Genomic DNA, 112,554 nt, shown 5'->3' with positions numbered 1-112,554 from the left:
GTATTCATCACCAAATCAGTCGGGACATCTTGAGAACTGGAGAGGGCAAGTGTGGAGGTATGGGGGGACCACACTGGACTCACACAGGGGGTGCCGCCACAGTCATAACTGGAATTGTTTGTGCAGCTGCATTCCTAAGGATTCTGGTGGATGCATTGGAGGGCATGTTGTGGTGGCCCCCGACCTGGCAGGGAACGCAAAACTTCACTGGGTTGGGGCTCCTGGTTCTATTATAGAACCAGGACTGGAAGCAGAAAAGAGAAAAATAAAAGCACAACTAACTCTGCCCAGATCACACAACCATCAAAACAATGAAGTCACACACTAAGGGCCTCAGCAAGGGGCGCATAGAAATGTTTTAATTAATAAATAAATAAATAATGCAAAATCTCTGCCTTCAGCTTTTGGGCTAAAAATTTGTTCTTCATTCAAGGGTCAATTTTATCAAAAAAAAAAAAAAAGTAGAAGTCACACTAATTCCCAATAGTGTACATGCCACTGGTAAGATATGCATTCAGATGAAGTTAATGAGAGTAATACTCCGTAGGCAGCTGTACAAAAACCTTCCACCTTATTGCATCAAGGAACACTAAGAAATCTCAGCAGCATAAAGCCAAGGAAAGTAGATGGAAATGTCAGCATCTCACACTGTAATGAAAATGGACATAAGTCAGTAGACGCTTAATATAATCTGACCTATATCAGTTGTTTGCACTGAGCATGGAGGAGGGGAAGAAAGAGAATGATTATAAGCACCAATTGTTGATGTCATATGGAATCCTTAAGGCTCTTTTAAAATGTCACTGTCAACTAACCAGGCAGACATTAGCTTTACTGGATTTCTTTCACCCCATACATAAAATGTCCAAGTGTTATACAAGGATATTCCTGTTGTTGATTAAGTTTAGTATTATACAAGCACCAAACTGTTTTGAATAGATTATTGTTGGCATGACAACAGAAATGAGGAGGCAAAGTCTAGGCTTTTGTTCATAAGGGAGGGACAGGTTTTGTTATACATATGTCCTAACCTGTTCTCTACTCCTTCTATGTAATCTAATATTTATATAGCGGCTTTTGAGTTGCATAAAATGTGCATATGCCTATACATAAATTTACAAAGCAGAAATCATTTCTATGATTTAAATAGGAATACAATATGTCTCACCTTAGACTGTGACCTAGTCTAATCCATGCCTGCTCAGTGTGCCCCAACCTGTGACATTCTCATGGTTCTTTGTTGCTAAACATAGTACTCATCCAGACTGACCATCTGAGCTGGCAGCTGGAGGTGCTGCACTGCAATGGCTTCATTCCTATACGGAAGGCCATTTCCAGGAGCAGGAGCTGACAGACTGTTGCAGTTATGCCATAGGGTGCTAGAGAGACCTATTTTGTCCCGCATGCTGTTCAACATCAACATGAAACTCCTGGGAGATATGGACCAAGGCGTCACCGTTATGAGGAGGCCACCCAGCTCTATCTCTACTTTTCTTCAAACCCAGAGGAGGCAGTGGGCCTCCCGAACCAGTGCCTGCATCCAGAAATGGACTGGACAAGGATCAATAAACTGAGAATTGGTACTTGTGGTAGGTGGTTTGCCTGCTGGTCTAAATGGTGTTCACTCTGTTCTGGAGGAATTTGCCATCTCATTAATTAATTAATTTAATTTCTAAACCACCAATAGCCCAAGTTCTTTGGGCATTTTACAATAGTGAAAGGAACATGTTCATAGATCGCAGGTGCTCTTAGATCCAGTGTTGTCATTGAAGGCACAGGAAGACTTGGTAGCAAGGAGCACCTACTATCAACTCAGGCTGATATAACAGTTACATCCTTATCTGGACAGAGAGAGCCTAGCTGCAGTGCTCCGTGCTCTGACAACCTCTCCTCTTGATTACCACAATGATTTACATATGTGGGGCCGCCTGTCCATGGTGTAGCCAGTCTTCTCTCTCCTTCCAAGCAGATCAGGACAAAGGTTTCTAACTAAAGTCTTTATTAAGTTAATGCTGGTCAACTAGGTTAGCTTTGTGGAACAAGCATTGCAGTGGTTAATAACAAAGGAGGCAAGAAAAGTTAGTATACTCGTTGCACTGTTCTTGGATTCAGTCAGTCATTTCCAGAAATTAAATGAGAAGTTCGAATAGCCAGTGGACATCACGGTTGCTATTGGTGTTCTCTTAGAGTGCTTGTAGCTGAGGTTTCTACCAGGCTATCACCCTGTCTCATTCACAGAACTTTGTGTAGGATCCAGTTGATTTCATCTTCCACTTTTAAGCCTCGTGTGCTTCACACATTTTTTCTGTGCTTACCACGGAAAATCCATTAAGGAGAAAAAGGTGGAATCGCTGCACCATGCTTTCTAACTGGTAACGCTAGGTGCCTTCTGTCCAGAGGCACCCTTACAGTAGAAGCCGCTGCGTGTTTCCACAGAGGAAAAGCCTCCAACTTCCAGCTAAGCAACTGCAGCTTGCTGGGAGGTATAGGCCCCTTTTCTATCTAGTCGTAAACATGCACAGAATTGTGCCCATGGATGTCTCTTTTCCTCTGAGCTGTTCAAAGAACTTGTTAACCTTGACACAAATGCTAACTCTAAAGTAACAGAAATTGTTTACTTTTCACAGTTTGTTAGGTTAACTATTCCTATTTCTGTATATTATACCTAGCTGAATGAAAGAGTGAGGGAACAAATTGAGTCTCATAAAGTTCGCACCATTCAGGCTACAGCATTTCAACATTTGGACCATTTCAACATTTCATCAATATTTTCTGAAAATGAAAATAGGCCTTAGGCTTGAACAAGGTATAGCTATTGACCACAAGATTGTGTTATGACACATATAGACTGTTTACAGTTTCAGCCTGCGGGGCTACATTTATTGATGCTGAACTAAACATAATTAACAAAGTTGCGTGTGGCCTGCCTCTACTTGTAGATGTTCAGCTCATTCTAGGAACGGATCCGACACCGTATTGTGGTCATTTTTACACATGGTGCTAACAGTGCAATACTATATCCATCTACTCAGATATAATACTGCAGCTTAAAAAAAGTTTTGTTGTGCCTTCCTTGAGTACTCACTGTGAATGACTGTGCATGCATGTGTGTGCACGCATGTGCTCACGAGAGCCTGTGCACATCCCTAGCACCCCAGCACACACCTGATAAAGGTTCATGGGGCAGAAAGGATTGTATGCCCCTCCTTTAGAATGAAAAGCCTGCTTAGCACACAGCCATGAAAAGTAAAATGCAATGTGTTTAAAGCAGTGATATCCTATTCTTCACTGGGAAAAGGTCTCATGTGTTGCATGGTGAGTTCCTGCTTATCTTCTAACAATAATGTTAAGGCAAAACTGAGGTTGCAGGCACGCATCAAGGGCTAGATTGAAATACCACTCATGAGTATTTAAGAAACACTCTATTGTGTGCTAGATAAATGGACCAAAATGATGTTCATGACAAATCACATGTGTGTAAACTCCTCTGACTGATACTTCTGTGAAGATTTTCTTAACTGATAACAATGTTCAGTTTGAGTTATTATAATACAGAGGTTGGTAGTACGTGATATCCTTTCCCTGGATTCACTGTTGTTCACCCAGCTGCCAATATTCTGGGGTCTTCTTGGTTTTGCACAAATTTCCTTCCCATTCTGAAAAGCTGAAATGCCTCCCGTAAGACTTAGTTACTGGCAGCAAGAGTTTTAAGCTGAACTATACAGTTGCTTTGAGCAATTTTGATCTCCATCTTTGGCCTCAGCTACCACTGAAAAGCTACTCCAGGGAGCTTCTCCAAAATTGAATTTGGCCCTGAATTTGAAAAAGGTTCCTCAGTTCTGCTTTAGTTAAGCAATAAATGTCTTCACTGTCTAATAACTGAGAGGTTTCTAGTTAACCTATAAGCCTGCCTATATGCATGCCCTCTTACCCTGTTTCCCTGAAAATAAGACCTAACCAGAAAATAGGCCCTAGCATGATTTTTCAGGATGCTCGTAATATAAGCCCTACTCCAAAAAGCTGCAGTTAAGATTGTCAGCCAGACACATTTAGTACATCTGTTGCAACACAATTCGGGGTTTGGAGTTATGACAATGTTCCAAAAGAAGATGACATGATTGTATTTGAATAAATGTAGATTGTTGTACATGAAAAAATAAGACATCACCTGAAAATAAGCCCTAATAAATCTTTTGGAGCAAAAATTAATTTAAGACCTGGTCTTATTTTTGGGGAAATATGGTAGTAGAGACTCTCAAACTCTGAGATGCAAACCTAACAATGAAGTTCTAATCAAGGCAAGGTGCGTTTTGGTATGCATGTGTTTTTTATGAAGATAAAAGGCAGCTAGCCCCAGAATTCAAACAGACATAAAAAATGGAATTACCTTGTTTGAAGAATCATCCAAGCCTTCATCCAATCTGGCATCCTCTGCTGCTGGCTGGTAATTAAAAAGAGAGAGAGAGGGAAAATGTTTGGAAGATGCAATGCAAATTTCGGAAACAATTAAACAGCACAGGAAATATGTAGATCGTTTATCTCAACCCCCCCCCCATTATTACATTATTGTTTATTACTTTTAAAGTCTTGTTAATAACAAGTTTTATTTCAGCTAGTAGCTGAATGGTAACACCAATATTGTGTTTTTTCTACTTGTTTTGTCTGTATCATGCTTTTTCTCCTGTGATTTTGGATCAAAACCTACAGGGTCACCCATGACAGGTCTGTCATCATTGTTGTAAGCCGCCCCGAGGCTTTGGCGAATGGGGCGGCATAAAAATGTTTTAATAAATAAATAAATAAATAAATAATGAGCTACATGAATAGACAAGGATAAAACTGTTGCACAACTGCAACTTTATCTGCTACATCACAGCGGCATTCAACTGAAAAAAAATTAACCTAAGATAATATAGCTGTAAAAAATGAAATTCCCCCGTACAACCTAGCCAAGTTTAAGCATTTATAAATGCCATTTATTTCAATGGGAGAGAAGTAAAAATCTAGTGAACTTCAAAATGCTTATCTTTAATTATATTATGCCCATTCCTTATTCCCCTGACCCAGGAGCACTAAGAACTTTTCAAAGATTCCTGAACATGGATTAGGATCTCACACTACTTTTCTGAGTACAATATGAAACTTTGTATGGAAACTTGCTTTTATGCACACGAGTCAACGGCTGCAATCCTACACACTTACCAGGGTGTAAATTATATTGAACTCAATGGGAATTACTTCTCAGTGGGTATGTAAAATATTGATTCACATCATTCATAAATTTACTTAATAAAATATTAGCATCATATGAAAAAGGCTAAGATAAACATGAAAGCATGATGGGAAAATTATAAAGGCCAATCTTACATTTCTTACCTCGAAAGCATGGCTCCTCAAACTAAGGCCCGGGGGCCGGATCCGGCCTGCCATGCCCGTTTATCTGGCCTGCCACGCCCATTTGGACCTGCCACGCCCGCACCCATGCACCGGCCCGCTGCCGCCCGCCTTGCCCCGCGCGCAAGGAGGCAGCGGTTTGCTCGCTCAGAGATAACCATCCCCTCCCCGCGCACGCCTGCCTGCCCGTGCCTCGCCTCGCCACACCCCCTGCCCCCCCCCTCAGCATAGGCGCCTGCACACACCACCCACTCACCGGCCCGCATGCACCGCCAGCTCCCCCTTTCCGGCCCGCGGCTAGCACCGGCACCTTTCAACTGGCCCCCTGCTGAAAAAGTTTGAGGACCCCTGCTCTAAAGTAATACCAGTTGTGTAGGGAACTGCCTCTCAAGTGAGTATGCTTAGAAAAATTGAAGATTGATTTTTTTTTGTTGTGAAATAACATGGATGAATGATCAAGATCAGCCTTGTTCAATTAACATTACAAGATTATGAATAATTATAATTATTCATAATCTTGTTGAACTGAAGTCAAGACAGACTGTATTTTGTTGGAAAGACAACAAAATCTTTCTCTGAGGAAGAAAAGAACATAAAACATAGCCAGATTTGGCCACTGCTTACACCATTTGGAATACAATTTTAAAAGCAACAACCTTCCAAATGCTGATTCTATTGCTCAAATATGCAATATGAGGAAGCCTTACTTCATATATCATTGTTTAAACTAAACTCTGATATTAGAAATCCTGACCCATTTATGGAGCAATAGACACACCACAATATGGATCACTCTTACCTCTGAGACAGCATGCAAATGGTTCTCATAGCACAGCACGAGCAAATACCATATCCCCCCCAAAAAGTTTTGCACATTGTGAGCATTTTTGATTGAACAGTCTAATCCAACATCCCATTCTACAAGATATGCAACATTTGATTACTGCATTAGGATAACTGATAAACATCCTGGCAGCTCATGCCATAATGTCAGAACAGGCTTTCCTTCTCTCTCTGTCTCTCTGTCTCTCTCTCTCTCTGTCTCTCTCTCTCTCCCTCCACACACACACACACACACACACACAGTGAGTGAGTGAGTGAGTGAGAGAGAGAGAGAGAGAGAGAGAGAGAGAGAGAGATCAGGGGAAGCCTCTTCCCTAACACGCCACCTGTTGTGCCAGCAGGTGAAAGGCACCATCTTGGAAGAACCATTTCCTATACTGCAAAATAAAAGATGGCATCAGCTGCATGCCTGTTGTAAGGTTCAAGTCATGCAAAATGTGTATTATGTCAGCTGGTGTAAAATGTGACTGCTAACAATGTGATAGGCTAGGCTTCTCTAAGACCACAGACCCTGATCGACCACACCTGTCATTCCCCTTGCCAAAGTCACTCCCTGAAGATTCAACTGCTCCACTCCACAAACAAAGACAAAGGAAAACATGGGCCCTTCAAATGAAGTTGTCAGTGGTATGATGGCAACGTGAAGCCAGAAAATATAAAATATGACTTTCTTAAAGACTTTTGCTAAGGTAAAGTAACAAGCAATATTTCTATTTTAAAGCATCAGCACAGCAGGTAGCCTGCTTCCCAATTAAATAAGCCTACCTAAAGCTATTTAAAGAGTCTGCCCAATGTAACAGGACAAAATTACTGAGCTTTGAGAAATTGCCTGTCTACAGTTACAATGCTAATGAGAAGTTGGTCACATGTCCTCAAAAGAAGCAGTTGAGAAGTAGTTGTTCTCATTCTCTCTCACTTTGGATTAGTGAGCAATCTGTGACCTTCCAGATGTGGCGTACAACTTCCATCAAGTCTAGCTAGCATAGACAGTGGTAAGAGATCATGAGAGAGAAACATCTGGAGAGCCACAAGTCTCCCATCTCTGATCTAGATGGAAACACACATTCCATCTCCTGATGAAAAGCAAGCCATGCTCTAGGGGTACTGAGCATTCCTCCAGATGTCACTGGACTGCCTTCTTATTGCCCCTGGCCAGCACAGCCAATCAAGAGGGATTATGGGATTGGCACTTTACCTTGCCCTCCTTCAACAGAACAGCTCACTCAGACAATCATGATTGGTGCACTGGGAGTTCTAGAGAGGTCCAGTTATCACAGAAGGTAATTCTGGGCCCCTCAAGACAAGGGAAGGGCTCTTTCTTTGCCTCTTCAACCTAACGTCCTCCTGCTGTTTTGGTTCACAACTCTCAATATCTCAGACCATTTGTCATTTTGCCTGGGGCTGATAGGAGACATACTCCCAAACATATGGAGGGCATCAGTTTGAAGACCTGCATGCAGACTACCAGTAGCAGTAAAAGTTAAATTAGTGACAAGCAAAATTTCCATATGCCTACAGTATTATTACTTAGTGATGTATTGAGTATGTGGGAGAAGGATTATTCTCTGTTTAAAAGCTGGCTACAGAATGTTCTAGGATCTTACGGGATTAATGTCCCATTAAAATAAAAAAGCCCTGACAAGATGTAATGAAACTCTCTCACCAAAAGAAGCTTGGATTGTGCAAATGAGCATAGTACATCTGAGATTCTGGCTGCAGAATAGCAGCTGAATAGTACAGTTTTGTGATGCTAATATTGATAAGGCATTAAAAGTTCCCAACATGTTATTTCATTCCAAACATGCAAGTGTCTGCAGATTGAATAAACAGATTAGCTGATTTTATTTATTTATTTATTTATTTATTAAATTTGTATGTAACCTGCCCGTTAGCTTTATGCTCTCTGGGCAGCCATTTAGATGGGATGATGAACTGCATTCTAGAAACTATAATCACAGTCATGTTGAAAAACAGTTAGGAATCATCAGTCATTCAAGATATGAATGACATAGGAGAAAAATCCAGCATATGCTGATTATATTCTACTGGATGCCATGAAATAACAGAACTGTGTCCTTAAGTTTCTCAACTATTGTGTGCTATTATCATCTCGCTAGAGCTGTAACCGTGTGCATAATTTCTTGCCCCACTGAACACTGCGAGACTTACAAGCATCAAAGCAATCTGCGCAATACTGTAGGGCTGCTCCCGGAGTGAGACGGCTGAGAACCACAGACCAGACAGCCTCCTTCTAGAACATCTGACCCAGCAGACTGCAGTATCCCACTAATCATGCTATCAGAACCCTCTTATGCCTTATGACCCACCAAAAGAAGCACCACACACCACTTGCGCAGCCTATCCAGGGCTCAGCATACCTCGTTTTCGCTGCCTGTTTGGCGACTGCCCAATCTCTCTTGCTGACTCTCTGCGTACCACCTGGTAAGTAGCACCTAGTGCATGTTTACCAGGAATTCAGCTTTCCCAGTTTGCGCAACACACTAGGCCACAGTGGGTTTATTAACACCCAGTACAGACATCCATGGTGCACATTCAAGCCACAACTGCAGCTTGTTGTGTTCTGCTAAGTCTGCAAGCCTGGGTTGTTGGTGTGATTAACAAACCACCCATAACCCGTGAGCTCTTTTAGGGTTGTGACTGGTTTGTTAACCATACCCTTCACCAGTTTCACAGGCGACAAGCTGGAGCCACATCATGAACGCACCACAGCCACCATGGGCTATACTGATTCTGTGTACTGGATCAGGCACCATTTCCTACAGGATTTCCTACAAGGCATGCTTAGGACTGCAATCTTAATTGCACTTGCTATGAATGTTTAAATACATGTAAAGAAAGAAAATCACTGTTAATGTTCCCCAGTCAAACAGCATGCTTGAGTAAAGAAAGACAAATATTCTACGAATATAAAACCAACATTCAAAACATTCCACATGTTTATTATTATTTCAGTTATAAGAAGCAGTGACATAGTCCTTAAACTAAATTAGTGTTTTTGCTATCAGATGCTGATCCGCATCTGTAGGGAGGCTTTGAAGGGGACACCGTCCTGAATTATGCCTGGTTTGTCTTTTAGTATTATGTTTTGATATATTTATGATTTTATTTGTTAATCCAATGTTTTACCTTGTTAACTTCTAATGGCCTATGGCTAAATGCAACAAACTGACAGATTGATAGTCCTTAAACTGTCGACATTTACATTCGGAATTTTGTAATTAATAAGGCACCTTCAAGTCATCAAATTCGCTTTTTGCGATGTAGACAAATGGAAAAACAATTCATTTCATGTAAACTACCAATCATTTCTCAGACTATGCAACTAAATACACTGTTCTTTGATATATAGACACCAAAACAGAGCAACACTTTTTATTACTTATATTCAAATAAGTGACATAACATGAGAACCAATCACCCGCTTCCTGCTTACGGGAGGAGAGAAGCCACTTGTTGCAGCCTGCAATTACGCTATAGGCACTTGTGCGTATTTCTTCTTCAGAAAGGGCCCGTATGCACGAGCTGTTAGGGGGCATGTTAGTCCATCATAACAGAGGCAGTGCAAGTAGGAAGTATCCCCGGGACAGGCGAGTACACACCATATCGTTGCACCAGGGGCAACGCTACCATGCAGTCGGTTTAGTCATAGCTAAGGCTCCGATACTATCACACGTGACCCTCCTGCGGCCGCTACAGTGCATGCTGGCGTGGCAAACGGCAGCTTAGGAGTAAATCCAGCTGGTCCTGAACGACCACCGAAAGCTCACTTTGCGGAATGCATGACCAGGACTCCCCCTGCACTGGCGGAGCGAACTCTGCCGGGGCAAATCTGGGGTGGGTTCAACTTCCCACGTGCCTGCACTGCAGGGATGCGAGGCACCGAAACGGCACCCCCGGTCCCATGGAGGGCTGGGAGCACCCTGGCCGCCCCGCCAGAAGGAGTTACGCTTTCTTTTCTCCACCCTTCCGCACTCTCGAAGAGTATCAACAAGTGGATCTTCCTCAGACCACAGCCATAAAGGTGCAGGGGTGCGAGGAAAGAGAGGCAACCCAATGCAAAGTTCTGCTGACCAGAGCAGGGGGCTGCAATGCCTCCCCTCTTCTCCCCAGAGGTCTCACAAAAAGGGTACGAAATGAAGGCAATCGCCAGCCTCTTGCGGAGACCCGCGCGATCTCTCTCTTTTTGCATGCATGCACGCACGGAACTTGGCCTCGGCGGCAGCGCCGCGGTTGGGACGCCCCGGCGGGCTCGTAGCTCACCTCGGTTTCCATAGGCTCCACCTCCACCTCTATCTTTTTCCATAGCTCCAGTAAATGGGCGATTGGCATCTTTGGAGACTTTGCTGCTTCTTCCCAGGATTGCCTGGCGGAGCAAGAGAGAGTGAGCGCTGCGGGAGAGAGCGAGGGAGCGGGGGCAGGGGGAAAGCGAAGGAGCGGAGCGAAGCACGAGCCGCGCTGCGAAGCGAGTCCAAAGGGGACGCTGCCTCTGCGCCTGAGAGCGAGCGGCTCGGAGGGGTCTCCGGGAAATGGCTTCCGGAATGACCGCCGGGCAAGAGTCTGCGAGGAGCCGCCGCCGCCGCCGCCGCCTCCCAGCACGCGTTTGAAGGAGATAGCGGGAAGAGCTGGGAGGAGGGGAGAGAGCGAGAGGCAGGAGGGGTAATTACAGCTCAGCGCTGCAAATTGACTTTCGTTTGTTGGCAGCAGAAAGGCTTCCTGGGTCGCCTTTCAAACTCTCTCTCTTTCTCCCCCCCTCCCGCACTCCCTTTCCAGTGTTTTCAGTGTGCTTATGTATTTATTAAAGGGGAAAAGCCCCCAGCGCCTCAATTTACTCTTACAGTCACGGGTGAAAGTTGAGTCTGAGGCGGCGGCGCAGCGGCGGAGGCTGCTATAGCAACCGCAGCCCGGCAGGGCTGAGCGGGAGGCGTCGTGATACCGCCGCTGCTGCCAGTCCAGAGGGGGCTGCCTCGCGTGCGACCGCGGGGAGCGTCTGCTGCTGCTGCTGCTGCTGCTGCTGCAGACCTTGGGCGGGCGCCGGGGAGGGGACGCTGCGGAAAGCGGGTTTCAAACGCTTCGCAGGGAGGAGCAGGAGGCGGCGAGGCGAACGCTCTCCACGCGTGTTCACGGCAGCGGTTACACCGGGTCTTAAACAAACGCAGCCTGTTGACTTCAGACTGAGGGCGCCCTGCGGTGCATGTTCAGGAAGGAAAAGGCCCTGTAGGGCTCTACAAAGAAAAAACCCTGCAACTCGCAGCATGCCCCGTCACTATCCTAGGGCATCCTGGTCCTTGCAGGACTTTTTTCTGTCCAATCATGCGTAGGATAGCTCCCTACACTGGCTTTTTCCCCAGTCTGGCGCTGACCAGAGTTGTTGGACCACAACAACAACTCCTGAGTGCATGGAGTGATGGGAGTTGTAGTCCACATCTGCTGGCCAAGGTTACCCAAACCATGATTTCCTTGCGCCCTTTATCCTTGCAGAAGGAATGCGAATGTGTTAACTTTCCTCCCTTCTTCAAATGGCAAAAGCGAGTTTTACTGAGACCGCTGATAATTGCAGTTACGCATCTTACCTTGGGTGACTGCTGCTGGGTGGTTTCTCTAAGCCGTCTTATGCTTTTACCGTGTTCCGTCTACTCACTCCCTCAAGCCCATTCCAGGAAGTCGGAAGAGAGCCCTCATCGCCTCCCTTTAATGTTATACTCACACTAGTGGAGATCCACTGCCAACAGTGTGTAAGCCCCATAGAAATAAGAGGAGTATTGCTGCGTAGGAACCGTTGAATTTGCTTTCCACTTTGCAAAGAAATTAGATGAGATGTGTAGCCCAGCACTGAGGACAGAGAGCTTTGAAATCTTCGATGAAGGAACAGAAAATGACCTGCCAGTGCCAGAGGATTTAGAGGGCAGGCATAGTGAATCAAACCCTTTCCCTGCCGCTGGACTTTTCAAGCTGCATCTTTGATCAGGGAACTTAGCAGGCTGCAGTAGATTCCACCATCCCAGCCTGTATTTATGCCTCCCAACCACACTGACTTCACCCTCCTACTAAGAAGATGCCAGCCACACCCTGGGGTGCTATGAAGCTTGGGGTGCACCCTTCTTTCCAAAAGAAAACTGGGAAGCAGCTTCTGAGTGCTGCAGTGGTCAGGTATATTTAGCATGTTTCTGAGGTAGATGCAGCCTTTCATGATACTTCATGGCAGGTAGCCACAGAAGACCCAAAGGGCCAGATTTTATTGCAAGCAAGTTAAATTTGGCCCTTCCAGCATTCTGTGCCTAGCATCTAGTATCTACCTACCTCTGAGAAATATAGGCAAAAGGGTCCCTTGCAGCCTGTCCTGCCTTATAGAGTTAGAGTGAAAACAGAAGTTCGTCACTGCATACCCAACCAAACCGCCCAAATGTTCTGGGCAGTAATGTCAACAGGGAAACTGTATTACATCTGCTATAGACCTGTATCCACTACAGACATATTACAGATGTTTGCAACCCGTTAGACTGCAATTCTGCACATTCCAAAAGAAATTTGGAGACTCTAAATGTAAGTTTCAGGGTCACTTGATTTCATTATCGTTTCACTAATTCTGAACAAAAATGACCTCTTTGTCCATCACTTGTTGGTAAAGCAGAGTCTGAAGAAAGAACTTTTGTAAGATGAAATATTGTTAGTTTGTCTCTTTGAAAAGAAAATCTTAAGAATGTTTATTAAGATTTGAGTTAAGGGATATGAATTTTGCTAATATTGCTAAATGTAGATTTGCTTTTAAAGTATGTGACCTGTTAGAATGATGACTTTAGGTATAGCCTTATTTTTAATACGTGATTTGGGTAGTATCCTATTCAGTTCTCTCACTGGTTACAGCAATGTTGGTCCCCTTTTCCTCCTCTATGCACCCTCAAATTATGCTCTGGCTGATTGAGGAAGGTTCCAGAGCAGATTTGAGGGACTGCAGAAGGAGAAAAGGAGACCCAGTCACTCATGTGACATTGAATGCCATCCTTAAGTTGTACCCCTTTTGGCTCCCCAGCTCCCCATTTATTCATTTGTTCAAGTATTTATATTAAGATTCATTGTCCGGTTGTTATAAAACTTTACAATATATTCAATAAGAAGTATAAATAAATGTAAGTAATAATCTGTTGCAAGTTTGAGCATCTTCTGTGCTGCTTCATGAACTTGGCTGGGTGGAGAGCGGAGAGATTAAAACATCTAAATTACTTACTAGGTGAAATGAAAATATGTGTTTGCTGAGCTCATGGCAAAGTACTTTCCTTTGTGTCTCATAAACACTTGGTTCCTTGCAATACTTCCACCTAATGTTGTTCAGAGAAGGGTACAAAGCCACTGAAGTTAATTCCCTTCTGACATTTGCTCAGTTATTTTGCAGGAATAACAGCCCTAGGAAGAATTACTTGCATTATCTAATGGCACATTGAGACACTAATCATTTTATTCAGTGAAGATTTTATTTTTCCTCTGTGCCTAGTAAAAATGTATCATTTCAAAAGTAGGAAATACTGTAGACAGAGAAAAGAGAGAATTTCATCAAAGTGACTCAGTGCTGTTCAGTAGGTAAGTAGCTGAATTCTGATGTGGATGATGTGGTTTCAGATATTTGCTTAGCCATGACATAAGCTCAGTCCTAGCATCTGTGCCCATTGGTGCAAAATTGTCTTGTTAGTGAATCCAGATTTTGCTTGCCTTGAAAGCTGGAACTTTAAAAGCATGCAGATGCAGCTTATATTGAGCAAAGTCTCTCAAATGGGCCATGTCTTCCCTCTCCATCTGTTCCTTTTTGCTTTTCCCCTTGGGACAGCAGTGCACAATAATTCATTGCTAAGGTCATGATGATGTTACTTACTGGCTGCTGATAGTTGCTAAGAGTGGAGGGAAGGGTTATGTAGATCCCTGCTTTGCTGTGTCATTGTGACTCTCAGGATTATGAAAAGCTAATGTGCACTAAACGGAAGATGCATTTCTAAATTGCTGCTTCTATTCAAGGAATGTGCATATTCCTAGGGGGAGATCTCTATAAGTTTGTTGTAGCAAAACAGCAGAGGGTTCTGTGACCCCTTAAAGACTATGGACTGTGATTCACTGCAAACCATTTTTCCAGTACAGATCCATATGGTTGTGGGGAGGGGATTCTATACAGTGAGGTCAGAGGGAATTGAAATGATGGAAATACACATAGTGATAATGATCATATTTAGGATATTCATGTTTTTCAGCACCTGCAGTCTACCAAAAATTAAGAAATATTATGTATTCCACATTTACAGCTAAATGTAGACTTGCTAATATGTTTTTGATTTCAGTCTAATTATTGCTTTATGCCCCTTAAAATATGTAATTCCAGTGCCCTTGTTTTTCTTGGTTGTTTTTTTGGCATCCACCTTGCTGGGCCTTCTGCTATGGTTGGTATCAGATTGCTTCACAATGTGATGTTTATCCATTACTAAATATGTGCTGATTCTAAAACAGCAAACACTTCAGTTCAGCAAAACGACCAGAAAAATTGCTAAAGCTAAATGTATCGTGGTAGAAGACCAAAGGATTTTTTTTTCCTGAACTTATTTCAGGCTTGGCCAAATTACCAGTAATGACTTAAGTCAGTGGTGCAGCTAGGTGAGTTTTGGCCCTGGACATAAAGCTTTTACCAGTTGGGGGTTTGGCTTTAGAAGGCCATGTGTATGTCACTTTGGCTGTGAAGCATACAACATCACTCCTAGCCCAAACCCCACCTGCCAACCTTGAGATGATACCCTATAGAGGAGGAGGAGGAGGAGAGGAAGACCTCTGAGCATGGGCAAGTGGGGATTGTCAAGCTCATTTGAATCATCCTCCCCATCCCCTGTGACTCTCTGGATGATATCCGGGTAGGGGGCTTCACCTGTGAGGTCCTGGGCCTCAGCCTGATGGTCCAGCCTGACGGACACCACTGATTTCAATGGTGGGCTTCTGTAACTGTAAAGATGGCCTCTGTTTTTCATACTCCGTAATATCCACAGTTACTTACAACTGTGCCTACTTGCAGAGGAATGGGTACGGGATTGCTGCCTGAATGGTTATCACCATTCAGACGAATTCAGAGAGCCATTTCAGCCACAAGAGCAGGATAGATATCTAATAAATAAAGAAATAAATAAAATGTGGGGTCGCACTTTTGGTGTGAATAGTTGTTACTCTTCCACTTCAAGCTACACATTCTTGTTGTGAGCCTTCGATTTGTTTCCAAATTATGATGACGCCATGAATGAAAGGCCTCTAGCATGCCCTGTCCATGGCAGCCCTGCACAAAATGCATACAGAATTGCAATCCTCTTTCTCCAATTGAAGATGAAGTCTATAGGGATGTATAGCACTGTGTGTTTATGCTCTGCCCTTGAGCATAAGGGGAAAGGGGGATAATTCTTAGTATGCCATTTAAAACTATTTGCATCAATTCTGAAATTAAGTATTTGGTTTGTATTAAATGTCTTGCTATTGTATGATTATTTTCATAGCTCTTTTTTTTAAAAAAAGAAAAGCTTTAAAATGCTTTAGTGCTACTTAAAGGATCCAGAAAAAGAAAAAACATCACATGGTGCTAAAACTGACTGGAAAGGTGGCATATTTTTTAACATGAAGTTTAGCTTTTTACTAAAAAAAAAAGTCAATTAAGTGCTATGGCATGAATATTTCAATGATTCCAAAGATAAATAGACAGATAGCTAAAATGCTTTCTTGCAAAATAAAATGTGGTTAAACATAAAATGGTAATAAAATGGTTCAGACAAGAAGCTTTAAAGTGAAGGTGTGCCCAAATCAATGAGTGGTTCACCCCCCTGATGTCGTGGTCCAAGGTTCCTCCTCCAAACAAACACCAACACAGACCGTTTTCCTTGCACGTGCTCTTTATTGCTTTGAGTACAAATCACCCAGATTGGATTGCTGAGCATACACAGAGCAGTTTCTTGAACCCAGTCTAGCGATTACCTCCAGGAACTCTGCTTATGAATACATCTGTGCCCCAACCCTTCAAGAGGGGCTTTCTGAAGGCAGGCATGCCTTCTGTCCACAAGCTGCTCATCCAACTGGGCCTCTCACCTCTGCTGGCCCCTTGCCACGGGTTCGGCTCAGAGAAGGAGGGCTGGTCCACTCCTGGGAGTTCCTATTCTCCAGTGGCCACTCCCACGTTATACATCTGGGCCATTCTCAGGAACTGTCGGGCACTGCGAAGTACCTGTCCTTGAGATAATCACCTCTTCCTGTTGCATCCCAGAACCTTGAGCTAACGCATGCTCCCCAATCTGAGACATTCCTCATCTCCCAAGGCTGAATCAGCACCTGGGATGTGGATAGTGTCCTGTGGGAATGCTTGCCCAAGCCCGCCATCCCTCTTGCTCCCAACAACCTACCCAACAAAACCATGCCTCATTAAAAAGAGGTGCTAAGGTAATCCACTGTAAGGTAACCCACTGTAAGGTAACCCACTGTAAGGCATTTTTTCTCCCACAAGTTTGAACCTGTGCAATCAGAAAAGAAAGGAAAATACAAGAGAACCATGATTTGAAGATGACGTAGTGGCTGCGTTCACACAACACAATAAGCAACTCCTTGTGGCTACCATGATTTCTGATTTTTTTAATCATGATCTACGTGACAGACCATCAAGTGGTTTCTTTTTTATCACATGGCTTCCATCTTCCCTGCTCAATCCTCCCACTGTTGGCAAGTATCCAACCAGCCACTGTATCTGAAATTCCATCTCAAGGTGCACCACTCCCTGTCTTTGTTCCCTGCCTCTTCCTCAGTGGTCCATACATAGAGTCTGGATGGCCAGAGCAGCTCTTGCAGTTGCTGCTTTTTCCAGGGGACTCTGTGGTAGTGGTATACCAGCACTGCAAAAGCTATGGTCCTGGTTCAGACAACATGACAAGCCATGGTGATACAGAGAAACCACAGAACAAACCATTGTTTCTTATCACCAAACTCATACCATAGTGAAATTCCATTATTGGGTTTAGACTACATGGCAGACCAACAACCACTATGGCCTATCACGTTGTTTGAACGCAGCCAATCTAGGTGCCCCCTAAAACATGAATGAAAATGTGGATATTCCAGGGTGAACAAGTGGCATGGAAAACCTCTTGGTGCAGAATGAATTTACTCAATTTCACCACAATTCTGCAATGAATGACAACATCAGCAATGCAACAAAGGTGTGAGGGCATCATGTTCTACCAGAAGTGGGCTCAGGATCTGCTCCGAAAGAGTTCCTACACTAGTGGGAAACTGCACATCCCGATCAGCATCCTCTTAAGGATGGGCTCCACCAAATGGGCTTCTACCAGCATGTAAATAGCAAGAGGAAGGGAAGATTAGTGGGACCACTAAATAAGGAGGAAGGGGATCCAGTGACTGATGCGAGGGAACAGGCACAGATGCTAAATGACTATTTTGTCTCTGTGTTCTCCCCAGAGAAGGACAGGGGAAATCCACATGGGAGATTAGATGAGGCTGGGAACTTAGGGGCACAGATTAGAGTCACCCCCAGAAGTTGAGGGGCTCCTCAGTGCACTGGATGTTACAAAAGTGCCAGGCCCTGACGGGTTGCACCCAAGAGTACTTCGAGAGTTGGCAGGAGTTATCTCAAACCCACTGGCCTCCATTTTTGAGGCCTGTGGAGAACGGGTGAAGTTCCAGAGGACTGGAAGGTGGCATCAGTGGTCCCAATTTTCAAAAAGGGTAGTAGAAGGGACATGGGGAATTACAGACCTGTTAGCCTTACGTCCATTGTAGGGAAAACAATGGAAAGGCTCATAATAGCGAGAGATCTAGTGATGCTAGACAGGGAAGGGAGGCTGGCAGCCACACAACATGGCTTCCACAAAAACAGGTCCTGCCAGACAAACCTTGTGGAATTCTATGAGAAGATATCAAGGTGGCTAAATTGGAGGGGATGCAGTGGATGTGGTTTACCTGGATTTCAGCAAGGCCTTTGACAAAGTGCCCCATGATATCCTGGTTGAGAAATTCAGGAGTTTCGAGATAGACCAATGCACTGTCTAGTGGATTAGGGCATGGTTGACTGACTGAAAGCAGAGGGATACCATTAGTGGGGAATCATCAGGATGGTGGCCAGTGAAAAATGGGGTCCCTCAGGGCTATGTCCTGGGGCCAATTATACTTAGTTTTTTCATCATGACATGGAAGAAGGGGTGTACAGTCTGCTGATCAAATTCGCAGACAATACTAAAACCAGGGCAGTGGCCACTGAGGAGGAGATACTCCAGATCCAAAAGGGTCTGGACAGACTATGGAAGTGGGCAGGAGACAACAGGATGGCGTTCAATGTGCGTAAGTGCAAGGTCTTGCACTTGGGGCACAGGAATAGGTGTCATAAGTACAGGTTAGATGACAAGTGGCTGGAGAGCAGCACTTGTGAAAGGGACCTTGGGGTGCTTGTTGACTGCAGGCTAAACATGAGTCAGCAATGTGATGCGGTGGTCAAGAGGGCAAACACCACCCTTGGTTGCATAGCCAGAAGTGTGGCTTCTAGATCAAGAGAGGTATTACTACCACTCTATACGACTCTGGTGCGCCCACAACTGGAGTATTGTGCTCAGTTTTGGGCCCCTCGTTACAGGAAGGATATAGCCAGGTTGGAGTCAGTGCAGCGCAGGGCCACAAGGATGGTGGCTGGATTGCAGGGAAAGCTGTATGAGGCATGCCTGAGGGAACTGGGTCTTTTCAGCCTGGAAAAGAGAAGACTCTACAGGTATGTGAGGGGATGTCACATGGAGATGGGTAGAGGCCTGTTCTCCCCTGCAGAGGAAGGCAGGACGCGCTCCAACAGAGCAAAGCTCAGGGAACCAAGGTCCCATTTAGATGCCAGGAAGTACTTCCTGACAGGACCCTGAGGGTGTGGAATGGGCTTCCATGGAAGGTGTTTGAGGCCCCATCAGTAAGGGTGTTCAATGATAGGCTAGATATGCACATGGTGGGCATGTCGTGAGCAGAGCCGGCTGGAGCCGGGGGTCAGACTAGATGGCCCAGGAGACCCCTTCTGACTTGCTCTGTTTCTATGTTTCTATCCTTAGTGCTAACCAAAGAACCTTCCTGGGCTCGAAATCAAGCTTCAGTTGCCACTTATTAAAATACATTAGACAAATCTGTTCTGCTATTTTGGAAAAGATCGCTGTTTATTTGCTTTCTTGTTTCCAGCAATGGGATATTTGCTGCAGAACACCCACGGTGCTCTTTTGTATATTTATTGCCTTTGTAGCATACCCACCAGGAATGGCTCTGCAGCCCCCCGCTGTATTATCTACCAGCCCCATCGATTTTCCCTTACAGAATGTGTCACTGCACAACTGTATGGCCTCTCCAGCTCCATGAAGTATTCATGCATCTTGTTTTCTTCCCTGACCTTCCATCATGAGCAACTTCCAAATGTTGCCATCAGTCCTTGGTTGCCTACCCACAGATCTCTCACATCTTATGATGCTCAAGACCTTGAGGAAGGGGTTTCATATGTGAATGATTAACTTTGAGCTGGCAAAATACTGTATTGATGGGACTGTTGGGTTTTTGCACGAGGATTTGGTGCTGCCTTAGCTGCAGTGGAGCAAGCTTAGAGTCGAGCTACAGAATACATGAAATACATCATGCACAGCTGATCTCTCTTTCCTACTCTGACGTAACTGTGTGAGGCCTTTTTGAGACCCAATGCACAGGTAGGGAAGGTATGAGCTCTCCCTCTTCTGACGCTGCATATTTTCTGAAATTTGACATGCACCACATGAGAGCTAAGAGAAAAAAAGAAAGGAAAAAGAGACAGCAAGAAACCAGGCAGCTGTATTCCCCTCTCCCCAAAGCAACCCACTTTAATTAAAATGTAAATGTTTGTCTACACCTAAGAACCAATGTTACATTATTGCAACTATTAGAGTGTAGTTCAGGAGGAATCTGATGTTGTTTTAGTCCATCATTCTGAAATAATATTTTGCATTTTCTGGAGTATTAATTCAGAGTGCTGAGCATTGCATAAAGACCCCATATAAGAATGCCTTTCCACCGTTCCTTTCTCCCCTTGGGTCAGTGACATGGAGTCTTTCCATTGCTGCTGGAAATGCCACAGAACACTTGCCATCAAACCATTCTGGTCATCACAGGATCCTTGGAAAGCCTTTCATTTCAGGGGCTGCCTTTTCCAGCAACGCGACTGTCTGCATAGCCAGTTCCTTAGATCAAAGTAAGCAGACTGACATCCATAACTTTTAGACTCCCTGAAGAAAATTGCCTCTCCCCATAGATCATAAATCCTATTTGGTATCCATGGAAACATCACTTACAAATTGTTTCCTTGTGTACCTGTACATTTTGGAGTCCATGCTGATCAGCAACTCACAGTTTATCAGGGCTGGCCCTGCCACGGGCAGTGTAAGCCGGCCAGCAGAAGTGGCAGATTTGGCAGGCAGGGAACAGCAGCAAGATGCTGATCGCCCTGTGTGTCTTGCGTTGCTCCCCACCCATGCTAGCCTGCCACCCACGTTGAGGTAAGTTCGGTTTTTGCACATCTTGTCCATCGCCTCAGGCAGTGAAACGTCCTGGGATGGTCCTGCAGATGATTCTCAGGCGTTCAGGAGCCTGGGGCTTGACCCAGGAGTTGCATGCTCCACTTACCTGAGCTGGGATACACACAGAAGCCCACCGTCAGTATTGGTTACCCTGTTTGGCAGTGGCTATCTGGAAGTGTGGGCAACAGTTTTTCCAGCCATATGTAGCCATGCTGAGGCTTCCCTGAGGGCCATAAAGAAGCCAGGGAGCGCAGTACCAGCTCCTGTGGCTGGTAGGTATTCTGAAGACGTTAACCCAGGTCTTACATTCACAGCATGAGCTGCCTGCCGTTCTGTCATTGCCCAGTCAAGAGAGCCAATTTCCTCCCTGTTGGATTCCAGGTGCCAAATGCCACCACTGCCGCTGCCCATTTGCAGTTTCCAGCTGCAGCAACTGACTTGCAGTCTGCTGCTTGGAAAACCTCTCTGTCCAGGACTCAGGCCCACAGCACAAAAACTGTGGTGTAGTGAGAGCCAGTGTGGTGCAGTGGTTAAGAGCATGGGACTGGGACTGGGACTCGGACGATCTGGGTTCTAGTCCCCGCTCAGCCATGGAGCCAAGTGGGTGACTTTGGGCTGGTCACAAACTCTCAGCCCAACCTACCTCACAGGGTTGTTGTTGTGGGGATGAGATGGAGGAGGAGGAGGATGTAAGCTGCCTTGAGCCCTTTGTAGGAAAAAGGCAGGATATAAATTGAAAAATAAATAAATAAATAAATATAAATAAACATTGCACAAATTTGTAGATGTACATTTGCCCTACAGTCAATCTCTTGCCCATGTGCACATGCGTGCGTGCATGTGCCTGCGCGACTGTCTATCTTTAAAGGATCCTGCCTCCTGAGGACACCCTTATTTGTAAAGAAGGATGTATGGCTAGGGGACAGGGGGGCATTTTTTTGCAGGGGAAAATCTTCAGGTAGAAAAATTCAGAGGTAGGGACAGCAGCAGAAGGCAGGGTGGGCAAAATGCCAGAAAACCCAGGGGATCAGACGTAACAGAGATAAAGCCCTGTGTCTTTATTTCAGCAAGTGCTGGGTAAGTTCAGGATAAGGGCCCCCAGTGAAAGACTGGCTCTAGTGAGCTGCCTCCAAAGACCACATTTATCTCTCTCTTTCTCTCTAAGAATATTTCTAGGCAGCTTTAAGCGTCCTTATTTAGCTGTAAGAATTACAAACAGGACTGCAAAGAGATGGCAGCATCTGGCCTTCCTTTTTAGGAAGCCAATTCATGTTGAACTAATTACAGCACCAACTGAACTTCTGTACAAATTGTTATTATGGTCTAAATCAAGATTGATTTCATCAAGGCTGGGAAGAATAATGCTCATTGAAAGGCATCAGCCCATGAATCAGTCCATGAATTGTTTTTCCATGAATTCTTTGGCTGCCAGTTGAACCCTAAACCCATCCCAGTTCAAAGTGCTAGGACTAACATTCAAAGCCCTAAATGGCCTGGGGGCAAGGTTATTTGAAGGATCATCTCCTCCCATGTGTACCTACCCAGACCCTGAGGCCATCTTCTGGGGTCCTCCAGGAGCCCCTTCCAAAAGAAGTGAGCCCCTACCAGGAAGAGGGCCTTTTTGGCTATGGCACCCTAGTGGAATGAGGACCCAAAGAGGTGTACCAAGCACCAACTTGGTATTCTTTTCAGTGCCAGGAGAAGACCATTTTATTCTCCCAGCCTTTTAACAGTTTAACTTTCTAACTTCATTTTTAATATTGCATTTTATTCTGTACTACTGCTATGCTTCTATGCGGATTCAGTTGCTATTGCTATGTTTGTGTCTGTGTTTTAAATTTTTATTTTATTTTTTACATTTACAGACAGGTGCAGAACTCAACACACTAGTTATGAAGTGTATAGTCTGCTCATTAGTGTAGCTCTCTCCGAGAGGCTTACCATAATAAACCATGTATTCAAAAAGCAACACTGTCATAAATACCTGTGAAATAACCAGCTGGACAAGAATTAAAACCATGATTCCAGCAGCTCAAACATAGAGCAGAAAGAAACTCAGCCAAAAGCCCGCTGAAATAATGTGGGTTTCATTTGCTTCCTAAATGCCAGCATGGAGGAGGCACAATCAGCCCCAAGGTGGGAGAGGCGGAAGAGGCAGAAAGGGCACATGGGGAACTGTGTGCAGAGATGCAGACAAACTGACAGACAGACACTAAGAAACAGGCACTGGCAGATCACTACGGTAAGTGAGGGCGGATGCTGGTCTGGTCCACTCCTGACATCACTAGAGCTAGGTATGAGCACCCCGCTGCTGTGCGAGTCCACCCACACTGTCGGCACACAGCGATACCTTATTCCGCACAAGTGCTCATGCAGATTGTGTTGCACAAGCCTAAGCTACCTGCAGTGGAACACAACTGTGGTTCTGTGTAAAGATTTTCCAGGGGACCCACCCTGCCAGCAAAATGACTGGCTTTCTCCCACGAGTTGCTTATGCTAGCACAGCTTAAGTTATGTTAGGGCTCCAGCTGAACGGATACTGTCCGTGGTTTTCAGTGGCAGAGGGGTGCATGCACAATCCCTCACTCGTGGAGGCCTTTTCATGACCCTGTCATCCTGCAGAGCCATTCTCATGTTTTCCAGCTCGCTCGCTCACTTTTGTAGCACAATGGAAGCCTGGAATTATGTTTTAAATAGCCGCAAACTGGAACAAAAGCCGTTGAACTGCTATACCGCAGCTATACAACAACAGCAACTTGTCACTGGTTAATAGAATTTACAGAAAAGCAGAGAAATACAAACCCAGTTAAAAGCCATTTGTGAAGGATGCACTTTTCTTCCCACAATGAAAAGGGTAAGAGATACCTCAATAAAACAGCAAGTTGAAAGCCTCGTGTAGAGAAGCTCTACATTCGAACAGCTTAACTGGGGGAGAGAATGCTAAATAGACTCTCACTTCACCTCGCTTTCCCAGTCTCTTCTCCAGAATCTGACCACCAGCCCATTTTAGGTTATGCCATCTGCTTCTCACTTTTGCATCTTTGCTCTGGAACCTGGTCATTAGCCAGCTTAAACCATGCCATTTACCTGTGAGCCCACCAACACTTAGAAATGTATGGGACAAGTTTCCTTAAATCACTTATCTGAAGCTCACCAGTGGAACAGTCACTCTCCCATCTGACAGTTGTAAAACGTAAATGCTTTTCTTTACATCAAGTTCAATGTGCTCTTCAGAGAAATCAGATCCTTTTATGTAAGACAACTGTATTGATCACAGCTGTTTTCATGCAGAAGCATACAAGGCATGCATGCACACAGCAACAGAATGTTCCCATGTTCCTTTTTAAAGCAAGCAACATTATACTGTCCTGTAAGCCCATGTGTGTCCTGTTGAATAATGTATTCAGGAGGCAGAACACGGAGCATAAGCACAAGAAAAAAGAAAAGAAAAACTGCAGGATCAGAGGTAATACTGCCTCAGGCAAGAAATACATGTGATAAGATACTGGATAGCTAAAGACATGAATTCTGGATTACAGCTGGTGATAGCTTTAACATGGAACAGAGTGGAACATAGTCTTAATTGTAAAACACAGTCAATAAATATGAAAGGATGGCAGATTTCCAACACAGAACAACACAGTGAGATCTGTCAAGTGAGAGAAGGAATGGCTGATTGCATGTCCTTAGAGCCTTCAAATGTTGCATTTGTCAAAATGCACCTGGAAAAGAAAAGACTTTAGGGAACAGAATTTTTCTAAGAAAGAAATAACTGCTCCCATTTCAGATTTCCCTATTGTTGGGTTTAACATTATGACACCCTGTAGTTGCTAACTATTATCATGAACTTTCAGATCCTCACTGCCAACTAACCTGCAGTGTTGGATCAAGTGTTAATTATTGCTATTGCCCAGTGTGTGCTCCCTTTAGAGAAGGTGCATATGTACCTTGTTCATATTTCCATGGACACAAACTCATTAAAACGAACAGGAACCTTTAAGCATTGGCCATAATGTATCTATGGCTAAAAGGAGACCTGCTCACCCAATGATTCATGCATACACATAAGATTTCAGGATAATGCTGCTTTGTTGATTACAAACAAGAACTTAAAATGCACGTGCCATTTTGGAGAAAATTAACATGGTAAATCAGCATCACTCTAACCACAGGCATGATACTGATGATCAGTCTGCAAGCTTTCCTTGAAAACTGTACCTTCTAAAGTGAAAATATCTGCTCAGCAAGGCAGGTTCCTGAAACCCAAAATGAAGCTGCAGACATGTGCGAATGCTGCATTTTGCAGGGGGATGGATTGAGAGGATGGCCCAAGGAGGAGGGGGCTAGGGGATGCAGTGCCCCTAACTCCTGTGGATGTAGGTGAGAAGAGGAATTGAGGGCTGGAAGGGAGACAAGAAGAGCGGGCTGGAGGGAAAGTAGGCCAACAGGGAGAGACTTCAGCTCTAGCTACCCCTGATATTCACTCACTGCAGTTCACAGTGCTACAGGTAGGGGTGGCCCAGAGTGTGTCGTTTATTATTTGATATTTATTTATTTGATTTATAAGCCAGTTTTCTATCAAGAAAAGATGCAGCTTCCAGCCATAGATACATAACACTTAATCAAAACAATAATAAAATGAATGCATTAAATATCTTTAAAAAAAAAGTAACACAAGCACTCCAAGTGCATGCTCTCTGGTGTCCCTTCTATAGGAATCCCTGTGGACCAGCTGGTGGAGTTGGAGCTGTCTTCAGATCCTTTCTCTGGAGCATGTCCTTGGATTGCATAGCAGGGATATTTTTACAGCAGGCTGTATATACCTATGCTAAAGTCCTTTATGAGAATGCGGTGCCCAGATGGAGTCACTGAAACAGTTGCCGTGAGCTTAAGTGGACCCTGGGGAATGGTGGAGGACAGGAAGGCCTGGAGGAACGTTGTCCATGGGGTCGTGATGAGTCGGAAGCAACTTCTTAACCAACAACAACAACAAAAAGTCCTTTCCTGAAGACCAGATTCTAAGGAACTTTGAAACTCCAGCTGCGGTGTCACTGGTAAATTGCATTTCATAACCACCTGATGTTTCCTGATGCAAGGGCACAGACCTGCCTGGCCAAGTGGTTCTGTGTTTGGGAAAAAAGCTGAACTGCAGCAAACCCCAGGAACCAAAACTTCCAGAAAGCCCCATCCTCCTTCAGGAATGGCAAGGAGGGACAGTCTTTGCCTTCCTGGAGAAGGATTCACCTGCTCTGGCTGCCAGGAGCAGGCAGAGATTGACTCATCTCAGAGCTGCGTCCACAGGCTTTTGGACACCTGCTCTGGGGGGAATCTGACTCACTAGGAATCTTTTGGGGTTGCTAGCATTTTCATCAATTTGCCAAGCTGTGTTGTATTGCTCGGCATACTTCTGTGGATTTCTGGTATTGCTTAAAGGAGAATGAATTCTAAAAAACAGAATGTTTTGATATTTGTATGAATCAAGGACAATGCTGATCAAAGAAAACTGTATTCCACTAACTCAAATGTATTTAGCATATGAGTATGAAGTTATTATATGCAAATAAAGCCAAGATCCATTGAACAAAATTCTCAAAAATTCCTCAGACCTATCATGATGTTTGATGACATACTCATCAGTGAAAAGATTTCTGAGTTGTCTTCTTCAGTGACTTTCACTTCAGTCCTCAGACAACACCGAGAAAGGAAAAGGAAACTGTTTAACATGCTATTACTAAGTGTTTTGGAACTCTGAATTAGGATTGTGAACTCCATTCAGTTCCAAACAACATTTCTTTGGCTCAGGATGCTTTGAGTTTATGTCCAAACCAAAGTCTGAAGGCTGCCTTCCTCTGGCTTATGCATCTGTGTGAGCCACAACGAAAGGAAAATCCCAACAGGTGCAGCTATTCAGACCAGTACAGCATGTTGAGGGAAAAGGCTACAGTTGGTGAAGATCTGCCTAAACAATTGCAGAAACAAGCGCTCTCTCATGATCTGGATTTGACCACCATTTCAGCCTATGGGAATCTGAGCGAGGGAAATTATTGTGTTGAACTCACTGTGTGATGAGGCACCGCCATGCTGCGATTTAAAAGGAACAGGCAATTTGCAGCAGGATGCTACCACTTCGTTTTGCATGAGATGCTGCTTCTACGACTTGCAGTGCTTTGTCTGTGTGGGGGTGGTGGGGAGGGAGGCTTTTGCCCTGCGGCTGCAGCCGTGGACTCAGACTAGGTAAGTAAAAAATAACCCTGACAGAAGCTGGGTATCCACTCCACCTGAGACAAAGAGAGTGTTCAAGTTATCACTTGGGAATGAGAAACTGAAATCAAATAAATACCCTTGAAGAAGAATTTATTTCAATTCCAACTCACCGAATAACTAAAGCTTTCTGGGCAATTCACCACAATTCATCATACACACACATAAAACCAATCCCCACAATATGATCAAAACAACAAATAATTTCCAGGATATAAGATTTAAATCAATTTAAGCCACTAAAACATGTTACCAATACAACATTTCCCTCAATACAAAGGGATCCCTGCCCTTTATGCCATTAAATGCCAATCAGTGCCTGGAGCAAAAGACAGTCTTTCTCTGGTGCTGACTCCTTGGTGGAAGATCATGCCACAATTGGAAGACCATCACTGAGAAGGCCGTCCTTATTGCGGCCTCTCCAGCTTCCTTCGGAGGTAGCACTCAGAGGAAGGCCTCTGATGTTGATCATAGTCTCCTGGAAGAATCAAAATGGGAGAGGCATTCTGTCCAGTTTTATGGTCCCAAGCCATGCAATTATGGTCCAGTTTTATGGTCCCAAGCCATGTCCTTTGCCCATTTTAGAGACAAAGCCAGTGTTTCATAAGTTAGGGCACATTCCTAGCTAAACTGGGGAATGCTGGACTTTCCTCTGTCTAAATATGCATAGTGTGGTACTCCTAAGTTCTTGCTCTAGAAGGAAAATATAGAATTTTTACAACAGAGCTAATAGCTAACTCAGTGGAGACTGATTTTCATCAGCAATTCTGAAATAGTTGTATTCAAAAGACAATATCTTACCTCCCACATGCAGCATGAAAAGTGCTGCGCAGTGATATGCCTAATTAAATGCAACTTAGGTTTTTTGCTTTTGTTTTAAATTACACCGAATTAAAATTCTGTCAAGGAAGGGCAAGTGGAAACAGAGCAGATGAATGTGTAGTGGGCCAATGATCAAAACAAGAAAGCAACATTAAGACACCTGAGGCTTTTTCCAACTGACTTTTTCCAAGGAAAAGAGTATCTGAAAATATACCAAGATACCAAGTTTCTGCTTCCTAGTACAGAAATAAAGAGGTTATTCCAAGAATAACTTCCAGCAATAACTTGGAATTACGATGATGCAGCAAAAGTATAGAAATGGAAAAAGATGGCCTCAGATAATGCACTTCAACATATCTTACTGTTGAAAGATATACTGGCAGAAGAACTCTGGAAGATTTCAGTGTGCAAGTGTATTAGGAAAAAAATGTTAATTGTTCCTGTGAGGCTGCTGAAATTTTCTGCATTCCCACAAGTTCTTCTTTGTCTCAATATTTTCAGCATCTTGACTATTGAAGAAGAGACTAGTGCTGAGGAGCCATATTAAGTATGAGCTAAAATCCACACTGCAGGGCAAAACTACACCTGGGTGTATTTGATATTTTTGATTTTGTTTTTTGACTTTATTGTTTTTAATTACTACATTTGTAATTCAAATGCTCTCAAAGTAAATTAAATCAACATGTATTAAATAATCCGGCTCAAATACACTCCAAAACAGGTTCCAAATACTTTGGAATGCCCCACTAGGTATGGATTCATCTTTTTAATAGTAGAATCAGTACCTGGAAAAAAGAGGCTACTATTTTGGGTTATCTTCATAATATTATGAGGATCCAATTTGCAATTGGCAAACTCACCTTTCTGCCATTTAAGGCATATCCTTTACAAAAACAGTGCTTGCTGCTTGTAGCCAAGTTTCTCAGTCCAGCAACTTTTCAAAGGAGGATTTTATCCCAGCCCTCTTTTCTCTGAGATTGTACACAGGGTTTCCCCCAAAGACCAATGTCACATCTCTGAAGTAAAGACAGATCACTCAGCAGAAAAGCTGGTTCCATTAAAAGGGGGATGGGGTGAACTGTCCTCCTTTGCCTTGATTTACTGAGTTCTGTATGAATGCCCTCCCATGAAGCTCTCCAGTGGTTGGAAAGAGTAAGGCAGTTGCCTGGATTTACTGAGTTCTGTATAAATGGGCTTGCATGGGGGCTGGATGGGCCCTCCCATGAAGCTCTCCAGTGGTTGGAAAGAGTAAGGCAGTTGCCACAGGCAGCAGATGTTGGGGGAGGAAGGTGAGGAGAAGCAGCAAGGGGTGGAGCTCGGAGGTGGATGCACCAGGGAACACCCCCAGCGCCCCTAAGGTGATCCGCTGCTCTCAGGTGTGGTGGAGGGTGCTCACATCAGCATTTTACACTGTGCTCAAACACTGTAAAGAAGGGGGGAAATAGAAAGCGAACTCCGGTGGCTCTGAGGAATAGAACCAGGGCCCTAGGAAATAGGTTTGGGTCCAGGGGCTCGAGGAGCTGGGCTAGCAGTGCTCAGGCACATGACACACAAAGCTTAGCTGCTGCTCCTCACCAGCCCCCTCATTCCAAATGGTTGCCCTGTGTCCGCGGTGCCCCTGAGGTAATTTGAACATTCACTGTTTTGCTTTCATTTATGAGAAGATCCAGAAACCGCTCGCCTTCCAAGCTGAAGAATTCAGTGTAGGCATGAAGAAGCCATGTGGGTTTGCCTCGGTTTCTGCCGATGTTTGATTTGAGATGGTCTCTCTTTTTGTTTTTTGTTTCATGCGTTTAACAAAAATAGCTGGAGGAGGCCTCAGAAGAACACCCCCCCCACCCCGCAGTTCAGCACACATCCCCCTGCTGTTCGACACTCGTGAGAAGGGACTGTATACACATATTGATGGATGCACACAGAGCTCTTCCATCCAAGCAGGATCCCAGAGAGCGATTCTTCCCCTTCCATGTTAAAGAGTTCTGCACATGCACACCGGTGCCTCCATGCAGCCCTTTCCAAAGCACATCCTTGCAGGTGGTGCATTGGCAGTGGAGACATTGTGTGCAGCAAGTACATCATCCCTCTTCCCTCCGTGTGGGAGGGGCTTGTTCTTGCAAACCATAAAATTAAAGGCAAGGTAATTATGTTATATAATATACCCAACATGCTTCAGGGATCTCCTTCAGAAACAGGAATTATTTTGCATTGCCTTGATTCTTAAAGCAGACGACTGGTATTTTAATACTGCAGAAACCAGAAATGTTCCATGCAGTCAAACCAAAAAAAAAAAAAAAAAAAAACACTGATGGGAAGGAACTAGGAAGCTTGTATTGCAAAAGATAATGCAGTCTAAGGAAACAGGGCAAAACTACTTACATATAATACCTTCAAGAGTGGAATTTATGGTGAGCCAACCTGACCTAGTTACTTTAAAATAATTAGGCTGTGTCTAGTCTTATTTATTATCCTGGGGTCTCTAACTTTGTTAGGTTAAATACAAATACCTTTTGTTAGGTTAAAATTAAATTTTGGTACAGTACCCAATCTGTACAATGAGGTACAGGCTAGAAAACTTTAGGGCATAATCCAATGTCCCCTGTCTTCAGGACATTTAAGCCTCCAAGCTCTGAAGCTTATGTGCATTCAGTACCTGAAGCCACGTCTTGCACCTTGCATTTCATTAGATAGATGTTGTCAGTGAGAGGAAAGAAGGCATAGTGCTATCTAGACATGATGGTCCCAGCTTTCTCCTGTCCCAGCCTCCCTGGCCCAGCATGCTGTTTTCCTCTGCTCCAAAGATAATGTACAGCCTTGGGACGGCAGCTGGCGTGGGACAGCGGCTCAAGCCTTTGGAGTCTCAGCATCAAGGGTGCAGAACCTCAGAGGTGGGACTCAGAATTATCCTATGCCAACCCCACAGACGACTTGGGAGGCCATAGGATCGCACCCTTACCATTTTACAAATGCTTCATTACAGTCTAATATGCCACATATATGCATGTGAATCAAGAAACTTTGGGAGTGGGTGATATAGAAATGAAACAATAACATTTTATGTTTTGCAGCTTGATCCGTCGTCTGTGGGTGAGATTATGTGCTTGTTAGCACCTGTGGGAGCTACTGTTTTCTTCTTATCTAGACCTTGTTCTCCCAGCAAATCCCATAGGTGTGATGCACAGAGACCATGAAGAAGAACTGAAGGTGATTAACTGCCTATTAAAATCTAAATTGCACAATGATAAATAATTGGAATTTCAGTCCAGGTAATTTTCTGCCTACCAATACTTAATGGGTTGTTAACTTGTGCTCTCAATGACATCAAATTATTATTACAGCTATTGGAACTCCTAAAACTACAAGATAATATTTCTAGAATGAAGCCATGAAAAATAACAAAAGCAGCTACAGTCATATATCTACTTTCCTGAAAGCAAGCTGCACTGAACTCCAGTGGTGCTAGCTACTGAAAATATCCAGGACTGAGGCCCAGAGGACAAAAATAAATAAATAAATAAAAACCTAATTTGCATGCACCAATTTACACATTTATTTATTTATTTATTTATTTAGAGAACTTCTATGCCGGCCCATTCGCCGAAACCTCCGGGCGGCTCACAATCATAAATAAATAAACACAAAATAAAACAGTATAATTTAAGTCGCCCTGGCCAAAGAATAAAATAAATAAATAGTATTAACAATTAAAATGTTTGAATAAAAAGGTCTTCGCCTGGCGCCGAAAAACAAATGACGGCGGCACCAGGTGGACCTCTCTGGGGAGTGCATTCCATAGATTGGGTGCCACCAGAGAGAAAGCCCTCCTCCGAGTACTTACCCTCCTAATATCCTTCACGGAGGGTTCCCGGAGAAGGGCCTCTCCTGCTGATCTCAAGGGGCAGGCGGGCATATATGGACCCAAGCTGTTAAGGGCTTTATAGGTCATAACCAACACCTTGAATTGGGCCCAGGCTTCAATGGGGAGCCAGTGAAGCTGACAGAGAACTGGAGTCATGTGAACATAACGCCCAGTCCCTGTCAGCAGCCTGGCAGCTCTATTTTGAACCAATTGAAGTATTTGAACCGTCTTCAAGGGCAGCCCCACGTAGAGCGCGTTACAGAAGTCGAGACGGGAAGTCACCAATGCATGTGTCACTGTCGCCAGGCAGTCGTTCTCCAAGTAGGGGCACAGCTGGTGGATTACCCGAAGCTGATAGAAAGCTCTCCTTGCCACCACTGTCACCTGAGGTTCTAGTGAAAGCTCCGGGTCGAGGAGCACTCCCAAGCTGCGGACCTTGTCCCTAAGAGGGAGTGCAACCCCGTTCAGGACAAGGTTCAATTCACCCTCTCCGAAGCCCGATCCGCCAACCAACAGGACCTCCGTCTTGTCTGGATTGAGCTTCAGTTTATTGGCCCTCATCCAGCCCATTACCTCGGCCAGGCACCGGTTCAGCACAGCCACTGCCTCACCTGGATTGGTGGAAAACGGGAGGTAGAGCTGGGTATCATCAGCGTACTGATGATTCCGCAGCCCACACCTCCTGATGACCTCTCCCAGCGGTTTCATGTAGATGTTAAACAGCAAAGGGGACAAAATGGACCCCTGCGGTACTCCATGGCATAGCTGCCATGGTGCAGAGCCATAGTCCCCCAGCACCACCTTCTGGAATTGGCCATCGAGATAGAAGCGGAACCACTGCAAAGCAGTGCCTCCAACCTACAATCCCGCCAGCCTATCCAGAAGGATACCATGGTCGATGGTATCGAAAGCCACTGAGAGGTCCAGGAGAACCAACAGGGACGCACTTCCCCTTTCTTTCTCCCTGCACAGGTCATTGTACAGGGCGACCAAGGCAGATTCAGTACCCTACCCGGGTCTGAAGCTGGACTGAAATGGGTCCACATAATCAGTTTCCTCCAAGAGTGCTTGGAGTTTTCCCGCCACCACCCGCTCCTCCAACACCTTGCCCAGAAACGGGATGTTGGCCACTGGTCTGTAATTAGTAGCCATCTCTGGATCCAGTGACACCTTCTTCAGGACCAGTCGGACTACCGCCTCCTTTAAAGGGGCAGATACCCGGCCCTCCCTCAGAGAAGCGTTAACCACTTTCAAGATCCAGGTCCCAATCCTGTGCTTGGCGTTGTTAATTAGCCAAGATGAGCAAGGGTCCAATAGGCAAGTGGTGGGATGTACTTGTCCAAGCACCTTGTCCACATCATCAGGCCGCAATAACTGAAATTCATCCTTTAATTTTGGATCAGACGGCGACATTGGTGTCTCCCCAGAAGCCTCTGAATCACTAGTGGAGTCCAGCTCGTGATGAATCTGAGTGATTTTCTCCCTGAAATGCTTGGCAAAGTTGTCACAGCGGGCCTTTGAGGGTGGAACCAGATCTTTGTTAGGGTCAGGCTGAACCAGCCCTTGTACTACCCGAAAGAGCTCTGCCGGATGGCATTTTGAGGAGGCAGTGGAAACGGAGAATTTATTTTTTGCTGCCCTCACTGCCACAGCATAGGCCCGATAATGGGCTCTTAGGTGTGTTCAGTCAGATTCATCCTGTGATACATATATGCAGAAATCTCTGTGTTTTACCACATTTGCAAAAGGGGATGTATGGATAGATTTCATAATGAAGCTCAGAGAAAAAGAATCAAGAGTGAGAGCATCAGGAGGTGAAACACATGTGGGAAAATATCGGTCAATCCAAGGGGAATCGGGAACACCAAGATCATCAGGATCTTTATACCTTCATTTCTGCAAGTGCCCATGGATAGCAGGACAGTGAGGTAGATGACCTTCTGAACATCCAGGTCTCCAAATGAAACATTCAGGGCTCCAGCCCTAATGACTGCCCCCCAGCAATGCCCAGTGGGAGTCTCAGGAGACATGTATGGGATTGCACTATTAGTAGGATTAATTATCTCTCACTCTAACCTACCCAACAAAACAGTTGTAAAAGCTTGGAGCATGAGATTATATAAGTCACTGTGAGCTGCTTGGAAGAATAGCAAGATAAAATATAAGGAGGAGAACAATATATAATGAAAATGCATGTTTATCTGTGATAGAAGACTGTGAAGAAGCCAGAAAAATGATTCATGGACATCGTCTTCCTTCTGCACAAGCTCAGTGGGCAGCAACTGAAACCAGAGGTGGCTTGTCACTCTTGTACATTCATCTGGATAAAAACACTCAGAACTTGTGAGCAATACCAATATAACAGGTTTCATGTAACAGGAAAAGTGAAACTGAGCCTCTGGGAAAAGCAAGGGATTCCTCTTTCATTTAAGAGTTTAGCAATATCTTAGATATGAAATTTATTATTTATTATTGATTTATTTAATTCCATTTCTATGCCACCCCATAGCCCAAAATTTATGCTGCTGTTGACATAAAGAATACATATCACTCTCAGTAATTATACCCAATTTTGTAACCTTATTATCCTACATGCTTTCAGCATATAGTAGATACAAATTTAACACTGAAAGCTCTCCATAAGATCACAGCTGGAAAGAAAAGGCTAAAGCTATTAGCAGAAGCAGCTGAATAAACAGAAGAAATCCTAAATCCTCACCTGGAATACTGTGTCCAGTTCTGGGCACCAAGATTTAAGAAAGATGCAGGTAAATTAGGAAGGGTCCAGTGGAGGGCAACAAAAATGATCCAGGGTTTGGAAACACTGCCCTGTGAGGAGAGGCTGACATGCGGGGACTGGACATATTCAGTGTCGAAATGAGAAGACTCAGCGGGGATATGATATCCCTCTATAAGTATCTCAAAGGCTGTCACAAATAGGAAGGTCAAGATCTCTTTTTGCTGATGCCAGAGTATAGGACATGGAATAATCCAGTCAAGCTGCAACAACCCAGATTCAGGCTGGACATCAGGAAGAGCTTCCTCGCTATCAGAGCAATACAACAGTGGCACCAGCTGATTAGAGAGATGATGGGGTCCCCCACACTAGACATTCAAAAAGAACCTGGACAGCCACCTGAGTGGGATGGTGTAACTTGGTGTCTTGCAAGAGCAGGCGGTTGGACTCAATGGCCTTCATGGCCTCTCCCAACTCTAGTATTCTATGAAACTGAAATGCTTAGAACAGTACATTGAGTTGCACTGGTTCACACACTGCCAGCCTGCTTTGGGGAGAACGTAGAGGCAAAATAGTAATTTAGCATCTGTGCCTGTTCCCTCACATCAGTCACCAACTCTCCTTCCTCCATATTAAGCAGTCCCATCACCTGTCTCCCTTTCCTCTTGCTATTTGCATGTTCATAGAAGCCCTTTTTGTTGCTCCTGACATTCTTTGCAAGTCTCTGTTCATAATCAGCCTTAGCCTTGTGAAGAATCCTTCTGCAACAAGCCTCCTTCTCCCAGTATACCATTTGTCTACTTGCCCCAGTTCCCATTTCCTACAGAGGTTCCTTTTATGCCTAATGCCTCATCCATGGTGGCGCTCTCCTTTGCCTCCCCACCTTGCTGACTAGAGGTATTGTCAAGGCTTGCACCTTCAAGGCCTCCCTTTTTTAGTGCCATCCACTCCTCAACTCCCTTGCCTTCCAGTATCCTCTCTCAGGAGACTTTCCCCAGTCTGGCCTTCAATTGACCAAAGTTGGCCCTTGCGAAGTCCCAGCTTCTAGCGCTTGACCTGCCACTCATTGCCATTCCCTGATCTCAAAGCAAAGGATGGAGTGATCATCCAGAGTTCCCCTAACCTGCACCCCATCTATCAGCACCTCCCTGTTGGTCAAAATCAAGTCAAGGATATTCCCCCCCACCCCCTTGTTGCCTCCCGAACCGTCTGTGTGAAAAACTCCCTCTGTAACAGCTAGGAAGCAACATGGCCCGGCTGTTGCCACCCAGTGAATCTCCCAACTAATATGTGGGAGATTGAAATCTCCCATAATTACTGTGTCCTTCTCCCAAGATATCCTTTGAATCTGGTCTGTCAGAACATCATCCAAGGTCTCAAGTTGGCTCAGTGGGTGATAGCATACCCCCACTGAGAGGTCTCTTCCCCCATCAAGTTTCACCCAGACTGCCTCCACCAGATCCCCATCTGTGCCACATTCCATCTCATTGCATCCTATGCCTTCTTTGACATATAACCCTATGCCCCCTCCCCTTTCCCTTCCTGTACTTTCTGAACAGGTGATACCCTTCTGTTTGCATTTGTCTTGCCTTTCATCCCACCAAGTTTCTGTGATCCCCACGAGGTCATACCCTTCTATTCCTAGGAGAGCCTCAAGCTCTTCCTGCATATTACCCATGCTCCTAGCATTGTTATACATGCATCTCAGCATCTTCCCACAAATCCCTTTTCTTGGGTCCTCTGGTGTTTTCCTTCCTCCCATCTTCCCTGTTATCGACACCCTTTTCATAGGAGTCCCACCAGCCCCTGTAGTGCCCCTAATACCCTAGAGCCAAAACCCTGATCTTCTCCCCTCACTTGTCCCATCATTACAAGTTTCTGGGAGGTCTGACCCCTCTCCCCCTTCAGTTTAAAACCTGGGTGAAGCACACTAGAGCATTTCTGAAGGACACTGAGGCCTGGCCAAGGTTGTCCCTGTCCACCAGGTCTGACCCCCTTTTGTGTCTACGCTGTGGTGCGAGATGGCGGGGTGGCCAGTCTTGGCCAAGTTCTTACACCACTTGACTGGCAGATGATGAATGGCACAGCAGGAACAGCAGAAGTGGCAGTGTTTCCATCCAGGTCCAGAGGGGTTATGAGGGCCTGCCAGGTCCATGTTGCAGCAGCAGTGAGAGATTCATTTGACATGCAGCAAGAACAAACATGGGTACTGCTTCCTGCTTCTGCTGCAAGAAACAACCCAGGACAAGTGCCATGGAATCAAGCAGAATTTTCCCAGTGGTACTTCCTTGCAAAAACAATTTCTGCAAAATTTCTGTTTTGGCTTGGTGCTGATGCTCTTTGCAACAGAATATGGAATAATAGCAGCCAGTACCTTCCCCAGATGGGTGATGTGATCTCCCCATCCAAGGATGGCAAAAATATAAACATTTTCCTTTGGAAAATACCCACTGGCCCATCAGTGCCCAGAATTTGGCTTGGAACTGGTACATAGCATTGGTAATGTGTTGGATGAGTATCAATAAATTGTTGCTGAATCCCAACAAGATAGAAGCTATGTGAATAGGCAGTTCACGTATCTGGGAAAGAACAAGCTACTGTTTTATCCCACTTTGCCACATTATTATTAATGTTTTCATGTTTGACATGAATAGAAGTGATTCTAACCTCCAAGTTCATAATCACTTTCCCCTTTGGAAAAGAAACAGTTATGGGGGATGGCCCTATCACAATACTTGTATGGCCAAGCCCACGGGAAACACAAGAATTTGTACCAAAGAAATTTGTCAAACACCCTCAGGTGACAGTTTGTAGTGTGTGTTATTGGATTTTATTTTAGAAGTTATTAGAAAAATGACAGTAAATAAATTTTATTACAGAGAAGCAAGATTAAACCATATTTTAAGGACAGTTTTTTGTTTTGTTTTGTTTTTTTGATAAAAAGTGTCCTGGGCTATATACAGAGAAAAAATCGTATCTGTGCAGAGCTCCATTTAAGGCAATTGTAGCTTACTGAAATTATAGATTTAAAAGCAACACATAATTGTTCCTCACTAGCGTATTAAAAATAAACACCCGATATGACAATGCTCAAGATGAATGCTGCTTGAAACAGTGTGGCTGATGTGTATTCAACAGCTTTTCACATGTATCAGCTATTTCCTTTGCTCCATCTGTTTAAAAGTGATAAAGTCTATCAGGAAATAATGAACACTGAATCTTTTCAAATTGGTTTTGATTGTGAAAATTAGAGTACATAATATCAAATGATTTTGAAACTCACACATGGAACTGAGAACTGAAAATGCAGGCTACAAATAGAACTGGGAAAGAAGCAAAAGGTTTGAAGGTACAAGGTTTTGTTTGAATAATTTCATCCTCTGCAATTGATTCTGGCAATTCATTTTTAAAAAAATTACAGCATAAATCACTACAATGGAGTTAGGTGGTACATGTCTTAAGACCATTATCAGTTCTCTTCTTATTCAGCCTGCAACAGTTCAACAAGCTACAAATAATGCAATTAAGAACCTTAAACTAGGAGATAAAAATGGAAAAGGAGTTGTCACACACTACAATATTGCAGATTGCTACCGTATAATATTTAGAGATGAACCTTCTTATAGGATAATACCATTATCAGGTCTCGATGTTAAAAGGAAGGCTGAGTCTTGGCACACAGCAAGGAATCACTGAATACTTTCAGAATTAACAACAAAGGCTTTGAAAAGAACACATATAGGTTCTTAACAAATAAGAGCTGATAATCTGCCTCAGGCCAAAACCTAGTATTACTGTAAAGGTAGTAGGCATGTTTTTGGAACAGTAATTTCAGGAGCAATTACATTCATTTCAATGATGATACTTTGTAGAAAACAAGCTGTGCATTACCGCCGTTCCTAATGCAATTAGAAGTAGCTTGCTAGTCTACCAGCTGATTACTACATGGTGTTTGCTGCTTCAAGGGAATACACTGATCACTCACTCTGGTTGTGGGTACAGTTAGGTCAGTGAATTACTTTGAAAGGGACAATCCTCAAAAAAAATCACTGGAAGAAGCAATATGGTTATTGAGCCTTCATTGGTGCCAGTATTCAAACAGCAGAAATGACAAAGTTCTTTGGAAAAAAAAGTTTCATGCTTTTTCTGAAACATAAAATTACTATATAAAAACATGAGACCTATCATCTAGCAAGTCTGCTTTACTGAATCACTGACAGGTAAGACTATTTAGAACTCCTCAAATTGAAGAATGAAAAACTAAAATGTATAAATTTTGCTTTAAAAACAAAGAAGTAATGGCACTTTAGTAGTACAAATGAAAAGAGGTAGTCCACAGAAACGAATGCTCTTTGATACCACTATTATCATTTGTGCATGATACATCCGAAGGAAAGAGAACTTAAACATTTCAAATTTCAAATGAAATTTCACAGTATTCTTGAGTTAAAAGAAGAGGTTTTTTCCCCACCAAACATCATTGCATACTTTGCTAAATTTTAGTACCATTTGCAGAGGTGTATGACTGAGTATGTACATGTAAAGGATAATACGTCAAAGTATCATTGCAGTTTGACAGATCTTCCGTATGAAAGAAGTCATCTTCATAGTAAAAGTTGTCCTTTGAGTCTGTGCAGTTTCTCAGCGTAAACTCCTTGGTGAGACAGAATTTAATCTGACCAAGTATTTGTAGTTGACCCTGGAAAGGAAAAATAAAGCAAAACTGGAGCTTCAAATTTAAAAGGCCTCTACATATATTTCTAGCTACAAGGGGGGAAAAGAAATAGAGAAAACCTATAAAGAAATGCTATGGGTTAATCAGCTAGATAAACTTTAAGAGCTTTCTACAGCATCTAGAGACAGGTTGCATTTACAGTTATAAAAATACAATCAAATGAATACCCTGTGTATTGAACATTTTAGAAAACATTTACTTGCAAAGTTGTTAACTTGTCAAGATGGCCAAGATACTAAAATGCATCAGTAACCATGATGAAATTACTTTGCTCCTTATTACCTCCTACAACTGCTTTTCCTCTGCAGTGGAAAAAAATATGGGCAATGTTTGAAGTCAATATCCTTAAAAATTCACAATGATTAATTATTTTAAGCTACATTTAATCAATTATTTTGTTCCTAGAGATTAATCAATAAGTATGTTAATACATAAGTTTGTTATTTGATATTGATAAAGCAGAATATTTTAAAGGAAGTGATGTACTTCTTTAACATGCATTCATCTCTGTCCACCAGATGGAACGAAAATCCTTTCTAAAAAATTTTATTACAGGTGAAAAATGATTCTAATGACTTCAATAAAAAATTCCTTATTTGTGTTAAAAAGAACATACAGTTTAAAATAGTTACCCAAAAAAGAATGAAGAGCTAAAGTCTCAATCCAAAACAGTTTCTTGTATCCAGGAAAGTCTCTGAAAATGTGTATCTCAAACAGTTGACTTCAAAGTTTATTTGACTGGGGTCTTGAATTTTGGCCTAAGGGCTGAATCCAGCCCAGCAGGATCCCAATCTGGTCCTCTGAGAGAGCTTTTCCAAAACTGAATTTGGCCCTTGGGCTTTTAGAATTCCAAACTGTAGAGCAATACCAAGTGACACATGGTGTTGTGTGCATGATCTAACTTACCATGCCCTAGCAGTTCCAAAGATTGAATGCAAACTCTTGCACATGCCTGAAACAGCCCTGAGGACCCAACTTCATGCTTTGGGGTCATTCAAAGGGCTTTTAGAAAGCAGATCTTCAATACAAAAGCCTTTGTGAAAAGGAAGAGTCATGTCCATCGTTCCTATGAAAATCAAGCTATTTTGGTGGCACATACTAAGTTTTAGAAGCATCTTTAATTTGCCCAAGGGAGAACAAAACATCTTACTGAATCCTAGGGTCTTATGGAACTGAGACTGGAGAGCAGCTCTCTGTTATGAAATGTTCTACAAGAAGAACTTGGGACTTAGGTAGTAGGCAGCATATAAATGGAAGTATGTATGTATAAATAAATGAGCACCAGGTTACGAAACATCCGCACTGAAAAACACACTACAATCTCTTATTATGACCACATCAGCAATTAATTATTGACTAAAAGAGCCAAATAACCTTAAGTAAGAAAGAGAAAAATTGCTTTGACTTGTATGTGCCTCTATCTACAGTTTGATGATATTTGATTCAAGATCTCCAAGGAGTAACATGCAGTGAAATAACTTTTAAAAGAAATCTTCCAGTTGGCTATAATCAATGCACTCTGAAAAGCACTTAAGGCTAGAACGTAAACCAAGGAAATTTTATTTTAGTGCCTAGCTAAAGCATGTGAAAATGGGAAAGAGATCTATCATCCCTGACAATACAGGCATCACTAGATACTGCTGCAATTCCATATAAAATATTCTTATATAGAGCCAATGTGGTATAATAGCTAGAGTGTTGGAGTGGGATCATGGTTACCTGGATTCAAATCCCCCACTTAGTCATGAAGCTAACTCAGTGGTCATGGGCCAGTCACTATCTCTCAGCTTAACATACCTCAGTTGCCTCTAGGAATCCATAAGTAGGAGATCATGACTGAAACATCCCTTCCCTGCTGCTATTCCTCCACAACTGGAAGTCAAAGCTATGCTACCCTCTCATCTTGGAAGTCACATTCACCATCATGACTAGTAACATGTCCTGTCATTTGTCTTATACCATTCCGAAGGCATTGAGGCATCACAGCCAGGAAGCCAGATTACGGTTGTGAGGGAAGAGGGGCTCTAACCCCACTGCAGTCCTGACTGGAACTGAGCCTACTAATTCCATTGAGAGAAAAGTTCCCATTGGCACCAGGGGGAGTTTGCCAATAATTGCAAATAGCAGGTATAGGTTGGGGGCTTAATTCTACCTGGGATGAGTGCAAGGTCAAAGAGCTACAGGTCTCCTTTCCCACTCCATCTCTGACTCACCCTATTTGTGAAAGCAAAAGCTCTGAGTTGGTGGTCACCAATACATGTAGTTATCTAGTTACGTGAAGAGGGAAGAGGTACTTCCTTTTATCTGTCCTAAATCTTCCTCCATCCACCATGCAGCATGCAGACCCTAGCTTCTGTTATTAGGTGAAAGAGAGAAAGCTCCCTACTCACTTTCCCCCCACCATGCATATTTTTATATATTTCTACCTTGTTCTTCTTTACTTTTCTAAACTAAAAGGCACCAAATGTCATAATCTCTCTTCAGAGAGGAATTGTTCCAGGCCTCTAATAATTGAGGTTGTCCTTTCTGTACCCCTTTCAGTTCTACAATATCCTCTTTAATACAGTAATCCAAACTGTACACAGTGTTCCAAATGTGATCATAAGATAATCTTGTCTAAAAGGCAATACCAACAGTTTTATTTTTGATCCTTTTCCTAATGCCCCCCCTTTTTGTATGACAGCTACATAAAGGTTCAACTTTCTCCATTGTACTACCTATCACATTCAAGATCTGTTTCCTTTGTGCCAACTCAGACTCCATTAATGTTTACATTGGCCAGTCTTAGGGATGACATCTTTTTGTTAGATCAGCCAAAAACAAACAAACAAACAAACAAACAAACACCACCTAATTACATGGCTTTGGAAAAACTGTATTTTTTGGTCTGGCCTCTGAGAACATAATTTAATAGGATGTATCAAATACAACTGATAATTTTTTATTTAGTGAAAAGGCAGAGAAGGAACAAGGAGGAGATAACTAGATGTTAAATATTTTGGGGAAGAGAGGAAATGAAAGCTAGCACACTTTATCAAGGTTGTACTAGGAAAATCCATAAATCTGGAATTCATTGAAGGGTGCAAATTCCACCCTCACTTAACAATTTTTGAAGTACAGTTGCTCTAATAGATTTTTCACCAAGAAGCTTTCACATTACATTAGTGAAGCTTCACATTCATTGAAAATAGTTTAGATTTTTGATTTTTGAGGAGTGCATCTCTCTCATATATTTTGAAAAAACATTTAACAGATTTTCATAAACTAGGAGAGTATGCTGGAAAGTTAGCACAATGGATACAAATCTCCAAAAAGGCTTTGCTTAAACAGGATTCCAAATCATTTGTTTCCTTCAGGATTCCAAATTGTAAACGTATTTCCAAAAAAAGAAAAGAAAAGAAAGGTTAGCCAAGAAATCACAAATAAAGATACCTCTTCTGGAGGAAGACACTGTATCTTTGGTATTACGCTGTAAACACTTAAAAGAGCTTTTCTGATGTCTTCCATCTGAAGATTTAAACATGAAACAGTTAAAATGCTAAAAACATCAATTCAACAAATAAAACTTTTTCATAGTCAAGGCTCTTATGAGAAAGAACCTGTAATTCACAGTGTAACAGACCGATTTTGTCTTATGGTAGCATTAAATTGTTACAATTTCGCTGCTTTTCTGATAGTGAACAGTCAAAGTAAAATCTCTTATTACCTGGTAGTAGGTACTGCCTGGTTTTATTCCCACTTTCAACAGATAACTGAAAGAGAGAGACCTTTCATGTAGCACAGACACAACTCACCACACAAAATTATGCAATAGACAGATAATAATCATGATCCTGAGAGGGTTAGACAGCAAAATATTAAACTGGAAGAAGTAGAATTTATCTGAGTTGGAATGTTAAACTTCACTATGCATTCATGACCTTTTTCTTACTGGCATACTTTAACAAACTATTATTTCTGCTACACATATATGGTGGAAAAGCCACAAGTGACTATGTGAATGGAAAGTTTTGGTCATGCCACCTAAATTCTGTTTTCTGTTAGTAACATTGTCTTACAACCACTAAACTGAATGGCTACCAATGAATTTTCTATAGCTATATTCATATGATGGTGACTATCTAGCCAATTATTTAGGCAGTAATTTTTTAACTGTGTTCTGTGAAACTTAGGGTTCCTTGAAGGCTTCAGGGTTATTTAAGGAGTAAGTGCAAGGGTTTATTTGATCTTCCTTGATAGTTTACTGCTTTCTCATCTCCAGTTGGAGGGAAGCATCAGATGAGGGGGCATCAGATTCAGTATGCCTGCTACTATCCATGTTTTGTTTAAACCCTGAATGAGCAAGAGCAAGTGAGTGAGCTTGCTTTCCTTCACCTGCTCCCACTGAGCTAAACAAGTGACAGATGCTGCATTCTCAGTTGTTTAGTGTGACACCTTACAATGGAAGAGTGGGTTCTTATAACTTGTAACCCAGGACAAACCATGCGTTACAAGTCTGACTTGGTCCCCCCCCACCCCTTAAAACCCACTATTCTGTTCGACAATGGCTGCACACACCTGCTTTCATTGCTTAATCCATGGATAGCTGTGACATGTAAACCAGGTTATAGCTTGTGTGGGATGAAAACAAGATGCAAGAGCTGCAAGTAGAAACCCATATGAACCAAATGTGCACACAGCACTTCTGATTCTATTAGCTGAGAGTCTATCTTTCCAAACTTATTCTTCCATATTTTTTCTTTCATCTCCCCTCCAATATTTTCCTTTTCATTTGGATTGATACTTCGAAGAATAATGACATTTCATTTATGATCCACAATAGCTGCATTTCTTGTGTTTAGTGGTTACTCTAACAGTAACAGAATAGTTGCTTCATTAAGAATTAGAATTAGGGAACAAATCCTAAGGCCAATGAACAGCTTCTGAGAAGTCATATAATATTTCAGATTTCCATATCTGATGTTGGAGACAGAGCTCTAACCCTGAAACTAGAAATCAGAGCAGTGACCCCCATCTCCACCCCTTGCAGCCAGCATGGAGAGAGAGAGAGTTAGAACCATGCCAGCTGCTCTCTGAGGTCAGGAAAGTAACGGGGAGGATGGTGTTCTGATGCATGAGGAGGGGAAGGAAAGGCCAAGATATGAGTTCCTGCTCTCCCCCTCTGAAAAATTCCAGCTGGACAGGCAAAGAAGCCTATCTAACAAAATATGCAGGGCAGGAGGAAAGGGAAGTGATTGCTCCTGCCACTCTTGCTGCTCTGCATTGGATGCCCTTAAATTTGGAGGTTTATATGCATCACAACAGGATTTCACCAGTAGTGCTTTATGATTCTACTAAAGTTGAATCTCACTGGCAACTGAAGTTCACAACCACAGGAATAAGGAGCAGTAAAGACCAGTTTTAGGTTAGGTGAAAGCATTTGCTCCCAAATCAGTGATTTTTCAAAGTTTTCATCTTCAGGAAATTATTGCTTCATTAATTTGTCTGCTGAAAAACTCCTACTTGTTAGTTATAGAAGCCCTGCATGTTGTAGAGACCTCTAAAAAAATCAGTATACTGACTTGTTAAGGTTAAGCTTTTTATAGAGTTCCAGTGTTTTACTAAAGTACTTTTTCTGAGAATTAAGTGCTTCCAGTGTTGCTGCACAAGTCCCATGTTTCTCCCATTCATGCTTCCTATATGAAGAAAATAAACAAACAAAAATGTTTAATTACATCTCTAAACACAAACACAGTCAGGATGTACAAGATATTCTGTAACATATTATACTTGAAATTTCAGAAGAAAATCTCAAATGTGTGCCCAATTAGGCCACCGATATAGCTTCTTCTCATATAGATTGTTCTCCGTATCACACGATACTCAGAAAAGATTGGCCACAATGCCTATTTCCGTAAATGCAGTTCTGATAACATTTAAGGAAAGGGGTACAGGGAAAAAATCCCTCCATTTCCTTATCATACATAGTGCAGCATTTTGGATGATGAATTAAAGAAAAGTATGTCTCCTTTCTTCCAAGAATTAATTATAAAGAAAATACAGGAATAAAGTAATGGGCAGTATCCAATACCATTCATGTACTGCCAGGATCTGTCACTAGAATTCCTCAGTTCCTGCCTTTTCCAGTAGACTAATAATATCAAATCTAGTACAACAGAGCTGTGCTTGAGCAGAGTAGGTTTTTTAAATATATAAAAAGGAATATAAAAGAGGAAGGTTTTATATTCCTTGCATCAGCTGTTCATTTTTGTTACCCTGGTTGTCCTGTCCCTTCAGTATTGTGCATTTCTAATCCAAATAGGATTCCTCCTCTTTAGTGTTCTTAACAGAATAACAGAACGCTTACCATTATTCAGAAATAACAGTACATCTTTATGTACATACATTCCATGGCTATGTGAATTTAAGGATGCTGTGGAGGGAAAGTTATCCTGAACTCACATCTTTCTTGCAGTCCCCTGAGAAGCCCCCCCGCCCCGGGGGTGGTTCATTGAACAATGTGGGATGGAGAACAGGGGCTTCTGTAAGAGGAGAGAATGACCCCAAACTGGGGAATCCTTCATAAACAGCCCATCCCACACTGTTCAGGATATCCTCCTGAGTCTCTGATAAGGATTTCTGGGGCAGTACAGGTTGCTGCAGGGAGGAATGGTCAAGATGCTTTCCTTTTGTGAACCTCCTTAACTTATCCTAGGGATCCAGTCTTACATTTTACATGTACAGACATTCTGATTTTAGACTTCATGCTTCCATCCCTTCCTCCCATGATGAAAGGCAAACTCTGTGCATTAAATTCTTTTTGATCATCTGCCTGTTTTTAAGAAAACATTTTCTGTGATACTGAAGTTTTCTTAAAGTGCTTGGATTAGTAGCACTACCCATCTCCAGTTTGACAGGTACCTGCTAGCTCAGCTACAGAAAGAGAGAAACTCACAGAACGCTTCACTGCAAAGATGCAGCATTTCCGCCTCTTGTGCTTCATATGAAACTGGAAACTATGGAAACCATAAACCCCAAAAGCTCTAGTATAAAGAAAAACTAGCTTTGTTTTCATTTGTCAATTGAAAACTGTCTCATTCGTATCTCTAGCAGATTTTAATTTGTCACATATCAAGGACAATGTCACCAGCTTGACTGCATCATGAAAAGACAAAGGTTAATTGCTAGATACCTCCTTCAGTAGGGATCAACACTGATGCTTTGTGTCGATACCTCTTCCTTTCAAGGTTCCAGAGTTAGGAAAATACAAACAACTCTTTACAACATGGTGGAAAATAGAAGAGATGGGAGTTTGGGTGTTCAGTGCTCAAGGCATTTACTTTTTATGGTGTTTTCTCAGTCAGATTCATGAGGCAGTTTGAGAGCTGAGTGAAAACCAGAGCACATTACAACAAACTGCACTCCCTATTCTCCATCTTCTCTGATTTTGGTAGCTGGGCTATGCAACATTGTGGTTTCTCCTTTGGACTCACAATATCAATTTGCATGCATCATGTCTGAGTTGCTGCAACTATGGCTCAAACTTGCCAACATGGCAGATGCCTCCTCAGTAGCATCTCGAAAAAGCAACATGTGACATGACATGATCACACCTATTTACCCCAGGGCTAGTTGCACTGGCTGCCACTTGCGCAGGCAAAGTGCATTCTGAACACAATGATAAGTCATATGCCATCTTTTATTAGACATTGCCATGAAGACATTGGATGACAGTGATATGATCCCTATAATTTTGAGTTTGGCCTTCTTTCAGTATAGCCCCAATCAAAATCATGTGGCAAGTTAAACTGAATTGATTTGAATGGTGATGCAGTCAAAAGATTGTTTCACTGAATAATACCCTAATATGATTTCCAAGAAATAAAATAATAAAATAAAGCTGTAAAGCAACATATCTGTGTTTTGAAAGCAAGTAGATTTCATCGAAACCATGGTTAGAAAACCCTTAAAGGATTCCTTGCTAGAATCAACAGATGTCACATAGCATATATGTTTGATGGATTGTTCCCATTAATAAATGTACCAGACACTAAATACAAAACATGGAATCTAAGGTTCCAGAAACTTAAGACTCTGAGAATGTTGTACTCTGGGATCTGGGACAGTGATTGCTTTGACCAATACAGTATGCCAGCTATTCTTCAGACCTAAACACAGAAAATTTTGCGTGTGAAAAAGGCAGTAAAACAGAATCAGACTCATTCTTCAAAGATATGCTCTATATTTTATTCACTTCCTATTCCAGTTGGAAGCTAGATTCTTTCTACTTTGAAAGAACATTTTCAGTTGATTTTCCAAAGCAGCAACCAAGTTGAAAAAGGGCGTAACTCACCAGAAATAGGTATGATTAGGATGAAGTACATCTGGCCAATATTCCCTCATGTCTTCCATAAGATCCTAGACCAAAAAAATTCCTATCAAACTAAAAAGCAGCACTGCACAATCTAGAGGTGAACATACAGCCCGAGACAACATAAAGGTCTCAATGTATATGTTGTGGAGCAAGCACACACACTGTGATAAAAACCCTATGCCAGGCTATGGTGCAGAGCTGTCCAGTTCTGCCCACTGACAGGAGAGCAAACCCTATATTAAACTCTCAGCTAGCCCAGGGTTATGCCACTATTACACTCTGGACCATGTGCAAACACTTAGGATGTGGTATCAAAGGGCAAGCAGTGATTTGCCTCTTCTATGTTATTTTTGGGATGTGGCCCGGCTGGGGGGAGGGGAGGGGGATCCCTGATTTATGTATAAACACCTCCAGTCTACATCAGCATTAGTGGTTCATGCTTCTCTGGCACAGTGTGTCAAGGCCTTTTTTTTTTTTTTGGTAGTGTGATATATATTTATTCTCAATACACAGAGGTGTTATATAAACTGTAAGCTGCTTCGTATTCAGCTTAGGGCCTCATATATTATTAGGTGTTGGAGCCTAATATCATCTTAGGTTATTTTCCTTTATTAACACCACTTTACTGAAAAAAGTGGTGTTAATAAAGGAAATCCCAATATGAGTACATGGTATGTACTGAAACTGCAGAGCACAGGATATGATGCTATGTTCACAACTTCAGTATAATGGAATATGGGATCTGGCTCTAATGCACTGTGCAATTTGGGCAAATTCATTACTAGAGAATAAAGAATTATATCCTTATATCTCTATTTGGCTTTACTTTCCTGTCCTCAGTGGAGCAGAAGACACTATGATGGATGCATACAATCTCTCTGCAAAATTTATTCTACCAATTGGCGGAGCATAATGATGCTCTTTGCTATTTAGATGAACAGCAGTCCCCAAGTAGATAGGGAAACTGCATTATGTCTTTCGAGCAGCTAGAATGTTCTTTCAAGGTGATGAAATAGTTTAGGCAGCCACTAGGGAGACAGTGGATAGGGGAAGGATAAAAGCAATGGGCCAGTTTGCAAACTTTGGTGGTGTTTGCAGAAAAAACAATTTAGACATAACAAGTCCTTTCTGAAATTGTATTAATACATCCATGCCCTCATAAACACAGGGTGGACCTGCAATGCAATGCAATGCATTTCCATTGGTCAGAACCCTCATGGTTAGCACAGGGGTGGCAGGTGGTTGCTGATGGCACAGGTCACTGAGAACAAATTTCACCAATACTCTGATGTGTTGCACTAGTGCCTACTGTAATGAGCCAAGGTTCCTTCTTTGAGCAATCACCTGCTACAGACTGTCTTCCCTGCAAACTTTCTTTATTGCTCCCAAGTACGAATCACCCAGAACAGATCTCTCAGCATGCACAGAGCAGTTTGTTGAACCCAATCTAGTGTTTACCTCCAGAAACTTTCCTTATGAACATGCCTGAGCCACAACCACTCAGGAAGGGCTTTCTGCTGCTCATTCATTGGGCCTCATGCCTCTGCTGATGCCTCACCATGGGGTTGTGGGGGGGGGGGCTGGTCTCATTTCAGGGATCCCTGTCACTGGCTGTACATCTTGGTTGTTCCCAGAAACTGATGGCTTGGCAAGGTGTCTAACCTTGGGGAAATCACCTCCATCTCCTTCATCTCAGAATTTTGACCTAGCCCTAAGCCATCCTCCCCAATCTCACTGTAATTGGTTTCACATCCCGATTCCAAATTGTCTGGGATGCAGCCAGCAGTATGTGAGAAAAATTGCCCAAGAGTGTCATCCTTCTCACTCCCAACACCTACTGCCTTCTGGGCACAATTCTAGGAAGTTGTTTCGACTTATAAAACCATGATAGTGAGAGAGAATGAACAAAAAGCTCTAACTTGGGCAAAGATAGCAAAAAAACTGAAAGGGAAGAGCCAAAGATGCCAGAACCAAGACTAAGACTTTTGGTAATACGATCCCTGCCTTGTTCTGGACAGCGGTGAGACATGACCCCTCCTGGATGACTCCTTAGCACTAAGCAGGCAATACTGAGAGCTCATTACAACCAACAGCCTGATGTGTTGCACTATAGCCTACTGTCTTCTGGGCACAATTCAAGGGGCTTGTTTTGATGTATAAAACATTAAATGGCTCGAATCCTGCAGCACATCTGTAACTATCCTCTTCCTTATAACAAACCTAGAAAGGTTTATCCTTTATTATAAACTGCCTGAAGAAACTTATTATTTGGTAACCTAGAAATCACCTGAATAAATAGAGTTCCTTCTGGTATGTAGCACAGTATGTACCTAAAACATTACATTTATGTAATGAGGTTGTTGAACCCTTATAGAAACATAGGAAGGTGTTTTATAGTAGGAACAGGACTTTTGTCCATCTAGCTTAGTATCACCCACTCTGACTGTCAGGCCATCAAGCAAAGATATTTCCTATCACCTTTATCTGATATTTTAAAGTAGAAATACCAAGGAGTGAAGCTGGGACATGCAGCATCAAAGCCTGTGCTCTACCAGTTGGCTGTTGCCCCCCTTCCCCCAACTTTTTGTGATCCTTCTTTCCCATGGAATCTTCATTGAATAGTTTCCAGAAGCAGGTTAAGATATTTTTGGATGGCTTTTAATGGCAACATTTAAAGAAATACAAGGCTATAGTAATCCCCAAATATTTTGTATTATAATTTTATACACAACTCTGTCTGTCTGTGTGATGTACCATCAAGTCATCTCCAACTTATGGCAACCTATGAATAAAAGCCCTCCAAATGATACAAATGTTTCTTAACACAATTATCCATATAAAATACTTTTAAAGCAGCCTACCCCAACCTGGTGTTCTCCAGATGTCTTGGATTTCAACTCCTATAATCCTTAGCCATTGGCAATGCCTGAGGCTGATGGGAGTTGTAGTCCAAAATGTCTAGAAATCATTAAGTTAGGGAGGGTTGAATTAAAGCATGTTTCAAAGCGTTATTAACTGAAGGCAGTTCTCAGGTTACGAATGAGTTCTGTTCCCAAGAAAATGGAAATTCATCTTTAAGTCAAATTCTATGTAAGTCTGATCACATATAGTCATCCCTCCACATTCATGGGGCTTGGGGGTGCAATACCTCCATGAAAGTGGAAAACCACGAATATCTATAGTGTCCCTGCACCAACTCACCAGTGTCTCCTCTTTGCAGCAAAGAAATGCTGGAGAGATTTCCCTCTCCAAATAGGTGGGGCAGGAAGCCATGCTTCAGAGGCCTCCCTCTCTCCTTTTTCACTTCCTCTCTGTCTATGGTGATGCTTTGGAGGCCCTCCCTCTCTCCCCTTTGGCTTCTTCTTTCTCCAGGGTGATGATGATTTTCCACAGTATTTTAAAAAAATTAATATGCTGTATGTCAGTTCATTTGTAAGTATGGGTTGTTCTTAACTCTAACCTTCACAACTTGGGGACTGCCTGTATTCCAAATCGTGGAATGGACAATATAGGCATTGTATGAAAATTAAAAACATCTCTATATTGAGTAACAATTGACAGACTGAAAAAAATGGTGATAAAGCAAACAAATTTAACCATGCGCAGGATTTAATATTTTCATTTGATTCATACCTGAAGCTCAGATATATTGAAGTGCCAGGTTCTATTACAGTCATCTGTTTTATCAGGCCTATGGAAGAACCAGAACATAATTAAAATACAAAGTGAAATCCAGTGGTGTCTGTCTAACTGCTAATTTCAGTGTGGCAATTTCCCCTCCCTCTGCAGCCCCCTCAATCTATGCTGGAGTCGAGGACCTCCAGCAGCAGATTTGGGGGAGGTGTGAAAAACCATTCACACAATGCTGGATTTAACCACTATTTTTGAGCAGTGGGAAGGCCCATATAAAATTTTGCAAATTTGAAATAATCCTTAGGCAAACTGAAAAAGCAGGTTGCTTACCTGTAACTGTCGTTCTTCGAGCGGCCATCTGTGCATTCACATGTATGGGTGCTGCGCCTGTGCAGTGCCTGTAGCCAGGAATATTTAAAAGCTTAACGGTTTTGGCGGGAACTCCGTACCCCTCCCCCCATAGTATAAGAAGGAGGAGTGCCCACCATTTCCTCAGTCTACTGAAGACCAAGCGTTTGCCCCCAGGCAGAAGCAAAAATTATTACACATCACGTGTTTAAGACAGTAAAGGTAAGTGTGTGTGTGTGTGTGTATAGATAGATAGATAGATATAGATATAGATATAGATATAGATATAGATATAGTCTATGGATCCGTAACCAAGTGAAAACACGATACCATAGAAACCCAGTCACCAACACTGAGTGCGGCCGGCGGGTGGGTTGTGTGAATGCACAGATGGTCACTCAAAGAACGACAGTTACAGGTAAGCAACCTGTCTTTCTTTGTCGTGGCCTCTGTGCATCACACATATGGGTGACTAGCAAGCTTACCAGACCCGGAGGCGGGGCAGTGTCATCACTGAAAAACAGAAGAAAGGACTGTGCGACCAAAGGAGCAATCCTGTCTGGAATGCACATCAAGGCGGTAATGTCTGGCAAATGTGCAAGGGGTAGTCCAAGTGGCCGCCTTGCAAATGTCATGGAGCAGAATGCCAGCAGAAAAAGCAGAAGAAGCCGCAACAGCCCTCGTGGAATAGCCCCTGGGCATGACAGGTAAGTCTAGTTTAAAAAGTGGATAGGCCAGTTCAATGGTCTGAACAATCCATTTTGAGAGTCTTTGGGACCCAGTGGGAGACCCTTTGTCATGTTCAGAATACTTGATGAAAAGACGTCTGGTATTGCAAAAAGGTTCTGTATGAGACCTGTAGAAGGCGAGGCATTGACTAAAGTCAAGGGAGCGTAGCAAGCGCTCTACGGGCGTAGACGGAGTAGGAAAAAAAGGCTGGTAAGATAATGTCCTGATTGACATGGAGGGATGACACGACTTTCGGAAGGAATGCCAGATCAGTACGCAGAACGACCTTCTCCTTGTAGAAATTGAAATAAGGAGGGTCTACATGGAGTGCACAGAGTTCACTGGCCCTTCTAGCTGATGTGATAGCAATGAGGAAGGGAGTCTTCCATGACAAGAGATGTAAGTCGGTAGTCACCAAGGGCTTGAAAGGTGGCTTGGTGAGCGATTGAAGGACAACAAAGAGGCTCTACGTCAGAACAACTGACCTAACCAGTGGCTGGAGATTCTGTAATTCTCTAATGAATCGACGAATAAGGACGTTAGAGAATACCGATGAGCCTGCCACCTGGCCACGGTAGTGAGAGATTGTGGCGATGTAAACTTTAATGGATGAAGGTTTGAGTCCAGTCTGGTGTAATGATAGAAGAAATTGAAGATATTTTCAATAGAGGCTGAATGAGCAGTAAAGTGTTTGGTTTCGGCAAAAGATGTGAAACGTTTCCATTTAGTTGCATACGAGTGATGAGTCATAGGTCTTAGCACAGACTGGAGAATGAATTGAATATCAGGATCTAGGGCACTCTAATCCGATGAAGCATTCGTCGGTATCGAGGGAGGATGAACGGCTGTGTCCGGACACTGCTGGGTTGGTGTCGGGACTGAGAGAGCCGTTGGTACTGAGGGAGTAGTGTGATTTATCGAATGAACCAGGCTGTTAGATTGAGCGAATGAAGGTCCGGGTGGCGTACCGCCCCATTCTGTTGAGTTATGAGATGAGGTATGGGAGGTAGTTGCTGAAAGGTGTTGCCGGACAGACAGAGAACTGTAGGAAACCAGGGTTGGTGAGGCCACCAGGGAGTGACAAGAATTCCCTGAGCCTCGTTGAAGGTGATCTTGGCGAGAGTTCTTGTGATGAGTGGTATTGGGGGGAATGCGTAAAAGAATGTGTTCGTCCATGGGATCATTAGAGTGTCCCCTCTCGAACCCGGACTGATGCCCACTCGGGAGCAATAGGCTTTGCAGACTGTATTCATGTGAGTGGCAAAAAGGTCTATGTCCAGAGGGCCCCTGGTCTGAAAAAGGTGATGACAGACCTGACGATCCAACTCCCATTCATGAGTCATCGACAACTGTCTGCTGAGGGCATCCGCCTCCTCGTTGTCAGTACCAGCTAGGTGAACGGCGAGGAAGGTGATTTCCCTTGGAATGCACCAGTCCCACGGTCTCATCGCTAGATGAGCCAGGAAAGCAGAGTTTGTTCTGCCCTGTTTGTTGATATAAAACACAGTCAAAATGTTGTTGGGGGCTACTTGAAAAACTTGGCCCCAAAGAGTATTCTCAAATGACTGAAGGGCTTTGAAGACTGCCAGCAGCTCTAGGTCATTGATGTGTTTGGCAATCTTATGATTGTCCCAAGTGCCTTGAGTGCGAAGGCCGGCACACAGAGCTCCCCAACTAGTGAGGGAGGCATCAGTGAACCGAGTCAGTGCTGGATGAGGTGGGTGGAATGAAATGCCGACAGACAGATTGCTTTGTATAGTCCACCATGACAGGGTCTGGAGAATGGAGGCCAGGAGATGAAGAGGCCGGTGAAGTGAATCTCATTGAGGTTGGAAGAGGCCGTTGAATCAGAGTTGGAGGGACCTCATCTGTAGTCTGGCGTACGGGACCACAGAGACCATGGAAGCCATATGTCCGAGGGGCTTCTGTACTGACAGTGCTGGAACAGTTCTGTCCATGTGGATCCGCCGAATGGATGCACGAAGATTCTCTTGTCGTCCTTGAGGAAGGAAGGCTCTCGCGATCCTGGAATCGAGACGAGCTCCGATGAAATTGATGATCTGTGAAGGAACAAAAATTATAATTTTTCATAATTAATACACAGTCCCAAATCATCTAAGAGGGTGCATGTAGTTTGACTCGACTATCGAAGGCCTTCTCTAGATGAGGAGATGATCAACCAAGTCATCAAGGTAAGGGTATACTTGAATTCCTGAAGCCGGAGGTGTGCACACACTAGGACCATGCATTTAGTAAAGTCCTGTGGAGCAGTAGCCAGTCCAAATGGTAATATGTTGTATTCAAACAGATCGGAACCGACCATAAGCCGAAGAAGTCGCCTGTGAGACGGGTGGATGCTAATATGAAAATAAGCATCCTTTAAGTCCAAGGAAGCAAACCAATCCTCTCCTGAGCAATGGAAGGATGCTTTGAAGGGTGGTCATCTGGAATTTCTTAGTTTTGATGAATTTGTTGATGCCACGTAAGTCTAATATCGGGCGAAGACCACCATCACCGTTTCAGAACCATAAAATATCTTGAGTAGAAACCGTGTAACCCCTCGGAGCATGAGATTTGTCGAATCGCTCCTTTACAAAGAAGCTGCTGAACTTCATCTTTGAGAACTGATGACGGAGACATATTTCAGATCAGTCCTGATGGGGTACAGTATCAAACTCGATTCTATATCCATGCTCCATGATGGATAGAATCCACTGATCAGATGTGATGGACTCCCAAATGGGGAGTCAACTTTGCAGTTGATCCCCAAAAGGAAGAGGGGAGGGTGGGTTCAGGACAGGAGAAAAGGTTCACTCAGCCCATCAATGCTGGAGCTTATCAGAATTCGGATGACGACAGCTCTGCTGATAGCGCTGTGGTGGTTGCTTTTGGTGCTGCTGACGAGGCTGAAACCGCTGCCGGCCAGAGAACTGCATGTAAGGTTGATACCAGTAGGAGGGATGGGACCAAGACCACTTATGTCTGGATTGGTTGGGGACTTCCATACGACAAGCTGTCATGCGTGATTTATGGATGGGCTTGAGCTTGTGGTCTGTCCTGGCATTGAACAGCCCCGAGCTGTCAAAGGGCATGTTCTCTATGCAGTGCTTTGTCTCATCCAGAAAGTTGCAATTCCAGAGCCAGGCATGGTGACAGAGGGCTACAGCACCGATGAGGGCCCTCAAGTTGAAATTGACATGATGCCTCACCATAGAGAGTTGTTGAATTGCCACCTACATCGCCTCTTTGGTGAAGATGCGAGCCAGGTCCCTCTGCTGCTGCGGAAGTGACGCTGTAATATTCTCCAGTTTTTGCATGAGAAAATACTGGTAGCAAGCCAGCATCACCTCATAATTGGAGATCCAGAGCCCGAGACCTGTGGCGGTGTAAATACGGCGGGCTATCATGTCGATCTTCCGCCCTTCCTTGTCATGAGGAGTGGTGTGTTCTCTCGACTCGCCACCATGAGATGGCTCCACGACGATCAAGTTCAACCTCGGGTGACACAGGAGAAACAGAATGTCCTGTTCACAAACTTGGTACATAGATTTGTATCGCCATGAAGTCGGCTGCAGCTGGTTGGGGAAATTCCACAGTTCCATCATCGCCTAACAGAGCGTTGTGATGAGTGGCAAAATAATGGCGGCAGATTGTTCTCTCTTGACGATGTTATAGAACTTATCAGTACTGGGACTGAAGCAGTGCTGGGCTTCGATCTCCAGTGACCTCGCCAATCTCGCCATCAGTTCCCCAATTGTCTAATACAACTCCTCAGGTGAGCTGGGACATTGTGTGGTGATCATCGTATCTGGTAAGATGGACGCTACATCTGAATCCTCCGACTCAGAATTCTAATGGAGCAGAGGACTGGAGGAGGAGTTGGCCGGTGAGGAAGGGCATCTGGTCTGAGCTGCTACGGACATCGATAGAGCATCCCTTGGGATTGGAGACAGTGTATGCTGGCATACTGGTGGATAATATCCATACGGTGCATAGTCGTCCCATGGTTCATGATGGGCAGATCCATGTGGCACTTGCACCCATTCTCCGGAGGGATGGAAGGAGGCACGCTGCTGGTACCACACTTGCTGAGGTGGGACCCTCGGGGAAGCCTCAGGAGAAGGCTGCAGTGTGGGCGAGCGTGCCATCTGAGGAGTCATCTGTGGAGAGTCCCAGATCTCTCCATCGGAAATTGATCCCAGCATGGCTACCTCCTGATGTTCTGGCAAGGACAAGATGGAAGGAGCAACCTGTCAAGGAGACCCTGGCGGGGTCACTTGCATCACCAGTTGGAGAGCCAGTCCGGTTGGTGTCGGTATCGAAGCGGCTGTTGGGACTGACTGGGCAGATGATCCCGAATCACGGTGCCAGGGCTGATTGACCTTCTTGGCTTTGTGAGCCATCTTGTCTGCCTTGTCCTTCTTAGGCTTCTCATGGCCTGAGGACTTGTCAGATCCACTGTGCTTCTCCTTTTGTTTATGAGGAGATTTAGGGGAGTGGTTGCCCTTCGGCAGCGTAGCACCATCAGCCGATGGGCAGGGAGGAGGGACAGCCGAAGAGGAGGGCTGCGCAGTGGATTGGGCCGCCAGTTGATCAGATTGAACCAAGGCCTGGTCCCAGAGAAGCTTGCGCAGTCGGTTTTCCCAGTTTTTTCGCACCTGCTTGGTGAAGGCCTGGCAATGGCCGCATTAATCGATCCTATGACCTTCTCCGAGGCAAAGAAAGCACAGGTTGTGTGGATCAGTGGGGGACATCTTGGACCGGTACTGAGAACACTTGTGGAAAGCCGCACGTTGAGCCATCAAGATTGAAAAAGAGAAGATAGTGAAGCCGAGAAATGTAAAAGAGAATAAACCATTTTTTTTTTCGGCGGGGAGGAGGAAAAGAGAGAAAAGGGGGAATGTGAAGAAAAACTTCTAACGGGGAGGGATGAATAACTTGAAAATCTTAACAAGAAAGCTAAGAGAACAGAGAACGATGGTTTTAAAGGGGATCAAGATGCACAATATAGCTACAAACTGAGAGATGAAAGGCTCAAACTGAGAGATGAAAGGCGACTGCACAGCGAATGGCAGTCGCAAGAAGACTGAGGAAATGGTGGGCATTCTGCCTTCTTATACTATGGGGAGGAGGGGTGAGGAGTTCCCGCCAAAACCGTTAAGCTTTTAAATCTTCCCAGCTACAGGCACTGCGCAGGCACAGCACCCATATGTGTGATGCACAGAGGCCATGACCAAGAACCCCATTCTATAGTATAAAAAGCACCTACATTGTATGAATCTCCATCATAGGTAGAGTGGTAAATACATCCAGAACAATTAGTATAAACATTGGTATTGGATGGCTTTGTTCATTCCTTCTTCAACTACTTTCCTAGATGCTGTAGCTTATTTCTATAACTTGGATAGCAACCTAACATACAGATCACTAACAAGTGAAAATGTTCTTGCTACATATTTCTGGGCCAGAAAAACTTTCACTTGTTAAATTTCTGCATATGGTTGAGATGGAAAATACCCCTCCCCACATTTACTCTTGCCCCCTTCCCTTCCCTTCCCCTCCCCATGACAATGGTAAGATAGCAATGCTCCTCAGAGTAGCCACCATTGCTTTGTAAACCACCATCTATAATAAACAATAGGGTCAGGTTGCCGTTCTAAGTGTAAGGGCAGAAGTGTCAATTGCATTTGTCATCCCTTGCTAAAATTAATATCCCAAAAATACCATCAACTGAGACTGAGCTGATACTGTATTTAGTCTGTTGCTGAGAATAGTTTTAAAGTTGCATGGTGTTCATTTTATTTAGTGTTATCATTTGTATGCTATTCATAAATGTATTTATTACATTTTATACTACTCAATAGCCAAAGGCTGTCAGGGCAGTTTGTAACAATTTAAAACATAGAATACAGTATAAACAATTAAATAGTTAAGACTACAATATAAAATAAACGTGAGAAGTAGAGTAAAACCTAGCAATAGTACAAAGATTTAAAACATTGCAACTAAAATTCCTGGGAGAATAAGGTCTTCACCTGGTGCCAAAAAGAGTACAAGTGGGTACCAGGAGAGCCTCCCAAGGAAGTTCAATTCATAGATGGGGTGCCAAAACAGAAAAGGCCCTCTTTCTAGTAGTCATCCACCTGATTTGCCTTGCCAGAAGCTCCCTCAGAAGGTCTCTTGAGGATGATCTTAGGATCCAGGTAGGTATATATTATTTTTAAATGTAAACTACCCCCACGTTTTGATTATCACAGAAAAGCAAGATATTAAATGTTAAATAAAGGTATGTTAGAACACAGGGAACTTCAAACTGAAAGCCAGTGAACAGATTCTTCAGCTATAATATATTTTATTCGTTTCCACTTTTTATCCCACTTTTCTTAGCAAAAGAAAATTTACACTGATCAACAACTTTTTAAATACTATTTTGGCTAACATAGAATGTTTTATTATGCATACAGTTATTATTCTATTATTATATTTAGCAACCTGCCCAGAGTTCCATTCTGGCTAAGAGGTGGCATAGAAATCTAATAATAAATAAAACATATTAAACAATAATCAGAACACCAAAACAATACAATTGGAAAACTCTGAAAGGGAATCCATGCTTTGTGGTTCAGTTATGAACTGTGAATTGTTCATGGTTAACAAATGATGGTCTGTGGGGTCCACACAATTCAACCATGGCTGATTTTACAGAACACTACAACCCATGGTTCAACAATTATCCACACTCAACTTTGAGCATGTTAGGTTGTCATGTTGTATGCACCCAACCAATATTTCAATATTGTGTTACAAGCTAAGGAATAATCTCTTCCTGGCATTACTGGGACATAGCAGAGGTCCACAAAGCTAAGCAAAGAGTGATCAACCCTTGATTTGCAATTGGATGCACTACTTAGCTGTGCTCTAGACAGATTTAACATTGAATCAGGACACTGCAAATGCTATTCAAAACTTAATGAAATTCCAAGCAACTGTTTAAAAGAAGACAGGTTCTAATTATGTTACAAAATTCAGCAGGGGAATACTATTATGACAAAATTTGAGAACATCAGCATCTATACCAGGAGTAGTTTTTTGTTTTTAAACAAGGGCTTTAGCAGTCTGAGTCAATACAATAGCTTAAAATAGTTCCTTATAAGTCTACATGTTTGCACAGTATCAGCTGACTTAAATTTCTCAAGATATGTTAAGTAGGAATAAAAAACAAAGTGGTAACAAAAACAAACCACTGAAACAAGTATTTCTAAAGCATGGTAGGCAACTCTGAGAGGTTGGAGGGCCATTTCACCTCTACTCCAAAGGCCTCACTCCACAGGGTAGCAATGTGATACTGACATCCAAAAACTGATTTGCTGCCAATTTTCAATAGCAAACCATTAGATGGTTTTCTAAGATGTGGTTAGTGGGTGGTTCTCTTGACCAGTACAGAGAGAATTCAAAGTGTTCTAGATTGGGTTGTACTCCCTCTAAAGGGGCAGATTCATAGCTTGGGGGTCCTCCTTGATTCATCTTAGTAACTTGAGGTTCAGGTGGTCTCAGCAGCATGGAGAGCTTACTACCAGCTTCAGTTGAGGGCCTGACTACACTCCTATTTAAACAGGATTAGCCTGATTTCAATTATCTGTGCTCTGGTAATCTCTAAATTGGATAACCGCAATGAAGTCTATATGGGGCTGTTCGGAAGTTGCAGTTTGTGCAAAATGTGACATTCAGATTAATAAGTGGGACCAGAAGGTCCAAACATATAATACCAATTCTGGCCTGCTTGCATTGGCTGCCCATATGCTCTGAGCCCAATTTGAAGTGCTGGATTTTCTTATAAAGACTTGCATGCCTTGGGATCACAGTAGTTGATGCTAACACCTCTTCTAACCTCCTTCTACCCAAACACTATTATCTGTATCTGGGCCCTTCCTCAGGTCTAGTTTTTTATTGAAATTGTTTTAGATGTTTAAACTATTTTAAATTTTGTACCTTGGAATTTTACACTGTGCTTTAGGTGTCTGTATTTTTATTGTATCAGTTTTTATTATTGTACTTTGATAAAATTGTAGCAAACTGCCCAGCAAACTTTGGCCACTATGCACTACAGAAATAAAATCAATGATGATGATGGTGAACACTACAATGCCAAAATTAGCTTGCAGAGAAGCTAACTTCTAGGAACTATAGAATTCCATAGCTTCTTGCCACAGAAGATTGGTAGCAACTTAGCTTTTCTTGCCATTGCAAACTTTGGTGGCACAGGCCAGATGGTGCAGGGGGCTGTATGCAGTCCATAGTTTATATAATACATAACCTTGCTTTAAAGCACTTAATGTGCATTGGGATCTGGGAACATGCACCAGCACCTCTTAAAATGTTTTTCAACTCTAAAAGTTCCTAGTGCTTAAAAAATGACTAAATTCACAATTGTGTGAAGAATATGCCAATCCATTCTATTCAGCCAGGAGATTCTGAACTTTGCCAGCATTTTGTTGTGAACTGTCCCGAGACATCAGTGATGGGATGGTATATAGAAGTTTTAAATAAATAAAATAAATAAAAACTAAATGAAATTTTCTCATGGAAGTGGAGGACAATGAGCAGTAATGTCAAGATATTTTGAAAATAATGTGATTACACATTGGTCTTATCATTTTAAGATAGAGCAGTTAAATATTCCAAACACAAATGACCCAGTTCTTTAAAAATCTCTCCAGGAAAAGAAGCTATCAGCTTGTCAATAGATGTAGTTTAAGTGTCCGGTGCATTATAACCATTATGTATTATGTAGACAAAACCCCTCATCATTGTTTGCAGTTAAACTTAAGTGATCATACAAGAAAGCACCCTGCTTCATTCTTAGAAGGATTCTGATTTGAAGGCCACTACCAGATGCACTGCTTATCTAAAGAGTTACAGAATGATCCTCCTCCTTATGGGCTTTCAGTAAAAGACAACTGACTTAAGATACTTCAGATTCAGGACAGCATGCGCTTAAATAGGATACTGAGAAGACTTCTTCAGGTCATCTAGGTTAAATTCTCCATTTCTAATGAAATGTTACAGAAATGTTACAGAATGAAATATAATTTTCAGATTTAAAATCTTACCAGAATCCATGGATAGTCCAGTACATTACCGGGTCTTTGCATTCATTTTCATTCATCTAGAGAAAACATGCCCATCAATTTATCAGATAAAGCCAGTTTTTATACTAAGCAAAACATATTTTAAGGATTAATAACACAAAAATTTAGCTCATAATTATCTTTGGCTCACACCCCCAAGAAATATCAATATTATTAAATTGCTTTCAATGGGGCAGCAACAAAAGACGTAGGCAGGAGTTGTATTTTCCCCTCTAAACAGAAAATTGGACTTACCATGAAGTGTCCTTCTGGTTGGCAAAGAGTGGACCAGAAAGGAATGGGTTACTCCTCTGAGGAGGTTTGGCCAAAAGAGAATTGGCAAGAGAATTGGCCATGACAGAGGTAAAGAATGCTGACTGCCCAGTCACCTCAAGTTCCTTCCAATGCATTGGGCACTTGGGGATCCTCAAGGGAGTAGCTGCCCTGAAACTCCTCCCCTCTGCCCCATGAAGCCCAGGTGAGCCTTGACAGCAAATTTCAACAACCTAGTTCTGCCCCTCGTTGACTAATCAACTATGGGATAGGGCTAGAGACAGAGGGTTTGTTTGCATTTCATTTTTGTTTGTTTCTGAGGTTCCACAGCAGCAGTTGAGGAGCAAATAAGGCTCCCTGCCATTGGTTAAAAGGCAAAGCAAAAGACTGAGGCAGTTCTCCTGTGGCAATGGAAAATGTATCATTCTTTTAGCTCTGCCTTCTCATGGAGGAGAAAATCAACTCATTCCTGTTGGCTCCACCCTCTGTTGACTGAGAACCTACCATTTTGCTAGGGGAAGAGATCTCTATTATAAAGCCAAGTCATTCAGGAATCCTGATTATGGTTGTCAGAATTGACTAGCCTGATCAAAGACTCCCAAAGAATGGATGTGATCTCAAAAGACTAGCCAAGACAATAATGTTCATCTTCTTAAAGAGGAAGAAAAATGGCTGAAGAGATTGCAGATTTCTGAGCTCTCTATCTGGAAGATGTTGCAAGAAATAAATGAATCACTTTATTAGCTATCAAGAAGAAAATAGTAATGATTTCTGATAATGTGAAAATGCTCCAATGTGGCATTATTAAGAATGCTGTCACCTGGGAGCATTAGCTGCTTCTATTTTGTGTTCCTGACACTATCACCATTGCTCCAAAGTTTTTACTTCTTCTAGAAAACTTGACTGAGATTTAGCAAGCTGGGACAAAACATACTTGAAGCGTCTTCTAAGCTTTGCAATTAAAATAGATAAGGGAAAGCAGGCACACAACAAAGACATACACAAAGGACATATGTGTTAGGGTGGCTTTGCCTGCCCAGCATTTTCTTCTCTGTTCTCTTATTAGTTCAAGGGCAGGAAGCCATGTAAATGTCTGCAGAACTAAAGGAAGCTCAACTGACTGAGCATTACTTCATAATTTTTTTAAAAGACTTGCACACGGGAAATTAGCGTGTCACAGAGGAAGATTCTAGCCTTAGAAGGCTTCTGCTATGCTAGCTGTCTATTGTGCAGGAATTTATATAGGTGTGTGACAATGCGAAAATGACACAGGCTAAACATGGATTTTTAACTTTATCTGCCATTTTTGATGACTAGGCTTTTACAAGTTTGTTACAGGAAAGTATTTGAAACTGCTACAGAAAGCATTAACTGCACAACCAGAATTTGGCCTCTACCAAACAGTTTTTCATATGACCACAGGCAATTTCACATAAAGAAAAATATTGGAGAAGACATGACTAATCATAATAATTGCTTTTTACAGAACATTTTATTAAGGAACTTTAAATATGAATCATACAGTGTTTTATTATTTCTTGTATTCCCATTTTTCATTGAAGCAATTTTACACATTAAAATAAAATATACTTAACAGAATACCATCCATTAAATAACCACAAATCATTTAAGACAGCAGCAAGAGCAACATTTTGACTAGCAAGAGTGACTGGAGCCTTATCTCTAGCCTTGCGCTAAGCTTCAGAAGCAATGAAAAATGAAAAGAGCCGCTTCCAAATGTCTCCAGATCATGGTCCTCTATACCTAGAAGCAACACACACACACTCATGCACACCCACATTGCATGCATCCATTCACACAAGGAAAGTCTCCCCCCCACCCCCCATGCGTCAATTTGGCTTGGAAAAAAGTCTTCCACCAAAGCCTAATCCAGCAATAGGCTGTGGAGAAATGTTGCGGGGGGGGGGGGGGGAAATGGGGGGGGGGGGGGGGGGCAAAGCAGGTGGGGGGGAAGGTTAACTCTTTCCTTGAAGTAAACTTGGAAAAAAGCCTTCTGTTAGTTTCAATGGAAAGCTAATTGCATCACTAGGCGTTTTTGATTTGGGAATTCACACTGCATGGGGGAAGGATTTTTTTCCCTTCAGGTGAGACCCCTTCAAATTACCCTCCCCTTGCGTGCACACACAGGGTGCTGCAAACAGGCTTGGGAAAAGCTCTACACTGCCTTCAGTGGAATGTTTTCAAGAAGGGGTGGGGTGAAGAGGGGAGGGCAGAGCTTCTTCACCCATGTTGTCTTCATCCACAATGGTTAAGCATGAAACATTTGAATGGAAGATTTCTAGAAACATAACTTGATTATTGTATAAGTATTTTGCCTCTGCACATACTCCAAATTACCTTGGCTTTAAAACAGAATTGAAAGTGACCCCTAAGGCATATAAGATTTATTTTGCTCACTTTGAATTGAATTGGAATCCTCCCTATTCTATCGAGAGTCAGTGTGGTGTAGTGGTTAAGAGCATGGGACTGGGACTCAGACGATCTGGGTTCTAGTCCCCACTCAGCCATGGAGCCAACTGGGTGACTTTGGGCCAGTCACAGACTCTCAGCCCAACCTACCTCACAGGGTTGTTGTTGTGGGGATAAGATGGAGGAGGAGAATGATGTAAGCTGCCTTGAGCCCCTTGTAGGAAAAAGGCAGGATATAAACCAATAAATAAATAAATAAACCAATATTGTTAACATTTTGTTTATGAATACTGGAGAAGGAGAAAACTGGAAGCGTACACTATGACCCAATCTGGACAACCATATCTGGACTTAATGAACTAAGGTATGAACAACTTTTCCTTGTTCACACAGTCCCTTGTCTTCTTCATGGTGCAGAGCAGACATGAACTTCTAATGACCACAGCTTCCCATTTTGTCCAAGCCAGGAAGCCATGCCTAAAATCACTGACTCAAGCTAGGATAAGTAAATCAGGTCTAATGGTGGTTCAATATCTGGCCTTATTTTAATCTAGAACATAAGAAGAGCCATTCTGGGTCAGGTTAAAGGCCTATCTGCACCAGCATTTTGCCACCACAGGGGCCAACTAATTGTCCATAGGAAGTCCACAAGTAGGACATGAGTGCAGTAGCCCCTTCCTCTCATGTTAAGCAATAGCTGGCATAATTAGACATATCAATCCAATACTGAAGGTAATATATAGTCATCAGAACAAGTAATCAACTAATACTTGGAAACCATCGTTTTTGGTTGAGACAAAAGAGGAAATTGCTGATTCAAAGAAAGGATGGGATTCTGGACGTGGGCAAAGGGTTCATGCATTGAAATATAGCCATTAAGTTTTATTTTAGCTTCCTTAAGCAAAATTAAAACAAACTGCACACAGTCTGTTTTCACAACCAGCACTAACAGCGCAGTGAGGCTCTGCCATGCCATAAGTGTATGTGACTGTTATTACTGCACGGCAGCAAGCAAAGGACAGTTATTTTAACTCAGAAATAGTCCTCTAGTCTTGCCAGTTTAGGCTTCCTATTTTCATTATTAGAGGCAAGAAACACAAAATGTACTTCTGTGAAAACACCTGAAGTGAATATAGTTCAAGTGTCTTAGAACAGAAACCAATTTAAGTAAAACTCAGCATGTATTTCCATTCAAATAATACATGGTTTTTAATAGATTCCTTGCTTAATTAGCTGACTAAGGTTGTGACAACTCTGCCAGCTTTTTAAAATATAGTACTGGGATGAATAAAGTGATCTTAACCCTCCTAGGCAGCTGTCTGAGTTGGGAGAGATAAGAGTTAACCCTCCACCATCAGAGAAGAATTCTGCTGTGAAATAGACATCTGCACCAGAAGCCCCAGTTAAGCCTTCAGAAAGCTTAGCAGGCACAAATCTAGCAGCAGTCAGCAGTTCTGGTGGCCAGAAGAAGGTGCTGAAACATGGCTTCCCTCCGTGGACTCCTTGCCCATTCTACACTCTGACAAAGTTTTTTCCTTGCCACTGATTTCAAAGCATGAAATTTAAAAGAACTGCAAGGAAAAAACTAACAAGAACCCTTTCCCACCCTGACCACTCATGTGCCAGCAGCACACTGGATGCCAAGATAGTTTTGTAGTAGATCTCCCTTTTTGACCCACTTAGGATTGTTCTATGATAAATGTACAACTTTATGCATAGACGTTAGGGATGAGGTATCATTTTATTTATTTATTTAGAATTTTTGTATGCCATCTCATCGCATAGCCTTGGGACAGCTTACATAAAATAAATAAACACAATATTGGTTGTCCTGTTGGTTGGCGGATCAGGTTTCGGAGAGGGTGAATTGAACTTAGTCCTGAATGGGGTTGCACTCCCTCTTAGGGACAAGGTCCGCAGCTTGGGAGTGCTCCTCGACCCGGAGCTTTCATTGGAAGCTCAGGTGACAGCAGTCGCGAGGAGCGCTTTCCTTCAGCTTCGGCTGATCCATCAGCTGCGCCCCTACCTGGAGTACGACTGCCTGGCAACAGTGACACATGCGCTGGTGACTTCCCGCCTTGACTACTGTAACACGCTCTATGTGGGGCTACCCTTGAAGATGGTCCGGATACTTCAATTGGTTCAAAATAGAGCTGCCAGGCTGCTGACGGGGACTGGGCGTTATGTTCACTTGACTCCAGTCCTCCATCAGCTTCACTGGCTTCCCATTGAAGTCCGGGCCCAATTCAAGGTGTTGGTGATGACCTATAAAGCCCTAAACGGCTTGGGTCCTGGTTACCTGAAGGAGCGCTTACATCCATATACGCCTGCCCACCCCTTGAGATCTGCGGGAGAGGCCCTTCTCTGGAAAACCTCCGTGAAAGAAATTAGGAGGGTAAGTACTCGGAGGAGGGCTTTCTCTGCGGTAGCGCCCAATCTATGGAATGTGCTCCCCAGAGAGGTCCGCCTGGCGCCGTCGTTATTTGTTTTTCGGCGCCAGGCGAAGACCTTTTTATTTAAACGTCATTTTAATTGTTAATATTATTTGCTTATTTTATCTGGCCAGGGTGACTTATTTTATATTGTTAATTGGTTTTATATTTTGAATGTATTATATTTTAATTTTATGTTGTGAGCCGCCCCGAGGCTTCGGCAAATGGGGCGGCATAGAAATGTTTTAAATAAATAAATAAATAAATACAAATCATACAAATAAAATCCAGATTCACCCTGGCTGCAAATTAAAACCTACAGATGATATTAAAAGTTATTAAAATATTGTTTAAATAAAAAGGTCTTAGCCTGGCGCCGAAAAACAAATAACGATGGTGCCAGGCAGACCTCTCTGGGGTGGATTATAAGCTGTTCATACAGATGGGATTGGATACTACTGTGATTTCTTCCTACAGACACAATACTATAAAGTAGTCTTCTGAAGTATTTGCTCTACAGCTACAGGATTTGTGAAGATAGAAGACATACTGATTCTACCCTCAGATGTGGTGCCACCATATTTTGTGAACCTCTTTCTTCCAGGTTTCTTTGCCCATGAAGCAGACTGCTCCCATGCCCAGTTATTTGTGAAGGTAATGCACTAATGTCTAAATTAGTTCTTAAAGCTAGCTACATAACTCAGAAAGGAGAGTCCAATGCTGCAAAGATCTATACTCCATAGGAACCTGGAATGTAAGATCCATGAATCAAGGCAAGCTGGATGTGGTCAAACAAGAGATGACAAGACTGAACATCGACATCTTAGGAATCAGTGAACTAAAATGGACAGGAATGGATGAATTTAATTCAGATAACCATCAGGTATACTACTGCGGTCAAGAATCCCTCAGAAGAAATGGAGTAGCCTTCATAGTGAATAAAAGAGCAGGAAAAGCAATACTGGGATACAATCTCCAAAATGACAGAATGATCTCAGTTCAAATCCAAGGCAAACCATTCAACATCACAGTAGTCCAAGTCTGTGCCCCAACCACTGGTGCAGAAGAGGCTGAAGTTGACCGGTTCTATGAAGGCCTACAACACCTTCCAGAATTAACACCAAAAAATGATGTCCTTATCATCATGGGGGATTGGAATGCTAAAGTAGGAAGCCAAAGGATAACCGGAATAACAGGCAAGTTTGGCCTTGGAGTACAAAATGAAGCAGGGCACAGGCTGGTAGAATTTTGTCAAGAGAATACGATGGTCACAGCACACACTCTTTTCCAACAACCCAAGAGACAACTCTACACATGGACATCACCAGACAGTCAACACAGAAATCAGATTGACTATGTGCTCTGCAGCCAAAGATGGAAAACCTCTATACAGTCAGTAAAAACTAGACCAGGAGCTGACTGTGGCTCAGATCATGAGCTTCTTGTTGCAAAATTTAGGCTTAAATTGAAGAAAGTAGGGAAAAGCACTAGGCCACTCAGGTATGACCTAAATCATATCCCTGATGAATATACAGTAGAGGTGACAGATAGATTTAAGGAATTAGATCTGATAGACAGAGTGCCTGAAGAACTATGCACAGAGGTTCGCAACATTGTACAAGAGGCAGCAACTAAAACCACCCCAAAGAAAAAGAAATGCAAGAAAACAAAATGGCTGTCTGAGGAAACTTTACAAATAGCTGAGGAAAGAAGGGAAGCAAAAGGCAAGGGAGAAAGAGAGATACAAACAATTGAATGCAGAATTCCAGAGAATAGCTAGAAGAGATAAGAATGCCTTCTTAAATGAACAGTGCAAAGAAATAGAAGAAAACAATAGAATAGGGAAGACTAGAGATCTCTTCAAGAAAATTGGAGATACGAAGGAAACATTTCATACAAAGATGGACATGATAAAGGATCAAAATGGCAGGGACCTAACAGAGGCAGAACAAATTAAGAAGAGGTGGCAAGATTACACAGAAGAACTATGTGTTTAATTGTTATTGTCTTAATTTATTGTCGTGAGCCGCCCCAAGGCTTTGGCGAATGGGGCGGCATAAAAATGTTTTAATAAATAAACAAACAAACTATACAAGAAAGAGCTTAACATCCCTGATAACCACGATGGTGTGGTCGCTGACCTCAAGCCAGACATCCTGGAATGTGAAGTCAAATGGGCCTTAGGAAGTTTGAGCAACAACAAAGCTAGTGGAGGAGACAGTATTCCAGCTGAGCTATTCAAAATCCAAAAAGACAATGCAGTTAAAGTGCTACACTCAATATGCCAGCAAATTTGGAAAACTCAACAGTGGCCACAGGATTGGAAAAGGTCAGTTTACATTCTGATCCCAAAGAAGGGCAATGCCAAAGAATGTTCAACCTACTGCACCATTGCACTCATTTCACATGCCAGCAAAGTTACGCTCAAAATCCTACCAGCTAGGCTCCAGCAGTATGTGGACTGAGAACTACTAGAAGTACAAGCAGGATTTCAAAGAGGGAGAGGAACTAAAAATCTAATTGCCAACATACACTGGATCATGGAGAAAGCTAGGGAGTTCCAGAAAAAATATCTACTTCTGCTTCACTGACTATGCTAAAGCCTTTGATTGTGCGGATCACAACAAATTGTGGCAAGTTCTTAAAGAGATAGGAGTACCAGACCATCTTATTTGTCTCTTGAGAAACCTATATGCAGGTCAAGAAGCAACAGTGAGGACACGGAAACACTGATAGGTTCAAAATTGAGAAAGGAGTTTGGCAAGGCTGTATACTGTCGCCCTGACTATTTAACTTAGGGCTAGATGAATCACCAGTTGGAATTAAGATTGCTGGGAGAAATATGAACAACCTCAGATATGCAGATGATACCACTGTAATGGCAGAAAGTGAAGAGGAACTAAAGAGCCTCTTGATGCGGGTGAAGGAGGAGAGTGCAAAAGTTGGCTTGAAACTCAACATCAAAAAAACTAAGATCATGGCATCTGGTCCTCTCACTTCCTGGCAAATAGATGGGGAAGAAATGGAGGTAGTGACAGATTTTATTTTCCTGGCCTCCAAGGTCACTGCAGACAGGGACTGCAGCCAAGAAATTAAAAGACGCTCCTGGGGAGGAAAGCTATGGCAAATCTACACAGCATACTAAAAAGAACAGACATCACCTTGCCAACAATAGTGCGTAAAGTCAAAGCTATGGTTTTCCCAGTTGCAATGTATGGTTGTGAAAGCTGGACCATAAGGAAGTCTGAGCGCCGAAGTATTGAGGCCTTTGAACTGTGGTGCTGGAAAAGACTCCTGCGAGTCCCTTGGACCGCAAGGAAATCAAACCGGTCAGTCCTAGAGGAGATCAACCCTGACTGCTCTTTAGAAGGCCAGATACTGAAGATGAAACTCAAATACTTTGGCCACCTAACGAGAAGGAAGGGCTCCCTGGAGAAGACCCTGATGCTGGGAACGATTGATGGCAAAAGGAGAAGGGGACGGCAGAGGAAGAGGTGGCTAGATGGAGTCACTGGGGCAGTGGGTGTGGGCTTGGATGGACTTCAAGGGTTGGTGGAGGACAGCAGAGCCTGGAGGAATGTTGTCCATGGAGTTGTGAAGGGTTGGGTATGACTTTGCAACTAAACAAAAACAAATCTTGAAATTGATGCAGGTCTGTACATAAATGTTTTAAATACATAAAATTTGTCAAGAACTTGCTTTACTATCTCTGTTTGGTCCTGGATTTAACTCAGTGGGGAAACTCAGGTGAGATAACCATATCTAAAACTGAATGCCCGCACCCTACTTCTTATGTGGTGGCCAAAGAATAAATTATTTTCCAGAATTCTTGAATTTGGCTATTCTATCCTTTTAGTATAGGGTCAGGCATACATTTGACTGAACAAATCTCTTTTAAAAAGACAACTTACCTTACATACAGTCACAGGCCAGTGATGCACTAAGTATAATTTTCCCCACGTATGAGGGTGTTCATTCCTGAAACATACAATATTACATTTTGTATTCTTTGAGATATTAAGAAGCAAAAGAAATTCAACTAATAGAAAACATGCATTGTAGTTTAATTGTCAATTTTCAAAGCATTAAACCTCCCTATTCAACAATTTTTGTATATGGCAAAATAGCAGCACAATGTGGGGAGGGGTTCCAATGCTAGGTATAGAGAATGAGAGTCAGTTTCTTTGTATGTGTGTAGTTTTGTTTTATTTTTCAGGGAAGTCTGGACTGTGACGTCTCCAACAAAAATTGAAGTCTATCTTGAAGCTGCATCACAGTGCTGAAGATGGACATTGAGGAAAGTTGCCTCTTCAAATGGCAGCTGTCATGGTAGCCTCAAAGAAATCTTCAGCTGAACATGCTGTTCTCCCTCTCAAAGCATTCATTTAGAGGAAAGTGTGAGAAAGCCCATCTCAAGAGATAAATGGGGAAAGTGCATTTTCAGAAACGGTGAGCAAAATTGAAAATTCCTCGAAGAAAATAACTTTAATGGTTATTAAGAAACTGGTTAACAGCAATATGGCTTGGCAGGAAACTACCATTTTGTTCTGTTCTGGAGATCAGTCTGCACATTTGAGGGAACAACTGCTTAAGAATGCTATTTAGAGTAAAATGTAGAGCACTTATCAGGAAGAGCTTATAGCTGGAGACAAGAGACCTGGTTTATACATCACAATAACCTATAGTGGGTCGTGAGCCTTGCTTGTGTCAGCATGACTTATTCTGAAAAATGAACCCAGTGAGGCCAAGAAGCCATGTGTTATTTGACAATTGCTTCCCCATCAAACAAGCTATGCTAGCCAAATACAGATGACATTTATTAATTTATATTTATATTTTCATTTATATGCTGTCTACTACTGTAGTCTCAAGGTTGCTAATTACCATGACACGACAAGCTGTAGTTAGGATGGTAATTCAGCCAATGGCATCAGTATGCATTGCAGCTTAAACAAGCCACCATGGTTTGATTAAGTTGTGGTAATGTGCAACTTGGGTTGTAGACAGGGCAAACACCTAGATCTCTTCAGAAATTATACTTAGAAATCACTACAAAATTGACCAGAATATACTGCTAAAACACCTTTTAGTAGAAGGGTACTCTAACTAATATTCTACACATGTAGTGACATGTGGAACTAGAGATTTTTCAATCATCCTAGAGAGCATTCATTTTCTTTGAACATCTCACTACTTACTGTTGCACCTTGCTGGAAAGAAAAAATGGATTTACTGTAATATTCACTCTGTCCTAGTGAAGAAAATGAAGTCAGCCCCATTCAATGGTTTGTTACTAAGAAATTCCAGTAAGCTCACTGATGCTTACAGAGTTCCCTGTGATTTTTTTCCCACATGACTTGTGGATTGTTAATTGTTTCAGGCCCTTCCAGGGATGTCTCCTGTTTTAGTCACACTTATTGTTCATTTCTCTCTCTGCACTGATGATTGCCTTCCGCATATTGGAATTTTCTTAGAGCTTCAGAGGCTCTTAGAAGCTGAAGTTTTACTTCACTTGGGGTGAGATGGGGTCTTCTTGCCATAAAATCTCAAGCCCCACCTTTTAGCACAACAGAAGAGTTAACATTTCAGTTTTCCTGAGTGAAAGGAAGTCATGCTATGCAGATCTCATGAACCAAAAGCTCCCAACTAGAACTGGACAGAACAGCATAAGATCTATCCAGTTGATCCCTTCTGCAGATATGACTGCTTCTGCCAGTCAGTTGATGAGATGGCCAATTCAGCAGCCTCTCCACAGGCTCCAAACCTGCTTTGTAGGATTGGGGGACCCTCCAAAGCAGTTGGAAGGAAGCCCAGGTAGAGGAGATGAATGGAAAGATCTGCTCACACAATATTAAATTTCACCCACTATTTCAGACTGCGTTTTCTCACTTGACAAGATGTTACAATACTCATTGCAGAGTTGTCACTATCACCCTTTAACACACTTGATAGCGGACTTACCCGTTGGCTAAAGTACATTTAGCGAATGTAGAAAAGATACCAAGCCAAAAGCACGAACCAATCAAAACATATAGGATCACAGGTTTCATTTTTTAAAATTCACAACGCATCTGTGTAGAAAAAGAAATATGTAAGCAGAACACCACAACAAGGTAACTGTTAAAATAGAAGAGAAATTAAACAGGTAAAAACAGTTGATACAAATTGCGTTAAATGATGAGACTGCTGGCAGAATCCAATTGTGCCATTGTGCAACAGAAAGCTAGCAGTCCAAAATTTAGCTCTAGAATAAAGTGCAAAGACTCATTTCTGCATTAAGGCAGGTCAATAGGTCTTCTGTCTACAAGTTCTGCTTATTTGTTCCATTCTGGAAACAAACAAACAAGCAAACAAACGTTTCTGGTTGTTTTTTAACCACTAGCTCCTGGTTGTGCTACTGATGTGTCTTGCTGATGCATAGGCAGACTTGGATATTGTCCTAGGTGTTACTGCTTAACTTGCAATATTTCTTTTAAAGAGTGCATGATTACCCAGCTGGAAAGATTGAATAGTGAACTGTGTGCAGCAAAAGATGCACCATTTATAAAACTAATGCAATGTAGCAGGTGAATTAGTATTAATACAGAAACCTTTTCTGCATAACTTATGGAAAGCCCCCATTGTATTCTAAACTCCCCACAGTATCCATCCATCTCCCACCCCCATTTCAACATCATTGTGTTGGAACACATTCCAATTCTACTGCAGGAGCAGCATCCACATTCCATGAGGCATTACGCACCTCTGTTTCCTCTTCCTATTTGGGTCCTAGGCCACCAAATGGAATGGAAAATCTGTGCACATTTCTGTGCTCAGCCCCCACCCATCTCAGTCACGGAATGAAGGCTCAGCAAGGGTGGAGGCAGCTGGTCATGGATTGGAAAGAGAAGCATTAACTGAATGGAACCTATAACAACTTGGGATCCCTACACATGTGGAGAAAGGAATTGGAAAGAGCATTCTGTATAGCTTGCATACAGACCAGATGTTTGGTCTTATTATATTTGCAGACTTCACTTAAACCAGTAAGTGCATGTAAACAAATATGTACATCGTCAAAACTGAAACATTTCTGTTAAAAAGCTGCAAATAAGTTTAAGTGCAGGAAGGATTACAAAAGTGTTCCTCTAATGTTTAAACTTTTGACAGACTACAATAAGCAACTTGATTAATCTACAATATTGGTATTTAATTTCAATGCATTAGGTTGCTTGGCACAGGAGCAAGCTTGATTAGAACATTTATCAAAAAAGATTTTTCTTCAAACATGATTTAAAAAATAAGGCAGAATGCCAAATCCTCTCCTTCACTATTCACTTGTACTATTTGAGCAACTTGCTTAATTACTTCTCTCAGTTCCCTAACAACTTGATGTCATTGGTTCTGTTTCTGAATCATCCAATAAACACTGCTTCAGCTGTCCAAAAAGCAAACATTCTTCAAGAAGTTAAAACCATGAGTTGGATTCACAAAATCTTCATGTGGACAGAAAAGTTCCTTCTGATAACAGATTTGTGAATCAGCTGAGCTTTTTCTCTGGCTAAACAAGGGAGGGAATAATCTCCCCCAGCTGCATCCCACAGAAATCTGCTTCAAAGGGTGGAAACCCCACAGAACACTAGGAGGGTGGTGCTGGGAACTGCAGAGGGAAAGATCATTTCCCCACTCCCCCATTCTGCTCTGAGGGGAACTTTGCTTTAGGATGTTCCTGACAGCAGAATCAAAACTCTGAATCCATTTTCATGATTCTAAATATGTCACAAGAATTATACAGAAGTAAACGCTGATGAAACTAATCATTGTTAATCTGTTCAGACTGATTCTAGAGCTGTAGATGCAACTCTGTTCGAGGAACACGACAAATTATATCAGTTTTGTTAACAGGCAGTGTAAGATATATAGGAATAGAGGGGACAGTTGTCCAATGCTGTTCTGTTTTAAAAAGCAGTAAAGCTTTTAGCTTCCCCTTGCTATTTACAGATGCATTAATTGAAATTTTTAGTATTTATTCTGTATCATTTCTCTCACATGCAGAGATGTACACAGTGGTATGATTCCTCTGCTGCAACAAAGCTATCCCTCTTGCTGTTAGTAAAGTACTTGAGTATCATTAGCTGTCTTAAGTGTCATTTTAGTAGAATAGCAGGCTAAAAATAACTGAATACTACTAGTACATTGGCACTGACTTTTATCAAACTCCAAACATACTTTGGATCTTTTCCCCATCAAGGCAAGCTCAAATTATGTACTTAATTACCTGAAACAGGCACTAAATGAGCATATATTAAGATATTTGCATGGCTGATGAGAATAACACATTCTAATATTGACATTTGAAATATCTGAATTTTAAAATAAGATTGTGGAGGTCCCTATATGCACATACTACAGCTGAAGACTAAAATCCCATGTGAAAATGAGATATAGAGATTTATCTTGCAGACAAGGATCCTGTTAGATAGGAGCAGTGTCAAATGCTGTACAAAAAGCATTAGAAAACCACCATTTTCCCATCCAAAAAATAAGCAGTATCAACATTGCCCTCTTACACTAGAATCATTTCAAGACCGCCTTCTGTTGCTTTTAGGATCTGTATACTCCACATTAACTTCAGATCCACTATGCACAGAAATCTATACTCAGAGTCATTAATGAAAATTACAACCCTTGGATCACTTGATATTTTTGAAGCACTCTTACAAATAATACATTGCAAGTGTAAAATCAAATCCACTTATTTTACCTGCTTCTGCAACTATACAGTTGTTAGAGGTTATTAATGGGTAGATGAACTCAAATGACCTTGTGAATGTGCATCTCTGTACTTTCTGTCCATTAAAAAACCCCCAATTTACTAGATTCTTCACTCCTTTCCACATAGATAACTGATTGTAGAATAATTTCATCATCGTGTTTGGATCCACCCCTTCTTCTAAGGAGGGCCATAGATAGGACTGTTCTATTTTATCCTCATAACTGCTAGTGAGGCAAAGAAAGAAACAGAGACCTGACGAGGGCTCAGCAGAACTTCCATCTAGGTATCTCTGCTCCGAGTCAAAGACATTATCCACTATGCTTGCACTAGTTGTTATATGCTATCAGCTAATTCATTCTCCCTTTATCTTAATTGCTCAAACAAAACCATTGAAGGTTGGGGAAAACCAAAGGTTCACCGAAGTACAACTATTACATAAGAAAAGAGAGAGTCTCTAAGGGGAAGGGGGAACAAACTGAAAACTTCCCAGGGTATATTGAACATGCTCAGTGGCCATGGCACACTGGCTGACTATTTTTGGCGGGGGTGGACATAAAATCAGGAGGAAGAAAAGAAATGAAAGGGGAATGGCTTTTGCTGGTTTGTCAGGAGCACTCCACACTAAAGTCTCACTTGTGCAGCTATAAAATACAAAAATGCTTGCTGAAAAATAGATGTTAATTCTATATTCCTGGCAAGCACTATGGTCAAAGAAGGTATCCACAAATTTTCCTGGCCTTGGTAGCCAAGAGAACATTTGTGTTTATCAGGATGCTACCTCTTTCTTTCTGTGCCAGCCTATGCTTAAATAAAACTCACATTGCATTCAGTGAGGCTCACTTCTACATATGCATTTATAGGATTTCAGCTTTAATCACTCATCTTGTGCAACAGGAAGGCCCGCAACAATACTTTACCTTTCTTTTCCACTCCAACTTTTATACTTGGAAGGCAGGGGCTTTGCTTTGGCAGGGGATGCCCAAGACATTTTAGCAGTCCCAAGAGCCTGTGTCAACTTTCCACTGCAGAGCCAGAGGAAAATCTGTGCTCATTCTAGTCCAGGCAAGCTACCTCTGAGAGAAAGGCAATGGATGACAGAAGTACTCTAGACTGTTCACCAGGAATGATGCTTGCTGCCTTGCCTCTAATCACCCTAATTCCAGGGCAATAAAATTATAGCCATGGAAAGGGTAACCCTAACCCTAACCCTGGCCTGGACGCATGTGATGTACTAATCATGCTTAAGCTTATCTGGTCTAGGCCCAGTCAGTCTGGAAACTGCATGGACGCCACTTTGTGCTCTAGGGGAAAATGAAGGAATACAAGCATAATTACTAGAAGTTATATTTTTATGCTCCTTAACCATTCTGCCAGTCAAACCATATCCCTCCAAACAATGCAATACAAAACAAAACAGCCACTCTGAAGAATACTTATCCAGACAAATAACTTATCCTGATTTTTAAGAGCACAATTCTCATGAACTCTACTTGCACACAGGAGAACCAATGGGTTGAAGCACCATATTTTTCCTTCGTTTCTGGCAGGGACATCTACCAAAATGCTTAGCTTTGCATAAGTAATAAAGTCGAGGAGCGGTTCTGGAAAACACCGGAGCAGCTTCCTCGTTACAGAAGCACTGACTTAATACCCAAGTCCCCTGTCGCCAGCTCTCCTCCTGTGTGGGCTATACACACGAAAGTGCTCCCTCACGATTTCTATGGTTCGTGCTCCCAAGAAAGCACCGCCTTGCTGCTTCCAACCTCCCACAATGACTGCGGGCGGCGGGGATCCGTAAATGACCTCCCGGGAAGCAGCATCTCGGAGAGCAGCGATCTTGCCCGGAAGCCCCACTGCGCTCAAAGGGGATGGAGCAGCAGGATTCCAGGGCAAGCCTACACAGGGCTGCACGCCAAACGGCTTGGATACAAAGCCACAAGCTTATGGACGCTCTCTGAGAACTCGATGCCGTGCAATACCGTGTGGCTTGCGCTCAAGCCAGCGTGCGTAACAACCCGCTAGAAAGCCAGGAAGACTTATTTCCAATAAGTGCAGCTCGTGATATGGAAGCAACCCAGAGCTTAAACCCTGCAGGGTATTTACCTGGCTCGTGATCGAAGAGAACTAAAAAGCGGCTAAGCGCTTCAGCCCGTCGCTTCCCTGCAGAGAGCAGCACTTCCGCAAAGACGCTAAATCCCGCCCACACTGCCTGTGCTGTCGAAAACAAAATTGCTCTTGGGTGAATGCCTGACTGCTTGTCTTGCCTCCTGAATTTGATAAACTACCTATTTGCCAAGACATCGTCGGATGATATTCTAATTTCTCCGTGCACTGTTGTAGAAAAAACAATGGTAGCACCGTTATGTAACGGCATTACTGTTAGACACATTATACGAATTGCCATGAAAGGCAGGGATTGCAAATTTTACATTTAAAAAAATGAAGTTAGGTTTTCTGAAATCACCTTGTCTGAAGGCAGAGAGGTTACACTAGCAGAGCAATCCTAAACGGTTTAAATCCGAAGTAAGGCTACTAAGTTCTTCATACACAAGCTAGTAAGTGCCCTGTTGAAATCAATGCAACTTCCAAGAATAGCAAAGTTAGTATTTTTCAATTTCCATCATAACAGGCTGATTCTATGCAGTTATTTATACTTCATTAATTAAATTTAAGCTGGAAATTTGAATTTCCAGCTGGAATTTGAATTTAAGCTGGAAATGTGTACTTGATTGCATTTTTGTAACTCTCAGGATGTCAAGACCAGCTTAAATTTGTTAAACGCTACATTGGAAGAGTAGCAAAAAGGAGCTACGATTCACTTAAAATATCTCAATGTATCAATCTCAGTATCTCATGGTATGATACTACGTATCATACCATGCAGTACAGCAAATAGAAAAGGGGAAATAAAAGTGCTGAGAAAGCAATGTTATGTTCATATCTTCCCACATGTCATGAGTAAAACTTAACACATTCACCCACACACCCAAGAGCTAAAAACAGCAGCATTTTCTCCTAGAAGTTCCACTGATTTAAGTGGAGCTTGCTCCCAAGTAAGTGAATGCAGCTTTTCATCCTTGCCTCCAACCTAACCCATTTGTTGAAGAAAACTAACTCCCACCTGGCAAACATAAAGACAGCTATTTTGGTGGTAGATGTGTTACTGGATGGCAAGGGTGCTGAATCTCTTTCAGCCCTAGGATTAACTCAATTTTGGAGAAGCTCTCAGGAGCACATTCTAGTGATGAGCATGGAAAAAAGCACAGGCTCCAAAATATCAGTATATTTTAGTTTAAAATTGTTATTGTTGATATCTAAACCTTTTTTTTTTAAAGGTGGGGCTGTATAAAAGATAGCACCCATCAGACAATGGCTGAACTGGGATCCAGCCCACATGTATACTTTCTTATTAGATGGGCAACTGCTACGGTTCAGTTCATTCATCCCTAGAAGACCTTTACACTATTTAGCTATAGTAAATATAATTTTAAATATTACAACAAATATATTCAATGAATATGTAGCACTACATGTAACTTTTGTTGAAAGAGCGAGCATTATTTTTCATGAAAACCTCCTTCTTTGTTGATTGAAATTGGGAACGTAGAGATGAATATTTTGTATTCTCTTTTTAAAAGGTGATAATAACATGGCAAGATACATATTCTCTGTTCCTGCCAGCTTTTATACATAGTCTTCTTGTGGACAGGAAGTTTGCAACCCAAGTCTTTTACATATAATGGAATGAATGACTTATCAATGGTGATTAAGTGGTCTTCCCATTTCAGGTGGGATATAGTTCTTCCTAGGCCAGCCGACACCACTATATACACCCAGAAAAAAGAAGAGTTTGAAAGAGAAATCAGTGCTTTTAATGCCTGCTGCAGATAAGTACATTTTTCATGGAGAAAGCTAGGGAGTTCCAGAAAAACATCTACTTCTGCTTCATTGACTATGCTAAAGCTTTTGATTGTGTGGATCACAACAAATTGTGGCCAATTCTTAGAGATGGGAGTACCAGACCATCTCATTTGTCCCTTGAGAAACCTATATGCGGGTCAAGAAGCAACAGTGACAACTGGACATGGAACCACTGATTGGTTCAAAATTGAGAAAGGAGTTCGGCAAGGCTGTATACTGTCGTCCTGCCTATTTAACTTATATGCAGAGCACATCATGAGAAAGGTTGGGCTAGATGAATCACCAGTTGGAATTAAGATTGCTGGGAGAAATATCAACAACCTCAGATATGCAGATGATACCTCTCATGGCAGAAAGTGAAGAGGAACTAAAGAGCCTCTTGATGCAGGTGAAGGAGGAGAGCGCAAAAGTTGGCTTGAAACTCAAAATTAAGAAAACCAAGATCATGGCATCCGGTCCTCTCACTTCCTGGCAAGTAGATGGGGAAGAAATGGAGGTAGTGACAGATTTTAGTTTCCTGAGCTCCAAGATCACCACAGATGGCGACTACAGGCAAGAAATTAAGACGCTTGCTCCTTGGGAGGAAAGCTATGGCAAATCTAGACAGCATACTAAAAAGCAGAGACATCACCCTGCCAACAAAACTGTGTATAGTCAAGGCTATGGTTTTCCCAGTTGCAATGTATGGCTGTGAAAGCTGGACCATAAGGCAGGCTGAGTGCAAAAGGATTGAAACCTTTGAACTGTGGTGCTGGAGGAGACTCCTGCGAGTCCCTTGGACTGCAAGGCAATCAAACCAGTCAGTCCTAGAGGAGATCAACCCTGACTGCTCTTTAGAAGGCTACATACTGGAGATGAAACTCAAATACTTTGGCCACCTAATGAGAAGGAAGGCCTCGTTTAGCCTATCTGTTGTTCTTTCATAACAAGCCACACTGAAGACCAATTTATACTTGTATACATAGCAAGCCACAGTGAAAGCCATTCATTGTAATTGCTACAAAAATGCTGGCTCATCTGCAGTAAATGTGTAGTGTACATCTCCATGCATGCAATGGGAAGCACAATGGAACCCTAGTTAATTCTGTTATCCCCAATACAGGCATACCAGCTATCCCTTAAATGTTTGGAGAAACATGTCCCTCTTTCATTGTTTACAAGTTTACTGCAGTGAATGCCAATTAAACACCAGTGCACCCACAGAGCACACAGGGACACTATTGCCCTAGCATCCTGTCAAAGTCTTAACCTTTTTACTATAATCATATTAAGGCTGTTTAGTATTAGGTTGTAGAGCATGCTTCCAGACCAGGCATTTATCAAGCATTCCATCAGCCTGCCTCATGCACAGACATCAAAGTTCAGTTGTGTTCCCCTCATCACTACTTTTATCTTTTTCCTGACCATGGAACATGTCTTAAGAAATAAAGATAGAATTGCTGCACAATGTCTTCTGCTTGTTAGTGCAAGGAACCTTCCATCAGGAAGTACCAAGGACACTGGAAGCGTGTACAACTTTTCCACAATGAGGGTGGCTTTTTGGTATACAGGATTTGGATGAAAATTAATACAATAAGCTTCATTAAATCAACTAACTACCCTATCTAGTAATACAAGACCTATGAAATTGAATTTCCTCAGGCTAGGTTGGCTGTAAATTTTAAAGGTCAGAACATAGATGTTTAGTGCCACCTGCAGCATCATTCTGGAAACAACAAACACTATACATTATTCCTGATATCATCTGAAACAAAGCAATTACTGGGACTTAGAAAAACTTTTTACATTTACAGCCTAGTACTGTGCAAATAGGATCAGAGTGTTCATTTTGGGTCTCATTTTGTCTCTGCATGGGAAAGCCAACATGGAGAGGTAAAATTATGAACATAGCATTTTATGCATTTGTTAACAAATGTTTAGCTTAGAGTGCCAGCAAAAAGTGATGATGCTTCGACATGATGCTTTGGGCTTGTCTATTTTTGTTCTTGTTAGTCGTTAAGTCGTGCCCGACCCATTGCGACCCCATGGACATTATTCCTCCAGGCCTTCCTGTCTTCCACCATCCCCCGGAATCCAATTCAGCTCACAGCAACTGCTTCAGTGACTCCATCTAACCACCTCATTCTCTGCCACCTCTTCTTCTTTTGCCATCTATACTGGTGATTATACCCAGAATTATTGTGCAGTATTCTTCATACTTCTCATTCCACAAAATTTTACCTGGAACCTGAAAGTGGTGTGCAACAAAGTAAACAGGAGTTATTTATTCAAAACCAAATACTATTGAGGCAGTATCCTACTGAAGTTTCTAAGGCAGTGTGCTATAGCAAAAACTTTGGAAGCAAGGTCAGTTGTACCAGCCAGTCACTAGCACTGAAGTTCATTGAGTTTTTCTGTTGTCAATTATATTGGATCTTTGCTTGCTCACTCGTAATATTACAGTAGCTCACATTTATCTGGAATAAATGTGAATAATGTAATATATTTAAATATAATAAATTGACATTTTAATTTATGGCCCTTTAGGATGTTGATGTCTAATGTTTTGGGGTACCACCCTTATTTGCTGTGACCTTCTGCTGATATAAACAACTAAAAACACAAGGGGTGCAAAAATTAAATGTGCATCCCAAGCCTATTCATGTTTACTAAGCTTACCTGTTTTAAGTTTTGAGGTACTTTCAGTCATTTGATTTCATTAAAGTATTCTTATGAGTAATTTCAACATTTACTCATTGAAATTGCAATTCAATGGAAACTGAATACATTTGATCATATAGTTTTGATTAAAGTGTAAGTAAATATTTTCTTTAGTATATTTAGTAACACCACTCATTTATTTATTTAAAAATCATGTTCCAGCACTTCCAAATGTCTATTGAGGGCTGGAATCTTAAAATTACTTGAAAGTAAGTCCAATTCAATTATGGAGTTTTTCTAAGTAAGTGCAAGAGAGGATTGGAGTGCAAGAGTATGCAGCTTCTTACTTTGGGTGGGGCTGCTCTTGGGCTATGTTCTTTAAATCAAAGTCACAGCAAAGAATCTTCATTAAACAGCATTCCCAGTTAAGAACTGACATAAACACTCCAGAAAAAAACCATGAGAAGTGGGAAATGAATTTTATCCAGAAATCCATAAACTCTGAATCTCATGTGCATCACACCAGGGAAGCAGAACATTAATTCACATCTCTGCTTTTGCTACTTCTGCATAGCCTTTACAGTTGCTTATAATGCAATCCTACACACACCTACTTGGAAGTCAGCCCCACTGAACGCAATACAGGTTACCCCAGTATAATCGGGTATGGGATAGCGGTCTTAATTCCTGATGAAAACAACGATAAAATGCATATTCTACATTTTAGCTTGGATGAGGGAACCCAACAGGAAAAGAGTGGAGGGGAAAGGTACTAAAACTCCACTGTACCGTCTGATAAAAACAACTGACTTAAAAAACCAAGAAGCAGATCCTTTGTGACATTGTTTTTCACATTTCCTTCAGAAAGCTGAGCAACTTACACAGGGATGAAACATTTCCTTCGCTTCAAAAAACATACGAGCAGCCCCATTAAAGGAAAGAAAGCAGCCTTCTAAAACTCCCGCCTCTTACACCTCCAGCCAATCGCAGAGCGGGGTCACGGGTCGTCCGTTCTCATTCGCACATTCAGGCGCCTTGGGTGGGCCTGGAGTCACAGCTGCCTCCGATGGGTGGCTGCGAGGCCGGTCGCTCACGTGCTCCTTCTGTTTCCCCCACCACCTCCTCACGCCAAATGCTCCTCCCCCTCCTCGAGTAACGAATCTGCAGGGCTGAGTTCGTCGCTAGTTTAGTTTAGGCGGTTGTCAGGGTGAAGGAAGATGGCGACTGCGACGGAAGAAGATACAGAGCTGAGAGACCTCCTCGTGCAAACTCTGGAGACGACTGGAGTGCTAAATAAAATCAAGGTGAGAAGCAGACGGCGGGTGGGCGACTGCTGTCAGTCTTTATCAAGCGGTGAGAGTCCTTTGTAGGAATCCGAAGTCTGCGCTCGTGAGACGCCGGGCGAAGCTTGTGGTAAGAAGTCGGTTGTGCGGCCCTCGCGGAACGACACCAACGGCACTAACGGTCGCCAACTGTCATTCCCGCCCTCGGGGCAATACGGTCTAGGTAACAATGCCACGCGCTGACTTCGTATCAGGGCGCATGCGTAGAACTCTTCCTGATGGAGTACAGGACTGGTAAGGAGTCTTGCCGAGTCAGATCCAGAGGCCTTTCTCGTTCAGCATCTTATTTCCTCCTCAGTGGCTAACTAGATGTCCCAGGAACTGGGAAGCAAGCAGAGCATAAGAGCACTCGCCCCGTGCGGTTATTTTTTGAAGCTTTTTAGTGGCCTTGTATAACTGATAGGCCATAGCCACTGACAGACGTATTCTGCATGAATTTGTCTAATCCTCTTTTAAAGCCATCCGAATTGGATGCTATTACAACACCGTCTGGTAGCAAATTCCATTGTCTATTCACTGTTTAAACATGCAGTTCCTTTTTTATGTCATTGTTCAATCTTACTGGATAAACTTTTTTTAGCTTTGTGGTATGTGTTTTTTTTTTTAAATGCAGCATTCTAAGTATGGCGTTGAGTAGGTGTTTTCATTAGACTGCCTACCATGAGCCCAAGAACTGTTTTCTGGTTAGTCACTGCCAGCTCAGACCCCAAGACTGTTTGCTTAAAATTAGGATCTTTTTGTCCCAATCTGTATTAATTCACATTTACTTACAATGAACCTCATTTCCCAATTTGCTGCTCTTTAACTCAGATCCTTTGTTTATGCCTACTGAACAATTTTGTCAACAAATTTGACCTCCTTGCTGCTCACCCAAATTCTTGGTCATTTGGAAAAAATACTAACTAGCCTGTCATTTTTCTAGATCCCTTTAAAAAATGAATCTGTGTTGGCCATTTTCCACTTTTCTGGTTGTAGCTGTGACATTCTGTTGGCTTTCCTCTGTGGATCAGTTGTAAAGCTGTTGTGCAATTGTTTTTGGTATAGAATAATTTATGTTTCAGTTCATGTGCATCCAATCCATTTTGTGCAGTCCCAGCTTGTCTCAAAATACTCTCAAGTGCCTAACAGATCTAAGTCTCTTTCCCCTGGTGACACTGTCTCATTTGCCGTGCTGATGAAACAGGTAGCCTTTTAGGGAAAGGTGCTTTGGATGCCCTAGATTTCATGTTCTTAGGTAGTACTTCCAGATCTGGGCAACTGTACATCCTCACAATGTCACTAACGCCAACATATGCTATGACTGTGACTCCTTGCCAGCATGTAACAATAGATCAGTCTTGTTCCTGAGGAACAGTAGTTCACTTTCCTGAGTCAATACCCTGAACTAAAAAACTGTGTTTTAAACTGAACTCAGGTCAACATTTGAATTTGTAAGCTGCAATTAAAGCCTAACTAAGCTTGAACTGAGACCTACACCTACATTTTTATTTGTAAGCAGACATTTCACTTACTAAGTCCGCACTAAAACCTTGTCAATGTCAGTGAAGAATATCTTACCGATAGTTGGGATGTGTGTGGGCATAAGTGCACATTAATCAATTACATGAGATCTTTTGTCAAAATTCCTTTTTTGCTCTGACAGTTTCCAAAGGACTCATGGTAGTGGTCAGGCTCACTACCACTCAGGATGGGGAACTACACAGACAGTGCCCTCCAACAGAAACTACTAGAGAGCTTACAGATATTCACCCCATTCTGGCAACTTGGGACAAGTGTTGACTTCAGTCCTCTTAATGTTGATACATAGGTTTCATTAGATAATCAGATGTGATGGGTGGTAGAGCAAAAACTTTGCAAACAAGAACAGGAGTTATCTTGAAGCACGATACAGTTTAAAACTTCTCAAAGAGTGTTCAGATTAGCTACATGGAAAAAGCAGGGTTCAGAAGAAGGAATATAGATGGGAGAGAGAGGTTTCAAATCACATTATTGACCATGCATAAGAATGTGGCTGACGGTGGAAAATAAAGCTTCACAGGTGAGACTTGAAGAAAGAAAATCCATTCCATAGTTGTTATGCCAGGTAGTCTTGGGGACTAATGCATCTCAAAAGGAGGTGCTCGTCCTCCAGATTGCCTTGAAAGGTTTAGGATCTTTGGCTGGGGTTTAACGTGTGCTGCCAGAGAAAGAACACAGCCTAGCTTTGCAGTCTCACAAACACGTATAACACATAGAAAGCAAATGAAAGCTTATTCAGCAGATAATACAGAGTGGGTACAAAGGTCTTAGCCCAATGTTGTCTATGCAGCAAATATTTTTATTGCATGCTAATCATATGCTGAATTTTTAAAGCAATAAAGAGCTTTCTGCCTAACAGCTTATAGCTAGAAGCTAACAGATGAAGAGGTTGTGAGTCTGTACTTGTCCTGCACAGTAGACTCTGGGCAGCTTTCCTTTATGTGGGTAGGAAGGAGTGCAAGATGTCCATATTCCACACTGGGTTGCCAGATGTGGGTTCAGAGTTTGCCCTTTTCCATTTTCTAAGTCCCTGATTCTTATACTCTTGCCTTCTATATTTGCTTCTGTGGGAATTGGGAGGTTCCCATTGTTTCCCAGACTTATGCTAATTGTTGGATACCTGTTTGATTGTTCTTGATGACCTTATCTACTACTGTCTGTTACATGACCAAGTCTATCTTCTATGGATAAAAAAGTCTTGACTGACTGCCGTTAATGGGGCATTTCTAGGTGTCGCAAAATAATGGTCATCTTCCTCGCAGAATACTTTTGCCTGAGGTCCTTCTTCCAGAGCCTTCCTTGAAGGAGGTTAGAAGAGTGGCTACCCGGTAGAACCCCTGCTCTGGAATTTGCTTTGCAGAGAGGTGTGCCTGGAGTCACCGCTTTATTCTTTTCAGCACCAGGCCAAAATCTTTTTATTTCCCCAGTACTTGTAAGGGTTGATGGGTTTTAAATTGGAATTTTATTTTTATACTGTATTTTAATGTCCTGTCATTGATTTGTGAACCATTTGAGACCTGTTTTGGGTAAAGATCTTGTATAAATGTTTTAAATACATACATACATACATCTTTAAGGGAAAATTCTTATGCTTTACCTTTTCTCTGCAAGAATTCCAGTATTCATTATTCACCATTTGTTTTTATCTCAGTCACCCTGGCTAACTCAGGATAGTAGGTCCCTCCTCCTGAACTGAAGCTTAGTGTAACATGGCCTGTGGCTTGGAATTCTGCCCTTACAGCGCTGCTTCATAGCCTGGGAACCTGATTTTGTGGCACTAATATTGATATACATGTACTGCATAGTTGTTAGGCCTTTGTTTCTAAATCTTTCAACTTTGTAGTAATATAGGTAAACTGGTCATAGTTTCAAAAGCACTTCCATGTCATGCTCTTTACAGAGAATGCATTATACAGAACTGTGTTTTTCAGTAAGAGTTTTGTATAACTATTTGCATTTTCCTTAAGAAAATATCTTGTTAGTTTTTTCTGGAGACTGGACTTCTGTAAATTTGCACAGGAACAGAAGTGATGTCACAGGCATATTGTTATGTCACAGTGGGAGCAAAAGTTTGATTCCTTTAAAGGACTTGAGCCCCTTTGTAACTTAAGTGCAAGGTAAAAACTAATGTCACAAGCCAGTTACAGATTCCGCCTATAAAATAAGTGACCTGTCACAGAGGTAGAAATGAGACAAGAGAAGAATGAAAGCTGCCTGTGTGATATGTTTGGTGTTTCTCTGTGCAGTAGTTTCCTTAAAACATGTAGTTACAAAATGTATGACTGCTGACTTCCTATTACAGGCAGAATTGCGGGCAGCTGTATTTCTAGCACTAGAAGAACAAGAAAAAGTAGAGGTAAGGAGTCAACTTTTTAATCATTGCACTGTAAATTACCAACTTTCTGGTGCACAGCCGCATTAGTTCTTGAATATTATTTGTTTGAGTATCCTTAAGTCTGACCAGTTGCCTTTTTTTCTTCCAAGGTGTATAACATAGCCTGAAATGAGAGGGTGGGCAGATGGTGGGCTTTCATTTGTTTTTAAAGTCTGCAGTGAATTGAAGTCCAACAATTTAGGAAAATAGTGTTATTTGACTAGATCAAAGAGAAACCATTAATTATCTGTGGTTGCCATATTCTGCCAACAGAAATTGAGTAAGGATTTGGTCAACACTGGTGCACAAATAAAAATGGCACAGTTTCTTTTGCCTCTGAAGAGGCCCACCTCAACTCAGAACATTAATTAGAGATATGTCCTATAGCACTTAAAGCAATTACTTGTATTGGTTAGTCTTAAAGCATCCAAATCAGTTTGATATTGGTGTTTTCTATTGTTCATAGTCTAGTAATAATTTAAGGGGGGCTAGGCTAAATATTAATATCAATAACCCTTTATTTAAAACATTTAACCCACTTTTCTGGGTGCACTGCCCTCACAAGATTACAGCACGTATGAAAATGCAAGTACAATTGAAAACTGTGACAGAACAGATACTTCTAACTCCCTGAACCAATCTGTTCTCCTGCTGCTGTCCCTCTTCCAAAATTCAGCAACAGTGACAGAAAAGGGGAAGTTAAACTTGCACTCAGACTTGGAACTCCAGGTTCTCCTTAGCAATGGGCCTCGCTTGAGGCCACAGAATGCTGCTTGCAGTCCATCCTTGAGTTAGGGTTTTAAAGGCCAAAAACAGTTCCTTAAATTAGGATTGGACACAAATAGGCAGACTGTGTAACCAGTAAACAATAGGCACAATATGATATGACTGCATAGCTGCGAATGTCTACTGTTTCATTCTGCCATTGCATGCCATTTCACAGCTGTGTTCAAGGGCAGTCCTTTTGTAGCATGGTTCACTAATTTAACCTGGATATAACCAAGGCTCATATCATTGGCACACATATCACTGGGTAGGTCAGCTTTCTCTAGGTAAAGCTACAAGGTGGTAGAAAGGAGTCCTGGCAGCCAGCATTATCTGCATCTCTATATAAATAGCACTGTTTACAGGAGCAATCCTGTACTACTTACCTGGTCCTTCAGGGAAGCATGGGCGTATCCTAGGTAAGATCTAAACCACTGTCCAGATTATATTTCCTAAACTACAGTTATTTCCATTTTATCCCAGTTAAAGTTCAATTTGTTGGGCTTCATCTTTCTCAATGTGACCCCCTACATTCCTATCCAGGATCTGTATAGTGATGATGTCTCAGTTCAAACTGCTGAATGACTTCTCCCAGTGGTTTCTTGTACATGGTGAAAAGTATGGGGAACAAGATAGAAACTTGAGATGCCAGTGTCCAAGGGGTGGGGGGAAAACCCTACATGACCACTTTTCAATGTTTGTCCTATGCTAGAAAGGACCAGAGCCACTCTAGTACCATGTCTTCAGTTTCTTTACTGTGGAGACTGTCCATAAGGATGCCGCCATCCTAAATGCTGAACAGTGATGCTGATTTGTAGTAATACACTGCAACACAGGAACATCCTTAATTATTTTCTTTCATTTTTGGCAGAACAAAACTCCTCTGGTAAATGAAAGTTTGAAAAAGTTTTTAAATACAAAAGATGGTAAGTTTTTTCTCAGTTCTTTAAATATACAGTATTTATTTCACAAATAAGTACAACATGGTGGAAAAAAAGAAGTGGATAGCTTGTGAGTTTCTGTGGATTAAGAACAGATTTTTTGGTCCTGCAATTAGAAATGTGATCTTTGCTAGATGCATTGTGCTTCTCCATAGGTAAAATATTTAACAGTGAGGCTTTGGTCTTTTTATAATTATCCTTTAAACTCCTTCTGTTCCTCTTTACAACAATCCAGCAAAGCATATTGCTATTATTCCTATTTTATTTATTTATTTATTTATTATTTTATTTAAAGTTTTTATATGCTGTCCCCTTGCTACATAGCCTCGGGACGGCTCACAGAAATAAATAAATACAAAATAATAACAATTACAGTATGGTTTCAGTAATCTTTATGGGTTTCTCTTGGTCATTTTTTCCATGTAGACCTTAACAGTGTAATGGATATTCATGAGAATGTTTTGGTGCTCATCATTCCACGCAGTTCAAAATATCATTTTCTTTTCTTTTTTCCTGTTTCTCCTTTGACTCCTCCTCCTTTGGTCACTGGAATACTCTCTCAGGGCCATAGGATTTTGTCCTGATTGAGAAACAACTTGCTGTGGCGCTCAGTGGAATATATGAAGAGTGGCTCTTGCTTAATTGCATTGTTTCATGGTAGTAAATGCTTAGTATTTTGTCCTTAAGAGTGCTCATTGCAGGCATGAGATTTGAACTGGGGTCATTGATTTGCAGCTCAGCTCCTATGCTACACCAGCTGAAGAGTGTAGAAGAATATGCTAGTTTGTAATACTTTGGCCCAGATAGAACAAAACGCTGATCCGTGGTTTATTTAAGCCAAGGCTTGTTGCCTTTCCCAAGGTTTGTCTGGCTAGCAAGCAAGAAACAATTGTTTATTTACCTGTTCTTTGGGTTGTATACTTACCTGCTCCTTCACCTACATCCTGTCTTTATTACAGATACTTTTGTGGTGCTATATTATTGGCATGTGGAATGTTTGAGGGGCTTTTTAAACCACACTTGTCTACTGCCCATGTCACCTGGCAAAACTACCAGTGAATAATCCACAAGTCTATGTTGAGATGTTTCTGTGAGCCGCCCCAAGGCTATATAGCAAGCGGACAGCATACAAAAACTTTAAATAAATAAATAAATAATAAATGTTAAAACATCCCAAAGCTCACAATCCCAACAACAAACTATGGGTTCTCCTTCTAGGTTGTATGTGGTTAACAAACCATAGTTTGTTGGCATGGCACAGCAACTTAGAATTCAGCCTCCCATGCCATGGGCAGGTATTATGTGCAAATCATGCCAGTGTAAATCACTTGCAACCTGAAGTTCATTAAAGTCTAAAATGCATGGTGATATTAACTCTGCCTCCCAGCATCACTCTTGAATGTTAAAAGAACTCATTCAACCCAGAATTTGTTAAGTTTGGCAAATAATACCTTCTAAATAATGAATGTGAATGCAGTCCTGGGAAATTAAATGTGGTTTCTTTCCTTCTTTCTTTCTTAGGTCGATTAGTGGCTAATCTTGTTGCTGAATTTCTTCAGTTCTTCAATCTTGATTTTACTTTGGCTGTTTTTCAACCTGAATCAAGCACAGTAAGCATTCATCATGTTCATTTCAACCATTATATCAGGTATTGTACTGAACAGAACCTGAACAGACCAAAGAATGTGGCTTAACCCACCTGCTAAGTTGCATGCTTTTTTTATCATAATTGTTGGTTGGATATGCCTGAAAATTGGTGTTTTCATGCCAGCAATAAATGAAGTGGCAAGGGCCCAGTGTTTCTTCCATTCACATATATCATAATGTTATAGACCACAGTGCAACACTAGTTGGAGTTAGCAGCTTTATATCATGTCTAATAGCATAGATTTGGGCTTAAAGCTGCAGTCCTGTACCCACTTGGCTGGGAGTAAGTCCCATTGAACTCACAGGAACTGTAGGTCACTTTTTTCCAGACGAAACACCTAAAGAGCCCTTAGCATCTCTTCCAAAGCACGTTGGAGGTGTTTGTATTTCCCTATTTCTCCCTATTATTTATTTTTTGCTTTGGTCCCATTTATTTTACCTTTGAAAGATAGTTTTTCTAGAAACTGAGGAAAAGAGAGAATTGTAAGAATTAAATCTCTCTTACCAGCATCTTTATCTAGTGGCTTCTGGTGATTTGGCACTGGCCAGTGGGAGAGTTCACATCCCTTCCTCCTCCTCAAAGACCCCTGCAAAGGGCAAAGCAGTAGGAAGGGCATTCTGGCCTCTTCTGGTGCCTAGAATGCTGAAAAAAGTAATTTGTCCACTGGTATCTGCATTATCAAGCAGATACCAGTGGTGAGAGGGAGAAGGAGTCTTCAGTTTTGATTTAAATCCAAGCTAGAGGAAAATCTGAGGATTGTAATCCCATCCCATTTTTAAGGTGAGCGTCACAACTGCTGAATTTCATATGTCAAGCCAAAGGTGATAGAAATATACAGTGCCAGATGAAGATGAGTGGTTAAGTAACTGCAACATGGAAGGAGAAATATATGACATGGACGTGTGTGTGTTTAAATGAGGAGAGAGGGATGTTAATATCTTGAATAATATCCTGGGATTGAATGTCTAGATCAGCCTTCTGCAACCTGGGTGGCCTTCAGAGGCATTTGGACCGCTCACTCCTAGAATTCCCATGCAGCTGGGCCATTGACTGAGAATTCTGGGTGTTGCAGGCCAAATGTGTCTGGAAGGCACAAGGTTGGTGAAGACTGGTCTACATATAATGTCTGTGTACTTTGGGATCAAATTGGGTTTATTCACCAGTTTGCTACCAACCTTTTTTTAAAAAAAACAGTTGAATAATATATATTGCATTGATGACTTGGAGTGTTTTGTTGTTGCTTTTTATAGTTAAATGCACTTGAGGCTCGAGAGAATTTAGCTCAGGACCTGGGAATTGTAGAAGCTAAAACTACAGTAGATGGGCCCTTATTGCTGGAAGTGGTCAGAAGATGTCAGCAGAAGAAAGGAGTTTCAAACAGCATACATGTAAGGAATGTTAATGTGTGGTACTTTAATTATCCTATTTTTTATTAAACAATTTATCTTGATATAGAATAAATTGCTTTTAAAAATTTTTATTTAGAATAGTGCTTCAAATGGCAAAATTTGGAGGAAGAATCTCTACACTGTTAGTAATCATATTAAATCTTAGGCAACTTTTTTTTTTCCTTTCTGAAATTTTTTAGGTAGCCCCAATAATACCTGACAGTGTACATTCTCCTCCAAAATCATCAGATGGAAGGTCAAACATACACCAGTTACCAAGTAAGGTAAGGCAAAACATTAAAATTATACATCATATATAACCTGTGGGAAACAGATTTTAAATTATTTTTTTCAGACACTTTCATTACTTAGTCTTAACTGTCACTTTTTAAATGCTCTTTTATAACATGGGAATAATTAACTTAGCAGCAGCTGCCTTCTCAAAGCAGTAGGTAATAGGGTGCAGTTATACTCTTGATTAGTTCATTTTAAAATGCAACTTACAAAACAATCTGAACTCAGGTTGGTGGGGGAATATAGTGATAGGTCTGCCGCTGCTTTCAAAGCTCTGCTGATTCTCATTGATCATAGCAGGAGGTGGGGATAGTTTTCAGCACAGTGGATCTTAAAAACAAAATCCCCCTTTCAGCTCAGTGGATATGCTTTTAAAAATCCACCCATCAAACATGGAACTTTTGAAAATGATCAGAAAGGCTAAAAACAGGTGAACAAAATAAAATTAGATGGGGTGGACATGGGTTAATTAGTTGGGTTTGAATGAAGTTGAAGTGCTAGATAAGGAAGCTATCACTTAATATTAAACTGCCTGCTGGAGGTGGTGATCTGTCTTGTGCAGCTGTTTCTTCGTATTGATTAACAGTATTGTTAATGTCTGTCTATAGCATCAGATAAGAGGCACCTTAGGCTTCATTGTGTTTTTCCCTTATCCAGTTATAACTTATGTTTTCCAGCAGGAAGATTGATTTTGGTAGAGACAAAGTGTCATGTATTCCATGTATTCCACTCTTATTATGTAACCTGTATGGTGGGGGAGAGTAGACTTGATAGACTCATGTGACAGTTTGCATGTGGGAAACCAATAGCCCTTTCTATCAGCTGAAAAACAGCTAAGTAAGCAGAAGATTGAGAAAAAGTCATCTGTATTCAACTTGATTAAAGTTTCATAGTATTATAAATCTTCAGCGTTGGTAACTGTATAATTATTTTTGTGTGAACTCTTTGTTTCTCCATTCCCTCTCCCAACTACCATGTACTGTTTTTCTTACAAGTTCTTACTTTTTTATAGTATAAATTGGATTTAGAATGTTATGCAATAAAGCAGGGTAGGCTATGGAATTAAGGTGAACTTGTAAAATAGTGATTCTGTGAGTGAATCATAAAATTTTTCTGCAAAGGCCTAGCTGGTGGGGTTAGACTTCAAAGGCCCAGGAGTATGTTCTCTGTTAATCTTGGCATACCTGAGGCAGGACTCATGAAATCGGAGGAAACATAGAATCCCTGCTGGATCAGATCAAAGATCCATCTAGTTTAGCATGCTGTTTCCAGAAGCCGAATGCTTGCCTGCTTGCATGGATCTATGGGGGAATGAGAACTGATGAATAAATGCACGAATGAGGCTTCTTACATTTACATTGGGAAGCTTTGGGCTTGCCTGTCACCAGGTTACCTGTCAAGTCCAGAAATTGTTTGCATGTGACAATATGAAACTTGCAGGAGTTGGTAAGATAAGTGGGGGAGAGGCAGCTTTGGACAGAGCATTTGCTGTAGCTGCAGCTATAAAACAGAGAGATAATCTATTCAGTTTGGCTAATGTTGCTACTAAAGTGATAGAGGATAGCAAAGGGTACCTTTGTTTTAGCTTGAATGTGCTGCTTGTGGGACAGAGAACAGAGATGCCAGTATCTATATGTATGCAAAGAGGAATTGTCTCACTGGTGAGGCTGAGTCATGTAAGTGTAAATCCAGTCACACTACTGCATAGTTCTGACATGTAACACAAAGTTATTTTATATCACTTAGCAACATTTGTATTTTCCACCATAATTCAAAAAGATGTAAGGCAGACTCCTTAAGCAGAATGTACCGTATACATGTTTTGTGCAAGTTAAAAATCTAATGTGTGCATGTTAAAAATGTGTGATGCAATACAAAGTCTTTTTGGTTAGCTTCCCTGAGCCCTTAAAGTAGTAGCAACAGTAGCAGAGTATTTGTTAAGTCTTTGGAGAGTTACTAGAATCAGAGGTTTACAGGTCCATTATCTTAACTGTTTTCACACCACTATTGTAGATAATCTTTCTGTACTGTGGAGCATGGAAGTCTCTGCTAGATGAATTGTTGTTTTCTGAATTCTATGTAGCAAACAGTCTTGTGTGACATGAATGAATTGTTGCAATAAATTGTTTCCTATAAAGTAAGTTGGCTGTTGCAGAAAAAATACCAAAAGCAAGATGGCAGTATAATCTCAACTATCAAACATGACAATATATTTTGAAACATCATAGTAGATAAAATGTGTCTAGGGATATGTGGGGAATCCAATAGCAGAATGAAAATCTACTTTTACCCCAACTCAGCTGTGTGGATTCCCTTCTGTCTTTCCTGTATTGGTGTTGATATCTGTTGGTAAGAGTTGAACTAGCATGTGGACTTTGCATTATTTTTAACATGGGCTGCAATTTTTATAATACTTTTAAAGCTGGGAAATCTGAGCAAAATTCAGGCTTCTACTCCACAAATTGCATAAATTATTGAGTAGAGGCCCAAATTTTGCACAAATCTGAATATATAGTTTAATAAAATTTCAAGGTGGAGTGAGTATATATGAGGTGAGAAGAGGAGGCTGCCATACTTATGTTCAGTGGTACAGTATTTAACTATTAAGTAGAATTTAATGGCTGGATACAATTTGAACAAATGCACTAGAGACACACAGTTCGCACTAGAGACACACAGTTCTCAGCTCCAAATTTGCACAAATATTTCAAGCAATTTTGTGGAAGCCAGAAACACGCTTCTCCCCCTACTGGACCTGCTTCTGGCCATCAGGTCATAAATGGGTTGAAAGTGTGTCACACTCTAATGGAAGAAGTTTTCTGGTGTTATATATTCCTAAATGTATCCCACTTGCTCCCCCATTCCATTCACTTTTTTGGTTTGTTTTGAAGGTCCCTGAATATTGCAGCAAATAATATAAAAGTCCCATTCGCTGTTTGAAAATGATTACACTTCCCAACATGGTTGTGGTGTTTATCAAAGATAACATGTCATGGTTTTTCCTGTTTTGTGAAGATACTACCATAGGTCTTTTGATCTAGAGTATGCAGGCTATACAATCCCTTTTTTGTTTATCTTTTGTTTGGTGCTGGAGCTTTTATTTATGAAGTCTGTCTGAACTTTGCTAACAAAAATTGATTGTGTGAAAGAAGATTAGTATAATGGATCTCTTTGTCTTAAGAGTGCGAGAAGGATGTAATCTTGATAGATTTTGCACTTAAATGGCAATTGTATGTGGTTTGCTAGCTTAAAGCAGTTTAACATTGCCTTAACTGGCATAGTTTCCTGTAATTAGATATGGAAATATTTTGTTAAAACTTTTTAGAGGTTAGCTATCATCTGACTTCAGGTTTCAGTCTGAGTCTTTCAGAGCAAGTTATAAAAGTAATAATGAAAGTACATAACTTAAGCCTTTTAAAATCCTTAACAAAAAGCACTGTGATCTTTTAAGTGGAGAAATAAATTCATCTTTTGTCTAGAAGATGGATTAATGGTGAAGTCCTAGGCATATTTACTCAGAAATAAGGCCCACTGTTGAATGAGACTAAACCCTGGTAAGTGTCTACAGGATATTAGTCTATCTAATGAAATGTTGTAGATACAGAAAACATGTACACTTGAAATGGAGAATGGTCCATTGATCTCTAGTAACACTGGATTAATTTAGCATTACTGAAAAACTGTATCCAAGCAGTATTCACTGTAGTTGCATCCCTGTCAAAATATGAATGGTGACATCTTGTACTCTGGGGTAGTAAAGCAAATCATGATGGGATGTGGAATATTTTAACCTGGCAAGGGAATACATCAGATCAGATTACCTGTGAATATGAAGCCAGCAATTATTTTTAAGTAGTAGGGTATCCAGTTGGTTTCAGCTCGTAATTCATTAATTATGAGTTGACTGCAGCCACACTGGCTGGGGAATGCTGGGAATTTTTTTCTGTCTAAAATGTATAGGCTTGCACCTTTAGGAGACAAAATCTTTAGGCAGGCTTTTAGAACAACAGATAACTATTATTCAAGAATCTAGATTTAACATAACACACATATAATTTGTTTTCATTTTTGTGCCGTTATTTTATTCTTGTGCTCAGATACCAAGGTATAAAGGACATCGTAAACAGAAAAGGTGCTTGGACACGGCTGAGCAGGTAAAATGCATGAGCAGAAGAACCTGGCAGGTGCTTCTAATTACAATTTTAAGAAAAAGAAGCTTACACTAAAAATCAATGCAATGTCTCAATTGCATTTGGTAAACTAACATCACAAATACATAAAAATAAAATGGACTGAGAGGCACAACATTCACAATGTTATATGCATTTAATTCAGAGCTTTTAAAATAAGCTTTATAAATATTTGAGTGGCTGACTGCTTGCTTGCCCTCCTTCCTGTGTTTTATGGCATAGTGAGTTAAGTGCCTTTCCCTGCAGATGCTTTTTATTAAAAGGTCCCATCTTCAAGTTCCCTAAATATGATAAATAGGTATGCTAATACACTTTAGCACAATAATATTATTGCATACTGTCTTGATTTATCTGAGAACCAACGTCACTTTAAAAGCAAACTCATGAAATTCAGCTGCCCTGTCTAAAATTCTGAAAGACTTGCCCACCCTTTTGATGAGGATGTCAAGCTGTTGCAAACTTCCTTTTAATAGTATGCAGTGACTAGGCCTCATTTCACTGGAATGAGGGGTGGGAAAGTGCTTCATGACTTCATACTTTCTTGTTGAAAGGCACTACTGATGCAAATAAGCTTTTAAGGTTCAAACCAGGCAGGTTTGGCTTCCATTTTTTTCATTCATGAACTGTCTTGTTTGTATTGGAGTTAAGCTAACATAATGGGTATCTTAGATAATCTTGAATGCTTATCTGACATGATCAGGGACCCGTACCTTATACGTAGACTTTTAAATAATAATGCAGAGTTTCAAATAAGATATGAGGGTATGACCATCCATCTCCTGTCTTGCTTACTTGAACACAGCCACCTGTCCTCCCTTCTGTCAACCATAGAATCTTTAGCAAGTTAGCCTGGAAGGCATGTAGATGGCAAAATTAGGCTGTCTCCTTGGTGCTGTGCTATTTCCCATCATGTAGCAGTGAGGTGGCAGACTGACTCACTTGTCTCCACAGCAGGATATTTGGATGGCATCTCCCACACTCTCCTTCTGCTTGAAGGTTGGAAAAGGAGAAGGCAGAGACTGGAGAACCCATAAGTGTTTTGTTTGGTTTTGTGTTCTGCTCTGTTTATACAATTTTTAACCTATCCTAGGTTTGAGGAACAAGAGTTTAATTTCATTCATGTACTAGTGTAATTCAGGGATATATTAAATAGTGTAAAGGGAAAAAATCATGCCCTGCAGGACATAGAAGTGCATGTGCTAGAGTGAAGCAGAGATCTCCCAGTACCAGTTTGTGAAAATAGCTGCTAAGGTTTAAGCTGAACTGTAGAAGAGTGGTGCTGGCTATCCCCCAATTCAAATGAGTTCTCCAAAAACAAACCATGATTGATAGTAGTACTGAGCTATCTAGCATGCAAGTAAAATGAAACAAAACAAAAAGTCAGGTTAGTGACTGTTGGGTCTTGGTAGCTAGGCTGCCAGTTGTCTTGTATCGCCATCACATAGGTTGACCAAGGTAGTTCCGTCACCAAAACCATGCCTTAACCCTAGTTACTGGTTGTAATAAGATAATAGCATTAGTAGACCAAGGTCAAGTAATCAAGTGACTGGCTAGACCTGCCCAAGTACTTTGTCCACATAGGTGAGTGCTAAAAACGGAATATTATCCAACAGCCGAACAGCTCCATTGACTCATCTGTTTTAATTGTAGAATCCTGCTTGTGGAGAATAGAAACAACCTCTGTTCTTCAGAACATGTTTGGTCAAGCTACGGAAAGTGTTGAGCATAACAGCTCAAAAGCTGGTTTCCATTTCTCTCTCCCTGCTCCTTTTAGAAATGCTGACTAGCACTGAAGAACCCTGTTCCGTTTCCTAGCCACTAGGTCATGGGTCCTCAAACTATGGCCTGTGGGCCAGATCCGGCCCGCCATGCCCATTTATCCGGCCCTCCATAGAGGTTTTGGACTTGCTGTGCACGCATGCACGTGCGCATGGCGAGACGGGGCTTGTTGATGCGGAGATCGTTTTCGACTCACGCAGAGAAAAGGATCTCCTTGCGAGCAAGCCTCTGCCTCACAGTGCATGCACCCAGCAGTGGCTTGTTCGCAAGGAGATCATTTTGGACTCACTCAGAAAAAATTATCTCCTTGTGAGCAAGTCGGCACCTCCCCACTCACCCCCCTACTGCCTGCACTGCCTTGGTGGCCCACGTGCATCGCCGGCACCTTTCAACTGGCCCCGTTAAAAAAGTTTGAGGACACCTGCACTAGGTGCTTGAACAGATGATAGCCAAGACTAGATGAAACTGCATAGTTGTCTTTGCCTCTCTCTTCTGCTTTAAGTGCTATTATACATTTAAGGCAAAAGAAAGGCAAAGATTAGTTGTATCATCTAGTAACAGCTAGCAGTTGTATTAATTCATCCTCTCAAAAGTTTATATAGGGTGCCTCTTTTACTGCACAGCTAATGATTATTTTATTTTTGCCCTGAGATGTATTCTTCGGTGCAACAGTGCAAATTAGGAGTCAGCTAGTGTTTAATTTTTCTCCAAACTGACTGGCTGCAGGTAGCTTTAAAGAAAAAGCTCTGTGGAGGCAATACAATATCTTTTGTGCTAGCATGAAACATTGCATTTGCTATCTGGCAATAATGTTCTAACTGATAAGTACCTTATGAGCTCAAGATTAACTTCTCTTAGTGCTTGAGATATTCTCAGCCTTCTGTGAGGGTTCATAACTTGTTCTCCTTTTCTGATTTCTTGCTGTTTTTACCTCATAAGAGAAAAGATGGGTACATATCTTTGGCAGGTGAAACATTATAAACCTGCAGTCATAAAGTTAATGCTTCTCTTAAAAAAATTATATGCATTTCAAGTTGCACCTGCCATTTTGGTGTAAAATACTCTTTCAGATAATTAATCTTAACATTTTTAATTTTGAGAACTGAAGAAAGTGTAGCAACAATTGATTGTTGTGTCTGGTTCTGGTCTTCTTGAATAGTAAAGTATTTTATTTCCCTGAACATTTTTTGAGCATAAAAAGTGTGCATCCGTGTGTGTGTATTCACATTCGTGGGGTGGGGGGGGGAATGACTAGCATATTTCTAACACTACTTTTTAAAGTGTGGGAATTGGTGACTATTAAGCTTCAGAATATTTGAGTCTTTTTGAGGTGGTGGCATTGGTCATGAAATGATATGAGGCCACCATGTGTTGGTAAGATGGATAAGAATCAATCCTTTTTCTTAATTGAAAGCAGCTTTTTCCTTTCATCTGATTCATATCCTGTTGTACTGGTATTTATTTAGGATGAAACTATAAAGTACCCAACCTTATATTTGCTGCTTAATAAGTGCCTAAGGATATCATTTGCAAAAGGGGGGCGGAGGGAATCTTTCCTCCCTATTTTAATCTTTTTTAGTTAAAATAGGGAGGAATTAGTTATTACTCATTTCTACTTACTTTGATATATTTGCATTTGTTATATTTAACCACAGTTCAATAGGCTGTCTTGAACATTTTTAACGGAAAGGCAGGAAAATAATTATTTTAATAAATATGTAATTTCTCATTTGTAACTTTTTTCATTGGCTGTCTTTGCTCTTAGCCAGCTCAAACAGCAAAAATAAGCCTATGAAGGGATGGATTAGAGGGATACATCACAGGTAGAAGAAAGGGTTAAACATTCCTAACTTCTGATTTTCCACAGCAGATCTTCTACTCATACCTTAGAATAGTGGTATGTACTAGCATCTTGTTTGGGAAGAATGTATTTCAGCGTAACATGTAGATTCCACCAATATCTACATCTCATTTACTAGGTGAGGATAGGTGTTCATCCTTTGTAAAGTCTGCCTTCTCCTAGATGCTTTAGTCAGAAGCATGGTTGAGTGTCTTCCACTTTTTTAAAAAAACAAAGGATATTGGACAATGGTTATGAAGAGATGGCTTGCTGGAAATGACAGTAAATTATAGCAGCACAGGTAACTTTTGGTGGGTGGATTGTTTGGATTAATCCATTTAAAACATTTTGATCAACAGCACTTGCTTTATTAGGCAACCAATAATTATAAGTATTATTAAAAAGTGCAAGTATCAGGAACCATCTTAGGAGGGAGAGAGAAAGGTTGACTGTTTAAGATTGTGCTTGCTATTACAATCTTAGCAAATCCATGTGGTAGCAAAGGTGCAAATCCATGTGGTAGGGAGGGATATGTGAAGATGAAGTTATAAGGGCTGTTCAGTAATTGCAGAATTATTTTCCTTTGGAATTTTTTACAAAATCCAAATCTGAGCGCCATGTGAAAGCTTTCTTAGAGCCAACTTACATGTGATAGCAGAAGAAATCCACAGTAGACAGAAGATAAGTTTTTAATTCTGAGAGTAAAAATGAGGAAATATAGCATAAGTGAGGAATACAGAATAAATATAAAATAAGAGAGGAATACAGAGTAACTATAAAATAAGTGAGAAATCTGGAATCTTTTCCCTGCCTACACCTCATCTTCTTGCTATCTGTCTCCTAATAGGACTTTCCCTTATGGAATACCATAATAGAAATTAATCTGACTAGAAAAAAAATCTTCTAGATGAAGAAATGCCTTACTTAAATTATCAGTAATAAAAGCTAAAACTAAATGTAACCAAACATGTACCCTGAATTTTAAACCCCCCCCCCACTTTAACAAATTCAGGGCAATGATAAACCAAGTCCCATGGCAAGCTACTCTAAAAGGAGCACAAAAAGAGCACAAGTCTTTAAAAAAATGCTTAAGGCACAATTGCAAGCAATTGCAACAAGGAAAAAGTAGTAGACAACATGTACTTTTACAAAAAGCTAAGAGATAGTCTGAAAACAAAAAAGGACATGTATAGGTGGTGGAAGGGAGGCTAGACAACAAAGGAAGAATATAAGCAAGGAACTGCAGGGATGATGTCAGGAAGGCTAAAGCAATGAATGAATGGAGACAAATGATGGGAGCTAAAAACAACAAAGAATCCTCCTTCAAATATGTCCAAACCAAAAGACAGACAAAAGAGAAGGGAGTTTAACTACTCACCATGGACAGAACAATCATAACAGATGACAAAAGGTAGAAGTGCTGAACTCCTACTTTGGCTCAGTTTTCTCCCAAAAGAACTACATCCCTCCTGATGAAGGTCTAGTACAAGCTGAAGGGGCAGGATTGGCAGCCCAAGATTGACAGGCAAATGGTCAAGGATCTTCTAATTGGGCTTAATTAATTCAAATCTCTAGGGCCTGCTAAACTTCATCCCAGAGTCATAAAAGAGCTAGTGAAAGAACTCAGAACCACTATATATCATCTTTGATAATTCATGGAAGACAGGAGAAGTGCCAGACAACTGGAGAAGGGCTAATGCTGTCCTTATCTACAAAAAAGGAAAAGAAGATGAACCTGCGAACTATAGACCAGTTAGTATGACATCAATCCCAGAAAAATTCTGGAGCAAATTATAAAACGGTCTGCAAACACCTTTAAGAAAATGCAGTACTTACTAGAAGCCAACATGGATTTCTCAAGAACAAATCTGAATCTGATCAATCTAATTTCATTTTTTGACTGGGTAACCTCCCAAATGGACTGTGGGAATGCTGTGGACATAATCTATCTTAACTTCAGCAAAGCCTTCAACAAATGATGTCCTGATTACCAGACCAACAAAAAGTGGGCTAAATAGTGGAACCTCTAGGTGATTCCACAGTTGACTGCAAAATTGGACTCGGAGTGCTCATCAATGGCACATTCTCAAACCAGGGAGCAGAGACAAATAGGGTGCCACAGGACTCTGTCCTGGGACTGGTGCTCTTCCACATTTTTAACGATTTATATGGGGAAGTACAAGAAAAGATAATTGAATTTGCAGATGACACAAAACTGGGTGGAATCGCAAATACCCTGGAAAACAGAGATGAGATAAGTTGTAATCTCCATAGATTAGAATGCTGGGCAGGGATCAACAGTGAAATACAGAAATGACACCTACCTCTTTTCCTGGTGACAGTAGCAGTAGACTACAATTTATAAGGCTGCCTGTGGAAGGCAGTGTCTGCTATGTTTGAAACCATCTTCCATTGTTAGATCATGCATTTGAAGTGTGTGTGGAGACCACCTAGTTTCTACACAATGTTAGCTTTAAGAATGATTTTGGGCTTGAATTTGTTGTTTGAAATTGTTTCATTTTATGTACATTAAAGAGAACTAGAGCATAATCTTTTACAAGTCTATTCTGTCTTTGAATTAAATATGACTTACTCTCAGCTAAGTGGGGATGGGATTGTCACTGTTGCTTTGCTGGTTTTAAAAATGCCTGAGGCAGTCCTCAGCAACACACTTTGCAAAGATCTTCCTGCAGTCAGGAAGTCAGTCAGAGAAAACTGTCATCAAAATGTGCTTGACTGACAGGAGTAGGTTGTTCTAAACAGTTCCTGATGTAGTTGCAATTTAGGGCATCCTGGGAGCTGTAGGGTTTTTTTTCCAGTCTAAACTTGCAAAGGATTTTGCCCTAAATAATTGAACAGCATTTTGCAAAGTAGCATTGACTCCTAGTACTCTCTGGCTTTTGAATCATTCTGTTAGGCGTGGTAGTGATTCTAAAAGTTGCCTTCATTATATTTTATTTCTTGCTCAGTGACTGAGGCTTCAGCTTTCTGGTTTTCTTCAGCATGTTTTGCTTCATTTTACATGCATTCTTTTCTACCCCATAATGGAAACAACAAGTAAACTGCAGTAGGGACAGAATAATTCTGAACATTCTATTTTTTTCTTTTAAAATGTCATAGCTGAGTAGGATAAGAATCACAAAGTTATTTGGTTGGTCATTTTAAAAATCTTGAAACAAAGGCTTATTTTCTGTCTATAAGGAGACTGTCAAACATGAAGAGGAAATCCACTTGTCTGTGAAATAGCAAAATAATAATAATAATAATAATAATAATAATAATAATAATAATAATCCTACCCATCATTTGCATTCTGCAGTTTTTTCAGTATGTGAATCTCTGGGGAACAACCATGGTTTTGTTACCACTGTTCAGCACATTGTTACAATGGAGGAATAATGGTACTTGGCAGTTGTTGCACATATTAAATATTCAAAATTATTTTAGTCAATCCAGAATTGTAATTTGTTAATTGATACAGCATTGTGGTCACTAGTCTTCAAAATCCTAAATGAGTAGCTAATGACAATTACGGGCATACCTCAGAGATATTGTGGGTTTGGTTCCAGACCACTGCAAAAAGTCGAATATAGCAATAACTGGGTCACATACACTGTTGGCTGACTGCTGGCACAAGAGGCCCCACTTTTGGCCTATCTCAGTATTCCGTATGCCTCCTAGCTAAGCTCAATCATTTCTAGCTTCCTTCTTGCTTAGAAATGCTTAGGGGCCATTGGATGACTATTACTATAATTGGTCTAATTTTTATATGTATTGTTGTGCTTTAGAATAAGGAGGTCTGAGGGGAGAGAGAGGCATGGAGTTAACAGCTGTGAAGCAGTCAAAACACCCCGAAACAATTACAAAGATCCCAGTCACATCAAAGATCATAAATAACCATAACAAATATGCAGTGCAGTAATGAACAATTTTGAGATACAGTACAGAATTGTGAAACATTAACAAATGCAAGACAGAGAAATGAAGTGAGTGAGCCCTGTTGGAAAAATGGCAGATAGATGTGCATGCTCAACACAGGGTCTGTGAAGCAAGGTATCCTTGTACCTATCTAATGAAATAGTTAAACGGGCAAAAATACTTAGCTATAAAATTGCATCACATTAGTTGTAAAAAATCATGTTATTTTAAGTAAATGGTATTGTTATCAGTTCTGGAAGTATGGATGTTTCTAGGGTTTTTTTAAAGTCTGTGTTTATATTTTGGAGGAGTGATAGATGCAATGATAGGAAATAGTTGCCAAAATTCTGATTCCAAGACATATGAAAATAAATATATTTGCTAATCTGTATTGCTTAAGTATTACCAGAGTAATTAAAAAAACTTTTGTTCCATCAAACTTTAGAATGATTAATGATGTTGCTGTTCTGTTGAATACTGCATTTTTTGTAATGTTGCTTTTGTTAATTTAGCGGTTTTAATTATACTTTCATTTATCAGTAGGTTTTTCTGGATATTTCTATAACTTTGGACACGTCTGTGGTATAAAGTCAAAGCTGAACTGCTGGGTTACTTAGTGGCTAAACAGTCTAGTATTTAATCATTTATTTGTTTTTGGCTTAACTGCTGTTGGCCCCTAAACAACTCAACTGTCCAGATTCACATGTCACACTGCACAGCCTATGAAGGAGCCAACTGTGCAATATACAATAGTGTAGAAGTCAGGCATGTTGCAAGCAGCAAACCCACATGTCCCTGACACTCCCCATCAGTTGAAGGTTTCTTGTTAAATCTAAAAGACCCAATTGTGGCCAAATAAATTACTGATCATTTGTTTGTATTTTTAAAAAATGGGTATCTGCTCACTGCAGACAAACTGGAAAGGGTTTAGGGGAGGGCAGCAAGGATGATCAGGGGACTGAGAATAAAGCCCTATGAAAGATATCAAAAAGCTGGCCATGTTTAGCCTTGAGAAAATTGAGGGGAGATACGATGCCTGAAAGGCTGTCACACAGAAGAGGGCTTCTCAAGTCATCCCAGAGCACAGGTCATGGAATAATGGGCTTAAGTTACAGGAAGCCAGATTCCAGCTAGAAATCAGGAAAAGTTCCCTGACTCTTAGGCCAGTATGGCTATGAAACCAATCAGCTAGGGAAGCCATGAGCTTGCCCATACTGGAGGCATTCAAGATGCAGTGGGACAGCCATCTGTCAGAAATGCTTTAACTTGCAGTTCTGCATTGAGCAGGGTATTGGACTCGAAGACCTTACAAGTCCCTTCCAACTTTACTGTTCTTAATGTGAAACAGATTCTGTGATACTATTTAAGGGAATGTATATTTTTTTAAGGTAACTGAAACCAGTCATAGTGATACAAGCATTTCATCTGGAGATGCAAAGAACAAAGGCAGCACTCATTTCTTACCCAATGAAACAAAACTAATTTCTCAACCAAACAAAGACATGGTTACCAAAGAAAAGAATAGTCCAGCAGAAGAAGATGATGATGCAGAGGGAGATTCTTTCTTTGATGATCCCATACCAAAGCCAGAACGATCATATGGCTGGTAAGTTAACTGTATTTCTAATATGAATATTCCTTTAGATTTAATGGCAAATGAAGCTGGAGGATGATGTAACTATACAGCTTTATAGTAGATAAAGGATAATCATCAGAAGGTTTTTCCACAAAAGGATAGAGTAAATTTTTGCAGTGCTTTTTGACTGTACTGCAGAATCCCTTCTATGTTTCTTTGACTTAAGAAACTACTGAAAACAGAAATTACTTCTTTTAAAAATATTTTAAAAATGCATTTCCTGCTTGAAATAGAACCTTTAAGTTCAGAAATACTTATATTCATGTCTTTAAATATGCAGGTACATTTTATCATAATGAAGTAATAATGAAAAGACTGGTGATGCCAAAACATCAGTGTTCCTTCATAAAGGATTGTGTTCCCTGATTTATATTTGCAGTATAGCTTCAGAGTACTGGTTGACCAGGTTCACAGCACACAACATCCCCACTGTAGATTGCTTTCCACAGTGAATTGTTGGGTCATGTAATCCTGCACTTATTTTCCCAGGACGATGGGGCTGTTATATTGTCTGACCCCAAATGGCTGATCTCATCACGCGTACAGGGCTTTTGCTAGTTCACTAGCAAAACAAGTTCACATGGCAAGAGATCCTTTAAGATAAACAGTGATTCTGTTCAAGATGTCATTTATCTTTCTGTAACTGAAGACAGGCAGAATGTTTGTAATACAGAAGACACATTCTTCTGTCTTTGCCTGTCACATCTAGCAGAAGGAGTTACTATTCATTATTCAGTGGATATTACTGGTAATTTTTGGTGTGTAGACAATATAACAGTACTTGCTATTTGACTAGACAGTGTGTTTTATAAGTGAATGATAAAGTACTTAGAATGTGACTGCTTTCCCACTGCTTTTGTATTAAAGGAAAAATGACTCTAGCAAAGAAGGAAATGTTGCATCTCCTGATGCAGCACCCATAAAGAGTGGTCTGAGTTCTTTGGCTGGAGCACCCCCACTAAAGGAGCCTGAGAGTAAGTAAAATATGTAAATCCATTTCATGTATTGAGAAGAATAGGGCTGAGAAATTGCACCCCTTGCTCTAAATTTGATAGTACAAGATCAAACTTTTGCTTAGTTCCAGCAGAGAAAATAGTATAATCCATTCAGAGTTCCTGTTATATAAATAAAGTGAGAGAATAGGCGCCTGTTGGCTATGCCAGATACTGCATTGCAAAAGCACAGGGCTCTTAAGTGACATCAAGGTGCCATTTCTGTGTATTACTGGATTGCAGCAGTGTTTCTCTAAAAACAAGTTCAGAAACAGTGAGATGAAAGTGTGCCTCAGTAAAAATGCTGTGTTACTCACCATTCTGATAATATCAACTCTAATTTATATAACCTATTTTTCAGAATAATCATTAGAGATTGTTATATCGAAGTACTAATTTACATTAATCTCAGTCACTAAGACAATTTTTTTTAATTAGTGTCTATTCTACCTTTCAACTCAGTCCAAGGTCACATGAGCACAATGGGCATCTCCTTCCTCTTGTGTACCCCTACTGTATGCCCTGGTGGGATCCTAATCTTTTGGGGAGTTTTAGAAATACACAGAAGGATGCAGAGGGGAAGGGGAGTAAATTCTGCAAGGGTGTCCATTCCACTAGCAGACTTTTATATAATGGCCCCAGAAGAGACAACATACTTATTTTCTTTATCACAGTTAAAATAATAACAAATTAGACATTTCTATTTATATATTTCTTAAATATGAATTAAGCAATCTAGTCATGATGTTCTTCAGTATCATGATAAGTAATTTAGCATTACTTATCAATGTACCATTATATCCAGTGGCTTTGTAAGCCAAAGGCAGCATATTGCAAAACCACTGAATTCAACTGCATATTGATAAACATGCTGAGTTACTTTATATATAATTAGAGAACTTGCAGGTAAATTAATTCCTTAATTTCACAGTTAAGAAATATGGAAATAGCAAGGCTTCTTTCTGCTATCTTCTGTTTGCACAACAATGCTTTCTCCTCCAACATGCAACTTTCTGCATTCTGTGTAAAACTTTCAGAGGATTTGGGGTCTTCACGAACAGTGGGACCTGCATTACATCAGTCTGCCGAGCTATGGAGAACTGCCTGAAAATAGGTGGAGGAATTTTGCTCTAATGGGAAGTCTGCTGGCAAAGATTCCTGTGTCCTATTTGGGGTGATTTCCCCCCTTCCGTGTGTACTACAGACCAATCATACTGTATGAGAGGCACCTGACCCTCTAAGGAGATATTTAAGAGGGTAGAGTAGCAAAAATAAAGTTTGATAGCTTGAACTGCATTCTTCTGATGCAGCCATCAGATGCAAATTGCATTAGCAACATAGGAACCCAGAATTAAAATTTAAGATGCATAATTGTTTAATCTATAATATAATTAAAATTATTTAAAGCAGGTTGTATAAGAAGCCATTATACATTTTAATCTTACTTATTTCTTATTTACAGATGCAAACTCAATTTTGAAAGATGTAAAAATGGTGAATTCTAAACTTGGATCACTTGAAATAGGCAAGTACCTTTTCTGCAGAAGGACGAGATTCAGAACATTTCAGTATCACATCAAAGTTGAGAATTCTCAAGTCTTCTAATGTCCCTTTTTAATTATTTACAAACAGGGGATGAAGATGAATATGTTGATGACTTCAACAGGTAAGAGCTTCTGTTTCTAGAATACTGTATTTCAGGAAGGCAGACATTCATCTGCATTTGATGTAATGTAGAAGAATATGTGCCATTTCTTAAAGAACTTTATAAAGCTCTTTCAATATAGTTACACCTAGCATATAGATGGCTTCTGCAGTATTCTTTAAAGATTTACTGGCCTTCTATTAAATACTGTATGTGCCTTAGATTTTATTGTATGCATATTTAGTAAAATGTAAAACTAGCTGCTTTCAACATGATTAAATACTCACAAGACTTCATAATTCCTCTCTATGTTGTATAGTTAATTGTACAGTTTGGTCCTAAAGATTTATTCCAAAGAAATAAAACTATAAAGTTTGATACTTAGATTTTTCCCCACAGATATTTCATTTATTAGGGAAGAAAGTTTAATTGTTTCCTTTTTTAATTTTCTTTTTTGTTAGTACCAGTCATCGGTCAGAGAAAAGTGAAGCCAGCATTGGTGAAGAAATAGATGATATTTCTGTGGAATTGGAAGACTTCAATATTAGTGACAAAGTATAACTTTTATATATTGCATGGGACTGGAAATATATCCATTTTCTCACAATATAAAAACACTGTTGAAAAATATTTGTGTGCATTTGTGTGAAATGCTGCTTGCAAGCATATAGTTATTGTGAGAAATGCTTAATCCAAACAGTATTTGCTTCTAGTTGTAACAGGGTTGTCTTTAAATTTTGAGAGGAACCTTAGTTAACTGCCTCTTAGTGGGTTCTCAAGAATGCCAGTCAGTGCCAGGAGTCTAATCTAGGTATCAGCTTCTTAATTCTACAGTGTCCTGAAGTATGTTGGGCAATGTAGGGAATGTAAATGATGCTGATTCCTAGCCATTCATAAGTAAAAAGTATTTAAAGAGAAGCATCAGTAGTAGGCTACATGGGCCACAGCAGCTACCTATGTAGTTATGCTGACATGAGACTTGAACTATTTATCTACCTGTGCAACCTGTTACAATATGGACTACTGCACCAGGTGCGCACTAAACAGAAGGAAGAATTTCTTAATTGTACGAGCAATATGACAGTGGAACCAGCTGCCAAGAAAGGGTTGGGGTTGGGATTAGGGTGATTAGTCATGCAGAGGTTTGTGCTGGAAGTTGCTCTTAGAAAAGTACTTGAAATTGAGATCTTGTTGATAGCAAATGCTAAGACATGATTTTTAAGGAATTGGGATATACTCTGTGAATTTCAGCTAATACTTTCATATATTATTTTCCTCTCCCAGCTTGAAGACCTCACACAAGACCTCACTATTTCTCAGTTAAGTGGTGATGCAGATTACCTGGAGGATGTTGCATGAGCAGAGAACAGAAATATAAATTCGTTGGTTTGAGGACCTTTGTAGACTATATATTGAAGACAATCACACTGCTGAAATATCCCCTTCCCAACTGTGCCTTGTGTGTCAAAGGAAAAAAGCAACCAACAGAGCTGGAGAGGGGGAAAGGGATTTTAAACTTCCAAGGACTGAAAACCCAATAATTTTGGAGTGTTGCATTGCTATCTAGTTCAACTAAATCTTTCATGCAAGAAGTTCAGTAGTTCCCAGAAAGATGTCCGTTGCAGGCGACAGACACACCAAAAATTAATAAGGGAAGAAATCCACAAAGTATCTGAAGAATGGCAGACATGCTTACTGTTATGGTAAGCATCTGGCTTTTTGTTGAAGAAACCAAGAAAACACAGTGTTTGAACTTATTCTTCTGTTGATCCAATTTTAATTACAGTTTTCAATACAATTTCTTTCTTGCTGGTTGAAATTATTTCAGCAATCAGGAGATGTGAACCAGAATCTTTAAAAATAACTTATAGGATGCCTGACTAGAGGCATATTAAAAGACACTAGTGTCTGAGTTATGAATACCCATAGTTTATAGAAAGCTGGTTCCTTTATTGCAAGTTAGGTGCTTAGTTTTGCGTGGAGATCACTAGGTACTTCTGAAAATTGCAGCTGGAATATGAGCCTTAACGCTAAACTTATTTTTATATATTTAAACATTTGTTACTCTAAACTAGCTTTTGTTTGTTAATTTAATGAAAGTGTTTATTTGCATGAGTTTTTTTCTTTGAAACACAGCTTGATACAGAATAAAAACTGTTCCAAGACAGGCTGCTTAAAGGTTGAGAATATTCTGTGATGAAAATCTTTGTCCTTTGTGTGTGTGTGTGTCTTTTTCCTTTTTTTGGGGGGGGGGGGTAAATAGAGGTTTTGAACTCTTGTGTATTAATACCCCTGTATCAGTTTTAGGCTAATCATATACAAAGGACATCCTTAAGTGCCTTTAAGGCAGGGGTAAGGAAACTTTGGCCCTCCAGATGATGACGGACATCATCTCCCATCAGCCCCACCTATTATGGTTAATGGTCAGGAATGATGGGAGTTAGTTTGAAAGCCACAAGTTTTTTAGCCCTGAAATAAGACTCCACATTTATTTCAAAAGGACTTAGAATAAATAATTATGTAGGATTGCTGTTCTGGGACTCAGTCCACCAAGGATTTGATAGTACAACAGCTATAGAAATCCTAAGGAGATGGCTGTAGCAGTTGCTGGTTAATTTCAAATTCTTCCCTTTCCTCAAAACACAGTGGAACTTGTTTATGACCAAGTGAATGCAGGAACAGGTTTCATTTATAAGCCTCATATATAAGCCTTGAGAAAAATCATCAATGGTAGAAAAATTGATACTACTACAACAGCACCTTATGTGTGATACCTTGTGATCCTGTGCCCTGGTCACCTTGTGAAACTGTAATTCCTTCAATACTGTAAAAATACTTTTCAGATGAATTTATGGGGCAGGGGTTAAATGACAACTAGGTATAGCTTGGTTCTTGGTAGAACAAATGCTGGTAAGCAAAAATGGGCTAGGATTGGCAGTATACTTTAAGGTATTATTTACTTTCTCGGTAATAGACCTGGCATTGTTGATACTGAAGCAAATGATTCCTCCAGGTTGTATACCCAATTTGCAGATTTGGTGAAAGTATTTAAAGCATGATACCAGTTTTCTGTTAGGAATATTTTTGTAATATCCTTTACATGTTGGGACCTAAAGCAAAATGTTCCAGTGGACTCACAGCTCTTACAGGAGCATCCCAGTCAGCTGGGAGCAAGAACATTGTTTGGGGCTTGATAGGAATATTTTTTCCCCTTCCCATTCTTCTATAACCTCCTCTAAATGCTGTACAGTGCTACAGGGCTACCAGTTCTAATTTGAATGCTCTGTTGCTATAATGTGAAGTGTTGTATATGTAGAATAGGGAGGAGTGTTTCAATCTGACACTGATGCTCACTGCTTGAGCCTCTCTTTCCTTTCCTCCATTCCCATTAGCTTTCATCAGTATGCCATGGCTTAACCACCCTCAATGACAGCTTTATTGCTAGATTTAGATTGACTACCCAACTTCCACATCCTTTTTCCCCTCTCACATAGGATAGTATAGAGCTGCCACTGAAAAATCAGGAATATTAGCTAGAATTTGGCAGCAACATGCTTCCTTCAAGGGAGCAGACTGGCATCCTCATCTCTAGAAAGCTCATCTGTGCAGTGATCCCTGCTCTTTTGCAAAAAGGTTCACATGACATCAGGGGCAGGTCTATACAGCGTGGCTACATTCTTTTCTAGCACATTTGTGTACTTGCTTTCTTGAATGCCTGAATAGAGCTTTTCAATGGGGTGATTCCCAGTAACATGCTCCCCAAAGATAGGTTGCTAAGGCCTATGGGCTTAGTTGTCATTTTCATCTTCACACTTAACATGGAGACCATTGGCAGCTGTGGATAGTTTCTTCCCCACCCCATGGTCATATTCTCAATCCCACTTTCCTAAAATAATTCCTAAAGAAATGTCAGTAACTCTGTGTCAACCACTCTGATTTGTTCCTGCCACTACCACTGGTCCCCCCCCCCAACACACACACTAAGCAGTGCTGTACATACCAATGAACAAATTGAAGAACAGTATTCTTGACTTAGAAAAGAACAATAAATGAGTATGTCCAGGCCTGGCATAATTCAAGGCTGTAAATTGTGTGATGCTTTTTATAGCCATGTTCCTCAATAAAGCTCTTCCTCAGGGCAAACTCCTCTACCCTGGTGACTTCCACATGTTGGCATGCAGCTTCCATCAATTCCACCTTCATGACAAATGATCATGTGATGGGAGTTGTAATGTGAAATGGGGAACCACCACAAGGAAGGCTGTTCAAGGGCATTTTAGACATATTCAGCTGTAGTTCTCTCTCTACCTATAATGCAACCAATCCCAGGTAGCAAAGATGTCTAAATATATTTTAATCTGCAAAAATATAAGTTGAACAAGATGTCTGGTTTTGGAGCCCTGGA

The 112,554-nt window shown here is 41.4% G+C and overlaps 3 protein-coding genes across 5 annotated transcripts in view; 1 reads left to right on the top strand and 2 right to left on the bottom strand.

Annotated features, from left to right (window-relative positions):
* RPS6KA2 (ribosomal protein S6 kinase A2) overlaps window positions 1–10,644 on the bottom strand; it is a 241,264-nt gene extending 230,620 nt beyond the window's left edge. For both annotated transcript variants that reach the window (XM_044421315.1, XM_044421324.1), the window contains exons 1-2: window positions 10,519–10,644; window positions 4,388–4,441 (exon numbers count right to left, since the gene is read on the bottom strand). In XM_044421315.1, coding sequence (XP_044277250.1) covers window positions 4,388–4,441; window positions 10,519–10,587 — 123 coding nt within the window. In that variant the 5' untranslated portion in view covers window positions 10,588–10,644. The remainder of the gene's footprint in view (window positions 1–4,387; window positions 4,442–10,518) is intronic.
* A 26,664-nt stretch (window positions 10,645–37,308) lies between these two features.
* On the bottom strand, window positions 37,309–77,507 carry RNASET2 (ribonuclease T2). The gene is made up of 10 exons (XM_044421303.1): window positions 77,421–77,507; window positions 72,524–72,633; window positions 70,474–70,540; window positions 61,410–61,465; window positions 51,223–51,280; window positions 47,569–47,633; window positions 44,798–44,911; window positions 42,943–42,988; window positions 42,669–42,743; window positions 37,309–39,200 (listed from the first exon to the last, which is right to left on the bottom strand). Exons 2-10 carry the CDS (start codon window positions 72,610–72,612, stop codon window positions 38,994–38,996), a joined length of 777 nt encoding a protein of 258 aa, XP_044277238.1. The 5' UTR covers window positions 72,613–72,633; window positions 77,421–77,507; the 3' UTR covers window positions 37,309–38,993.
* A 5,525-nt stretch (window positions 77,508–83,032) lies between these two features.
* On the top strand, window positions 83,033–110,338 carry CEP43 (centrosomal protein 43). 2 transcript variants are annotated; one of them, XM_044421282.1, is made up of 13 exons: window positions 83,033–83,182; window positions 87,042–87,095; window positions 88,750–88,804; window positions 90,341–90,429; window positions 91,718–91,855; window positions 92,056–92,139; window positions 96,247–96,303; window positions 105,265–105,482; window positions 106,380–106,486; window positions 107,967–108,029; window positions 108,137–108,170; window positions 108,611–108,704; window positions 109,434–110,338. In XM_044421282.1, exons 1-13 carry the CDS (start codon window positions 83,096–83,098, stop codon window positions 109,506–109,508), a joined length of 1,155 nt encoding a protein of 384 aa, XP_044277217.1. In that variant the 5' UTR covers window positions 83,033–83,095; the 3' UTR covers window positions 109,509–110,338. The 2 variants fall into 2 exon arrangements, with proteins under 2 accessions (XP_044277217.1, XP_044277226.1); XM_044421291.1 differs by lacking the exon at window positions 96,247–96,303.
* Window positions 110,339–112,554: the final 2,216 nt, after the last annotated feature.

This window comes from Varanus komodoensis, unplaced genomic scaffold, assembly GCF_004798865.1.
Source record: "Varanus komodoensis strain SLA01 unplaced genomic scaffold, ASM479886v1 scaffold1, whole genome shotgun sequence".
In the NCBI taxonomy this organism is placed as follows: Eukaryota; Metazoa; Chordata; class Lepidosauria; order Squamata; family Varanidae; genus Varanus; species Varanus komodoensis.
The sequence above is the reverse complement of the archived record's forward strand: the minus strand, read 5'-3'. Positions and strand labels throughout refer to the sequence as shown.

Bases quoted from the DNA above. Each gene is read 5' to 3' on its own strand.
- RNASET2 (XM_044421303.1), bottom strand. From the start codon at position 72,612: ATGAAACCTGTGATCCTATATGTTTTGATTGGTTCGTGCTTTTGGCTT. The intron at 70,541-72,523 runs GTAAGTCCGCTA...TGTATGTTTCAG, and splicing joins AAATGTACTTTAGCCAACGG to GAATGAACACCCTCATACGT. The intron at 47,634-51,222 runs GTATGAATCAAA...TTTTTGGTCTAG, and splicing joins TCAATATATCTGAGCTTCAG to GATCTTATGGAAGACATGAG.
- CEP43 (XM_044421282.1), top strand. From the start codon at position 83,096: ATGGCGACTGCGACGGAAGAAGATACAGAGCTGAGAGACCTCCTCGTG. The intron at 105,483-106,379 runs GTAAGTTAACTG...TTTGTATTAAAG, and splicing joins CCAGAACGATCATATGGCTG to GAAAAATGACTCTAGCAAAG. The intron at 108,705-109,433 runs GTATAACTTTTA...TTCCTCTCCCAG, and splicing joins ACTTCAATATTAGTGACAAA to CTTGAAGACCTCACACAAGA.